Consider the following 144179-nt stretch of genomic DNA (forward strand, 5'->3'; position numbering starts at 1 on the left):
AGGCTGCTGGGCTAGCTGTTACAATCTAAGATACTATGCAAGGTGTTGGCATATGCAGGGGATTGAGGATAACATTGTAGCAAATTCGAAAGGCACCATGACATGAATATCCAAGTACCACCACCCATCGCTGTTTATTTTTGTTTTTCTATTCACTTGGCTCTAATACTCTTCTACAATACCATGTAAAGACAAAGTGAAAACATGTTTTTAGAAAAATCTTCAAGAATACTGGAAATGAAATTCAGAAATTCACACCCCAGAGTCAATACTTTGAAGAAGCATCTTTGGCAGCGCTTACAGCTGTGAGTCTTTCTGGGTAAGTCTCTAAGAGCTTTCACACTCTATTGTGCAACATTTGCCAGTTATTCCTTACAAAATTCTTCAAGCTCCATCAAATTGGTTGTTGATCATTGCTAGACAACAATTTTCAGGTCATGCTGTAGATTTTCAAGTACATTTAAGTCAAAACGGGTCTTTGCGGTTGAATCTGTGTTTCGACATTCACTGCTAGACTGAGGGACCTTACATATCATTAATTGTATATGTGTAGGGTATCATGCTAAACACTATTATTGCATAAAGTCCATGCAACTTGTTACTTGTTACGCAAAGTTTTACTCCTGAACTTATTTAGGCTTGCTATAACAAAGGGGTTGAATACTTATTAAATCAAGACATTTTATCTTTCCACTTGTAATTCATTTGTAAAAATATAATTCCACATTTTTTCATTATGGAGTACTGTGTGTAGGCCAGTGACCAAAAATATAAATGTAATTAAATTCAGGCTGTAACACAACAAAATGTGGAAAAAGTCAAGGGGTCTGACCTTCTGTCCCCCTCACCTGCCTGAGGTTCTGTCCTGCTGAGAAGAGGTGCAGGATGTCTTAGCAGCACCCCAGTGCTTGCTGGGAGCCATCTGCCCTGGGCTGTAACTCCACCAGCTCCACCACAGCCACCACGATTGGCAGAAAGAGAGTTGTGGAAGTACACCACCTGCAATGGAACACACACACACAGGACAAGATGTGAGTGAGTGAGTGAGTGAGTGAGTGAGTGAGTGAGTGAGTGAGTGAGTGAGTGAGTGAGTGAGTGAGTGAGTGAGTGAGTGAGTGAGTGAGTGAGTGAGTGAGTGAGTGAGTGAGTGAGTGAGTGAGTGAGTGAGTGAGTGAGTGAGTGAGTGAGTGAGTGAGTGAGTGAGTGAGTGAGTGAGTGAGATGACTAAATGTGTGTGTGCCAAGATCATTAGTATTAGTAGGATTAGTAGTGGGGTTAAACAGTAGGGTGTGAAAAGAAAAACAGATTTAAACAATTGATCATGAACTACTACACCACCTGCAAAGTACACAAGATACTAAGACAGAGTAACAGTGAACAGAGTGAGTGTTCATCTCAAAGCCAATTGAATGACTTTGACACAATGAGATACCTTCATACCACATTAGACAAGCAGTATACAAATATACAGGTAATATTGACCATTTGCAAAGCCACACATGGCAGCCTACATGTGCATTTCTTTAGATGTTGAACGTGAGAAACTAGCCCACACATTTATGATATATTGGTCCTGTAAGCACAGCCAAGCCATTTGTTGGTAACGTCCCCTCCCCTCCAACATTATTATTTTTTCAATTGAGTGAAAGTTATCAAGAGGCACCTTGAAATACAGAGGCAATTTCTGATGGCACCCGCGTCTCTGCCTGCCTCTGTTGGCTGCTCCAAGTAGGCAACGGTGTTTTCAAATTCAAAACCACAGGGGCACCGCATTTTAGCCACATCAATCTTTTGTCATCTGCATTTCGTGCACGACATGTTTTAACTCTAAATCACATCCTGGAAGTTTCTCAAATACCGCTACATGTAAATGGAGAGAAATGGGAGATAGAAAAGGGACAGCAGAGGCTCTGCGTGCCATGTGTGTGTGTACTGTATGTGTGTGTGTACTGTATGTGTGTGTGTGTGTACTGTATGTGTGTGTGTACTGTATGTGTGTGTGTGTGTACTGTATGTGTGTGTGTACTGTATGTGTGTGTGTGTACTGTATGTATGTGTGTGTACTGTATATGTGTGTGTGTACTGTATATGTGTGCGAGGCTGCCTTGTCAGCCAAGCCTTGGCCATTCAAAGACGATAGCATCAAGTTCATTGAGCCTCGCAGTTTGAAAATCCCCACTTGGTACATGATTCATCATTATTACATTATGCACTCGACCTTGTCAAGAACAATTCAATGTGACAGAAAGTGATGGGTGACAATGTCTTAGAATTCTGCATGGCTGACTGAATTACTATGCAGAAATCCAATACTGAACACCATGGAAGAGTCTGATGAGAGAAATGATAATGGACAGAAAATTTGTTTTGGGGGTATATTAAATGATATTTTTCAAATTGTAATCTTGGCTTGTTTTAGAATGGCCATCGTGCGTATGCATATGTGCATTGAAAGCACAGGGAAATGTGTTGGCAAACACAAATAACGGCTTGGCTTGGGAAATGAAATGCATCCTCCAAAAATGCATTTCATTCAATATTCACAGATTGAAAACTTTCCTTCCAATTGTTTTTATTAAAAAAACATATTACCTTAACTCCCAAATCAAAGGCTTATTTTAAAGTGAACTGAATTTGAACCACTCGGCGTTGAATAAACAGAGTTATAGGAATCCATTTTTTCTATCATGGTTCACCCACATTTACTCCCCTGCGATACTGATTTGCATTGTATTTAGAGACACTGACCCTAGTCTCCAGGCTATCCGCAATGGACGTTGTTCAGAACATGGATTTCTAATTCAAAGACAGAGTCCTCCTTTTTTTAGAGCTTCTCTTTGATTCTCCTCCAAATTGATTCCCTTCCAATTCCTCTAAAATCAACTGCTCTTATCCAAATATCCTTTCTCAATTTGCAGGGATTCCAATTCCTGGAGGACTGAGTGTTTAACAAGAAAATGCAAACTCTGAACATGATCAAGATCTTATAACAAAGGTATGAAGCCAACTCAAAACCAGAAGCCAACTCAAAACCAGAGACTGACCCCTTCAAACGAAAAGGCAGTTTTCGTAACAGGTTAGGACAACTTACGCAGCAGGTTAGGAGAATTAATGTAGCAGTTTAGGAGAATTAGGTTAAGGTTAGGAAAGGGGTTAGGGTTAGCTAAAATGCTTTCCTAACATGCTACGAAAAGTCTCTTCCAGTCATAGCTTTACTCCATCTAGTCACAACCACAGTTCCCCAATCCCAACGTCATCAGTCATTTGTTGGAATCGTCTTCACTCCCTCACTGATATCTGCAGGCTCTTCTTGTCAGGGGCACGCCACACGCCCACCCTCAAATAGCAGATGCTGCCACTTGAATTACATTCTAATTCACTTCAGCGACAGTTAAAATCACGATCATTGTCTATGCAACAAACAGGGGCAGCGCATTGCAAATAGGCCGACTAGTACAGCGCAGTCACATACTGAGAACCTTGCAGAAAAGCTGTTTGACATCTTGCTCTTTCCTGTCGCCACGGGAGTGTAAGGATGTCAATGAGAAAACAGCTTGCGCGCCGGCAATGCCAGGGATAACACATGCTTTACCTAATGAGAGGGTATTCTCAAGCAACTTAGTCAACAAACCATTAATCGTCTGTCAAAGGGGTAAATATTCCTGTGAATATGACAAAGGCAAAAAGAGCTGTAATGGGGCTGCATTAAAACATCATCATCCAGGATATAGCTCTATAGCCCAGACAGCACCAGCAGTAGCACCAGCAGTAACAGAAGACTTCGTTAACCATTTTGAAAAGAAGGTCGACGACATCCGATCCTCGTTTGCTAAGTCAAACGACACCGCTGGTTCTGCTCACACTGCCCTACCCTGTGCTCTGACCTCTTTCTCCCCTCTCTCTCCAGATGAAATCTCGCGTCTTGTGACGGCCGGCCCCCCAACAACCTGCCCGCTTGACCCTATTCCCTCCTCTCTTCTCCAGACCATTTCCGGAGACCTTCTCCCTTACCTCACCTCGCTCATCAACTCATCCCTGACCGCTGGCTACGTCCCTTCTGTCTTCAAGAGAGCGAGAGTTGCACCCCTTCTGAAAAAACCTACACTCGATCCCTCCGATGTCAACAACTACAGACCAGTATCCCTTCTTTCTTTTCTCTCCAAAACTCTTGAACGTGCCGTCCTTGGCCAGCTCTCCCGCTATCTCTCTCAGAATGACCTTCTTGATCCAAATCAGTCAGGTTTCAAGACTAGTCATTCAACTGAGACTGCTCTTCTCTGTATCACGGAGGCCCTCCGCACTGCTAAAGCTAACTCTCTCTCCTCTGCTCTCATCCTTCTAGACCTATCGGCTGCCTTCGATACTGTGAACCATCAGATCCTCCTCTCCACCCTCTCCGAGTTGGGCATCTCCGGCGCGGCCCACGCTTGGATTGCGTCCTACCTGACAGGTCGCTCCTACCAGGTGGCGTGGCGAGAATCTGTCTCCTCACCACGCGCTCTCACCACTGGCGTCCCCAGGGCTCTGTTCTAGGCCCTCTCCTATTCTCGCTATACACCAAGTCACTTGGCTCTGTCATAACCTCACATGGTCTCTCCTATCATTGCTATGCAGACGACACACAATTAATCTTCTCCTTTCCCCCTTCTGATGACCAGGTGGCGAATCGCATCTCTGCATGTCTGGCAGACATATCAGTGTGGATGACGGATCACCACCTCAAGCTGAACCTCGGCAAGACGGAGCTGCTCTTCCTCCCGGGGAAGGACTGCCCGTTCCATGATCTCGCCATCACGGTTGACAACTCCATTGTGTCCTCCTCCCAGAGCGCTAAGAACCTTGGCGTGATCCTGGACAACACCCTGTCGTTCTCAACTAACATCAAGGCGGTGGCCCGTTCTTGTAGGTTCATGCTCTACAACATCCGCAGAGTACGACCCTGCCTCACACAGGAAGCGGCGCAGGTCCTAATCCAGGCACTTGTCATCTCCCGTCTGGATTACTGCAACTCGCTGTTGGCTGGGCTCCCTGCCTGTGCCATTAAACCCTACAACTCATCCAGAACGCCGCAGCCCGTCTGGTGTTCAACCTTCCCAAGTTCTCTCACGTCACCCCGCTCCTCCGCTCTCTCCACTGGCTTCCAGTTGAAGCTCGCATCCGCTACAAGACCATGGTGCTTGCCTACGGAGCTGTGAGGGGAACGGCACCTCAGTACCTCCAGGCTCTGATCAGGCCCTACACCCAAACAAGGGCACTGCGTTCATCCACCTCTGGCCTGCTCGCCTCCCTACCACTGAGGAAGTACAGTTCCCGCGCAGCCCAGTCAAAACTGTTCGCTGCTCTGGCCCCCCAATGGTGGAACAAACTCCCTCACGACGCCAGGACAGCGGAGTCAATCACCACCTTCCGGAGACACCTGAAACCCCACCTCTTTCAGGAATACCTAGGATAGGATAAAGTAATCCTTCTCACCCCCCTTAAAAGATTTAGATGCACTATTGTAAAGTGGCTGTTCCACTGGATGTCTTAAGGTGAACGCACCAATTTGTAAGTCGCTCTGGATAAGAGCGTCTGCTAAATGACTTAAATGTAAATGTAAATGTAGAAGCAGCACCCTGTCAGTGTCAGCAGATAGGGGATTATAGTCAGCCACTGCGCTGAGGGTGACAGATAAATTAACAAGGCCCTATGTGCGAGAGGGGGTTTGTTATACAACAATGAGCACACATCATTGAGGCTTGCAGCGTTAAAACAACCCGGTGCTTTTTACTGTTGTGTGGGACAATTTTATATGGTGTCTGCCATCATTGTTAATGTGCAGTGTTTGGAGAGAATAAATTCCAGAACAACATGGCTGGGTAGGATTGGACTCATCGTGTCTCCGGGTGGGCCCTAAACTACAGCTTCTACTGTACGTGAGCCTACTTCACTGACATTTCAAATTCATCACCTGCACATTTCCGGTAGGACTTTGGGGTATTTACTCATTCAATTGGTATATATGTCCTATCCCCTTGGTATTATTGTTCAGAATGTTATTGGTATTATAAGACCTTATATTCCCCAATGCTTTCCTAAGCTGTCCAACTCATAGTAAATAGGGCTGGGAATTGCCAGAGACCTCGCAGTACGATATTATATCATGATACTTAGGTGCTGATATGATATTTTGCCAATCTCATGATTCTATATGTATTGCGGTTCAATACTGTGATTTTATTGCAATTCAATGTTCCAAACATATTGCTCACCATATGTCTGCTGCAGAGAGACAAGAGAGAGCCATGAGAAAGTTCAGTCATGGAAATAAAAGTGATGAAAACAAAATTGTCTCCCTATTTAAAAAAAGAAGATGGAGAAAAAACACTGGAGTTTTGGTGCAGCTATAACAAATTAGAGCAAAAATAATATCCCGATATGTAACTATCAATTTCCCGTTGCTAATATCAAACACACATATCGTAGGCTAACTGGCTAATTTGGTGATGGGCTCGGAAAAGATTTTGTGTCACGAGAATTTTCAATCCCAATGATAATAACTATCAATCAATAGCTTTGACCAATCCCCGAGGTTTGTAAGACCATGGGTGTAATAATAATAAGGGCAAAGACTCAGCTTATGCAAAAAAATTAGAACCATTTATTCAGAGAAAGTTCTAAAGTCCATTATACAAAGACATCCATTTCATAGCTGCGCACATACTTCCACACAAACAGTAGGTATCCTACGCACACACTTCCACACAAACAGTAGGTATCCTACGCACACACTTCCACACAAACAGTAGGTATCCTACGCACACACTTCCACACAAACAGTAGGTATCCTACGCACACACTTCCACACAAACAGTAGGTGAGTTTTATCCTTCTCCATAGTTCTCACCACTGTGTATCACTGCCCAGCCGACAGTTCCATTCCCCCGAGATTAGGGAAACCTTGAGAAGTACTCCCTATGCTATCATAAGTTCCTCAGAGGCCTAGCCAGGTCGGTCCAAACACAATTTAACTGTTCTCGGTTTTTTTCTTCGGCATACACATACAAGTTCAAATCCTAAACTACGGTTTGCTCAGATAGTCTGTGTTTTTCCACTATACAGATACATTATTTGATCTAATTCTGACTAAAACTACACACGTCATCAGATTATAATTTTATGATTCTAATCAATTTCATACAATTATAAGGTTTCAGAGTGGAATTATTTTATCATTATCTTTCAACATATACATTATTTTATCATTTTGTCAAGATCAACCACTCAACTCACAAGTTCACCAGGGTAAGCAACGGCAAAACGAACATGTCTTATTGAACAAGTTCAGGTAGTCCCTCCCTGTTTCAGTCTATTCTGTTTGGTGCCTGAATAAATACCTCCCAGGCCTAACACCTGGAGGACTAAAGTCTTAGTAAAAATACAATAAACTGTCTTTTAGCATGGAGGGCTCTTTATAAGGAAACTCTCTAACTGACAGAGACTTGTCATCAAACCCAAGTGATTCCGAGAGAGAGAGAGAGAGAGAGAGAGAGAGAGAGAGAGAGGTAGTGAGCTCATGGGCTCCTGAGTTCTGCAAAAAGATTACAGTTGGATAAAACTTAAACAAGATACTAATCTCAACATCAAAACCTTCAATCCAAATCCAAATTCCATACCTAACACGTTGATTTTTGACAAAATTACCAGAATGGACTATTACTACCAAGTACTATCAAGAAAAAACTTCTAACAAACCAAAACCTACAGAGGAAACACAGCGGAACCTGGAAATACCATCCAACACAAACTGAGTGAGTAATGTTCAGTCTAAACCTACTTCTGAAGCTAAAAAGTCAAATACAATAATCTCTAGGTAATTTTGTTATATAAAGCTTCATAAATAAGGCTCCTAAGCTACCTAGCTGCTAGGACAGAACTGACCTTGCTGCAACTTCAATTAGCACTGACGTGTGAAGTGAGAGGTATGAAAACTCTTGAGCCTAACAATGGCAGGAGAGTTTCAGACCCCCCACCCAGATGCAGAGGCCTTTGAAGCCCCCAAGGCTTATCCCTGTGCAGAGGTCATTACAATACAGTACCCCATGGATAAAACATTTAAAAAACACTGCACTGAAGTAGTACCAAAAAAAGTTCCTCATGGACAATCTAGAGACACTATTTGCTGACTGCTACAAAGAGGGGAACGTAAGCAACTTAATTTTCCACACAGACCATCCCCTGGCATGGCACAATGCTATAAGAGCACACTACCCCTGTGCCAAGAGAGAGAGTATTGGCACAGGGTGGAAACTTGGAACACTAGAAACAACCTCTGTCAATGTGTACATGTCTGGGACAGTAATGGTGCAGGGCATCCTCATGCAGTTCCAGCAGGACTTTGACAGGATCAAAGAGAGAGAGCGCAGCAGGAAAAAGTATCTCCCCCATCCTGAGTGAGTCTGATCACACCTCTTCAAACTGTCCTGCAGACGAGGATGGTCACCCCCCCCGTGCTGAACACACCCAGGTCCCACAACTGACTGCTCCTCCATCATTGAGAGGGATAAATTCACAGAGCTGGAGAGAGACATGGTTGAGCTCAGAGAATTAGTCCACACAATCCAGACAGAACAAACCCACAAAACAGACCAGCACAACAACACCCCCCTCAACAAGAGGGTGTAGAAGGTGGTGATGGACGGCTGTCAGAGAGAGCGAGAAAAGGGCAACCAGTGAAGAACAAACAACATTGTAAATACAACCCATATTTATGCTTATTTATTTTATCTTGTGTCCTTTAACTTTTTGTACATTGTATATATATACATAATATGACATTTGTAATGTCTTTACTGTTTTGAAACTTCTGTATGTGTAATGTTTACTGTTAATTTTAGTTGTTTTTCACTTTATATATTCACTTTGTATGTTGTCTACCTCACTTGCTTTGGCAATGTTAACACATGTTTCCCATGCCAATAAAGCCCTTGAATTGAATTGAATTGAGAGCTGGCTGCTCTACGACTGGGGTGAGAGAACTTAGAGGCACACATGGCACTGAAGGAGGAGGTGAGAAAGCTGAGGTGTGACAAAGAGCAGAACACTCCCCCAGAGAAGCCAGCAGAACAGCCCACCTCAGACTCAGACCACAACACCACAATGGGACAGACAACAATTACCAACCCAACAGACCCCACCCCCTCCTAACAGACCCCTGTCAGCTCCCGTGATAGCCCCCTTGACAACCCCCACACATCCACTGAGGACACACAAAAGCCAGAGATTGTGCTCCTCATTGACCCAAATGGCAAATACATGCAAGAGAATAAACTTTTCCCAAACACAAAGTGGCTAAACTCTGGTGCCCAAACACTAGGCATGTCCTGGAGTTGTTGTCATAGGACAGACTAGGGTCCCCAGCCACATCATAATTCAAACGCGCACAACTGACCTGAGGGCCCAGACAGAAAGGGTGACCACAGCACTCAAAGGAGTGATTGAAAAAGCTTCTTCCACTTTCCCCAACACACAAGTGGTTATCTCCACCCTGCTACTACAAAAATGCTTTCACCCTGCCACCATACAGCGGGTAAATGAAAGCATTTCGCGAGACTGTGTCTCAAAACCTAATGTCTACCTGGCCCACCACTCCACCCTGGACTTGAACAGCCTTCACGTCCAGGTCCACCTCTACAAGGCAGCAATCCCAACTTTTGCCAGGACCCTGAAGGACGTCACCCTCGAACGTAGCCCCTGCACCTCACACAGGAGCAACAGAGCAACAGAGACACCACGCCCAGACCTGCAAGACCCCCTCCTGAAGGTCCTGCACGAGAGAACCCACGCCAAGAGGACCGACACCCAGACCACAGCATTACCAGCCACACCCCAACCAGCTAAGACCACCCCAAGCAAACCCTGGCCACACCCTATATAGGCCTCCCCATATTAGATCTCTGCCCCTTCTGCTCACACCATGCCCCCCACCCCTGCTGCAAGGACCTCAACATGACAGCAGGTCATATACTCAGGCCGTAAGCAGAGCAACAGGCCCAACCCCCACTATTACACCCATCAAGCCCCATCCTGCAACCTAAGAGGTGTGTAACAGATGCTCAACATGCTCTGCTCAAACCTACTGTGGTGGTCCAGGCCTAAACCACACAAAAACAACACTAGACACTATGGAACACAAAGCTTTCAATATCTCATCCTGGAATATGCCAGGTCTGATGTCATCTAACTTTGACCTAAAGAGAAGGAACCCAGAATTCCTCAAAGAGACTCAGGGGGTATGCTAATTTGGAATGGAGCAGACCTATCCCACTCTATTAAATTAGTCAAAACAGGAACATTTTACATCTGGCTAGAGATTAATAAGGAAATGATCTCAACAGAGAAAAATGTCCTCATGTGTGCTACCTCTATCCCTCCAATAGAATCTCCATACTTTAACAATGACAGCTTCTCCATCCTAGAGGAGGAGATCAACCATTTCCAGGCCCAGGGACAGTGATGACCTAAATGCCAGAACTGGACAAGAACCTGACATCTCTTGGTAGTAGTCCTGTAGACTACTTGACTACTTTGTTGCTGACCTCAACCCAGAGTCTCTTAGAGCATTCACAGTCAGTCCACTGACGCCCCTATCAGATCACAGCGAAATCACACTACTTGAACAGAGCTATGCATCAAAGCCAGAGGAACTGAATAATTTTAAGAAATGCTATAGACGGAAGGAAAGTAGTGTGGAAATCTACCAAAAAACAATTAGGCAACAACAAATTCAATCCCTTCTAGACAATTGTCTGGACAAAATGTTTCACTGTAATAGTGAAGGTGTAAACTTGGCAGTAGAAAACCTAAACAGTATATTTGACCTCTCAGCTTCCCTATCAAATCAAAAATGTCAAGCAGACAACCTAAGAAAATTAACAACAATGACAAATGGGTTGATAAAGAATGCAAAAACCTAAGAAATAAATTGAGAAACCCAGACAACCTGAGCCTACGCCTTCACTATGGTGAATCACTAAAACAATACAGAAATACACTACGGAGAAAGGAGGAACTGCACGTCAGAAATCAGCTCAATGTAATTGAAGAATCCCATAGAATCTAACCACTAAACAAACAACAACACTAAGAGTTATCTATCCAAAACAGAGATGTATGGATAAACCACTTCTCCAATCTTTTTGGCTCTATAACAAAGAACAAATTAGCAAAAATATATACATGATCAAATACAAATCTTAGAATCAATTATTAAAGACCCACTGGATTCTCAAATTACATTGAATGAACTACAGGACAAAATTCAAACCCTCCAACCCAAAAAGGCCTGTGGGGTTGATGCTATCCTAAATGAAATTATAAAATATAAACCACAAATTCCAATTGGCTATACTTAAACATCATCCTCAGCTCTGGCATATTCTCCAATATTTGGAACCAAGGACTGATGACCCCAATCCACAAAAGTGGAGACGAATTTTACCCCAATAACTACAGTGGGATATGTGTCAACAGCAACCTTGGCAAAATCCTCTGCATTATCATTAACAGCAGACTCATACATTTCCTCAGCCGGGAAACAATGTACTGAGCAATTGTCAAATTGGCTTTTCATCAAATTACCGCATGACAGACCACATATTCACCCTGCACACCACAATTGACAAACAAAACAAAGGCAAAGTCTTCATGCTTTGATTTCAATTTAACTCAATTTGGCACGAGGGCCTGCTATGCAAATTGATGGAAAGTGGTGTTTGGGGAAAAACATAGGACATTATAAAATCCATGTACACAAACAAAAAGTGTGTGGTTAAAAAAAACACATGTCTTTCCACAGGGCTGGGGAGTGAGACAGGGATGCAGCTTAAGCCCCACCTTCTTCAACATAGATATCAGCGAAATGGTGAGGGCACTAGAACAGTGTGCAGCACCGAGCCTCAACCTACTAGAATCTGAAGTCAAATGTCTACTGTTTGCTGATGATCTGGTGCTTCTGTCTCCAACCAAGGAGGTGCAACAGCAGCACCGAGATCTTCTGCACAGATTCTGTCAGACCTGGGCCTTGACAGTAAATCTCAGTAAAACCAAAATAATGATGTTCCAAAAAAGGTCCAGTTGCCAGGGCCATGAATACAAATTCCACCTAGACACCATTGCCCTAGAGCACACAAAAAATACATAACTCAGCCTAAACATCAGCACCACAGGTAGCTTCCACAAAGCTGTGAACGATCTGAGTGACAAGGCAAGAAGGGCCTTCTATGCCAACAAATTAACATGAAATTCGACATATACAGTGCCTTGCGAAAGTATTCGGCCCCCTTGAACTTTGCGACCTTTTGCCACATTTCAGGCTTCAAACATAAAGATATAAAACTGTATTTTTTTGTGAAGAATAAACAACAAGTGGTACACAATCATGAAGTGGAATGACATTTATTGGATATTTCAAACTTCTTTAACAAATCAAAAACTGAAAAATTGGGCGTGCAAAATTATTCAGTTTGAAATATCCAATAAATGTCGTTCCACTTCATGATTGTGTCCCACTTGTTGCTGATTCTTCACAAAAAAATACAGTTGTATATCTTTATGTTTGAAGCCTGAAATGTGGCAAAAGGTCGCAAAGTTCAAGGGGGGCGAATACTTTCGCAAGGCACTGTAATTATGATCTGGCAAAAAATGCTTGAATCAGTAATAGAACTCATTGCCCTTTATGGTTCTGAGGTCTGGGGTCCGCTCACCATTCAATAATTCACTAAATGGGACAAACACCAAATTGAGACTCAACATAAAACACCTAATAATGCATGCAGAGCAGAACCTGTTAATTATACAAATCCAGAAAAGAACAATTCAATTCTATAACCACCTAAAAGGAAACGATTCCCAAACCTTCCATAGCAAAGCCATCACCTACAGAGAAATTAACCTGGAGAAGAGCCCCCTTAACAAGCTGGTCCTGGGGCTCTTTTCACAAACAGTCCCCACAGAGCCCCAAGACAGCAACACAAGTAGACCCAACCAAATCATGAAAAAACAAAAAGATAATTACATTACACATTGGAAATAACTTACAAAAAAACTGAGCAAGCTAAAATGCTATTTGGCCCTAAACAGAGAGTACACAGTGGCAGAATACCTGACCACTGTGACTGACCCAAAATTAAGGAAATCTTTGACTATGTACAGATTCAGTGAGCATAGCCTTTCTATTGAGAAAGGCCGGCGAAGACGACTTGGCTCTCAAGAGAAGACAGGCTATGTGCACACTGCCCACAAAATGAGGTGGAAACTGAGTTGCACTTCCTAACCTCCTGCAAAATGTATGACCATATTAGAGACAAAAATTTCCCTCAGATTACACAGACCCACAAAAAAATGTTGTTGAAAAAAACTGATTTTGATCAACTCCCATATCTATTGGATGAAATACCACAGTGTGCAATCACAGCAGCAAGATGTATGACATGTTGCCACAATGGCAACCAATGAAGAACAAACACCATTGTAAATACAACTTATATTTATGTTTATTTATTTTCTCTTTTGTACTTTAACTATTTGCACATCATTACAACACTGTATATAGACATACTATGACATTTGAAATGTCTTTATTCTTTCGGGAACTTTGGTGAGTGTAATGTTTACTGTTGATTTTTTGTTCATTTCACTGTTGTTTTTATCTGTCACTTGCTTTGGCAATGTAAACAAATGTTTACCATGCCAATAAAGCCCCTTAAATTGAAATTGAATTCAAATCAAACTTAATTTGTGACATGCGCCGAGTACAACAAGTGTAGTCCTTACCATGAAATGCTTAATTACAAGCCCTTAACCAACAGTGCAGTTCAAGAAGAGTTAAGAAAATATTGACCCAAAAAATTATTAAAAGTAGCACAATAACATAACAATAACAAGGCTATATACAGGGGGTAACCGTACCGAGTCAGTGTGCGGGGGTACAGGTTAAAGGTTATTTGTACATGTATTTTTTTTATTTCACCAGGTAGGTTAGTTGAGAACAGGTTCTCATTTACAACTGCGACCTGGCCAAGATAAAGCAAAGCAGTGCGACACAACAACACAGAGTTACACATGAAATAAACAAACATACAGTCAATAATAAAATAGAAAAAGTCTATATACAGTGTGTGCAAATGAGGTAGGATAAGGAAGGTAATAAATAGGCCATAGTGGCGATATAATTACAATATAGCAATTAAACACTGGAGTGATAGATGTGCAGAAGATTAGTGTGCAAGTAGAGATACTGGGGTGCAAAGGAGCAAAATAAAGAAAATAAATAACAGTATGGTGATGAGGTTGTTGGATGGGCTATTTACAGATGGGCTATGTACAGGTGCAGTGATCTGTGAGCTGCTCTGACAGCTGGTGCTTAATTAAAGCTAGTGAGGGAGATATGAGTCTCCAGGATCAGTGATTTTTGCAGTTCATTCCAGTATTGGCAGCAGAGAACTGGAAGGAAAGGCGGCCGAATAAGGAATTGGCTTTGGGAGTGACCAGTGAAATATACCTGCTGGAGCACTTGCTACGGGTGGGTGCTGCTATGGTGACCTGTGAGCTGAGATAAGGCGGGGCTTTACCTAGCAAAGACTTATAGATGACCTGGAGCCAGTGGGTTTGGCGACGAATATGAAGCGAGGGCCAGCCAATGAGTGTCACGCTCTGACCTTAGTTCCTATGTTATGTCTTTGTTTTAGTTTGGTCAGTGCGTGAGTTGGGGTGGGTAGTCTATGTTCTTTTTCTATGTTGTGGTTTTGTGTTTGGCCTGGTATGGTTCTCAATCAGAGGCAGGTGTCGTCCGTTGTCTCTGATTGAGAATCATACTTAGGTAGCCTTTTCCCACCTGTGTTTTGTGGGTGATTATTTTCTGTTTAGTGTTTTTCGTCACCTTACAGGAGTGTTTGTTTGTCGTTTTGTTGTTTTGTTCAGTGTTCAGTTGTTTTATTAAAAATAATGAACACTTACCAGTCTAAACTTACTTCTGAAGCCAAAAAGTAAAATACAAAAATCTCTAGGTAATTTTGTTATATAAAGCTTAATAAATAAGGCTCTTAAGCTACCTAGCTGCTAGGACAGAACTGACCTTGCTGCAACTTCAATTAGCACTGAAATGTGAAGTGAGAGGTATGAAAACTCTTGAGCCTAACAATGGCAGGAGAGTTTCAGACCCCCCACCCAGATGCAGAGGCCTTTGAAGCCCCCAAGGCTTATCCCTGTGCAAAGGTCATTACAATACAGTACCCCATGGATAAAACATTTAAAAAACACTGCACTGAAGTAGTACCAAAAAAAGTTCCTCATGGACAATCTAGAGACACTATTTGCTGACTGCTTCAAAGAGGGGAACTTAAGCAACTTAATTTTCCACACAGACCATCCCCTGGCATGGCACAGTGCTATAAGAGCACACTAGCCCTGTGTCAAGAGAGAGAGTATTGGCACAGGGTGGAAACTCGGAACACTAGACATTGAGGTAATTGAAACAACCTCTGTCAATGTGTACATGTCTGGGACAGTAATGGTGCAGGGCATCCTCATGCAGTTCCAGCAGGACTTTGACAGGATCAAAGAGAGAGAGCGCAGCAGGAAAAAGTATTTCCCCCATCCTGAGTGAGTCTGATCACACCACTTCAAACTGTCCTGCAGACGAGGATGGTCCCTATAGGCTGTCTCATCGTTGTCGGTGATCAAAAAATCTAATCAAATCAAATTTTATTTGTCACATACACATGGTTAGCAGATGTTAATGCGAGTGTAGCGAAATGCTTGTGCTTCTAGTTCCGACAATGCAGTGATAACCAACAAGTAATCTAACTAACAATTCTAAAACTACTGTCTTATACACAGTGTAAGGGGATAAAGAATATGTACATAAGGATATATGAGTGAGTGATGGTACAGAGCAGCATACAGTAGATGGTATCGAGTACAGTATATACATATGAGATGAGTATGTAGACAAAGTAAACAAAGTGGCATAGTTAAAGTGGCTAGTGATACATGTATTACATAAGGATGCAGTCGATGATGTAGAGTACAGTATATACGTATGCATATGAGATGAATAATGTAGGGTAAGTAACATTATATAAGGTAGCATTGTTTAAAGTGGCTAGTGATATATTTACATCATTTCCCATCAATTCCCATTATTAAAGTGGCTGGAGTTGGGTCAGTGTCAAGCCTACCACTGTTGTGTCTCAGCAAACTTAATGATGGTGTTGGAGTCATGCCTGGCCATGCAGTCATGAGTGAACAGCGGGTACAGGAGGGGACTGAGCACGCACCCCTGAGGGACCCCCGTGTTGAGGATCTGCATGGTGGATGTGTTGTTCCCTACCCTTACCACCTGGGGGCAGCATGTCAGGAAGTCCAGGATCCAGTTGCAGAGGGAGGTGTTTCGTCCCAGGGTCCTTAGCTTAGTGATGAGCTTCGTGGGCACTATGGTGTTGAATGCTGAGCTGTAGTCAATGAACAACATTCTCACATAGATGTTCCTTTTGTCCAGGTGGGAAAGGGAAGTGTGGAGTGCGATTGAGATTGCGTCATCTGTGGATCTGTTGGGGTGGTATGCGAATTGGAGTGGGTCTAGAGTATCCTGGAGGATGCTGTTGATGTGAGCCATGACCAGCCTTTCAAAGCACTTCATGGCTACGGGTCTGTAGTCATTTAGGCAGGTTACCTTTGCTTCCTTGGGCACAGGGACTATGGTGGTCTGCTTGAAACATGTAGGTATTACAGACTCAGTCAGGGAGAGGTTGAAAATTACAGTGAAGACACTTGCCAGTTGGTCCGCGCATGCTTTGAGTAAACGTCCTGGTAATCCGTCTGGCCCAGCGGCTTTGTGAATGTTGACCTGTTTAAAGGTCTTGCTCACATCGGCTACCGAGATCGTTATAACACAGTACTCCAGAACAGCTGGTGCTCTCGTGCATGCTTCAGTGTTGCTTGTCTTGAAGTGAGCGTAAAAAGGCATTTAGCTCGTCTGGTAGGCTCGCGTCACTGGCTAGGTCGCGTTTGGGTTTTTCTTTGTAGCCTGTAACAGTTTTCAAGCCCTGTCACATCCGACGAGCGACAGAGCCAGTGTGGTAGGATTCAATCTTCATCCTGTATTGACGTATTGCTTGTTTGATGTTTCGTCTGAGGGCATACCAGGATTTCTTATAGGCCTCTGGATTAGTGTCCCGCTCCTTGAAAGTGGCAGCTCTAGACTTTAGTTCGATGTGGATGTTACCTGTAATCCATGGCTTCTGGTTGGGAAATGTACATTCGGTCACTGTGGGGACGACGTCGTCGATGCACTTATTGATGAAGCAGATGACTGAGGTGGTATACTCCTCAATGTCATTGGATGAATCCCGGAACATATTCCAGTCAGTGCTAGCAAAACAATCATGTAGCGTAGCATCCATCTGACTACTTCCGTATTGAGTGAGTCACTGGGACTTCCAGCTTTAAATCAGGAGGATATCAGGAGGATATAATTATGGTCAGATTTGCCAAATGGAGGACGGGGGAGAGCTTTAAATGCATCTCTGTGTGTGGAGTAAATGATGTCTAGAATTTTTTTTTCTGGTTGCACTTGTGACGTGCTGGTAGAAATTATGTTAACTGATTTAAGTTTGCCTGCATTAAAGTCCCCGGCCACTAGGAGCGCCGCTTCTGGATGAGCATTTTCTTGTTTGCTTATGGCCTTATAAAGTCATTTGAGTGCACTCTTAGTGCCAGCATCTGTCTGTGGTGGTAAATAGATTGCTACGAATAATATAAAAGAGAACTCTCTTGGTAGATAGTATGGTCTACAGTTTATCATAAGGTACTCTACCTCAGGCGAGCAATACCTCAAGATGTTTTTAATATTAGACATCGCACACCAGCTGTTATTGACAAAAAGACACACACCCCTACCCATCGTCTTAACAGACGTAGCTTCTCTGTTCTGCCGGTGCATTGAAAATCCCCCCAGCTCTATATTGTTTGTGTCGTCATTCAGCCACGACTCAGTGAAACATAAGATATTACAGTTCTTAATGGTAGGATAATCGTAAGTCATCCCATTTTATTTTCCAGTGATTGCATGTTAGCAAGTAGAATTGATGGCAATGGAGCTTACTCTCTCGCCTACGGATTCTCAGCCTGATCTGCGTCCTCTTTTCTTCACACAAATGGCGTGGACCTGTGCTTGTTCCCAGGAGAGCTGTATATCTTTCTCATCGGACTCGTTAAAGGAAAAAGCTTCTTCCAGTCCGTGGTGTGTAATACCAGTTCCGATGTCCAGAAGTTATTTTATCATAAGAGACGGTAGCAGCAACATTATGTACAAAATAAGTACAAAAAATAAGTTGCATAAAAAAAAAAACGAACAAAATAGCACAATTGATTACAGGAATGTAAAACGTCAGCCATCCTCTTCGGCACCATTTTTTCAACAAAAAAGAGAGAGAAAGAGAACGAGAGAGAGAAAGGCGAGCAGAGGGCATTTACATATGCAGGACACGGAGAGACAGGCACTGGCAACACGAGTCAGCTACCTGCTCAATGAGCAGGGCAGGAATCATCTGTTCATCTGGACCTAACATGTACACATGCTGCCCTTTGAACACACAGCACTAAAACACTTCTATGTAACCTGAATGAGCAAGTGAGCTACGAGAGAATGGTTGAATATGCGAGAGCTGGGTCGTATTCATTAGGCAACAAACGTAAGCAAATGGACTGAAACATGGAGGGACTACCTGAATCTGTCTAATAAGAAATGCTTGTTTTTTTTCTGTTTCAAAAGGTTTTGCTACGATGCACCCTAATGAATACAACTGAAACGGCATACTGCTCTATAATATTCACTAGCTCCTTAAGTCAACCTCCTGCCACGTGACTGAGCCAATGACTTCTTGTTAAAGGGAATAACTTAAAACAACAAACTCGTCACTTGGTGCATGACATTTTGTGAAGCTAAGCGCATGCTTTCAGGCAGATGCTCAGTTGTACTGTTTTAATACTGTTTTTTTGGCAGCACAGAGGATGCGTTTGGGGGGAGATAAATCATTTGACAGGCATATAACCAGTGGGTATGTCAGAGCGCCAGATCCTCTTCATGTGAAATTCTCAGACTGTCTTTATCACACAATACATTTCAAATCAAATTGTATTTGTCACATGCTTTGTAAACAACAGGTGTAGACTAACAGTGAAATGCTTACTTACGGGTCCTTCCCAACAATGCAGAGTGAAATAAAATAGAGAAATAATATTAAAGTAAAACACATAATAATAAAATGTATAATACTTCACCTTTATTTAACCAGGTAGGCTAGTTGAGAACAAGTTCTCATTTGAAACTGCGACCTGGCCAAGATAAACGCATAGCAATTTGACACATACAACAACACAGAGTTACACATGGAGTAAACAAAACATAGTCAATAATACAGCAGAACAAAAGAAAAGAAAAACTCTATATACAGTGTGTGCAAATGAGGTAAGATAAGGGAGTTAAGGCAATAAATAGGCCATGGTGGCGAAATAATTACAATATAGCAATTTAAACACTGGAATGGTAGATGTGCAGAAGATGAATGAGGAGATACTGGGGTGCAAAGGAGCAAGATAAATGAATAAATACTGTATGGGGATGAGGTAGGTAGATAGATGGGCTGTTTACAAATGGGCTATGTACAGAGGCAGTGATCTGTGAGCTGCTTGAACAGCTGGTGCTTAAAGCTAGCGATTTTTTTCCCCCAGCTTCAGAGATTTTTGCAGTTCGTTCTAGTCATTGGCAGCAGAGAACTGGAAGGAAAGACGACCAAAGTAGGAATTGGATAAATACAATGAGTAACAATATACAGTATGTATGTACAGTACCAGTCAAAAGTTTGGACACACCTTTAGTTTCACTATTTTCTACATTGTAGAATAATAGTAAAGATATCAAAACTACGAAATAACTCATATGGAATCATTTAAAAAATATTATATATTTGAATTCTTCAAAGTAGCCACCCTCTGCCTTGATGATGCACACTCTTGGCATTATCTCAACCAGCTTCACCTGGAATGCTTTTCCAACAGTCTTGAAGGAGTTCCCACATATGCTGAGCACTTGTTGACTGCTTTTCTTTCAGTTTGCGGTCCAACTCTTCCCAAACCGTCTCAATTGGGTTGAGGTCGGGTGATTGTGGAGGCTAGGTCATCTGATGCAGCACTCCATCACTCTCCTTGGTCAAATAGCCTTTACACAGCCTGGAGGTGTGTTTTGGGTCATTGTCCTGTCGAAAAACAAATCATAGTCCCACTAAGTGCAAACTAGATGGGATGGCGTATCGCTGCAGAATGCTGTGGTAGCCATGCTGGTTAAGTGTGCCTTGAATTCTAAATAAATAACTGACAGTATCACCAGCAAAGCACCCCCACAACATCACACCTCCTCTTCCATGCATCACAGTGGGAACCACACATGCAGAGATAATCCATTCACCTACTCTGCTTCTCACAAAGACACAGCGGTTGGAACCAGAAATCTCAAATTTGGACTCATCAGACCAAAGGACAGATTTCCATTGCTTGTGTTTAGTGTCCATTGCTTGTGTTTCTTGGCTGAAGCAAGTCCCTTCTTCTCATTGGTGTACTTTAGTAGTGGCTTCTTTGCAGCAAGTAACTCTGGGTCTTCCTTTCCTGTGGCGTTCCTCATGAGAGCCAGTTTCATCATAGCGCTTGATTGTTTTTGCAACTGCACTTGAAGAAACTTACAAAGTTCTTGAAATGTTCCGGATTGACTGACCTTCATGTTTTAAAGTAATGGTGGACTGCCGTTTCTCTTTCCTTATTCGAGCTGTTCTTGCCATAATATGGACTTGGTCTTTTACCAAACGGGGCTATCTTCTGAACACCACCCTTACCTTGTTACAACACAACTGATTGGCTCAAACGCATTAGGAAGGAAAGAAATTCCACAAATGGACTTTAAACAGGGCACACCTGTTAATTGAAATGCATTCTAGGTGACTACCTCATAAAGCTGGTTGAGAGAATGCCAAGAGTGTGCAAAGCTGTCATCAAGGCAAAGGGTGGCTACTTTGAAGAATGTCAAATATATTTAGATTTGTTTTTTGGTTACTACATGATTCCATGTGTTATTTCATATATTTAATGTCTTCACTATTATTCCACAATGTGTGTATATATATATATATATATATATATATATATACACTAAAGTTCAAAAGTTTGGGGTCACTTAGAAATGTCCTTGCTTTCCATGAAAACATACATGAAATGAGTTTCAAAATGAATAGGAAATATAGTTAAGAAGTTGACAAGGTCATAAATAATGATTTTTAATTTAAATATTAATTGTGTCCTTCAAACTTTGCTTCATCAAAGAATCCTGCATTTGCAGCAATTACAGCTTGCAGACCTTTGGTATTCTAGTTGTCAATTTGTTGAGGTAATCTGAAGAGATTTCACCCCATGCTTCCCGAAGCACCTCCCACAAATTGGATTGGCTCCCACAACAGCTCACTAGTTTTGAGATCCAGTGACAGTGCTGGCCACTCCATTATAGACAAAATACCAGCTGACTGCTTCTTCACTAAATAGTTATTGCATAGCTTGGAGCTGTGCTTTGGGTCATTGTCCTGTTGTAGGAGGAAATTGGCTCCAATGAAGCGCTGTCCACAGGGTGGTATGGCATGGTGTTGCAAAATGGAGTGATAGCCTTCCTTCTTCAAGATGCGTTTTACCCTGTACAAATCTCCCACTTTACCACCACCAAAGCACCCCCAGACCATCACATTGCCTCCACCTTGTTTGACAGATGTCGTCAAGCACTCCTCCAGCATTTTGTCTTTTTTTTTCTGCGTCTCACGAATGTTCTTCTTTGTGATCCAAACACCTCAGACTTAGATCCGTCTGTCCATAACACTTTTTTCCAATCTTCCTCTGTCCAGTGTCTGTGTTCTTTTGCCCATCTTAATCTTTTCTTTTTATTGGCCAGTCTGAGATATGGCTTTTTCTTTGCAACTCTGTCTACAAGGCCAGCATCCCGGAGTCGCCTCTTCACTGTTGACGTTGAGACTGGTGTTTTGCGGGTACTATTTAATGAAGCTGCCAGTTGAGGACTTGTGAGGCGTCTGTTCTCAAATTAGACACTAATGTACCTGTCCTCTTGCTCAGTTGTGCACCCGAGCCTCCTCTTTCTATTCTGGTTAGAGCCAGTTTGCGCTGTTCTGTGAAGGGAGTAGTACACAGCGTTGTACGAGATGTTCAGTTTCTTGGCAAAAGATCTTGGCAATGTTTCACATGGAATAGCATTCATTTCTCAGAACAAGAATAGACTGACAAGTTTCAGAAGAAAGTTATTTGTTTCTGGCCATTTTGAGCCTGTAATCGAAACCACAAATGCTCCAGATACTCAACTAGTCTAAAGGCCAGTTTTATTGCTTATTTAACCTTTTCACAGGTGAGTTCCAAATATCTCTAAAGGTCACCCCAGCTTGAGTTGTTTGATGCATGCATGTGATGTCAAAATGCACTCACTTTTCCAAAATGTGATTATTACGCAACAGGACAGTTGACACGCTCTGCCTGCTAATTATCTATAGGCTGTTTCAACTTGTCATGGCACTTCACTCATGTTTGCGCAGGTCAAGTATGCATATATTTGTGCAATCTTGCAAGAATCGTAACATTTTCTTGCTGGTGCTCGCTTTGCCTTCCTTGTTGTTTTCCTTAGACTTAACTTTGGACATGTGCACATTCCTATCAAAGTTCCTTATTTTCTGTATATTGTGTTGTCGTTTCTACTGTAAGCGTGTACAGTATACATGTATGTATGGAGCATAATGTATTTACAGTTTTATTCATGTTTTCAGTTACTGGTGACAAATAATGCATTCTGATTATTGCATATATTGTACTGACACCTATGATGTGTGTAAAATACTTTTTGGAAAGTTGCACAAATTATAATTAACTAAGCTATCTGACAGCTATGTGTGGCACCATATTTGTTGACATTATAGAATGCATTCTGGGTGTCACGTAATCTGCCAGACCAAAGATGTTATAATGAGGTGTAAACTTCCGGGTAAACTTCCGGGAAGTGAATGATCGTAGACGACACACCCCCTTCAACATGCATACTATAAACAGACCAAACTTATCTTGTCGTCTCTTATTATCTTTGGTTGATGCAGAAAAAAACAAGCATGGCGGCGTGCACAAACTGATTACTTTTGATTGTTTTACTCAATTATTTTGATCAATTATAAATAGTAATTGCTGTTAGCTAATTCATATTGTAGTTTCTATCAGCCGAGAGTTATAAAAATATGACCGCATGGTTATATTCTTTCCTCAGTTAGTCTAGGACAAATGTAGCCTACATCTTTCCGGTTTGGATGATTGTATTATGCTGTAGCTGTAGCTATTCTAATAATAAACTGCTCAGATTCTGGACATAACTTTGTAAGGACTTTGTTTGTGCAAAATGTTTCTGACAAAACTGTGTTGCATCATTAGTCGAAACTGGACATTCTAAATATGCATTCTAATCACACCAGTTTGATCATACACTAAAGGGACCACTGTAGAATGATCACACCCTTGTGTTGGTATGTGTGAAAAGGTTCATCAGCACAACAGTTTTCAGCTGTGCTAACAACCGCAAAAGGGTTTTCTAATGTTCAACTAGCCTTTTAAAATTATAAACTTGGATTAGCTAACACAACGTGCCATTGGAACACAGGAGTGATGGTTGCTGATAATGGGCCTCTGTACGCCTATGTAGATATTCCGTTAAAAAAAAAATCTGTTTCAGCTACAGTAGTCATTTACAAAATTAACAATGTCTACACTGTATTTGATCAACTAGATGTTATTTTAAATGGACAGGCCTATATGTTGTTATACCAACTGAAGTAACCTAGTAAAGTACTCCCAAAACAGCAGAGTTCTCTTCACCTGTGCCTCTGATATCGTCTCTATCCGTCATTCCCTGACAAGAACCAGGTCTTTAAACGCCTGCAGCTCCATCACAATGAAACAAGATCTCATGCCTTATTCACGTTACATCCGAGGAGTCCATTGCGTTGTGCCGGATGTCATTCATTTCAATACGGACTGTCCAGAACGCAGTGATATCACAGCGCCCCTTTGCAGTTCAGGGCGCCGTTGTCAGTCTTTTTTTAATCCCCACACAGAGCAGGCCCCTGGGAGAGCTAATAGCAGAATTATGGGTCAAGCACATAGGAGCGTGTGTGTGTGTGCGCACGCACGTTCTGTATGTGTCAGTGAGAGTGGGGGAGAGTGAAAGAGACACCTCATCTCTGTCCTAGCTGCTCTGGTCTGGTGGTGGTGGCAGAGTCTGAAATGCTCTCAATGGTCACACAGCGGTAGATTACTGAGAACACAGCTGGAGTGTGTAAAGCCTTTAAGGAGCAGCTGCTCCACAAGATGTTTACTCCCACAGGAGCTGAAATATGGATCGCTCCCAGCCAGACAAAGCACAGGACTGAGCCAGCTCCATGTATAATTGAAGTGGGATTTCCAAGCATAGCTGTCAAAAAGGGAGTTACCCGGCAAAACCCAAAGCCCCACCAGTTCCCTTTTTCTATGTATAATTGTGTATACAGTTGAAGTTGAGGAGAAGTCTGGAAGTGAGGAATTTGGCCATTCCGATTAATCGGTGGACCTCAAGTGCAGGGCAGATGGCAGTGTATGGCAATGTGTGGCCGAGCAGTTTGCTGATGTTAACATTGTGAATAGTGTCCCATGGTGGTGGGGTTGGGCAGGCATAAACTACGGACAACGAACACAATTGCATTTTATCGATGGCAATTTGAATGCACAGCGATACCGTCACAAGATCCTGAGGCCCATTGTCATGGCATTCATCTGCCGCCATCACCTCATGTTTCACCATGATAATGCACGGCCCCATGTCGCAGGGATCTGTACACCATTCCTATAAGCTCAAAATGTTCTTCCATGGCCTGCATACTCACCAGTCATGTCACCTATTGAGCATGTTTGGGATGCCCTGGATCGACGTGTACGGTAGCATGTTCCAGTTCCTGCCAATCCAGCAACTTCGCACAGCCATTGAAGAGGAGTGGGACAACATTCCACAGGCCACAATCAAAAGCTCGATCAACTCTATTCTAAGGAGATGTGTCGCGCTGCATGAGGCAATTGGTGGTCATACCAGATTGACTGGTACTGACTGGTTCTCTTTTTTTTTAAGTAGGGGTGTGTATCTGTGACCAACTGATGCATATTTGTATTCCCAGTTATGAGAAATCCATAGATTAGGGCCTAATGAATTTATTTAAATTGACTGATTTCCTTATATAAACTGTAACTCAGTAAAATCTTTGAAATTGTTGCATGTTACGTTTATATTTTTGTTCAGTGTATTTTGGTCCTGGGGAAAAGTTTAGTCACTGTTGAAAACAGGAGTTTTAAAATGGACAAATGTGTGATGTCTAACATTGCCACACATTTGCTATTGTAGGCTAAGTGCAGGGAGGATTTCTCCTTTTGAAACCACTGTGCTCTTTAGAGCGCATATGCAAAAGCAAAATTGCTCTACTCACGGATGTTCAAATGTTTTCCCAGTAGTGACTTACTGCCTTTCAATAAGTACGTAATGGAGTGCGTGTTCAGAACAAAAATGCCTTACCTGTATCACTCGCACATAAAGTACCAAGTGCATCAACAAACCTGGGCATGCTTTTGGAAAGAGATGGCACCATAGGTTCTTATTAACGATGTAACAAAATGGAGTGATCAGAATGAGAGCATGAACTCCAGAGCAGAGCTACATACTTCCACCTCCATGAGGCTAGCTCTCTCTTCAGGCCACCTATGGCACAACAGAGCCATCTACTGACCAAAACGGGCATTGCCTCAAACTCACAGCGAGGGTGGAGAATGAGAGAACTATTACTATCACCAACACAACTTAAAATGTCAAGTTTGACCAATAAGCTCAACAGGTACTATTAATTAGGCCTACTGACAGAGAATGAATGGAGCTGGTTGACATAATTGGAACACCTAGGGAACCAGATGACATCCCAAACTGCTTAGAAAGTCGAAGTAGTGAAGGGGACAACTTCCAGCTTCATTCCAAAACTATTCATTTCCAATTCATTAATTGTGTGTGAATTGTGCTAAACACCATTTTTTTAAGAGACTAAAAGAGGTGCTATATTTATCATTTTTATCATTCTGACTAACAGAATACACAGAACCAAAGCCTCATGGTTAAAACATTAACCTGCAATCTGTTGTAGTCTTCTATTTGATTTGTTTTCAATAAGGACAATGTTTCGAACCACAATAGGTCTTTGTCAGCAACTGGAAAATTTCACTGGATGTGGACATACTATGCCTAAAGAACACAGCAAGGTTTGAATTTGAAATATAGCTTATTGAAAAAAATATACACCAAGAATACAAAACATTAAGAACGACTGCTCTTTCCATGACATAGCTTTCACCTGGATTCACCTGGTCATCCTGTGATCCTTTATTGATGTCACTTGTTAAATTCACTTCAAATCAGTGTAGATGAAAGGAAGGACACAGGTTAAGAATGATTTTTAAGCCTTGAGATAATTGAGACATGGATTGTGTATGTGTGCCATGCAGAGGGTGAATGGGCAAGACAAAATATTGAATTGTCTTTGAACGAGGTATGGTAGTAAGAGCCAGGTGCACTTGTTTGTGTCAAGAACTGCAATGCTGCTGGGTTTTTCATGCAGAACAGTTTTCCATTTGTATCAAGAATGGTCCACCAGCCAACTTGACACAACTATGAGAAGCATTGGAGTCAACAAGGGCCAGCATCCCTTGGAGCGCATTCGACACCTTGTAGAGTTCATGCCCCAATGAATTTAGGCTGTTGCAAATTCAATTGCAGGTCTGCCGAACAATGTAGTATTTCATGATAGCATTCAACACAACATTATTTCTGTTTTCTCTGCTCATTAATGGGCAATTCAGCAACAATGGCCTACATTTCAAATCTAAACAATATATAGCTGTGTGGAGCAATGAAAAGGGCTCACAGGTTGACAGAAAGGACAGCTTTTGTTGGATAACAAAGCAAGCACTCTATCATGTAGGAACTACGTTCCTTTATGTGCAATCAGTGAAAGCACTACCATGTTGATTTAAATATCAGTTGGTACACTTAGGGCTGTGGCAGGCATTCAATTTTGTCAGCCTGTGATTGTCAAGCAAATAACTGCCGGTCTCATGGTAATTGACCGTTAATTAACAAACACATTTAGTATCTCCTTGCTTCGATGCATAGCCTACAAGCCACTGATGAAGACCTTTTGAACATCTACATTTTAAAAAGTCTAATAAATTCATGTAACATAGCCTACACCACCACAATAAATCCATTATTTATTTTAGACCGGTCTAAAGAAACATGATATGATGAAAATGTAGTCCATTTCAGAAGAACAGAATAACATACACCGAGTTGTCCTTATGTTAGGCCCTGATCTGGCTTTGCCATATGGCTGTGGGCTACATGTTATAGAAATTCATATGATTTATATGTTTAAGGTAATGACTAAATTATTTATACATTTGAAGTAATGTTAAGACAATAACAGTATTCCACCCTGTCACTGTATTATTATTATTTTTTTCACCTTTATTTAACCAGGTAGGCAAGTTGAGAACAAGTTTTCATTTACAATTGCGACCTGGCCAAGATAAAGCAAAGCAGTTCGACACATACAACGACACAGAGTTACACATGGAATAAACAAACATACAGTCAATAATACAGTATAAACAAGTCTATATACGATGTGAGCAAATGAGGTGAGATAAGGGAGGTAAAGGCAAAAAAAGGCCACGGTGGCAAAGTAAATACAATATAGCAAGTAAAACACTGGAATGGTAGATTTGCAGTGGAAGAATGTGCAAAGTAGAAATAAAAATAAAGGGGTGTAAAGGAGCAAAATAAATAAGTAAAATAAATACAGTAGGGAAAGAGGTAGTTGTTTGGCTAAATTATAGGTGGGCTATGTACAGGTGCAGTAATCTGTGAGCTGCTCTGACAGTTGGTTCTTAAAGCTAGTGAGGGAGATAAGTGTTTCCAATTTCAAAGATTTTTGTAGTTCGTTCCAGTCATTGGCAGCAGAGAACTGGAAGGAGAGGCGGCCATAGAAAGAATTGTTTTTGGGGGTGACTAGAGAGATATACCTGCTGGAGCGTGTGCTACAGGTGGGAGATGCTATGGTGACCAGCGAGCTGAGATAAGGGGGGACTTTACCTAGCAGGGTCATGTAGATGACATGGAGCCAGTGGGTTTGGCGATGAGTATGAAGCGAGGGCCAGCCAACGAGAGCGTACAGGTCGCAATGGTGGGTAGTATATGGGGCTTTGGTGACAAAACGGATTGCACTGTGATAGACTGCATCCAATTTGTTGAGTAGGGTATTGGAGGCTATTTTGTAAATGACATCGCCGAAGTCGAGGATTGGTAGGATGGTCAGTTTTACAAGGGTATGTTTGGCAGCATGAGTGAAGGATGCTTTGTTGCGAAATAGGAAGCCAATTCTAGATTTAACTTTGGATTGGAGATGTTTGATGTGGGTCTGGAAGGAGAGTTTACAGTCTAACCAGACACCTAGGTATTTGTAGTTGTCCACGTATTCTAAGTCAGAGCCGTCCAGAGTAGTGATGTTGGACAGGCGGGCAGGTGCAGGCAGCGATCGGTTGAAGAGCATGCATTTAGTTTTACTTCTATTTAAGAGCAATTGGAGGCCACGGAAGGAGAGTTGTATGGCATTGAAGCTTGCCTGGAGGGTTGTTAACAGTGTCCAAAGAAGGGCCAAAAGTATAGAGAATGGTGTCGTCTGCGTAGAGGTGGATCAGAGACTCACCAGCAGCAAGAGCGACATCAGTTCGTATAATGGAGTGAAATGTATTTGAATCATAAGACTAGAATTCTTGAATGTATGTGCATAGGAAAAGAGGAACTGTTAACAGACAAGGAACTGTGGCAGACAACTTGTGACCACTGTGAAACTGATGACAGGGAAAGAGGTCTCCCCACCCGAAACCGTTAGATTTGCAGTAGATTGTGTAACATGTGGCAGGATATGATAAGCAATGTATCTGTAGGAGAAGACTTGTAAACCGTATTGACAGTGTTAGGAGAAGAGGGGCATTTATATTACCAAATGTGGGGTATAAAAGGCTATGTGCATTGTATGATTTTTTTAGAGCTCTTGTGAATACACTTTTTGACTATTCTAAGCTGGGACTCTGTCTGTTTCATTCAACCAGATTCTTACAAATTCTGGGTTGCAGACTGAGTAGTTTAATTGAAGTTCAGTTTATGAACATTGATAACATAATTCTCATAACACTACACTAGTTCATTTAGCAGACAAGATTTGCTTAGACTTCCGTGGCATTATTTAGGATGAAGAATATAATTGAACATAGCTGGATAAAATATAAAGGATATTTTCTCCAAACGATTTGAGGGAGTGTGCACATGCGGCTATTCTGTGTTGAGCGACTACCAAAGAAACAAGTACTCCTATATGCTTAATCTGGAGTTATTTATGTAACTTTGGTAGTGATACAAAGTTTGGGCTATATGTTTAGATTTTTTTATACATTCTAAGGCTGCATGATATGACTAATGATGATTTTTTTAAAGTTGCATGAAAGGCATGAGCTCTGCTTGTTTTTTTTGCGCAGGTTGTACACACTTCATCAGTCTCTCATTCATTTACATTTACATTTAAGTAATTTAGCAGACGCTCTTATCCAGAGCGACTTACAAATTGGTGCATTCACCTTATGACATCCAGTGGAACAGCCACTTTACAATAGTGCATCTAAATCTTTTAAGGGGGGTGAGAAGGATTACTTTATCCTATCCTAGGTATTCCTTAAAGAGGTGGGGTTTCAGGTGTCTCCGGAAGGTGGTGATTGACTCCGCTGTCCTGGCGTCGTGAGGGAGTTTGTTCCACCATTGGGGGGCCAGAGCAGCAAACAGTTTTGACTGGGCTGAGCGGGAACTGTACTTCCTCAGTGGTAGGGAGGCGAGCAGGCCAGAGGTGGATGAACGCAGTGCCCTTGTTTGGGTGTAGGGCCTGATCAGAGCCTGGAGGTACTGAGGTGCCGTTCCCCTCACAGCTCCGTAGGCAAGCACCATGGTCTTGTAGCGGATGCGAGCTTCAACTGGAAGCCAGTGGAGAGAGCGGAGGAGCGGGGTCCCGTGAGAGAACTTGGGAAGGTTGAACACCAGACGGGCTGCGGCGTTCTGGATGAGTTGTAGAGGTTTAATGGCACAGGCAGGGAGCCCAGCCAACAGCGAGTTGCAGTAATCCAGACGGGAGATGACAAGTGCCTGGATTAGGACCTGCGCCGCTTCCTGTGTGAGGCAGGGTCGTACTCTGCGGATGTTGTAGAGCATGAACCTACAGGAACGGGCCACCGCCTTGATGTTAGTTGAGAACGACAGGGTGTTGTCCAGGATCACGCCAAGGTTCTTAGCGCTCTGGGAGGAGGACACAATGGAGTTGTCAACCGTGATGGCGAGATCATGGAACGGGCAGTCCTTCCCCTGGAGGAAGAGCAGCTCTGTCTTGCCGAGGTTCAGCTTGAGGTGGTGATCTGTCATCCACACTGATATGTCTGCCAGACATGCAGAGATGCGATTCGCCACCTGGTCATCAGAAGGGGGAAAGGAGAAGATTAATTGTGTGTCGTCTGCATAGCAATGATAGGAGAGACCATGTGAGGTTATGACAGAGCCAAGTGACTTGGTGTATAGCGAGAATAGGAGAGGGCCTAGAACAGAGCCCTGGGGGACACCAGTAGTGAGAGCACGTGGTGAGGAGACAGATTCTCGCCACGCCACCTGGTAGGAGCGACCTGTCAGGTAGGACGCAATCCAAGCGTGGGCCGCGCCGGAGATGCCCAACTCGGAGAGGGTAGAGAGGAGGATCTGATGGTTCACAGTATCGAAGGCAGCCGATAGGTCTAGAAGGATGAGAGCAGAGGAGAGAGAGTTAGCTTTAGCAGTGTGGAGCGCCTCCGTGATACAGAGAAGAGCAGTCTCAGTTGAATGACTAGTCTTGAAACCTGACTGATTTGGATCAAGAAGGTCATTCTGAGAGAGATAGCGGGAGAGCTGGCCAAGGACGGCACGTTCAAGAATTTTGGAGAGAAAAGAAAGAAGGGATACTGGTCTGTAGTTGTTGACATCGGAGGGATCGAGTGTAGGTTTTTTCAGAAGGGGTGCAACTCTCGCTCTCTTGAAGACGGAAGGGACGTACGTAGCCAGCGGTCAGGGATGAGTTGATGAGCGAGGTGAGGTAAGGGAGAAGGTCTCCGGAAATGGTCTGGAGAAGAGAGGAGGGGATAGGGTCAAGCGGGCAGGTTGTTGGGCGGCCGGCCGTCACAAGACGCGAGATTTCATCTGGAGAGAGAGGGGAGAAAGAGGTCAGAGTACAGGGTAGGGCAGTGTGAGCAGAACCAGCGGTGTCGTTTGACTTAGCAAACGAGGATCGGATGTCGTCGACCTTCTTTTCAAAATGGTTGACGAAGTCATCTGCAGAGAGGAGGAGGGGGAGGGGGAGGAGGATTCAGGAGGGAGGAGAAGGTGGCAAAGAGCTTCCTAGGGTTAGAGGCAGATGCTTGGAATTTAGAGTGGTAGAAAGTGGCTTTAGCAGCAGAGACAGAAGAGGAAAATATAGAGAGGAGGGAGTGAAAGGATGCCAGGTCCGCAGGGAGGCGAGTTTTCCTCCATTTCCGCTCGGCTGCCCGGAGCCCTGTTCTGTGAGCTCGCAATGAGTCGTCGAGCCACGGAGCGGGAGGGGAGGACCGAGCCGGCCTGGAGGATAGGGGACATAGAGAGTCAAAGGATGCAGAAAGGGAGGAGAGGAGGGTTGAGGAGGCAGAATCAGGAGATAGGTTGGAGAAGGTTTGAGCAGAGGGAAGAGATGATAGGATGGAAGAGGAGAGAGTAGCGGGGGAGAGAGAGCGAAGGTTGGGACGGCGCGATACCATCCGAGTAAGGGCAGTGTGGGAAGTGTTGGATGAGAGCGAGAGGGAAAAGGATACAAGGTAGTGGTCGGAGACTTGGAGGGAGTTGCAATGAGGTTAGTGGAAGAACAGCATCTAGTAAAGATGAGGTCGAGCGTATTGCCTGCCTTGTGAGTAGGGGGGAAGGTGAGAGGGTGAGGTCAAAAGAGGAGAGGAGTGGAAAGAAGGAGGCAGAGAGGAATGAGTCAAAGGTAGACGTGGGGAGGTTAAAGTCGCCCAGAACTGTGAGAGGTGAGCCGTCCTCAGGAAAGGAGCTTATCAAGGCATCAAGCTCATTGATGAACTCTCCGAGGGAACCTGGAGGGCGATAAATGATAAGGATGTTAAGCTTGAAAGGGCTGGTAACTGTGACAGCATGGAATTCAAAGGAGGCGATAGACAGATGGGTAAGGGGAGAAAGAGAGAATGACCACTTGGGAGAGATGAGGATCCCGGTGCCACCACCCCGCTGACCAGAAGCTCTCGGGGTGTGCGAGAAAACGTGGGCGGACGAAGAGAGAGCAGTAGGAGTAGCAGTGTTATCTGTGGTGATCCATGTTTCCGTCAGTGCCAAGAAGTCGAGGGACTGGAGGGAGGCATAGGCTGAGATGAACTCTGCCTTGTTGGCCGCAGATCGGCAATTCCAGAGGCTACCGGAGACCTGGAACTCCACGTGGGTCGTGCGCGCTGGGATCACCAGATTAGGGTGGCCGCGGCCACGCGGTGTGGAGCGTTTGTATGGTCTGTGCAGAGAGGAGAGAACAGGGATAGACAGACACATAGTTGACAGGCTACAGAAGAGGCTACGCTAATGCAAAGGAGATTGGAATGACAAGTGGACTACACGTCTCGAATGTTCAGAAAGTTAAGCTTACGTAGCAAGAATCTTATTGACTAAAATGATTAGAATGATACGGTACTGCTGAAGTAGGCTAGCTGGCAGTGGCTGCGTTGTTGACTTTGTAGGCTAGCTGGCAGTGGCTGCGTTGTTGACACCACACTAATCAAGTCGTTCCGTTGAGTGTAATAGTTTCTACAGTGCTGCTATTCGGGGGCTAGCTGGCTAGCTAGCAGTGTTGATTACGTTACGTTGCGTTAAAAGAACGACAATAGCTGGCTAGCTAACCTAGAAAATCGCTCTAGACTACACAATTATCTTTGATACAAAGACAGCTATGTAGCTAGCTACGATCAAACAAATCAAACCGTTGTACTGTAATGAAATGAAATGAAAATGTGATACTACCTGTGGAGCGAAGCGGAATGCGACCGGGTTGTTGAGTGCGGAAGTTCTATTCGGTAGACGTTGGCTAGCTGTTGGCTAGCTAGCAGTGTCTCCTACGTTAAGGACGACAAATAGCTGGCTAGCTAACCTCGGTAAATTAAGATAATCACTCTAAAACTACACACTCTAAACTACACAATTATCTTGGATACGAAGACAGCAAAGACAACTATGTAGCTAGCTAACACTACACTAATCAAGTCGTTCAGTTGAGTGTAATAGTTTCTACAGTGCTGCTATTCGGTAGACGGTGGACGTTTGCTAGCTGGCTAGCTGCTGGGCAGATAGCAGTGTAGACTACGTTAGGACGACGAAATACGATAATTACGCAATTATCTTTGATACAAAGACGGCTATGTAGCTAGCTAAGAAGAAATTGCTAAGATTAGACAAATCAAACCGTTGTACTATAATGAAATGTAATGAAATGTAATGAAAAGTTATACTACCTGCGGACCGAAGTGCGGATGCGACCGCTCGCTCCAACCCGGAAGTGGTACTCATTCACAATTTGACAAGCACTTGATAATGCCTTGAATTTCCCAGCTGCATCCCCTTTGTGTGGCCGTAATGCCCCCTAAAACAAATCCATGCCTTGGCTGAATATAATCATTATAATTCCCTTCTCCCGGCTGCGTGGCGAAGCACCCCTCACTTACACCGCTCTCCGTCACGTGATCAGGTCTTTCTCACAGGCTACAGATGAAGACAGACACATTGGGGACGCAACTCCAATTCCGAGGCGCATATTGAAGATATTGGAAGAACTGTTCACATTTACTTTTCATCAGCCAACAAGATGGGTAGGCCTAACGAACAGCAAAAGCACTAGCCTATGTCAATCTACTATCCCCCATAGTACAAAAGTTGACCTATTCTATTTTGTACCAGAAATAAATATTCCAAACATAGTCTGAGACAGTGGTGGGATGCGATAGATCCCAAATGAATACAACCACTAGCATAAAAAAACGTGTTTTAAGCAATTAGCCTGACGCAGCAGATGAGAACGTTTAGCTTAAAATGTTAATAAACTATTAGGCTATATCTTCACATTATAAGCGCAGCAATGTGCACACGGCAGTAGGCTATAAGCGCAAATGTTCCATTAGCAGGAAAACACCATTCTCAAACGTGCCCACAAATGTGATTATGTATGCAATGCTTTTATTATAAAGGTGCATTTTTTATGGTGATTTATTTTCCTCGCAAACTTGGAACTCGCTGCGTATGTATACCTCTTAGACTCTACACCCATTGTAAAGTGAATTCATGTGCTTCCCTTTAAGAAGTTATTTGGCCACTTTAGTTGTGATACAAACCTTATCAAAATATATAGGCCTATGGGCTAGGCTTCATAAAGTGTGCGACTATGATTTGAAAAAAAATAAAAAATAAAATCGCAAAAAAAGCATGCGCCTTTCTTGACTCAAACTGGGCATCATTCACAAGTGATAATATATCATTCACAAGCTAATATTGTCACCCATGACACGATTCTTGATTTAATCTTGTCTTTACATATACTAAATATTATATGTGTGAAATTTGTTTTGATTTAGAATGGACCATTATCATACACCTGTATCAAAACGGGCAGCGGAAAAAATACATGTTATCAATGTACTGAAATTGTGAATGGAGGACACTTTTCCCATGGTTCATTTTCATGCCAGCCTGGTAGGCTATACTCCTGTTGTAACAATGTGCACTTTGGGCTAGACGTGCCTCAAGCAACCCACCTCGACAACATCCGGTGAAATTGCAGTGCACCGAATCCAAATTACAGAAATCGTAATAGTAAACATTCATGAAAATACAAGTGTCATACATCATTTAAAAGATTTTTTGTTAATCCAGCCACGTTGTCAGATTTCAAAAAGGCTTTTACGACGAAAGCACTCCATGCGATTATCTGAGGACAGCGCCCCGCATACAAAAGCATTAAAAACATTTTCCAACCAAGCAGATGCATCGCGAAAGTCAGAAATAGCGATAAAATAAATCCCTTACCTTTGAAGATCTTCATCTGGTTGCAATCACAAGGGTCCCAGTTACATAACAAATAGTCATTTTGTTTGATAAAGTCCTTATATCCCCAAAAAGTATGTTTATTTGGCACGCTTCATTCAATAATCCACGTTTCCCCTAGTTCAAAATGCATACAAAATGAATCCCAAACTTTACCAATAAACCTGGTCCAAACATGTCAAACAACGTTCCCAATCAATCCTCAGGTACCCTAATATGTAATAAACGATCAAATTTAAGACGGAAAATAGTATATTCAATACCGGAGATAAATAATCAAGTGCGCGACCTCACCGGAGCGCGTCAAACATTTTCCAGCCAAGCAGATGCATCACGAAAGTCAGAAATAGCGCAAAAATATATCACTTACCTTTGAAGATCTTCATCTTTTTGCAATCCCAAGACTCCCAGTTACACAATGAATGGTCGTTTTGTTCGATAAAGTCCTTCTTTATATCCCAAAAATGTCTGTTTATTTGGCGCGTTTGATTCAGAAATACACCTGTTCCAACTCGCCCAACATGCCTACAAAGGAAACTAAAAAGTTACCTGTAAACTTGGTCCAAACATTTCAAACAATGTTTCTAATCCAACCTCAGGTACCTTAATTTAACCTCTTAAGTCGACCCTCTACTTTTTCGAACATTCTGTTAAAAATCGCGCAACATTTCAGCGCCCTGCTACTCATGCCAGGAATATAGTATATGCATATGATTCGTATGTGTGGATAGAAAACACTCAGACGTTTATAAAACTGGTTAAATCACGGCTGTGACTATAACAGAACGTGCGTTTCATCGAAAAGCGCAGGAAAATCTGATCACTGAAAATTTGAAAATATATCAATGCGCCACTTGCATGTATTGTCTATGGGAAAGCAAATTACCTGGAGCCGAGATTGCAATTCCTACAGCTTCCACACGATGCCAACAGTCTTGTCATTTGCCTAGGCTTTGTTTCTTGGTCAAACGAAGAAGAGACAGCCCATTTCTTCAGGTCTCCGACCGGATATTTTGGTTGAGATTTACCCGGACATTATTTCCAGACGTAGAGCTATAGAATTTACATCGCCTCGTGATCAATTTGATCGCTTATTAACGTTTACTAATACCTAAAGTTGCATTACAAAAGTATTTCGAAGTGTTTTGTGAAAGTTTATCGTCGACTTTTTTAATTTTAAAAAATGACGTCGCGTTATAAAACAATGTTTTTTTCCTTGATTACAGTCTTCATAGATTGATATCTAGGCTATATATGGACCGATTTAAACGAAAAAAAGACCCAATAGTGATGTTTATGGGACATCTAGGAGTGCCAACAAAGAAGATGGTCAAAGGTAATGAATGTTTTATATTTTATTGGTGCGTTTAGTGTAGCGCCGACTATGCTAATTATTTTGTTTACGTCCCCTGCGGGTCTTTTGGAGTGTTACATGCTATCAGATAATAGCTTCTCATGCTTTCGCTGAAAAGCATTTTAAAAATCTGACTTGTTGCCTGGATTCACAACGAGTGTAGCTTTAATTCACTACCCTGCATGTGTATTTTAATGAACGTTTGAGTTTTAACTAGTACTATTAGCATTTAGCGTAGTGCATTTGCATTTCCAGATGTCTAGATGGGACGGCTGCGTGTCAGGTAGGAGCTAGAGGTTAATATGTAAATAATCAAATTTAAGACGGAATAAACTGTTTTCAATACGGGAGAAAAACAACGAGGAGCGCACACTCATTCACGCGCACCAAAAGACTAGAGTCCTTCTGAGTGACACTTTGAAAGAATACGAATACTTCTTTATTTAAAAAAAAACATTATACAATTTCTAAAGACTGTGGACATCTAGTGGAAGCCATAGGAACTGCAATCTGGGTACTAATAAGTAGGCTTTCCCATAGAAAAGCATTGAAAAGTCCAATGACCTCAACAACAACAAAAATTCATGGATGGATTGTCCTCTGGGTTTCGCCTGCCAAATCAGTTCTGTTATACACAGACATTATTTTAGCAGTTTTAGAAACTTTAGAGTGTTTTCTATCCAATACTACCATGCATATGCATATCCTAGCTTCTGGGCATGAGTAACAGGCAGTTTACTTTGGGCACCTCAGTCATCCAAACTTCCGAATACTGCCCCCTAGCCTTAAATGTCAGGAAATTTGAGAAATAAATATAGTAGGCATAGCGAGTTGCAGTAGTGCAGATGGGAGATTAGGACCTGCACCGCTTCCTGTGTGAAGTAGGGTCATACTGATACTGTACGGATGTTGTAGAGCACGTGTCAAACTCATTCCACGGAGGCCCAAGTGTCTGTGGGGTTTTCACTCCTCCCTTGTACATAATTGATGAATTATGGTCCCTAATTAGTAAGGAACTCTGCTCACCTGGTTGTATAGTACTTAATTGAAAGGAAAAAACAGAAACCTACAAACACTCTGCCCTCTGGAATGAGTGACAACCATGTTATGTTGGGTGTTGTCCAGGGTCACGCCAAGGATCTATGCACTCTGGGCAGGGGGACAACATGGAGTTGTCAAACGTGATGAAGAGGTCTCGGAGCTGGCCAACCTTCCCAGGAAGGAAGAGCAGCTCCGTCTTGTCGAGGTTGAGCTTGAGGTGGTGGGCCTACATCCAAGCTGAGATATCTGCCAGGCATGCAGAGATGCATGTTGCTACCTGGGTGTCAGAAGGGGAAAAGGAGAAAAGTAGTTGAGTGTCATCCACATAGCAATGATAGGAGAGACCATGTGAAGATATGATGGAGCTGAGTGACTTGATTTATAGAGAGAAAAGTTGAGGGCCTAGAACCGAGCCTTGTGGGACACCAGTATTGAGAGTATGTGGTGCAGACACAGATCCTCTCCATGTCACCTGGTAAGAGCAACCTGCCAGGTAGGATGCAATCCAAGGGTGTGAAGAGCCTGCGATTCCCAGCCCTGTTGGATGGAGAGGAGGGTCTGATGGTTCACAGCGGATAGATTTAGGAGAATGAGAACAGAGAGAGAGTCAGATTTGGCAGTGCGGAGAGCCTCCTTGACAGAGGACAGCAGTCTCGGTTGAGCCTGACTGGTTAGGGTCAAGAAGATCTTTCTGAGAGAGATAGCAAGAGAGTTGGTCAGAGACAGCACACAAGTGTTTTGGAAAGAAAATACAGAAGTGATACTGCTCAGAGGGATAGAGTTTCCTAGGCTTATAGGCGAATGCTTTACATTTAAAGTGATAGAAAGTGGCTTTAGCAGCAGATACAGAAGAAGAGAATGTAGAGAGGAAGGATGATAGGCCCTCAGAAGTTTCGTTTTCCTCCATCGTTTTCCTCCAGCTGCCTGCAGCCCTGTTCTGTAAATTCGCAACGCATCACTCAGCCATGGAGCAGGAGGGGATGGCCGAGCCAGCCGGTAGGAAAGGGGACATTGCGAGTCATAGGTTGTAGAAGAGAGGAGAGTAGGGTCAAAGAGGCAGAATCAGGAGACAGGAGGGAGAAAGATTTAGCAGAAGGAAGAGATGATAGGATGGAAGAGGAGAGAGTAGTGGGAGAGAGAGAGCAAAGATTGCGACGGTATATGACCATCTGGGTAGGGGCTGAGTGGGTAGGTTTGGAGGAGAGGGAGACCGAAAAGGAAACAACGTAGTAATCAGAGATCTAGCAAAATGCTAATTCTGTTTTACAAGAAATGAGTTGAGATGACTCAAACACTGTACATATCTAGCATGCCCTCCTTTGTGACAATGTTATTGGGGCACGGAAAGTTAGATTAGTCTTCTAATTTGAACTTAACTGCCATTAAAGTTGGTGGTTACTACTGGTTTCAGATTGTGAGAGAAACTGTCTGCCATGTTTGGTGTTTTGGTAAGGGTTCAGAGTGACGTCACGCATCCAAGAAACCTCAACCAATCATTTTGCGACATGATATGCGATAACCATACATCTCTAAGAAATATAAAAAAGAGAGAGAGAGGACTGAAAAGGCAGGCACATGGATTTTATGTTTTGGTGCAGTGGGAAAGCCTTGGGGTTCTCTCTGTGAGCCCCAGGAAGAGTAGCTAAAGAGTAGCTGCTGCTTTTTCAACAGTGAATGGGGATCCTAATAAAATACAAAAAAGCTTTGCTGTGAACCCCCAATAAAAGTAAATACGGCAATAAAAGCAGTTTAAAAGTTGGGTTCTTCTGTCATTAAAAGTTCCACCTGTGAAGGAGTAAATTATGTGTCCATAAACATGAACATCCTCATTGTCATGATGTCAATGCCTCAATTCTACAGAGAGAGAAAGAGAGAGAGAGAGACAGTGAGAGTGTGAGTGAGTGAGAGAGAGAAGACTTAATAGGAGCCTTTTCTTTCTGCCTTAATAGCTTTGATTGTTTGTGAGTCATTCTCTTTGCCTGATATTAAAACCAATCCATCGGGACCTATGCAATTTCACTGAGCTCCCCCGCTGTTCGGCTAGAATCCCTGAGACTTTATTTGGAGATCAAACAGCAACTTGCCACTCATAAACACCAACATGAATGCAATGCATCGGCCCAAATCAAATCAAAAATGGATATGCCTCTTGCAGCCTGACAGAAACCAGACCGTAGTCACTTAATAATCCTGATAAGATTTATAACGTGTTACGACCGCCTGGGGCTGATGGGATCTGAAATGTGGAATTAATGAAGGCCTACAGTATGCATCTGTGAATGCAGTATTTCTGCTGCTCAATGGTGTTTGTGCACAACAGCCGTGGCAGGTAGCTTAGCGGTTAAGGGGGTTGGACCAGTAAGCATAAGGTCGCTGGTTTGAATCCCCGAGCTGACTAGGTGAGAAATAGGTCGATGTACCCTTGAGCAAGGCACTTAACCCAAGTTGCTCATCTGCTAAGTGACTAAAATAGAACAGGCATGGTGTTAATTAAATTGTATTCAGTCAATTCAGGATCATTTGAAAAATACCTTAATTAACTGAAAATGGCCATTTAATTTGAGCACAAATCCTAAATTGACTGCATTACTGGAATTGACCCCAACCTTTGTGAAGAAATCTATTTACTCACTTTTATTTTTATTATGCAGCTGACAAATTCTTAGTGCTCAAACATTGCAACATTCTTAATAGCTTGTCCTCGGAGGGGTCTAATGTGAAATGCAAAGTGGCATATTATTTTATTTATCCGTTATTTTACCAGGTAAGTTGACTGAGAACAGCAACAACCTGGGGACAAGGTTTATTTGAGCTACGGTCAGCGCCATTTTAAATTGCCATAGTAACGACTGATGCCAGTGCTCACTGGCAGGCATCAGCAAATTGTCTGTGGTATTGAGTTTTTGTGCTGAGAGTGAATGAAGAGAGTGAGGTTAGGGGCGGACAACGAAGATGGCAACAGCAAGTTGTAATTCAAACATGAACTGTATAGCGCCAGGCTGTTTCAATTGGCCCCCAAAAATCCCTCTGTAAACTACCATCGGCTTCCCATGGACCTACAACTTTAGAAGAAGTGGCTCCATGTCCTGAAAAGGAAGGACATGCCAGCTTGACCTAGCAGGATCTGCAGACAGCACTTTGCGGAGGCAGACTTCGCAATGAAGGGCACTTTCGATGAGGAAACTGGGAGTTTCCGAATGGAAAGGAGTCATAGGCCTACGTTGAAGCCCTCTGCTTGCGCCTCCATTTGAAATTGAGGGTTATGGTGTAGGGGTTACCAACCGACCATCATGAACATCACTGATTTTTGGAGTCAAGCAAAAGCAACTGAATGGAGGAGGCGACGTGAGTAAATGCAATGGAGCCTGAAGTAACGTTAACCGGTCATGACTGTTGTTGACTAGGCTAGTGTTAGACACTGGACAACTTAATTGCAACTCTAGCTGAAGGTAACTAGCTAATTGTGTCTGAAGTGTTTTGTGTAACACCCCCCAGAAAATAACGTCAGCAAGCAACTCAACTGCAACTAAAATTGCAACACAGTTTCGTGTACCCGTTATGAGGCAACGTTACTAGTTTATAGCTAGCTTCCACCTCAGATAGTCAAGTACTGTAACACATTTTGTTGACAGATTTGTTTTTGTAATGTTTTGTTAGCTCCACCTCGTTTAGCTAGACTGAAGTTGACATAGCTAATGTTTTCTGAAAAACAAATGTCCTTGTGTTTGCTGTGTGTGTGGGGACAAAGCATACAAGACGAGTAGCTTGTTAATGCCAACTGATATATTTGGGTTGAGTTGTCTTAACAAAACATTTTATTTTTTTCAGGATGACATCTTCATCCCTGAAAATGTTTTCATCCTGGAGGAGACTGTGCAGAAGGCAGAGGTGGTACATGCAAATCCATGCAATTTTAAGGCTATTGTTTATTTCAAGTATATGCAGTGATTCTTGAATATTATTACAGCCTAATAGATGCCTTCATTGTTTTCTACCAACAGGAAAGAACAGTTAGTACAGCATGCCAAACTGACTCCTGGGTGCCAGTGTTCCCGTGCTGCGGTGGAGAAGAGGTCCACCGGGACCATCACTAAAGAGCTCAGGGCCCAGCTAGATTGCTCTCACAACCATCAGTATACAACCGGGTCCTGCCCCTATACGCCACAGATGGAGCTGAATGAGAGTGAGATCTGTGAAGACCATAACTCGCTGTATGAACCTGAGAGCTCAGAATCACAATCATCACAGTCCGAGCCAAGATATACTATCAATCACTTTGGGGGAGCAGGATGTTGTTCCGAAAATGGAGAAAGAGCAGGCCATTCAACAGCGAATTCAAAGATACACCCATCCATAAAGGGAATCGGAGTGGAATTGTTTTAATGCAGTTTTTTAAAACTCGTTTCAATGGATGTGCTACCTTGTCCCAGTTCTGCTGTTTCCATTTTCTCTCTCTCTCAACCTATGAATGCTCAGCTACAAAAAGACAACTGACATTTGCTCCTGAGGTGTTGAACTGTTGCACCCTCTATAACCACAGTGGTTATTATTTTGATGTAAAAAGGGCTTTTGTAAAAATACATTTGATTGATTGTTTGCTGTGCTGGATGTTGTGTATTCACTAACTCTCTGAGTGATGGTCCATTTTTAGTGTCTAACATATTTGTGTGTATTTAATCTCCATCTTAACTTTTAAAGTGGCAATCAGCAGTAGAAACAATAAAGTGTCTCCCTGCTCCTCTTTCAGTAAAAAGCTGAGGGATGGGGCTGGAGAAATGTAACCACTCTCAAATTCATAGACCGAGAGATAGATGCAAGGACTGACCATCCATGAAATCAAAATTGTAATCATGTTTCTATGATCGTTTTCCACGACCATGTACCCAGTTCGCTTTGGATAAAGGCGTCTGCTAAATGGCATATATTATTAAAGTCTACTTTGACTCTGCCAACTAGCTGCCCAGTGGTTACCATTCCTTTCCAATAGATGGCAGCCAAAGCTAGTTCGAGTCACTACTCTAGCACAGGGACATGGGATTAATGCTCACTGAAAGTAGTTTTATTTTTTATTGAACATTTATTTAACTAGGCAAGTCAGTTAAGAACAAATTCTGGACGGTGAGAGTTACTCTGCGCAAACCTCCACCCTCCAAAAAACCCAACATGAACTCTGACATTGTGGCTACCTTCTCCTTACTCATCAACTCCAGGTCTGACGCCATTGAGAAAATGGTAGGCGCGAACACCATGGTTATCGAAGGCTTGAAAAAGACTGGAGTTTGCATATGGTGAAATCAAGGACGTGAAAAGGAGTGGCAGAAGTTGAAAAAATAAGTTGTGGAAAAGAATAACAATGTCTACCATAGACGTCTCACTGATCTGGAACAATACACAAGAAGAGCCTGAGACTCTACGGCGTGCCAGAGATGGAGAATGGGGATGTGCGACGAGAGGCTATCCGCATCTGCCAAGAAGTTATGCCTGCAGAGACTAACAAAGTTGGTGATACCATTAATGTTGCGCATCGCCTCAGCAAGAAGCAACAGCAAAACGATTCAAGACCAAGCGATATCATCATCTTCACTGCCAGATTCTACAGGGATGCTGTCTGGAAAGCTGCTAGGAAGAACACCTTCCTTCAGAGCCGTGTGGCAGGGCTGAAATGCAGTGGAAATGTTTTTGGGGGATTCAGTTCATTTGCATGGCAAAGAGGGACTTTGCAATTAATTGCAATTCATCTGATAACTGTTCATAACATAACATCATATACTGTTATAACATCATAACAGTTTATGCAAATTGCCATCATACAAACTGAGGCATCAGACTTTGTGAAAATTCATATTTGTGTCATTCTCAAAACTTTTGTCCACGACTGTATACCTTAGCCGCGCTTCCCTTCCTTCCTTTTTCTACAACCGTATTTAATGTTTATTTATTTTCCCTTTTGTACTTGAACTATTTGTACATTGTTATAGCACTGTACATAGCAATAATATGACATTTCAAATGTCTCTATTCCTTTGAAACTTTTGTGAGTGTAATGTTGACTGATCATTTTTGATTGTTTGTTTATTATCTATTTAACTTACTTTGGCAATGTAAACATACACTACATGAACAAAAGTAAGTGGACACCTTCTCGTAGAACATTTAATTCCAAATTCATGGGCATTAAAATTGAGTTTGTCCCCCCCTTTGCCGCTATATCAGCCTCCACTCTTTTGGGAAGGCTTTCCACAAGATGTTGGGATTGCTGTGAGGACTTGCTTCCATTCAGCCACGAGCAATTGTGAGGTCGGGCACTGATGTTGGGTGATTAGGCCTGGCTCGCAGTCGGCGTTCCAATTCATCCCAAAGGTGTTCGATGGGGTTGAGGTCAGGGCTCTGTGCAGGCCAGTCAAGTTCTTCCACACCGATCTCGACAAACCATTTCTATATGGACTTCGCTTTGTGCACAGGAGCATTGTCATTCTGAAACAAGAAAGGGCCTTCCACAAACTGTTGTCACAAAGTTGGAAGCACAGAATCGTCTAGAATGTTATTGTACCCTATGCTGTAGCGTGTCCTTTCTTTGCATGTTTCTGCACAATGGTCTTCATAGAAGAAAATACACAATACACAAGCATTTTGCTGCACCCGAAATAACATCTGCTAAACACGTGTATGTGAAAAATACAATTTGATTTGATCTGCCTTCACTGGAACTAAGAGGTCTAGCCCAAACCATGAAAAATAGCCCCAAACCATTATTCCTCCTCCACCAAACTTTACAGTTGGCACTATTCCTTTGGGCAGGTAGCGTTCTCCTGGCGTCCGCCAAACAGATTTGTCTGTTTGCCAGATGGTAAAGCTTGATTCATCACTCCAGAGAATGTGTTTCCATTTTCCAGAGTCCAATGGCGACAAGCTTTACACCACTCCAGCCGGCGCTTGGCATTGCGCATGGTGATTTTAGGCTTGTGTGCAGCTGCTCGGCAATGGAAACACATTTCATGAAGCTCCCGACGAACAGTTATTGTGCTGATGTTGCTTTCAGAGGCAGTTTGTACTACGCGCTACGCACTCAGCGGTCCCGTTCTGTGAGCTCGTGTCGCCTATCACTTCGCAGCTGAGCTGTTGTTGCTCCTAGAGGTTTACACTTCACAATAAAAGCACTTACAGTTGACCAGAGCAGCTCTAGCAGGGCAGAAATTTGATGAACTGACTTGTTGGGAAGGTGGCTTGCTATGTCACTGAGTTCTTCAGTAAGGCCATTCTACTGCCAATGTTTGTCTATGGAGATTGCATGACTGTGTGCTCAATTTTATACACCTGTCAGCAATGGGTGTTGCTGAAATAGTCGAATCCACTCATTTGAAGGGGTATCCCCATACTTTTGTATAAATGGTGTATGTTTCTCATGCTAATAAAGCTTTTGAATTGAAAATTGCATAAGAGACGGATGTTCTGAATGGACAACAGTAGTATCAAAAACTGGAACAAAAAGGAAAATGTCTAAAATTAGAGTGGAATATATGTGTGTGAATGATAATGAATCGCATCTTGCTGAGATGCGTTTGTTGAGTAAGGATGCATATGTGGGAAATCCATTTGAGGTATCGAAAATGGTGAAAAATGCGCCTGGAAAAGTGGAGTCTGTCAGAGTGACCAGGAGTGGTCTTATTTTGATTAAATGTATTTCTGAAGAGCAGAGGAATATTGCAGTGGGGCTCAGAAGAATCCGCACAACAGAAGTTTTATGTTTTGAACTTCGGAGTAGAGCACAGAGTCATCTCAGGGGTGACAACGGATGTTCAGGTTGAATACAAGAAGAGAATTCCTGGTGTGATTGGTGCCCGGCGTCTGACCGCTGGGTGAATGGGGAAAAATAAGTAAGTCTGTTGGTCCTGTTGTTTTTTGATAAAGATGAAATACAGTGCCTTGCGAAAGTATTCGGCCCCCTTGAACTTTGCGACCTTTTGCCACATTTCAGGCTTCAAACATAAAGATATAAAACTATTTTTTTGTGAAGAATCAACAACAAGTGGGACACAATCATGAAGTGGAACGACATTTATTGGATATTTCAAACTTTTTTAACATATCAAAAACTGAAAAATCGGGCGTGCAAAATTATTCAGCCCCCTTAAGTTAATACTTTGTAGCGCCACCTTTTGCTTTATGTTTTGGATCATTGTCTAGTTGGAAGACAAATCTCCGTCCCAGTCTCAGGTCTTTTGCAGACTCCATCACGTTTTCTTCCAGAATGGTCCTGTATTTGGCTCCATCCATCTTCCCATCAATTTGATCCATCTTCCCTGTCCCTGCTGAAGAAAAGCAGGCCCAAACCATGATGCTGCCACCACCATGTTTGACAGTGGGGATGGTGTGTTCAGGGTGATGAGCTGTGTTGCTTTTATGCCAAACATAACGTTTTGCATTGTTGCCAAAAAGTTCAATTTTGGTTTCATCTGACCAGAGCACCTTCTTCCACATGTTTGGTGTCTCCCCCAGGTGGCTTGTGGCAAACTTTAATCGACACTTTTTATGGATATCTTTAAGAAATGGCTTTCTTCTTGCCACTCTTCCATAAAGGCCAGATTTGTGCAATATACGACTGATTGTTGTCCTATGGACAGAGTCTCCCACCTCAGCTGTAGATCTCTGCAGTTTATCCAGAGTGATCATGGGCCTCTTGGCTGCATCTCTGATCAGTCTTCTCCTTGTATGAGCTGAAAGTTTAGAGGGACGGCCAGGTCTTGGTAGATTTGCAGTGGTCTGATACTCCTTCCATTTCAATATTATCGCTTGCACAGTGCTCCTTGGGATGTTTAAAGCTTGGGAAATCTTTTTATATCCAAATCCGGCTTTAAACTTCTTCACAACAGTATCTCAGACCTGCCTGGTGTGTTCCTTGTTCTTCATTATGCTCTCTGCGCTTTTAACGGACCTCTGAGACTATCACAGTGCAGGTGCATTTATACGGAGACTTGATTACACACAGGTGGATTGTATTTATCATCATTAGTCATTTAGGTCAACATTGGATCATTCAGAGATCCTCACTGAACTTCTGGAGAGAGTTTGCTGCACTGAAAGTAAAGTGGCTGAATAATTTTGCACGCCCAATTTTTCCGTTTTTGATTAGTTAAAAAAGTTTGAAATATCCAATAAATGTCGTTCCACTTCATGATTGTGTCCCACTTGTTGTTGATTCTTCACAAAAAAATACAGTTTTATATCTTTATGTTTGAAGCCTGAAATGTGGCAAAAGGTCGCAAAGTTCAAGGGGGCCGAATACTTTCGCAAGGCACTGTACCTACGCATGTGAATCTTGGTTATGTAAGATAAGCCGTAAGAGCTTTTGTCCCCAAACCACTGTAGTGTAAGACTTGAAAGGATTTGGCCATCTTTCAAGTGTATGCAGACGAACAGAGTATACTGAAGAACGGTGTGTAGAAGGAAGACCGTGTTGCAATTGTGGTGGGGATCATGATCCTGAGTTCCTGAAGTGCCCTTTAAGGGTGAACGAGATTGAGATGGCAAAAGTTAGACCTGTCAATCGAATATCCTATGCAGAGGCGATTAAAATAATTGAGAAAACATGTGATGCTAGTGAAGAAATAGTAGTGGATACACCACAGCCTGTAGTAAATGTTTTCTACCAGACAAGAGATACCCTGTGTTAAAAGGGTGGATTTTGTTGCGTTCATTGCCACAGTTATAAACTATACACCACAAGTCTCAAATAAGTCTAAGAAACTGGACATAATTGTGGCTGTAGCAGAAAAGTTTTCAGGACTTAAGGATTTTTCATCAGAAGACTTGCAACAGGTACTGGTGCCGGAAGACCCACCCTACCAGGCTCCCCTGTGTAGAGACCAGAGTTTGGGGGGGGAATCCTGTTTCCATCCGGAAATCACATTAACATTGTGTGATCACCAATATACCATAGAAGAAGAAGAATATTGGATCATTTTACAGCCTGTCCGGTAGTTGGCAGTATGAGTCCTTTCTTTGCACAATGGTCTTCATAGAAGAAAAGGCGCGATGTTTGGACTTTTCAGAAAAAACAAACTTGTCAAAATAAGAAGTCTGAATGAAACTACAAAATATGGGGTGGCTGCAACAAGTCTGAAAGAGCTTCTCAAAAAGGGGAGTAAACTTCTACAGGTACGATTTCGCCCAGTAGTTTAGCAATATTTAGCACATTCTACTGCTACCCGACCGAAACAGCAACACCTGCAATAAGGAAATGGCGATAGTTACAGTTACATTGTTCTTTTGTTTAAATTATGTGAATCCTTTTCTTATAGGTTCCACTCGTGGGTTCGCATATTTGCTTGTATGAAGATGGAACAGAATTGTCAGAGGACTATTTCCGAAGTCTTCCAGACAATGCTGAACTTGTCCTTCTTGCCATGGGTGAGAAATGGAGCGGATGTGAGTTAATTTTTTTAACTGTGACAAACAACTAGCCAACTAACCACCTCAGACTTGGTTGCATGCACATTAATATAATGATGAAACTTACTTTATGTAGCTGTGCATAGTAAATGTATGATAACAATACTAATTTAAATATGCACTTCAAATACTTTACGTAGGCAAATAATTGCGTTAATTGATTTGAAAATGATGGATTAGCCATGCTTTCACTTGTAGGAAGAGCAGTTAACCACACTCACTAATGTGTAGCTTAACTTTACTTGCCAGTGCAGCCTGGTCTCATAGACTAGACATAACAGTGTACATGTAAATCCGGGTACCCCAAATTAGTATGATATGTTTGGCATGGTTGCATAAGACAGAAGGTTACTTAAGCAAAAAGTAGGGTGGATAATGCAAACATCTAGCAACCTAAAGGTTGCGTGTTTGAATCTCATCACGGACAGCTTTGGTAACTTTGCGACTACCTTCTACTTTACAATTACTTAGCATGTTAGCTAACCCTTCCCCAAACCCAGTATTTCCCAAACTTGGTCCTGGGAAACACTGCACTAACCTTAACCCTTTAACCTAACTACTCATCTTGATTCTAACCCCTAACCTAGCTAACGTTAGCCACCTAGCCAACATTAGCCACAACAAATTGGAATTAGAAACATATTGTACGAATTGCAATTTGTTACATACAGTATTAATATGAATTTTAATTTGTAACGTATCATACGAAATGGATGATGGACATCCACAAATTAATACATACCATAAGAAATGCAACATCATACTAATTGGAGTGTTCCAGATTTACGTCTACCTCGGAGTCCAGGTTGGCCAGTTAGGCTGTCTGGGCTTCAAACCCAGTTGGTCACATTGGTGCCATGGCTTAGATGTGTAGCTAACAAAAGTTGTTCTGTGAATCAATTTAAATAACAGGTATGATTTGTTATTATTCCAGTTGTCTGTGACATAAGCCGGTTGCTGGACACCGACAGGAACTCAGATCTTCTGATTGATGCGGCTAAGGGGCTTCTCTCAGACGAGCGGTCTCCAAAGAGACGCAAACTCCTGGGGGAACTGCTGCTGCATTTGAAGGACAGCTCTGAGACTGAAAACAGAGAAGATGATGAAGACTGGTTCCAAGGTAAAAAGTCCTTTATCTCGGGATGGAAAGAAATCCTGCAGGAAACAATGTGATAGCCAAAAGCAAGATGGAGCAAAGTATAAGACACTTTTTATATTTAGCTGAACCAAACTGTGCCTTTTTAAAGTTGCACTCTTCCATTTCTGTGCTTTCAGGAATTGATGTCAGATTTAAGACCAAATCGGCCTACATGAAGTACAACTGTGAGAGCAGGATTCGTGGATACATGAAGGAGGTAAAACTGTATTACTGATGCTTTGGTTTGACACTGAAAGTGGTTGGGACTGTCAAGAAGTGATTCTCATTATAACAAATCTACTCCAAATTGTTATCTGCCCTTCTATTTTCTGAGGGGAAACAATATACTTACTCATGACTGATTTTATAGTTTGCTTATTCACAGGTGGATAGTTATGCTCAAACAATCCAAAAGCCTAAACTCAAGGCTGAATATAAGAAGACTGCAGAGTCCTTGGTGATGCAGCTGAAGTCTGACAAGTACAATGGCTGCTACTTCAACAGGACAGAGAAGGAACTCAATCGACTATGCACCAAGGATGGATGGTTCTCCTGTCAGGTAACATTTCTGAACCTGAAAGTGGCTAGTAATGCAGGATTCGACTATAATAAAGCATAAACACAACATAATGAATTATGTGATGTACCATAGTCACAGTCATGATGGAGCTGTGAATGGTTACCAACAGTTCCAGATCATGTTTGGCTCCATAGCATCCTGTCTTATAGCCTGTGTCCTTCCCCCATCCCTCTCCTTTCCTCAGGGTGCATTTGACCAGGATGAATGCATTTCCCTCCACTCCATCAACCCCTATGGCAACCGAGAGAGCAGGATTCTCTTTAGCACCTGGAACTTGGACCACAGGTGGGTTTAGTGAATAACGGTTATTAATATCATTCAGAATGTCAGGCTCACAATCGTGTTGGAAACAGTATTACAAAAAAAAGCTTTCTTACATAACATTCCAATTGATAATTATGTCCTGTCAGTTATGGATCAAATCTGTAGAAATCTCTGTCCCAGGATTGAGAAGAAGAGGACGGTCATTCCTGCCCTGGTGGAAGCACTGCAGAACCGCAAGAGCAGCAACATAAACCTGGACTATTTTTATAAACTGCTGTTCACTCGGGAGAATCTAAAGCTGGTGCATATTGTATGCCACAAGAAAAGTGCCCATGACTTGCTGTGTGATAAAAGAAACATGTACAAATGGGGCAAACGAAAAGGATTATAAAGGGAAAATGCTTTTACATTTCAGGGCAGATGCCCTTTGTAGTGTTTGGTTATTCTTAAACAGATAAAGTACAATACTTATAACTACTGGTAAATTGAACTAAATGTAATTCTGGGCAGGGAACATTGTTTTCTGCTGCTCTCAGAACAGCTGATTTGTTGATCATTTTGTGCTAGTGATATTAAAAAGCACTCCATTATGAGTCACTGATTGGGTAGTAGTCAATGGGCCAATCCCAAATCGTCCCCTAATCCCTATGCACAGGGTGCATTCAGTGTGATTCAATGCTTGCTACATTGTGTGACGGTTTGTACTGAAAGACACATGTCCCCAAAATGGTGCGTACCATGCTTCAACAGCCTTTGAGGTAAATTTGTGCCCGTTTGGTGGTTGTGGCCTGATCAATATGGATGTAACTATTTGAAACACGTGAAGCACATACCGTACAATCTTCTGGGACGCCATAATCACACTGTTCTTCAACTGGTCGTTCACTACCTTTTTCCGTTGAATTTAAAATGCAAAACACTGTTTTGTTGTACTGAAGACCCCCCCCCCTTTCCTATCAGATGTCAAGGTGGAGCTATTACCAGATTGATTACACCTGTCTAATCATTTTTTTTTATTTGACCTTTATTTAACTAGGGAAGTCAGTTAAGAACAAATTATTATTTTCAATGATTGCCTAAGTGGGTTAACTGCCTTGTTCAGGGGCAGAATTACAGATTTGTACCTTGTCAGCTCAGGGATCTTGCAACATTTCGGTTACTAGTCTAACACTAACCACAAGGCTACCCTGCCACTCCAATGCATAGAGAATGATTTGTTTGGACATTTTCATATATATATATATATATATATTATACTTTTAATGTGCTCTCATATTGTATTTGGATGTATATTCTAATTTCATTACTGTTTCCAGGATAATTGTGTGGGGGGAACCAATAAAGTATTGAAAGAAAGTTGTCTCAGGTTTGACTATATTGTTTTGGAGTCACGCAGATTTTATTAGAGCAGAGCTGTTTACGGCCATAAGCAAACAGGAAAACACTCATCCAGAGGTGGAGCTCCTAGAGGCCGGGGACTTTAATGCAGGGAAACTTACATTTATTTTACATAATTTCTACCAGCATGTTAAATGTGCAACCAGAAGGGGAAAAAACGAGACCACCTTTACTCCACACAGATATGTATACAAAGCTCTCCCTCGCCCTCCATTTGGCAAATCTGACCATAATTATATCCTCTTGATTCCTGCTTACAATCAAAAACTAAAGCAGGAAGCACCAGTGACTCGGTCAACAAGAAAGTGGTCAGATGAAGCGGACGCTAAACTACAGGACTGTTTTCCTAGCACAGACTGGAATATGTTCCGGGATTCTTTCGATGGCATTGAGTACACCACATCAGTCACTGGCTTCATCAGTAAGTGCATTGATGATGTCTCCACAGTGACCGTACGTACATACCCCAACCAGAAGCCATGGATTACAGGCATCATCCGCACTGAGCTAAAGGGTAGCGCTGCCGCTTTCAAGGAGCGGGACTCTAACCCGGAAGCTTGTAAGAGCAAAGCGTCAATACAGGACTAAGATTGAATCGTACTACACCGGCTCCGACACTCGTCGGATGTGTCAGGACTTGCAAACTATTACAGACTACAAAGGGAAGCACAGCCGCAAGCTGCCCAGTGACACGAGCATACCAGGACGAGCTAAATTACTTCTATGCTCACTTTGAGGCAAGTAACACTGAAACATGCATGAGAGCATCAGCTGTTCCGGATGACTGTGTGATCACGCTCTCCGTAAGAACACTAAAATATCATGCCTAATTGAATACCGACCCATAGCACTCACGTCTGTAGCCATAAAGTGCTTTGAAAGGCTGGTCATGGCTCACATCAACAACATTATTCCAGAAACCCTTGACCCACTCCAATTTGCTTACCACCCCAACAGATCCACAGATGATGCAATCTCTATTGCACTCAACACTGCCCTTTCTCATCTGGACAAAAGGAACACCTATTTGAGAATGCTATTCATTTACTGCAGCTCAGCATTCAACACCATAGTGCCCTCAAAGCTCATCACTAAGCTAAGGACCCTGGGACTAAACACCTCCCTCTGAAACTGGATCCTGAACTACCTGACGGGCCACCCCCAGGTGGTAAGGGTAAGTAACAACACATCCGCCTTGCTGATCCTCAACACGGGGGGCCCCTCAGGGGTGCGTGCTCAGTCCCCTCCTGTACTCCCTGTTCACTCATGACTGCATGGCTAGGCACAACTCTTAACACCATCATCAAGTTTGCAGATGACACAATAGTGGTAGGCCTGATCACAGACAACGATGACACAGCCTAAGGGAGGTCAGAGACCTGGCCGTGTGGACAACAACCTCTCCCTCATCGTGATCAAGACAAAGGAGAAGATGGTAGACTACAGGAAAAGGAGGACCGAGCACACCCCCATTCTCATCGACGGGGCTGTAATGGAGCAGGTTGGTATCCACATCACCAACAAACTATCATGGTCCAAACACACTAAGACAGTCATGAAGAGGGCACAGCAAAACCTATTCCCCATCAGGAGATTGAAAAGATTCGGCATGGGTCGTCAGATACTCAAAAGGTTCTACAGCTGCACCATCAAGAGCGTCTTGACTGGTTGCATCACTGCCTGGTATGGCAACTGCTCGGCCTCCGACCGCAAGGCACTACAAAGGGTAGTGGATACAGCCCAGTACATCACTGGGGCCAAGCTTCTTGCCATCCAGGACCTCAATACCAGGCGTTGTCATTGGAAGGCCCTAAAAATGGTCAGACTCCAGCCACCCTAGTCATAGACTGTTCTCTCTGCTACCGCACGGAAAGCGGCACCGGAGCGCCAAGTCTAGGTCCAAAAGGCTTAACAGCTTCTACACCCAAGCCATAAGACTCCTGAACAGCTAATCAAAGGGCCAACCAGACCCCTCTTTTACCTCGACTAACCGTTGCCCTCGCACATTGACTCTGTACTGGTACCCCCTGTATATAGCCTCGCATTGTTATTTTACTGCTGCTGTTGAATTATTTGTAACTTTTATTTTCTATGTTTTACTTAACACTTATTTTTCTTAAAACTTCTCAAAGCATTGTTGGTTAAGGGCTTGTAAGTAAGCGTTTCACTAAGGTTTGAAAATACACCTGTTCTATTTGGCACATTTGACAAATAAAATTTGACTTGAGAACTGATTGCAGCTACATGGCCTGTAAGCGTCATTAGATAATTATGTGATAAAGTTATGCTTTCATTTGGGCAAGTGTAAATGTGTTTGTGGAATACAGACACGGGTCATTGAAAATTCAAAAAAGTTTACTTGCTCCTTGTATTGGCAGTGTAACATTACCTATGTTTAACTTCTACAGTGATTTTTGTCAACATTTACAAAGTTGGCATTGAAAATATACTGAACAAAAATATAAAACATGCAACAATTTCATTTTTTTTTTACTGAGTAACAGTTCATATAAGGAAAATCCATCAATTGAAATAAATTCATGTCTAGTCACGACCGGGCAGGTGTGCAGCCATGCCTACCCACTGGGGAGCCAGGCCCAGCCAATCAGAATGAGTTTCCATTACCCGTTTAGGCAAATTGCACTTAAACTGGCAACAGACTGTATTCTCTCCCACCTATCGGTTATGTCTCAGGTAGTCCGAGAAAGCCAGAATGGATATAATCCAATAATTGACTAATTTTGTGCCAACGTATCACCACTGTCCGTGCCACTGTGAAATTTAGTCCTGCAGATCAGAAATAACTAAATGGTGAAAGTTGCCAGCCAACCAGTAGAAGAAATTGATTTTGCAAGCAGTAGGCATTTAGAATTAAATGTAGCATGGAGCTCATGACACTTTCCCCATGAACCTTCCAAAGTATTCAGCAATCATTTATTACAAAGAAAGTTTGAAGAAAGGAAAATCCCACCCATCGAACTGATATAAATGTTGTAATTTGTGTCTTTAGAAAGTGTTTCCTATATCTGCAGTTTCCGTTACACATCACCATTTTTTTGTCGGTACATTGCTTTTGTCTAATAAACCCGGGTCAATGGAAACCTGCCTAACGACTACATGATTTATATGTTGCATTCATTCAGTCGTGCTATTACATAGCAATATAAAAACACCAAATAAAAAGATATTACTGTGCATACATACTGACAAGGCAACCAGTAACAAAGTAAAAGACACATTCAATAAAAATAGAACAAGCGCTTACCCTGTACCAATTAAACAATATATACATACTATAGGTCCTGATAATTGAAAAGCAAGAAGTTACTTTGTTAGTGCAAATAGCTTTTTAAATATCAATACAAATTTAAAAACTTTGGGGTACATGCTGGCAAAAAGTTAACTTGATACCCTCGTTCCATTGAACAAATCCACTTTCCCAGACTTGTCTGCCATTAGGCTAGTAAAAGGACAGAGGTTTTAATCCATCCCATTGATAGGATTTAGTTCTATAAACTAAGTGCCATTTATGTCCTCTTGCTGCATGTCGGTGTAGCCCTCTTCATCACTGTCCTCTTTGGCGTAGTACTGTCGTCTCCGGTGCTCCCTCCTGCTGAAGGTCGAGGAGGCTGCAGATCTCTGTGGACAATCCTACAAGGCAAATGGAAATAACAGTATTTGAAATTAGGCCACATACTCCAAACATCCGACCATTATTTCACCCATCACACCAAGCACTTCTTGTAAAAATCTCCTCTCACCTGTACAACTTCCATGTTTCCGAAGAACTTTTCCACAGGAAGAACCTGGTTGCTGTCATCATCAAGGAAGATGCTCTTATCAATCACAACACCCGCTTCAGTTTCATCACCCTCCATATTCTCTGGTAACACGTTTGTTCTGCGGTAATTCAACTCAAATCTCAGACCATTCTCTTTACCCTCCCACAATTCATCCATGTCTGGTGGTGCGCCACAACGTGTCTTTTCATCCCATTTATAACCGTCACAAATGAGCCTCTCAGAAGTAGTTGTTGACTCCATACAACCGCCAACCATACAGTCATTCAGGGGAATTTCGTTTTTTGAGTCTTCCATTTTTTTAACATCCATCCTCTTCACTGAACTCTGAAGGCAAAACAGATTATTCAAAATATTAAAAGGCTTCACTGATGGACCAGCCATAATTTAACACGTATCTAAACCGAGAACTAAAAACAACATTCACCTTATCTGGACTCTTCACCTTGAGGTTTCGGTCGCTTGAGGGAACAGCGCACTTCTCCTTTCGCCGCTTCAAGTTGCTAACTCGACTCGACATCTGAAATTAGTTCAGACATTTTGTTAATCAACAGTTGCACAGACATTAACTAGCTAAATAACGAACACTTCTTAGCTGGCTACCGTAACCAACAGATAGTTAGCTAGCTAACTACTGCCCCGCTAGCTAACAGACTACCGTTAGTCGATGAAATAAGGACTAATCAGGATTCCCAAAGACAATGGAATCGCTTGCTTAGGTAGCATTTGTTTTGCTAGGTAGGACAATTTAATCGCTAACTAAATACTGTTAAATAATAGTATATATTGTGGGAGGTTAACTAGCTAACGTTTGCTAGCTACTAACTCGGACAAACTCACCTGTTTCTTCCTCATTTTCGGAAGTTAGCTACATGTCAGTCACTGGATTGCAAGCTTGTTAACAGTCGCTTTTGCACAAATTTCTGTAGACGTCGCTAGCTAATTCAACCAATAGTAATTTTGTTCTAAATACAGGTCGTTAGCAAACGGTAAAATCGTCGTTCTGATAAAAAAATTTAAAAAAGACACCGTGTTGTTTTCTGGTCCGAGTGGTGAGTCGAGACAGCGCTCGAATTCCGAAAAATGTAGCTACGTCTAGAAGTCACGTGCAGTTCAATCAGAGGTCGAGGTCTCTGATGCTGAATGATCAAGAAACATTTGATTCCTTGTGCCAGTCAATGGTGCATCTGTTTGCCTTTGTTGTTTCGACTAAAACTTGAGTGTCGTGTCTTACTGCACTTAATACATGTTTATACAGGGCATAAATAAGGTCGTTGTTTGAGGTGGAAAAACACGACACATTTGACAATTTCCAAAACCGACACACGGGGGTGGTAAAAGCTTGTAATGTATTTCCTCACACAGCCCAAAGACACCGGTTTCCCCTTTCATCTGTGCTTGGGCGTCTAGAGTTACACTGATTTTGTCCCTGTGGATCTCTCTTTCTCTCTGTGTGTATGTGTGTGATAAATATATTTTTGTGTTAATGGATGATTATTGCAAAACAAATGTACCCTATAATTTATAATTACGTTTTCTAAAGCTACGTTGATGGTAGCTAAGGGACTTAAATTTAGTTCCTTAGATACGTTGATGGGCAATTGTATGTAGGCTGTGATATTATAATGCATATAATAATGCACAATAACCTATTATATAATACAGTATTATTATCATTATAATAAGACAATACACTGTATTGCTTGATGGCTGATAAATAAATGGCAGGTGCAATCAAATGGACAATATAGCCTGAGCCGTAGTTTTTCAAGTAACTTATGCTATTAGATATCTAATTTAAAGACTAAAAGATGAGTGAGCCAACCTGAGACGCAGTCTAGTGAGCCACTTGTGATGTGAAATAAGAAACCTGCATATTGTCACAGATATGTGTAATGGGGAGGATAAAAAACCCAGTAAATAAAATAATGTTGAAAATACGTATATTTTCTGACGTCGAAGTTAGGTTAATTTTAGGTTATGAATGAAAGTTCAAAATACATATTTTCCGGACTGGACGAAATCTGAACCAAATATAGACATCTGTGATTGGTTCGGACCGGATCAAAAATTAACAATCGGTGGCTGGTCCAAACCACACCAAAAAAATACCAAACAAAGAAGGCCGGTCTGGACAGGACCCCCACAAAATATGTACAAAAGAAGTCGGTCCATGCTTAGTGGGAACTGAGTAAGTGGATAAGTTTGTAGGCAACAGTCACTTTTCAAGACCAGTCCACAATCTCATCGATAACGTTTTTTTGTTGTATGATATAACAGAGATTACTTTCCAAGAAATATAGATGAGTCTTTTTGTACGCTAAAGGAATAGCATGTTGGCGTCCAGCTACCTACTCTCAAGGTAGCTGGTCACGGGACAGTGAATAGACTCACTAAGATGTAGCCAAAATTAATGAGATGCTTTAACAATAAGGGTACATATTCAATTTAAGGATTTCTTATTCATTACACGTTTTGCGCCATAGATATGGATATTTTTTTCAGAAGAAAGAGGGCATTGAAAACTCTCCTCAGCTTGTCTCTAGTTTTTGCGTCTTTATTGATGATCCAAAAGTTCAAGCTTGTGGATAACAGCATCAAGGATGATATAGAGGTTAAACGCCAGGAAGAAGCCGGTTGGTGTGGACCTGAGTGTGATTTCTACAAAGGAAAAGGCCTATTGAAAAGCAGTTTGGGAAACTACTCGCCTGTTCTTGGTGATGATTTGGATGCGCCACGGGTGAAGGTGTCCAACGCTACTCTAGCTACTTGGGATGTACACGTTATGAACTGCAGTGAAGATTCAGCCGTGAGGAAAAATGATTGGTTTCGACGTTTGGATCCGAGGTTCCACCAATTTGTGCTACACAGACATTGTCGCTATTTCCCAATGTTAATAAATCACCCGGATAAATGCAGGAATGGAGACGTACACCTGCTCATGGTTGTAAAATCCGTTATAGAGCAGCATGATAGGCGAGAGGCCGTGCGTAATACCTGGGGTAGGGAACAGGAAATTGATGGTAAGAGAATAAAAACGCTGTTTCTTCTAGGAAGCCCTACAAATGGTAAAGACACGAAAAACCTTCAAAAGTTGATTGAGTATGAGGACATTATATATGGAGACATTCTTCAATGGGATTTTATGGACACATTTTTCAACCTCACCTTGAAAGAGGTAAATTTTCTGAAATGGTTTGATATTCACTGTTCTAGTGCCAAGTTTATATTCAAAGGGGATGACGACGTTTTCGTGAATACAAAGAACTTACTGGAACTTATTGGTTTCAAGACTGAGGACCGCAAAGAGCTGAACTTATTTGTTGGGGACACCATATCCAAAGCCATTCCCATCAGAAACCATCAAAGTAAATACTACATCCCCAAAGAGCTGTTTGACAAACCGTACCCACCTTATGTTGGTGGTGGTGGGTTTTTAATGTCCTCACAATTAGCTCATAGACTGTTTGTGGTTTCAGAGGACTTGGAGCTCTATCCCATTGATGATGTGTTTTTGGGAATGTGCCTCCAGAAGCTACACTTGACTCCAGAGATGCACATAGGTTTCAGGACCTTTGGCATCATGAAACGCAGAGTGAGTCCAATGAACAGAGAACCTTGCTTTTTCAAAAACCTCATCGTAGTCCATAAATTGAGTCCTCAGGAGCTATTCAGGATGTGGAGTGTAGTGGAAAATAAGGAGCTGGTTTGTGCCAAAAACACTGCACCATGATTGTCAAGCTAAAGCTCAGTGTGACAAAGGTTATGCAACAAATATGGTTAAATTGTTAATTGTAATATGTGTATGTAGGCCTAGTAGGACACACTGATAAACTAAAATATCCAACAACACTAAAATATCCAACTAACAAAGACAATGTGAAAAGAATGACATTCTTCCATTCTCACTGACCTGTTTAATGTTTCACTTTTGTAATGTTTATTGTAATGTCAATAGGTAGGAAAACCAAAATAGTAAGTGTACATGACTTTTTCAGCAAACTGTAAATATATGGCAGTATTGAACACTGAAAAGCCTTTTTCATGCCAGTTTAGTGCCTTTGATTTTTGAGATTATGGATGTTTTAGTAACTAAAAACGTTACATGAAAATATAATTTGGTAAATGTTTGCCATAGATTCTAGAACAAATATTTAATGACATTTTAAGAGTCACAACTAGTTTTTGTGTTGATGTTTGTAACGGATTCATTAAATATGTATTGTTATATCAGTGTTTTAATGTGTCTGAGTGCTGGGTAAGAGTTGAGGGCTGCTGGGTGGATAACAGATACTGTAATTGTTGGTGTAAAATATTGCAACAGTTGTCTTTGAAATACATATTTGGCATCTCAAACTCACCAGAGTAAGAGACAAATGAATCTATACAGTGCTGTTAACTTCATTTAATCAAACATAGATGTTTCAATCTCTGCACAGAATGGTTGTAAATCAAATATGTACAGTCAATACTGATTGATATGTACTGAAAATCCACAAGGAAAATATATACATCAGTGGAGGCTGCTGAGAGGAGGACGGCTTGTAATGGGGCAAATAGAATGGCATCAAATACATGTAAACCATGTGTTTGATACCATTCCACTGATTCCGCTCCATCCATTACCACGAGCCTGTCCTCCCCAATTAAGGTGCCACCAGCCTCCTGTAATATACACCTATGTCATTTCCTAAATATTAAAAAGCTGAAAGAGACAAAAAGATTGGGATGTAAGAAAATGTCAAATTGTCTTATAATTTGATCAAGATTGGTAACTCAAGGCAAAGGACCAGCAGATAACAATGAAACACACCATATAACATATGAAGCAGTAAAATAGTATTGTCTGCGTCTGCTAAGTGAACCCTTTATATTAGTTCCAGTCCACATTGTACTGATGTAGGGTGTACCTTGGAGATAATTATGACTTGTAGATTTAGGTCAAGATTCACACATTTGGTATAAAATCCCTCTGATTTAGGCTACCTATACGAAATGCAACAGCATGTTAAGTAACATATGGAAAAAAATGAAACCCTATAAAAGGGTGCATCTTACCATATCTAGAAAGTATTACAGTGAACTAAGTGCCTAAGAGGTTTCATCAAGTGGGACCATTCTCAAATCTTAGATGTTTGGGAAAATTACCACTAACGTACATTACTCCTAAAGAAAAAAAGAGAACGTTTGTTCTCATTTATTTTCTATTTCAATTAGCAATTAATCATTCCTATTTTACCTTAAATGGCTTTTTGGCTAGGCCAAATATCTGTGCTTAGTGTTGATTGTCTAAACACTCAATATATATATATATAAAAAAACAGATTGAAACAATAAATAGTGTGACAATGTAAAAAAGCATGATAAATTCCATTGACAAGCAAAAGGTGCTATATAATAACTAAGTAGGGAAATTAATTACAGTAAGAAACAAAGACATTTACACAACTACTGTATCAATGTAAAACATATTTGATTAGATTACAAGCCACACAGAGACATAAAGAGACGTAAAGAGAAATGTAAACAGATGCCCTGCATAAAGCTGGATGTAGCTACACTCAGGCTGTTATTGGATTTGGAGTAATCAATAAACAGCTTAGAATAGTATTATTACTATATTATAATACCTTAGTATGTAGTATACTAATATATAATATATTGCAATATCGTTCAGTATCCCTCCCTTTTGATTTTAGCCAGATTTTGGTCCCTGTTCTGACAGACTCAGTTGTAAGGGAGATTAATCCAGTCCTCCCTAGTCAGGGTGTCAACATGAAACTGTAGCCCAAAACTGACAAATGTTCTTCCCTCATTTCCTCTCCCATTGGTGTAAGGCGACTACATAGGTTGGGATAAAGCCATATGATTGAAACCTATCATGTCATTTCAGATCAGTGATAGTAAAGGAATATATTTTATACTGTTGGGACGGTACCATGGTTTTTCCTCATTCCAAGCATTTGGGCAATCTAGGGTGCTCTTGTGTAAGAAGACTGGGGCAGGGACGGTTGGGTGTGGGTTCACCGTTTGACTGGGGTGAGGCGGCTGGTGTGGGTTCGGCTGGCTCTGGGTGCCAAGGCCGGAATCCTGCTCCCTTTGCCCATTGCCCTGCCCCTACTTCCCACTGACCACACCTGCTTAAGCTTAGCCACACTGCCAGGCTTCCCTGAACACAGGAGAAAAAGAAGAGAATGACTTCCTCCACCATTAGGAAGTACTGAGTGTTATTCTAAAATACTTCCCCCCCCAACCACACGGGCACATGCACAAACGCACACACATACACAAAATATCCCATAATCACAAATTGAAAACAGGTTTGTAGAAATGTTTGTAAATTTAATACAAATAAAACAGAAATATGTTATTTAATGTAGTATTCAGACCCCTTGCTATGAAACTTGAAATTGAACTCAGGTGCATCCTTGAGATGTTTGTACAACTTGATTAGAGTCCACCTGTGGTAAATAAAATTGATTGGACGTGATTTGGAAAGAAAACACCTGCCTATATAAGGTTCCACAGTTGACAGTGCATGTCAGAGCAAAAACCAAGCCATGAGTTCGAAGGAAGTATCCGTAGAGCGCCGAGACAGGATTGTGTCGAGGCACAGATCTGGGCAAGGGTACCAAAAAAACCATTTCTGCAGCATTGAAGGTCCCCAAGAATACGGTGGCCTACATCATTCTTAAATGGAAGAAGTTTGGAACCACCAAGACTCTTCCTCGAGCTGGCCGCCCGGCAAAAGTGAGCAATCGGGGTGAGAAGGGATGGTCACTGACAGAGTTCCAGAGTTCCTCTGTGGAAATGGTTGTCCTTCTGGAAGGTTCTCCCATCTCTGCAGCACTCCACCAATCAGGCGTTTATGGTAGAGTGGTCAGACGGAAGCCACTCCTCAGTAAAAGGCACATGACAGCCCGCTTGGAGTTTGCAAAAAGGCACCTAAAGGACTCTGACTATGAGAAACATGATTCTCTGGTCTGATGAAACCAAGATTGAACTATTTGTCCTGAATGCAAAGTGTCTCATCTGGAGGAAACCTGGCATCATCCTTACGGTGAAGCATGGTGGTGGCAGCATCATGCTGTGTGGATGTTTTTCAGCGGCAGGAAGACTAGTCATGATCGTGGAAAAGATGAACGGAGCAAAGTACAAAGAGATCCTTGATGAAACCCTACAAGTCTCTGCATGTCCCAGCCAGAGCCCGGACTTGAACCCGATCAAACATCTCTGGAGACCTGAAAATAGCTGTGCAGCGACGTTCCCCATCCAACCTGACAGAGCTTGAGAGGATCTGCAGAGAATGGGAGAAACTCCCCAAATACAGGTTGCCAAGCTTGTAGCATCATACCCAAGAAGACTTGAGGTTGTAATTGCTGCCAAAATGTGCTACAAAGTACTGAGTAAAGGGTCTGAATACTTATGTACATTGTTTTATACATTTGCAAACCTTTCTGAAAACCTGTTTTTGTTTTGTCATTATGGGGTATTGTGTGTAGATTGAAGGAAACAAATTAATCAATTTTAGAATAAGGCTGTAACGTAACAAAATGTGGAAAAAGTCAAGGGGTCTGAATACTTTTCGAATGCACTGTAGGTCTAAAAAGGGCCTGAAATGGCCACTTTTCATCATGATTTTAAAAAATAAATAAAAATACAAATGTAAAAGCATGCCAAACATCTTTCCTCCCAATTAAGTTTGTGAGAATTGCCAGAACAATCTGATAGCAAAAAAAATGTCAGTCTGGAATTGCCTTGTGTGTACTGTATACAGGTAATCTGCAAGGCAAGAAGGTTGTACAGTGTTTGAATGCTGTGTGTGTGTGTGTACACATTTGCAGAATGTGCATCAGAGGAGATTGGTGGCACCTTAATTGGGGAGGACGGGCTCAAGGTAATGGCTGGAGTGGAATAGTATCAAATACAGTAAACGCTTGATGCCATTCCATTTACTCCATTCCAGTCATTATTATGAGCCGTCCTCCCCTCAGCAGCCTCCACTGACTGGCATGCATGTATGCGCACACAAAGGACAGAGGAAAAAACATGAAAGTTCCTGTGATGGCAAAGGTCAGGAAATGACAAATACAAACAAAAAATAAACTTTCAGTGAAAGGGTATAAACAGAGAAAATTCGTAACCAATGAACTATCACTTGAGCACATACTGTACTGATCATTCACATGCACTAATTGGTTTTGCATTTTGAAAGCATTACTGCCTTTTTCAGTTGTTTTGAATTCACAAGAATGCAAAACACATTATTTACTATACAACAAATTGACATTTCAATGCATCTCTCGGCATGAGACTGGAACACAGCTCAATATTTGACCAATATGCAGCATGGGTCCTTTCCATGGGTCTAACACTACCCCCCCAGGCTTGGGTGGAAGAGCGGGGGGGGGGGGGGGGGGGGGGTTAAGTGGGTGTATGAATGACTTACCTTGTGCCAGCTGGGCTCTCTGCAATACCGCAGTCCTCCGTGAGTTCTGTTTACAGCCCTCTCGGCCCATGAGGTGTGCCTTCCAGGCCTGGAGGACAAAGAGCAAGTCAGTCTGCTGCTGGCCTATAAAATTGACTCTCTCCCTCTTACTCCATGCATGCCTTTGCTTTGCAGCAGCACTGTGGGCCGGTGTCAGAGCCTGGCTAATGGCCGACTTGGCTCTCCAACACAGGGGTTTTCTGGCACACCAGGCAAGGGTTTGGGCCGCAGAGGTTCAACTGCTACTGAGAGTTTTCCTTGTCGAAGGGAAGAAGGAGAAGTGCGAGGGAGACTGAATGCGGCAGCGCTGCTTGAGGGCTTCCTGAAAATGTGCCTCCTCAGTTCATCTTAAGAAGGACACTGCATGTGTGTTTTTATGAATTTAAAAAGGCAAGTCAGTTAAGAACACATTTTTATTTACAATGACGGCCTACCAAAAGCCAAAAGGCCTCCTGCGGGGATGGGGGATTAAAAATAAAAATGTAGGACAAAACATACATCACAAGAAGAGAGACCCCACAACACTACATAAAGAGAGACCTAAGACAACACAGCATGGCAGCAACACATGACAACACAGCATGGTAGCAACACAACATGACAACAATACAGTAGCAACACAACATGGCAGCAGCACAAAGCATGATACAAATATTATTTGGCACAGACAACAGCTCCGAAGTCGCTGAAAGACATTTTCAATCTTTGCCTGACTGACACACAAACAGGTTTCGGATGTTATATACGGAAGAGTTACACTGTCAAATTTCCCCCAAAAGGAGGCTTAGTGTCGACATGCATTGACAATGCAGCTCAAATAGAGCATTTACATTCTATTCTAATATTTCTATTTACAGTGGCAAGAAAAAGTATGTGAACCCTGGATTTCTGCATAATTCGGTCATGAAATTTGATTCCTCTAGGTCACAACAATAGACAAAGTCTGCTTAAACTAATAACACAAGAAAACGTATAATTTTATGTCTTTATTGAACACACCGTGTAAACATTCACAGTGCAGGGTGGGAAAAATGTGAACCCTTGGATTTAATAACTGGTTTACCCTCCTTTGGTAGCAATAACCTCAACAAAATGTTTTCTGTAGTTGCGGATCAGACCTGCACAACAGTCAGGAGGAATTTTGGACCATTCCTCTTTACAAAACTGTTTCAGTTCAGCAATATTCTTGGGATGTCTGGTGTGAACTGTTCTATTGAGGTCATGCCACAGCATCTCAATCGGGTTGAGGTCAGGACTTCTGTTGAAGCCATTCTGTTGTTGGTTTACTTCTGTGTTTTGGGTCGTTGTCCTGTTGCATCACCCAACTTCTGTTGAGCTTAAATTGGCGGACAGATAGTCTTACATTCTCCTGCAAAATGTCTTGATAAACTTGGGAATTCATTTTTCCGTCGATGATCGCAAGCTGTCCAGGCCCTGAGAGAGCAAAGCAGCCCCAAACCATGATGCTCCCTCCACCATACTTTACAGTTGGGATGACGTTTTGATGTTGGTGTGTTGTGCCTTCTTTTCTCCACACATAGTGTTGTGTGTTCCTTCCAAACAACTAAACGTTAGTTTCATCTGTCCACAAAATATTTTGTCAGTAGTGCTGTGGAACATCCAGGTGCACTTTTGCAAATTTCAGATGTGCAGCAATGTTTTTTGGGGGACTGCAGTGGCTTCTTCCATGGTGTCCTATGAACACCATTCTCGTTTAGTGTTTTATGTATCATAGACTCATCAACAGAGATGTTAGCATGTTCCAGAGATTTCTGTAAGTCTTTAGTTGTCACTCTAGAATTCTTCTTAACCTCATTGAGCATACTGCGCTGTGCTCTTGCAGTCATCTTTGCAGGACGGCCACTCCTAGGAAGAGTAGCAACAGTGCTGAACTTTCTCCATTTATAGACAATTTGGCTTACCCTGGACTGCTGAACATCAAGGCTTTTAGAGATACTTTTGTAACCCTTTCCAGCTTTATGCAAGTCAACAATTCTTAGGTCTTCTGAGATCTCTTTTGTTCGAGGCATGGTTCACATCAGGCAATGCTTCTTGTAAATAGCAAATTCAAATTTTGAGAGTGTTTTTTTATAAGGCAAGGCAGCTCTAACCGACATCTCCAATCTCGTCTTATTGATTGGACTCCAGGTTAGCTGACTCCTGACTCCAAATAGCTTTTGGAGAAGTCATTAGCCTAGGGGTTCACCTACTTTTCCCAACCTACACTGAATGTTTAAATGATGTATTCAATATAGACAAGAAAAATACAATAAGTTGTGTTTTAAAAGTTTAAGCACACTATGTTTGTCTATTGTTGTGACTTAGATGAAGATCCGATCAAATTTGATGACCAATTTACGCAGAAATCCAGGTAATTCCAAAGGGTTCACGTACCTTTTCTTGCCACTGTAGAATACTCATCATCCTTAAAAGATCAGGGCTGTTCAATTCCGGTCCTGGAGGTTTTTGTTTCTACCTGGTAGTTAATTGCACTTACTGGTATCCCAGTTCTGAATTAGTCCCTTATTAGAAGGAGAGGATGAAAACCAGAAGTGTTTCGGCCCTCCAGGACTGATACTTAACAGCCCTGATAAGGAACATATTTCTTACTATTTAAAAGGGGTAATCTGCAATTGCTATATACATTTTGGACCTTTTAATATCATGATATATACTTAGGCCCATAATTATTTGCACCCTTGATAAAGAAGAGCAAAAACGACCAAACTAAATAATAAAAATACTGAGCTATATTGTATGCTCCAAAAGTTGGAAATTACATTATTTTATACTGTTGGTTTTGTGGTAAATTAACAATTTCTTTGTGGCTTTTGATTAGTGCATAGGGTTAGTGTCTTTCTGGAAGATACACTTGCGTCCAAGTCTCAGCCTCCTGGCAGAGGCAACCAGGTTTTTGGCTAAAATGTCCTGGTCCTTGGTAAAGTCCAGTGGAAGCAAAATAGCCCCATAACATCAAAGATCCACCACCATATTTTACCATAGGTATGAGGTACTTTTCTGCATATGCTTCAGTTCTTCAACACCAAACCCTCCACTGGTGTGGTGGCCAAATAATCTCTATTTGCATGTCATCTGACCATACCACCTCCTGGAGTACATTTTAGTCATTTAGCAGACACTCTTATCCAGAATGATTTACAGTTAGTGCATTCATATAGCTAGGTGGAACAACTACATAACACAGTCATTAACTTAACACAGTATCTTACAAATCCTGGCCACAGACTGAGTAATTTAAATGAATTGGTTTATGAACATTGAGAACCTAATTCTCGTGACAGAGTGAGTGAAAAAAAAGTCAAGTGTGAATGTTAGTTCACCAAAGGCAATTGGGTGATAATTTGAATAAGAGGTAGGGTTTCAAATGTTTTCGGAAGATGGGCAGAAACTCTGCTATCCAGGTGGAAGCTAGGTCCACCATTGGGGTACTAGGACGGAGAAGCTTGGACTGGGCTGAGCGGGAGCGGCCTTCCCGTAGGGGTGGGAGAGCCAAGAGACCAGAGGTGGCAGAACGGAGTGCTCAGGTTGGGGTGTAGGGTTTGAGCCTAGCTTGAAAGTAGGGATGGGCAGTTCTTCTTGCTACTCCGTAGGCAAGTACCATGGTCTTGTAGTGGCTGCGAGCTTCGACTGGAAGCCAGTGGAGTGTTCGGGGAGCAGGGTGACATGGGAGAAATTGGGAAGGTTGAACACCAGGCGGGCTGCAACGTTCTGGATAAGATGTAGGTGTTTGATGACACAAGCGTGAAGCCCAGCCAGAGTTGCAGTAGTCCAGACGGGAGATGACAAGTGCCTGGAATAGGACCTGCACCGCTTCCTGTGTGAGGTAGGATTGTACTCTACAGATGTTGTAGCATGAACCTGCAGGACAGAGTCACTGCTTTGATGTTTGCAGAGAACGACAGGGTGTCCAGAGTCACGCCAAGGGTCACCGGGAGGGAGAAACCATGGAGTTGTCAACCGTGATGAAGAGGTCTTGGAGCGGGTCGACCTTCCCCGGGAGGAAGAGCAGCTCCATCCTGTCGAGGTTGAGCTTGAGCTGGTGGACCGATATCCAAGCAGAGATGCCTGTCGCCACCTGGGTGTCAGAAGGGGGGAAAGGAGAAAAGTAGTTGAGTGTCATCCGCATAGCAATGATAGGATAGACCATGTGAGGATGTGACAGAGCTGAACGACTTGGTGTATAGAGAGAAGAGGGCGTAGATCTGAGCCCTGGGGGACACCAGTAGTGAGAATAAGTGGTGCTGACACAGATCCTTTCCACGTCATCTGGTAGGACCGGCCTGCTAGGTAGGATGCAATCCAAGAGTGTGCAGACCCTGAGACGCCCATAGCCCAAAGAGGGTGGAGAGGAGGGTCTGATGGTTCACGGTGTTGATGACATCGGATTGATCTAGTAGGATGCGAGCAGAGGAGAAAGAGTCACCTTTGGCAGTGTGGAGAGCCTCCGTGACACAGAGAAGAACAGTCTTGGTTAAGTGACCCGTCTTGAAGCCTGACTGGTTAAGGTTAAGAAGATCATTCTGAGAGAGACAGCAAGAGAGTTGCTCAGAAACAGCACGCTGAAGTGTCTGTAATTTTTGACGTGAGAGGAGTCGAGTGAGGGAGGAGGGGAGTGAAGAATGGGAGGTCTTCAGAGCTGGTCAGGAGAAGGGGATGGGGTTGAGCAGGCAGGTTGTCGAATGGCCTGACCCCACTAATCACTGGCTTTCATCTGGAGAGAGGGGAGAATGAGGTCAAGGCGGAGGGTAGTTCTATGTGACTGGGACCAGTGGAATGAATAAGCTGAGTGAATGAGGAGCGGATGTCGTTAACCTTTTTTTCTCCAAAGTGGTTGACAAAGTCATCCGCAGAGAGGGAGAATGTGGAAAAAAGTTTCATAGGGTTAGAGGCAGAAGCTTGACATTTAGAGTGCCAGAAAATGGCTTTAGCAGCAGATACAGAGGAAGAGAAAGTATAGAGATGGGAGTGCTACCCGCAGACCTAAACAGCATTGGCACTTGGATTGGAACCAGTGCTATGGTCAGATGACATGAAAATAGACCTCTTTGGCCACGCACACTAGTGGTGGGTAAGACATTGAGAAACAAAAGCATAAGCAGAAAAGTTATCATTGAGTACAGCGCAGAAGATGAATTTACGTTGTACGCTGTAACATATGGACAAAGTTGAATAGTATTGTATTGTAACATGTCAGCCTTGTTTTGAGCCATTTCATCAGAAGCATGAAAGGTTTGAGGTGGTTAGAGGTTTGAGGTGCTGCCAGTGTTTCTTTTGCCCCGTGGACACAAGACCATTTCATTACTTTAGTCAGGGATGGGCAACTCCAGTCCTCGGGGGCCTGGATTGGTGACACACTTTTGCCCCAGCCTCAGTTAACACACCGGACTCCAATAATCAACTAATCATGGTATTCAGTTTAATCAAGTGTGTTAGCTTTAAGGCTGGGGGAAAGGTGCGACACCAATCAGGCCCCAGAGGACTGGAGTTTCCCCTCCCTGACTTAAGTGGCCAGGCAACATGGAAAGCTCAAGTATCAAACGATGGAATTAAGTAAAGGAAGAAGATGCTTTGCCGTGAGCTAAGCTGTATGATTGATTCGGGAAAAAAATACAAATGAACATCGGAGAAAGAAACTGAAAGGCGATTACATCTTTAACAGTTAGATTTTTTTTTTTCCAAAATGCCATGCCCAAAAGAAAATCATAACGCAAGAAAAGTTGTCACATTTTATTTTCCTTTGGATTAACAACATTTATATTTTGAAGTGAGGGCTTTGGAGTCCACTGTGACTTTAAAGACAGACAATGTTTTCCACACAGCTGTTTGGTCCTTAAGCCTAACATTAACAGCACTCTGGGTGGTGGCAGATTGACAGAGGGAGGAAAAGAGAGAGGCACGGTACAACTGTGTTTGTGCTAGTGAATGCCCTTACAAGTCTTAAACAACCTTTATATCTATCTACTTAGTATTTTAGCCTTCTGTCTCATTCACCTTAAAGTGGAACAGACAGCATTTTAGCAACATGAAATCTTATTAAAATCTGTTAATAGAATTACACTTTAAAAATAAATAAAAATATCTGACAAACGAGCACTTAGATATGGTCATTTTAAAGTTTTCATACATTTTTAAAATGTTTGGGAATTACGTATACTAAAGCATTTATGACAATTCTATAGCAATATAGAGTGGGAAAGCAGCCGTGTGTTTGTACAATTAGACACTGCAGTAAATAAAATTGAATAAAAACATTTGTCTTGTCCAGGACCGGAGTCTACGCAGACATGTGCACCATAGCCAATCAGAGGTACAGTAGGCCTATATGCAAACAAGGGCCTGCCATCATTCACTTTGAACTGGACTGTATTTACAGGCAGTTGCAACAGCGCAACTTTAGATCATTAGAACGCATTTCGGCAAAAGCCTCAAAATACACTTGAATGGATTTCTGCAAATATGTACCTAAATACCACGGGAGTCCTCTTACATTTTGGGAACGTTACAGTTCTATTTATCATACAATCATAAAAAGGTTGGCCATCTTTCCCTATATGCATCTCAACAACAACAACAAGATCAACAACTAATGCAAGCCAGAGAAAGATGAGCTAAACTCTAACAAAGGAACATTAGATAAACCCTCTCAAACTTTTTCAGCTGGTTGGCAGTTAAAATTGCACTGATAAACGATGGGGAATAGCCTGCTCGTCCTTCTGCAGCTTGCCTGCCATTGCATGCGTTGTCCCAACCAAGCACCCAAGCTAACTGGCTAAAGTTGGCTAGCTTGCTACTTCCATACACAAATGAGAGAACACCTCACTAACCTGGTTAGGCTGTTTACATGTTATATAGATCGTTCATGAGCAAAGTTCCCTCTAAACTATACGCAGCTCCCCTGGGACTGTCGCACAGACTAAATATTAGCCCGCGCAGAGAAGCAAGAGATTGAACTTCACTCAACTTTCAAGTTTTCCCCTTTAGTTAACACTATCAATGTTTCCCTCTACTGTGGGAATTGCCAATATTAGCCACTTCCATTGCAACATACAAAACGAAATATGCAAGAGATTTTCTTGTAGGCGGAACACAACGGAGTAGAATTCTATTGCATTGACAGGCACAACTCAGCCGATACTCTACAGACCAGATCGGTGCGGCATAACCAATCAGAGCTGCAGTATCCCTATATGTGACCCGATTCAGGAAATTAGGCGTATGTCGCAATTCACGACTTCACAGGAGAGCTGTTTGAACGTCATTTTTTTATATCAAAATGAGCTTTCTTGGCAGAAATGCCTTCTTGAACATGTGAACTTTCATGTACCTTAATAACAAACTTGTATGCCATCTGTAAATACGAATAAAATTGTTAAATTATGAGCCTTGTTGGTTAAAACCAAAGAAAAAAAGTCACTTCCCACTAGCCATGAGTGGCTGGACATGCTGAGAGAGGAGAGAGGATTGGTCTGCCATATAGAAGGCCTATTTGAGCTGGTCAGTCTGTGTTGGTAATTCTGTCGAACACGGCTCTTTTTTTAAATGCATTGTGTAGTGGAGTTGCATAGCTAAGTGTTACTCTCCACTGTCTGAAGGATCAAGTTTTGAAATCAGTGGAATTAGAGTATGATAGCTAAAGAGATGGAGAAAACACCTGTCTCTGGATTACATCTTCAAACAAGAGCAACTGTGGCATGACATTCATGACAGGGAGACATGTCCATCATGCATGATGATGTGTACAGGTAAGATAGCTAGCTAAATTTTCAGATATTACACATTTCTAATTTTGACAGAAAGTGGTTTTATTTCAAGCTAAAGTGTACTGTTAGCTATCTAGCTAACGTTAGCTGGCTGGCTCTGTAGCGGACGTTGTTATTTGTATCCCAGAGTTGTTTGCTTTGCTAGTTAGAGCAAAGAAGCGTAATGAAATTTTTGCCAGCAGAGCTGGTTAGGCTGTTTTCATGTTATCCTAGGGAAACAAATCATCGGCCAGAGCTTCAAGTGTGCGCTTTGAAAGCTCAGAAGGCGAAACAAGATGGGTGGGGCTAAAGCTTAAGAGGGTGTGAACGATGCTGAATGGGTTTAAACAAAGTGGAGCTCTTCACTAGATACCAAAACATTTCAAAGGCCATTTTCTCAAAAGTGAGTGAACAAGTTTATCAACTTTCAAAGCAGAATTACTTTCCCATTGCTCCTCAACAATGCAGTATGATATACCATTTTGTAGCTCCGAGTCTCTACTTTTATCCAATGTCAAAACACAATTTCCAATTTTGCTACATAAGACCGAATCCAAGTGGTGAGTTACATATGCAAATAGACCATTGCCGTATATGGACCTGTGCCATTCACTTTGAACTGGACTGTGTTTAGAGCATGAGTGGTCGCGAGTAGATTCGCTTGATTTGCGATCAAAGCGAGAGCTGGATATAGCCACATGTGCACATTTGTTCATATTTTTTGCTAGTAAGTGAGTTATTAGCCTAGTTATAGCCCATTTCTAGTCAGCAATGGGGGAGTTGTTGCTTCCTACAAGAGCACAAAACATGTGCATTTCTAGCCATCTTTGAAAAGTGAGTCAGGTAAAGAACATTTTTTCTGTCTTAAAGGGGCAGTGTTGTATTTTGAGACAGGCTTCAATAAACTAAGTGGCCAATAGGCAGAGGGTAGCATAATGTGTGTGATTATCTGTAATAATGGTATGGGAATAATAATAAACTTTCTTTTATAAAGTGGTTTCTTGCATCAAATAGCACATTCAGTCACCTCCTTGTCTGAAGGTTAAGTGGAAAAACAGGTTAATGTCAAGCCCTGCATAATTTTTCCAAAAGTCTCGTGGAATGTAGGTCTACATTAAACACCACCCATTGGCTGCCACTGTAGGCTGATGACAGCTATTTTCATGTTAAAATGTTATGGGATACATTTTCTCCATTGTTTTTGATGTTAGGCCACTGATAGGCCTACATTATAATCAAATAGCCACAGCAGCCTACTTGGCCACTGTTATAATTTTAATTAAAGTGTTCACAATAAACGCGCAACATAAGTTGCACAATGTGGCACAAATTCAGCAGGTGTTGCGTGTTCGTAAGTAAATTCAGTTATTCTGCGCTCTGACACACTCACACAAGAGTGCTCTGAAATCGGAGTAGGTAGCTAGCCACAGTGAATTCACGAACGCAAGAGATATGGTAACATAGCTAGCAAAGCAATTCAATTTCAAACTAAATGACACGTGCATCTCTGCGGTAACTGTGTAGCCACCAAAAAATTATAAAAGGGGAAAAAGTCAGGCACTCAACCACTCCTCCAATGACATGACGTCCTCCTAGCAGTTAGCTAGCTAGTGTTTGTAGCTTGCTACATAAATAGAGACATTAGCATTTTAGCCACGTTATGACTGATTTGTGGTCATTGCCCTCACTAGTTTGGTTCTATTGACATGCCCCGCCTTAGTTACATTCGTCAGTTTTTGTCCAAAATAATGAGTCATTGACACTGAAACAGTGCATCTCGAATAGAGGCAGCAAACAATGTACCAGGCCAGCTGTGAATTACAACCTGATAGCAATATTTTTTGGACAAAGAAGAAATGTATTGGTGAGTTATATTAATCACGCATTGAACCGAATCCATCTATTCTGCCAACATCATGGAATGTTGGGTCAAATAGTACCTATATTTTAAGCATTTCTTTTGTTGTTGCATAAACTGGGAATTTGATATTTTTTACTGATATGATTGTTTCATATCTGCAAAGAAGTTAAAATGATGTCCGTTCCACTTTAAACATGTGTCACGTTTTCCCCCCTAATCTCAAAAGGTGACACAAGCTAAACTAAGGCGAGGTTTGAATCCAATCAAATTTTGTCGGCTACGCGCCATTAAAGCTAATTTTCGAATGAGCCCACATATGCAGTTTGCCGTGAATGTGGTTTTAGCGAAGACGGGAACATTCCTTTTGAAAGGTGCATAGCCGACAAAGCACGATCGGATTAAATCCCAGCCTAAACAACATGCACCTGCCTTAGTTGAAACTGCTACATTTGATAAACTAAATTTTTGAAATAATGCAGGCATATTTTGTGTTTTGACAAGAAGTACTGTTGAAATCACCGTTTTTTTTCTGGATCAAAAAGGGGCATAGGTGGTGGGCGTGGCATAGAGTGTGGCAATGGGAGTGGTTGGCCTATCGGAACTGCTTGATTTTAGCAAGAATTTTTTTTCAGTTTTAAAGCACAATTCCTGTCAATTCTACACATTTTACAATGTAGCTGAGAGAAAATGTTGCAGTTTTAAAGTGAATTTCCTGCAATTCTATGCATTTTGCCATGCCTAATGAGGTGTTCTTTTGCTAACAAATTATAACAATCAATACTGCTAAATTAATTATTTTGGAAATGTTCTATTCTCCCTAACAGTCTCTTTTATTTTGGTGATTATTAGTTCTCAAAGATACTATAAAATAAATCCTTTTATCTTTTCTACATACGTTATATCTGGTTTTAGTCATTTAAGTTTACACTGAAATTGTTTTTCCTTCCCAAAAAATAATTACACACACACAAACAGTTGAAGTCAGAAGTTTACATGCACTTAGGTTGGAGTCATTAAAACTTGTTTTTCCAACCACTCCACAAAAACTATAGTTTTGGCAAGTTAGTTAGGACATCTACTTTGTGCGTGACACAAGTAACTTTTCCAACAATTGTTTACAGACGCAGTGAATTCTAAGTGAAATACGTATAATACAATTCCAGTGGGCCAGATGTTTGCATACACTAAGTTGTGCCTTTTTGCAAATAAATTCATTAAAAATCCTACAATGTGATTTTCTGGATTGTTTTTTCTCATTTTGTCTGTCATAGTTGAAGTGTACCTACGATGAAAAGTACAGTCCTCTCTCATTTTCTTAAGTGGGAGAACTTGCACAATTGGTGGCTGACTAAATACTTTTTTGCCCCTGTGTGTGTGTGTGTGTGTGTGTGTATGTGTGTGTGTATGTATATATATATATATATATTATTTTTTTTACTGTTTGAACTTAGTCATCCCCAAAAAATGCATCGGTGGCCCAAGTCTGACAGTGACTGGCTACAGTGAAAAGGACCACGGCCAGTATTTGCGGTCCTTTATTATATAATCTGTGGGAGTGCAACAGAATCTCACCTCTTCTCCAGACATGAAGTTGTTGTGACACAAAGGACAGTGGTTGGAGCCTTTGACTGAGCCAGGAGCTGAAAACAAAGAAACATGAGTAGCACAACCCTGCACAGAACCCCAAAATGCCCACCAGTGGCATGTATTCATGAATGCCAAGAGAAGCCAGGCTTCCCCCCCAAAAAATGGACCAATAATTTAGTATAAAACTATTTAATCTGTGTTATCATTTCTCTTCAATTCGCAATTGACAGCACCTATCTCACCGGAGAAATCTTCAGAGCGAGGGAATCTGCGCCCCTCATGTATCTAATGCTGTCTGAACAAAAAGAGTATGACATGTTCCCGCCGTAGCATTTGATTGATTGTTCCCAGTGAGCATAAAAAAGTATAAAATAATTACCCAATCAGTGTTGAGCTGAGCGCAACTGTGGGTGGTCCTTGCGCACCAAAACACCCCCCCAAGAGAGGCCAGTTTGGATTTGGCATCACACCAATCAAATCACATCAAAAGTGAAATTGCCCAAAATTATTTCCTTTCTGCATCTGCTTGTGATGTGTTGATGTTCTGAATTAGTTAGCTATGTCGTTCCTACAATGCGGTGTCTTTTCTGTCCCCAGGAATTATAATTTTGTAGGGTTAAATTGTGGATTGCAAAAGGCTTTAAATATAAAAGGTCACATGATTTTAAACTTTTTTTTCAGTGGCATTTTTGCCATGTCCTTGGGTGTTATTCATCAACTTCAACAAGAAATAGAAGCCATAAAATAATAACATTTAATATCTTTCTTCATTACTTAATAACTTTTTTTCATGATTGTATTTATTATTATTGTATTTAACATTGTGTGTCCCTGATATCACTTTCCACCCCATTAGTTTGCAGTAATAGTCCTTTAAGAAAACAGCCCCTTCCCACATTGACATCATGTTCATGAAGTGTCATCATTTGTTTGGTGGGAAAGCAATGGTCCAAAGCTAAATAAATATAAACACTTGGTTTTATCTATTTTTCCATGTTTCATTATGTTAGTCTGTCTCACTCCTACATTGCCACAATCTTCAAGTGTTTACCATTATTCTAACCTTAACCCACAGAGCTATGGCTAATTTAGGCTCCAAATGTTCACCCTGTTAGGTTCCACCCTGTTGGGATTATTCTCTCTAGCTTGTGCTTGGCTCTGCCCACCTCCTTGCTTCTTCTGCCCACTATGACTCATTTGTTCCCATTGGAAAAGACAGGCTGTGGTCTTGGGTTAGTTATACAAATCTTTGTTTGCAGTTTGCAATGTTTGCTTTGCCTCGGATTTACATTCACTTATAGATGGGTTAGCTGCCAATGTCACGAAAACAATGCACACGCTTCAATGAGGCAGAAGTCTGTGTGTTGTTGTGATTCTGGATGGCCAGATAGCTAGCAACAATGACAAGAAGCTACCATGTGGGGAATCATAGATGGCTCTTTTCAGCTCATTGTATCTTGTTATTGATACCATGTCTTGTTTTGAGGTGTTTTGACTGATGTCATGTTTATGCTAATATGGCTCAAATGTGCTTGCTAGCTAACCAACAACTGTAACAATGTATTTGAGAGACAACAAGTGCTCATTGTGCAAATGTATTTGTTTTCAATAATCAGACACTAAATATAGTTTACATGTTGTCAACAATCTAAGCCAACCCAGTCTGTTTTGCCCCATAGTTGCACATACGCGTCAGTTTTGTTGCTAAACAACCAACCAGTCTATACATTTCCATACTCACCAAGAATTACATTTGGTAGTTCATTTCAGCAGAGATGGTGGCTTTTAGTATAGTTTTTGAATCTTTACAAAGCGGACAAAATGTATAGACAGGTTGGTTTAGCTAAAACAAGCAACCTATGACTCCTCACATGGCAGCTTCGTGTCATTGTTGGTAGCTGTCTGACCATTCAGTCATTACACCACACGGACCTCTGCTTAAAAATACATTACAATGAAAGTATTAGAACAGTTCCGACGATTATTTTATCCATGATCATTATCCATAATCATTGGTTACACGGTTATACATTTACCGTGCTAGCCCTAATAATAACACTGCCATGGTATCGTTTTAAAACAACTGTTCCCATTCCCTCGCAAACCGAAAGGATGTTGTCTATACATTTTATTCAGCTCTATTCAAGCTATAAATTCAACTAATTGGCCACATTTTGGTTGAGCACCAATGTATATACTCCATGCAGTGATGTTACCTCTCAGTGATGTTTCCTTTCTATCAGTCATTTACACAAGTGCTGTTTTAATGAGCTTACTCGACAACCCAACAGACATGAATGAAAGAGTAGATGAGTGTTTATAGTAACAAGCACAAAAGACTCAATATCCTTGGCTGTGTTGGATTCTTGTAAGAATATACTTGCTTACAAAGACTAAAAGAAGGGATCAAGCATTTGGCAAGGTTAGCATAGTTAGCAGGGTAAGAAGTTAGCAAAGTTAGCAGTTCGCTAGTGCTAGAGGAACGTTGAGTCTTACGGTTGCAGGCAGGGCTCTGGGTGTGGTGGGTGAGCTCGTCAATGGACACGGCCTCTGAGCAGCGAGGGCACTGACTGAACCTGGCCCTGTTCTCACACTCCCCCAACAGGTGCTCTGTGAGGCTGGCTATCTCAACCACCTGAGAGAGACAACATCAGTCACAAAAACACACTGGTCTCCAACACAAGGACACACAAAACTACACTTTAATGTGTCTACGCACTACACGGTCATATCCTTACTCCACCCAAAGCTCCTGCTGGTTCCCCATCCTATGGTCCTTCCGCAATGGGTCATTTTGTAATTTTTTTGATAGGAGTTACTTGAAGTGGCCCTACTGGCCTTTGGGTACCTGTCTACATTGGTCACAGCAATGCAACATAGGACAGTGCTTCCAATAGTGCAGGTCCAATCCATCTTCAGTGAAGGACTCATCTTTTTCACTGCAGAATATACAGAGGCTGAAACACATTGAGAATATACACACTGACCGAAACACATTGAGAATATACACAGGCTGAAACCAATTCAGAATATACATACGCTATAACATTAAGAATACACAGACTGAAACACATTATGAATAAATACAGGCTGGAAAATACAATTGAAAGGCATTCCATGTTGACAATTAGGTGTTTTCCACTCTTCTATGCGTTAGACAATTTTACAGCATTTCAGTCAGCTTCTGAGATTCCTTTCTGATTTTGCTGGGCATCAACACTCACTTGTCCAAGTTGTTGACAACTGAAGACTGGTTATCTCCTGCATCTTCCGGGTTGCTTTGGGGTGCAGTTTTGACACCTGGAAAGCAACAGGTATTTTTCACCTGTCACTACAAACTAGAGGGACAGTGTATTGTATTTCCTAAAATAATGCTTCAAAGTGGTGCAACCAGCATTCCACTGTAAAAACAAAACCAAAACCTTTTGTGGTATTTCAGGTGGGTTTAACAAAGTCAGTATACGTGTGAACAGTGGTTGAGGATAGGGTTCATACCGACCTGTTTTTACAACTTTAACAGCCTCTTTCTTCTGTTCTTTGGTATTTCCCTTCTCGTTTTCCACTTTGGAATTGGCCTTCTAAAATTAAAAAAACAAAACCGCAAATCAACATCTTGCAGAGATACAGTACATACAGTCTAAAAAGTGTTGTAAAACAATATACCCGTGCTTATATCCATAACAATGGTACATATGATTAAGTGTCTTTTGGAAATAATCAATTCCATAGAGACTATTACGTGTGTGTTCTATTTACTTCAGTGGTCTATACTGTGGACATACAGTACAGTGGAATGAGTGCACAACAAGGAGGAGTGACACAGACACGCTGGCCTGTTGAAGGAAATTAGGTAATAGTGCAGTGATGACAGCTCCACCTACACTGATCTCATTCAAGGCAGCCAGCTGCTCCCGAAGACTACGGATCTCCTCTTTCTCCTTCTCCCCCTCCTGCTGTACTCCTCCCTTCTTTGACGTCTGAAACTAAATTAAAGAAGTATAGTGACACACTTAATGCCATGGTACTGTATAAGTCTCTCACAAACTCATTCCTTTTCTCCTCTCCCTCTGAGTTTGCCCATGCTTCTCTAACAACCCAGTCATGTCTGGAAGCCTTCCAGACAGACTCTACTGCAGTGATGACGATGTGTCCTTAACTTACCCAAGGAGACACGGCCAGAATTTTAGCAGTGGAACATTACTTAACAGTAGCACAGTCATTACTTAATGGGACTAATGGGGTGAGAGAACACAAGTGACAGAAAAGAAGCAGCTTGTCACCCATCCAAAACAACTGAGAACTTGTTCAGAATCACAGCGTGTCCAATGTTAAGTCATGACTCATTCAAACACACAGATGGGCCGAGCCTTGCCTGTGACTCCACCGGCCGCCCATCAATCCTGGCGAAGCCGTCAAATATGTTTTTATAGAGGACGTTCTTGCAAGTGGCGGCATCGTTGGCCGGGAGGTAGCTGAGGATGGCGGTCTTGTGCAGGCGGTACATAGCCAGGATGATGAGCACGACCGTCTCTCTCACCTCTGACGCACTGTGCTGCAGCGCACCTATACAGAACTGACACAGAGGCACAGAAGTGATGAACAAGAGAGAACAAGAGCTTTTAGAAAGCTGAAACGGAAACAAAAATACTGGTTTACCAGAAACAGATTAAGTCTAATCCTGGACAAAAAAACTCCTGCTTAATGGAGAATCTCCATTGAAAGTGTTTTTTAGTCCAGAACAAGGCTTCATTTGTAGTCTGGGAAACCGCCTATAAGAGCCTTAACAGAAATTAAGCAAAAACAAAGAGGATACAGTAGCAGGCTAAAAAAGCTACAACATACTGAGTTTAGCATGACGTACCTGTACAGAGGATGAAATACAAAAGGAGGTTGCATGTCCAAAAAGAAGCAAGCATGCTTGCACCACTCAGATGTATAAATTAGTTATTTTTGACTGAATGAAAAAGCCTGCATATGTGATTGATATGCAGAAATTCTACATTTCATTGAAACATGATACAAATCAATGCTTTTTTAAACCAACAGTCATTATATTACGATAGTCTGGTGAGAATGATAGCTCAATAGCCGTCATAGCATATTGGCTAGAGAACATTCGGAGAGAGCATTTACCTCAAAAGGTAAACTGTGTACAAAGGGCACCTATACTCTGTCAATGGGCTGTGGACAGGCAGCCATTATTCTGTTGTCTCTCTCTGCTTCTCATTTTAATTACAGGAAATTCAATCACCTCTTTGCTCCGGCCTATCTCCCTGGTAACCGGAGGGGAAAGGGAGAAATGTATCAGTCCTTGGACCAGGGGGAAATAACCCGGCTGACCCTGCACTGAGCAAAGAGCAACCTAGCAGGGTTCTCCCAAGGATTTTATAACAAGGTGGTGCTACTGACTACTACCAAGAGGGAGGCCTCAGAGATTTTTGTGTTTTTTTAACACCTGTAACTGCCATTTCATGCAATCTAGAGCAAAGAATTGCCTTATTTGATACTAATCTCTTACATTCTTTGGAGAACCCTGCCTAGGTGCAGGCTCATTATACTCACTAAAGAGAATGGGGAAATGGTAGGCTCAATTACCATCAAATTCAGGGTTCGTACCAATCTGGTCAATGTGGCAAGCATTACACTAGGAAGTTATGCTATAGGCTACTATCTTAAAACAAATATATTTGAGCCAGACACAACAACGGGTGCACAATCCAGACCTCTTCAGGTGTGTTCCTACGTGTTATAGACCCTATAGTAGTCCCAAGCTGCCCTGCTGTGCCCATCAGTCTGTCCACTGTAAGAGGGAGCCCGAGGAGGAAGGTGTGAAACTCAAGCAGTACGGCTCAGTTGCATAACCCCCCTTTGTTCAGTGAGACGACACAGGCCTGAGGATGGACATGAAGCCATCATCTCACAATAGCAAACAGGTGTGTTGACAAAACTGGGTCTGGGAATTCACGTTTATGACCGAGACACCAATTTTCATACAACACCTCACTGACTGAACCCACAGGGTTTACATATTATGTGTTTTTAGGCCAAGTGGTGCACCAAGACTCCTGAAGTGGCTGTCAATGAACACCAACAGTTTAACTGAAACCAATTCCAGTCTTAAGCAGCGAGCAAGCATTACATGCCCTCCCACTAATGCCTCCGAATGCAACGCTTACCCCAAAAGTTTTCAGCAAACATTGAAAGGAGCTGACATAAAGGAGTTGGTGCATGTGCTAGCTGTCTGCAAGCACACAAACAAACACCACCGAGGAGAGTACCGTCAGGGGCTCTTCAACTTGAGGGACTCCGGGGCAGAATTTAACAATTTGCTCCCGCCTACCATAAAGCCAGCGGTGAAGCAGAGGCCGGCCAAAAGAAGTCTGACGTCAACTAGAGGACAGACAATCACACTGCCCACTTTGTCAACACTTGGATAGTTGACACATAGATACTAGGTCACTGTTGAGAGAGAGAAGATAGAAGAGAGAGAGAGAGAATGAATACATCAAAGTGGGCACCCCCGGGACTTTGCTAATCGCTTTCCCCAGGAAACGAGGTGGCATGCCGCTGACCCAACTGCACAATCTCGATAGTGGAGAGAAATCTCAAAGACCAGATTACCTGCTGAACTTTGCCACACAGACAATTGCGTGGGACAATGTTGACCATCCTAGCAGCCAGGTCTGTCTTCTTCCCAGGCCTGTTATTGCGCTCTAAGCAATGCATCAAGTACTGTACATCCCTGCACTGAGGTGGAACGAAGGGAATGAGGCCTACTCACTCAGAAAACCTGGCTCCTGGATTCCTACCAAACATAGCTATACTTCTCTAAATATGAAAAAAGAGAGAGGGAAAATAAAATGTGATACATTAACCTTTGATGCATGCAAGAAAGAAGATAATGAACATGTTCTCATTAACATTTGTCTAGATCATGGCTCTTCAACCATTTTCCTGGAGAGCTACCCTCCTGTAGGTTTTCGCTCCAACCCCAGTTCCAACTAACCTGATTTAGCTTATCAACGAGCTAATTATTAGAACCAGGTCCACAAGATTAGGGTTGGGAGTGAAAATCTACAGGACAGTAGCTCTCCAAAAACAGGATTGGAGAGCCCTGGTCTATATGGAAAAAAAATAAACTATTCCCTATGTTCATTGAGTACTGCTTTTTGCATTTCAAGCAATGTATGCCACAATATGCTTGTTATTTATTTATTGTTTATTTATTTGGTGGTTTATTTTGTGGAACACATTTATGCATATGTGTGTATGCTTCTGAGCCTTATGTGAATGCTATATTGTACATCATAGCTAAAATATTATATTCTGTCCTGAGAGAGAGCTGGGGTGTGCTGTGGCATTCACCAATGACAGCATGCCCCCAGCTGACCAGAGTTGACTAACGCCTATTTGAGTTGAGTGAATTAGGATGACTGATTCAAAACACGGACATCATCTATTTGGCCATCCTCTCTCATCCTTCAATTCCACTGATCAACTTATGGTATAGAACTGCATAGAAATGGACAACAGTAAAGATAAATGGAGGCCTAAGGTCTATTTTTACTCTAGTGTGTTGATTGACTTCTGGGGCGTCTTCATTCACTGCTTCTCAAGAGCCCGGATAGTGGAACTACAGATTCTTCTTCCCATCTATGCCTGAGCCCAGAAACGTGTGACAGCTAGTGGCACTAGGGTGACAATGCTCAAAAGCCTGCAAAAACGTGCCAGAGTCTGGTGCAGTGGTAGGGTTGCTGACTCTAGACCACACATGGGTTCAAAACCCGCCCTGAAACGTTCTATTCTGTCTCTCCATGTAATTCTGAATTATACAATAAATAAACAAATATGAATGGGGAGTGGACATCCACTGTTCTTAAAAAAGGGTTGCACACACTGCAACCCTCCAGGAGTGACAGTAACAAAAATCATGGTTGTCTTAAGTGTTTACCTTCATGACGTTGTCCAGAGTGAAGCCTGAGTTGTCTGTACCCAGTTCTCCCAGCAGCTTCTCCAGTAGTTCAGCCCTGCTCAGGGCCTGCCGTGTGGGGATGTTGGATTTAATGGGCTTCACCAGCTCCCCAGGGACCAACTGCAGGGCCTGAACCTCTTTAAACAGGGCCATATCCTGTACAGGAGCGAGAGGAAGAGGCAAGGCAGACATTTTGAAACCAGGAGGTAGTAGTGGAGAAGCAGTAATGCTGGAGAGGGAGCTACGACCAGGAATTTAAAGATTTAATAAACCCCAGAATGTGTGCTCAGTCCTTGGAGATGACATAAGTGAATATAAAAAGGTTCAGGATGAACCTTCAAATCACGTTTCATGCTGAAAAACATCAACAACAAAAAATCTCTACACAAACATGATATTGATACATTTAACATTTTCTAGAATGCAGACCTTAAGCACAACAATTGCACCAAAGAAAAGTACTGGAATTAATTAAAATAACCTAACTCATCAATATACTTTTAAAAAAGACACCTTATCGTCGATCCAGATATGTAGGAACACCATACATTTGGGCACCATCTAAAGTGCATATGCTTAAATCATAAGCATGATTTTTACGTTGGCAAAGCACATTCATGAAAAGCTACAATACAAGCTTGTTCTCTATTCGATAATATCTTTAAAAGGTGCATAGTCAAGAGCCTTTAAAGCAACATTGTGCTAAAGTTCTATAATGTGTAAAGGGCCTTTAAAGGTCATTGCATGCTAACCTACAGTACCCTACCAATGTTTTGCTCACAATAATGTTCTGGGAAAGTGAGATGAATGCATAATGGATAAGGACGTATTATTGCTCCTAGAATGGACCAGAAGACCCTTTCATGCTATGTGTATTTTTATGGTACTACTAAAAATGTAAAGTTTCCTTTGTGTGTCCATTGTTGTTTATATAGACAGAGGCCAATAATGTTTTGCGCGCGCACACACACACACAGTCCCTCTGATTCTCTGTAGGGCCCCAACATTTCTAGTACAACACGGGGCTTGTTGGAGAGTTTGAAATCAGCTGCAACACCTCCAGCTCTTCATCCAAACAGATCTACAGTAAATGTTAACTAAATGTCTAAACGTTCTAGATCGGGCGTGGGCCTCGATGGCATGCAGTCAATGAGACGTTTGTAATGGAATGGTGATGTATTGTAAAGCAATATTCTCTAATTAATCTCATCCACAACATGTAGTTCCCCACCTGGGTGATCGGTGGCAGACATTTTGTGGCCAAACGCCTGCCACACAATGGCCTGCTATCACAGTGTAGGTTAGGAACGTAATAGAACAGCAATATAGGCCTAGCAAGAAATCAGGTCTGCAAATGAAGGGGACCAGGTTGGGAATTTGGCCAGAGCACGATAAGTGCATCCATAGAGCATCAACCCACCTGGCTGAAGTCTTCAATGCAGCCCGCAGCTCCCCTTTTGAATGCCCTCGGATCAATCACCCCCTCCGGGGTCTCTACTTACTGTTGCGAGTTAGTACAGTAAAATGTTGTTGTGCATCAGCAGTGTTTCTATTTGTGTGTTAGTCACTGATAGTCAGTCATTTACCCCATGTCAGCTAACATTTTTTAGATTGCATTTCTTAGATTGCTATCTAAACTTGTTATCATGGTCGAATTACTGTCCGGGGGGCCCCCATTGATTTAGTTAGTCTCACTCAGATATAATTTTAAAAACTGCAAGTATTCCTGTGTAGTATTGCATGCAATTTACTGTAAAACTTAAATGTATCTTCATTGTCAAGAGGGGGGCCGCTAAACTGTTTTGCTAAACAATGTATGTGGGTACACAGACCCGCGAGCAACTGTGGCCCCTCATGAGGAGTTCAGATTTTTCTGTGTCCCCCACCCCCATCAAAGTTTCCCATCCCTGATCTAACTCTGCCCACCTGGATGAAAGCTGTGGCCATGGCCCGAAGTCTGGTGGCCGAGTCCCCGGTCCTGGAGAGTAGGTTGGGCCAGGTCTGCTCCACACAGTGGACCACCTCGGCTCTGCCCAGGGCCTGGCCTGGGATCAGCTGGGTCAGCAGCAGCCGCAGCAGCTTCAGAGATGCCTGGAACACCTACAGGACAGGACCATCAACAACACACATTAGAAGTAACAAAAAAGTAATCTCATTACAACATTCTGTAATGTCCTATTAAACATAGTTACTTACTCTAGTTTTATTTTTGTTTGTATAACATTAGTCAACTCAGCAGCTGAGTGTCCTCCCTGAGATTGGAAGTTTTGGGGGTTGGAAATCCAGTGGACCCAATGCCTCAGGACCATCTTTCTCATTGCAGGACAAGTCAGGGAAAGTGGTTGCAACTTACAAGGCCAGCATAGTCACCAATCCTCTCTAATATTTGTTTAAGGAGAGACCTCTAGCACCCAAAAAAAGAAAAAAAGACATGAAATAATGGATCTTTCGTCTCTGTGCTTCATAATTTTCCTTCAATTCGCAGAGAAAGTATTCAGAGCGAGCGAAACAGCGACCCTCTGTCTCTGAAGCTCATCTATCTGACGCGGTCTGGTCAAAAATAATATGATATTGTTGCCGCCCGTAGCATTGAATACAAGAGAAGCCAGCGAGCATTGGCACTTTCCTAAATTAGCCAGGGACGGAAATAATGATTTGGACTTGTGGTTTTACTTAATTTTCCGTACTGGCCATTGATTATAACGCCGATTCTGATCCAACTATAAATTCAGACATTGTGCCCCTGGCCTGAAAGGATGCAAGTTCAACATGTAGCTAGATGTAGTATGCTACTGTTAACTAGCTGGAATGGAATTTTAGCCAGGTAGCCTAGGACAACAAAAACTAAAAGTGTGTACTGTATCATGACAGAGTCATAGACCGTTTAGGCAACATGAAAGAGGATGGCATTTCACTACAAGTAGGGCGAGTCAACATGTTTTTTTGACTTGCACACAAACACAGATATCAGTACAATGGACAGCCACATCATATTTAGCTGACGTTGATTAGACTAAATCAAATTCAAATCAAATGTATTTATATAGCCCTTCTTACATCAGCTGATATCTCAAAGTGCTGTACAGAAACCCAGCCTAAAACCCCAAACAGCAAGCAATGCAGGTGTAGAAGCACGGTGGCTAGGAAAAACTACCTAGAAAGGCCAAAACCTAGGAAGAAACCTAGAGAGGAACCAGGCTATGAGGGGTGGCCAGTCCTCTTCTGGCTGTGCCGGGTGGAAATTATAACAGAAAACTAAATGATTTTTTAAATGTTTTTAGTTGTCACTGTATTGGACTAGCATAGGTGATTAGATGATGTTGAAATGTTGAAGTTGAAAGGGTGCTGGAATAGTGGAGGCAGCACCGGTTTTCTTTGAGACTTGAGGCAACTCTCTGTGTTTCTAAATCAATAGTTGTTTAGTAGCCCGAAAATGATGAAATCATTAACTTGCTTGACCATGCTGTAGTAGGTCATGTAATAGTTTGTTACATGTAATACGTTTTGAGGACCTCACAGGACAGATGTTGCTCTCCGGTTTTGTGATGAAACAAAAAGGTGTGGTTGAATTTATTCTGCCACTGTGTCTTCTTATTGTCTCTGCCTTTAGGCCCATATATATATATACACACACTTGAAGTCGGAAGTTTACATAAACCTTAGCCAAATATATTTAAACTCAGTTTTTCACAATTTCTGACATTTAATCCTAGTAAAATTCCCTGTCTTAGGTCAGTAAGGATCACAATTTCATTTTAAGAATGTGAAATGTCAGAATAATAGTAGAGAGAATGATTTCTTTCAGCTTTTATTTCTTTCATCACATTCCCAGTGGGTCAGAAGTTTACATACACTCAATTAGTATTTGGTAGCATTGCCTTTAAATTGTTTAACTTGGGTCAAACGTGTCAGGTAGCCTTCCACAAGCATCCCACAAAACGTTGGGTGAATTTTGGCCCATTCCTCCGGACTAAGCTGGTGTAACTGAGTCAGGTTTGTAGGCCTCCTTGTTCGCACACGCTTTTTAAATTCTGCCCACACATTTTCTATAGGGTTGAGGTCAGGGCTTTGTGATGGACACTCCAATACCTTGACTTTGTTGTCCATAAGCCATTTTACCACAACTTTGGAAGTATGCTTGGGGTCATTGTCCATTTGGAAGACCCATTTGCAACCAAGCTTTAACTTCCTGACTGATGTCTTGAGATGTTGCTTCAATATATCCACATCATTTTCTTACCTCATGATGTCATCTATTTTGGGAAGCGCACCAGTCCCTCCTGTAGCTAAGCACCCCCACAACATGATGCTGCCACCCCCGTGCTTTCCGGTTGGAATGGTGTTCTTCGGCTTGCAAGCCTCCCCCTTTTCCTCCAAACATAACGATGGTCATTATGGCCAAACAGTTCTATTTTTGTTTCATCAGACCAGAGGGCATTTCTCCAAAAAGTACGATCTTTGTCCCCATGTGCAATTGCAAACCATAGTCTGGCTTTTTCATGGTGGTTTTGGAGCAGTGGCTTCTTCCTTGCTGAGAAGCCTTTCAGGTTATGTTGATATAGGACTCGTTTTACTGTGGATATAGATACTTTTCTACCTGTTTCCTCCAGCATCTTCACAAAGTTTTTTGCTGTGGTTCTGGGATTGATTTGCACTTTTCGCACCAAAGTACGTTCATCCCTAGGACACAGAACGCGTCTCCTTCCTGAGCAGTATGACGGCGGCGTGGTCCCATGGTGTTTATACTTGCGTACTATTGTTTGTACGGATGAACGTGGTACCTTCAGGCATTTGGAAATTGCTGCCAAGGATGAACCAGACTTGTGGATGTCTACAATTTCATTTCTGAGGTCTTGGCTGATTTCTTTTGATTTCCCCATGATGTCAAGCAAAGAGGCACTGAGTTTGAAGGTAGGCCTTGAAATACATCCACAGGTACACCTCCAATTGACTCAAATTATGTCAATTAGCCTATCAGAAGCTTCTAAAGACATGACATAGTTTTCTGGAATTTTCCAAGCTGTTTAAAGGCGCAGTCAACTTAGTGTATGTAAAACTTCTGACCCACTGGAATTGTGATACAGTGAATTATAAGTGAAATAATCGGTCTGTAAACAATTGTTGGAAAAATTACTTGTGTCATGCACAAAGTAGATGTCCTAACCGACTTGCCAAAACTATAGTTTGTTAACAAGAAAATTGTGGAGTGGTTGAAAAACTAGTTTAAATGACTCCAACCTAAGTGTATGTAAACTTTCGACTTCAACTGTGTGTGTGTGTGTATATATATATATATATATATATATATATAAGTCAGTTAAAACCAATTCTTATTTTACAATGATGTCCTACCCAGGCCAAACCCTTCCCTAACATTGATGACGCTGGGCCAAGTGTGCACCTCCCTATGGGACTCCCGATCACGGCAGGTTGTGATTACAGCCCAGGATCGAACCAGAGTTTGTAGTCTGCACTGAGATGCAGAGCCTTAGAACGCTGCGCCACTCGGGAGCCTCCAAAAATATCAGTGTCAACACATATGAACTAACAGGTTAGAGCAAACAACGCAATTATTACAACTCATAGGTTGTAGTATACCTTTTTTGTCTGTCTTGGCTCACCCAGTGATTTTACCCACACACCGCTACTGCCTTCAAAACATGAACAATGCCTTTCACTTAATCATTCTATATTACGCTGATCGAATAGACTTTTAAGGGAAAACCCCTGTTATCTTGTTCATCAAACACAGGGAGAAAAGTGTCACAAATATCATCATCCCATGTTAAATAATGCCTAAACAAGGAAGTCCACAAATAAGAGCATGGTTCGACCACAAAAATAGACAAACATTTAACAAAAATGTCCCCGCTGCCTGCTATGTAGGCTAAGCCCCAAAATGTATATATTTCTGAAGTTGTCTATTTTTGTGTGCAAACCACCCTCTAATACTGCATGATCAATATTTACTCTGTTCACAAACTTCTCAGTGCACATAGACTTCTCTGTTCATTACAACACACTACTGTGAAACGGTACCATATCACTTCCCCCAGTGCAGGTTTCCCAAGCGTGGGTTAGATTGAATGTTGGCCTCCATAAATCAGCCCCAGGCAACAAGGGTGGTTAGTCATTGTGGCCTAAGGCATGTAGCTAGCTCTTTTTATGTTCTACATGTTGTTTGTAACTTCAATCTGGGCCAAGTGTGGTTAAAGGCACGAAAAGGTAAACATGTTAACCTACTGTTCTGAGTAATAAAGAACACAACCCCCAAAAGATCCCCTGGCATCACAGCTACCAGTAAATTATCATTCCTAGGCTAAATAGGGAGTGCTGTGTCCAAAATGACACCCTATTCACTATATAAATTTGACTAGGTCCCATTGGGATCTGGTCAAAAGTAGTGCACCATATAGGGAATACGATACCATTTGGGACACACATTGCGATGTCATTTAAAACTCACAGATGATACTTTATCTTTGAGGGCCTTCTTGACCAGAAACACTGCTGCCCTCATCATGTTCCTCAGTTTCTCCTTGGGCGTCCCGGCCGATACTTCCGTCAGCTTCTTGTATACAGCCAGCAGGGCATCTTCCCGGTAGGACCACGTTTTTGAATAAGCTCCAGCCACCTAGGGTGGATGAGAGGATTAGAAAGTCAAACTGTCCAGAGGATGACGGACTGACTATGAGAGATACATCATGTGAAGTCTGGGTTTTTCCTGTCTATGTGTGTGTGCATACATGCTTGTGTGTATTTATCTCACCAGTCTGTCTCCGTACACCTCGATAGGGAAACTGGCCTCTCTCTGGGCACTCTCTGTCAGGGGCTCAGGCTCCCCAGTCACACCAGGGCTACAGGGGATGATGGTGGCCAGGGGAGAGGGGGGGAGACCGGACTCCTCAGGGTGGCTCTGGGGCATCTCCCCCTTTCTCTGCAGGGCAGGTAGGGGTCTCTCATCATAAGGCAGGGCAGTGACCTGTGCATACAGTCATTCAATGGGAGATCAATGGGGCATCAAACTATTGTTTAATTATTGTGGTTAGATCATGTTTCTATATAGATCAATTCACTTCTTTAAGATAACCTCACATGACGCTAATATTACTTTGCTTGCAGCAACACTAATTGAGGATTGAAATAAACAAAAGTTACCTGTTGGGTTGGTTAAGAGTTTGGACTTGATGAGTGAAGATTTAAGCAGGTTTACATTTCTTACACCCAGATATCGCAAGTGTTGAGATACACTGAAATGTTCAGTATTCAAGAGAAAAAGACTATGTAACCAACCAAACAGACCGAGCTAGACAAACTGGTGAAAAGATTGACTCATCAGATTATCTACTAAAACAAATGTTGCTTTCATTGACGATGCTGTCGTTGTATGTATAATGAGTTTTAGAACCCAGGTATAATATCTAATCCAAGTTTAACTGCCAGCCAACTGGCACAATACTCCTGTCCTGTAAAAGGCCAAAAGCAGGGCCTTCCAGCCAGGTTGGCTCGTGCTAAAGTCACTCAACTGTTTCGCACTTTTAATTAAATTGTGAAACTGAACCTGTCTGCAGTCACACTGGTGAGTAAACCATATAACATCTTGGTCATAATCTCACATTTGAGTGTTTCAAACACCCCTGCAGATTATAAGGAGGGGCTCAGTGTGTTTCTTGTCGTGACAATAACTCTTTTTCAATACCTTTTGGTGTTTAGTATAACATGGGAAAAGGGAAAAAGTTGTGAATAGCATAAGAAAACTTCAACTATAACTGGGCATCAATCAGAGCTTTTTAACTTGGCAGGTTAGTCTTTGCTAGACTTGAAATCCAAACAGAATCATGCAATAGTGCAACATAGTGTGATTCAGTGTGGGACTCACATCTATCCTGGGCACTGCTGGGTAGGAGCGTGGTGTCGGAGGGAGGGAGCGCAGCAGGGTTTGGGGGGGACTGACAGGTTTGGGGGGGAAAGGTTCCACAGTCTCCGTGATCACAGGTTCCTGGTTTCTCCTCCTCCTCGTTTCCGTGACAACCCTCATCTTGTGTCCTACTTGGTGGTGGCGTGAGGAAGGCACATCGGGAGAGTCCTCAGATGGTGACTCCGTCATCTCCTTTATCTAAAGTCAACATGAGGAGAGAAGAGGGAGGGCTTTCCTCATCAAACTGCTTGGCTTTGCAATGTTGGTGGGTGTCAAGGTTGAAAGATGACCAAATGTCATTTAATGCAAGATGGAAGATGGGATACATGGGGAGCCAGGTAGCCTAGCGTTTAAGCACAATGGGCCAGTAATCAAAAGGTCATTGGTTCAAATCCCCGAGTAGACTAGGTGAAAAATCTGTCGATGTGCCCTTCAGCAAGGCAGTTAACCGTAATTGCTCTTGTAAGACGCTCTAGATAAAAGTGTCTGCTAAAGTGACAAAGAATATGAATATTTGTAGAAATGCTAGTTAATTTGTTTACAAAATAATAAAAAGACCATTAATTACCATAGTGCAGTGGTTTTCAACTGGTTTCATTTTTTTGTGAAAAATAATAACAGTTGGGCCTATAATGAAGTTGTAAGCAATTTTACATTACTTTTCACAATGCAAATTGAATAACAAACATAATAGGCCTTTAAGCTGTTACATTCACTGATAAAATAGAAAAAATTGTCCGCTAAGATAGATATTTTATGTAAAAAAATTATGCGACTCTGCGAATGGTGGACCTCAATAGCCTTTGATTGTGACTTGGTGGTCCCCGGAAAGGAAAAGTTTGGGAACCGCTGCCATAGTGAACGAACTTGTAATGTATTTTTCCATTATAAGGTCATGTTTGTTTTCAGTTGATATGTTGTCACAGCACTGTTTTTATGCTGTTTTATCCAAAAACCCAATTAATATTGTTAAATGAGGGCATTAAGATATACTTTTGGTCATGTAGTGTTTGGACACCTGCTCGTCAAACATCTCAATCCGAAATCATGGGCATGAATATGGAGATGGTCTCACCTTTGCTGCTATAACAGACTCCACTCTACTGGAGGCTTCCCACTAGATGTTGGAACATTGCTGGGGACCTGCTTCCACAAGAGCTTTAGTGAGGTTGGACATTGATGTTGGGTGATTAGGCCTGGCTCGCAGTCGGTGTTTCAATTTATCCCAAAAGTGTCCGATGGGATTGAGGTCAGGGCTCTGTGCAGGCCAGTCAAGTTATTCCACACCAATCTCAACAAACCATTTCTGTATGGACCTCACTTTGTGCACAGTGGGCATTGATATGCTGAAACAGGAAAGGGTCTTCCCCAAACTATTTCCACAAGAGTTGGAAGCACAGAATCGTCTAGAATGTCATTGTATGCTGTAGCATTAAGATTTCCCTTCACTGGAACTAAGGGGCCTAGCCCAAACCATGAAAAACAGCCCTAGACCCTTATTCCTCCTCCAGGAAACTTTACAGTTGGCACCAGGAATTCAGACAGGTAGTGTTCTCCTGGCATCCGTCAAAACCAGATTCATCCGTCGGACTGCCAGATGATGAAGCGTGATTCATCACTCCAGAGAACGCGTTTCCACTGCTCCAGAGTCCAATGACAGCGAGCATTACACCACTCCAGCCGATGCTTGGCATTGCGCATGGTGATCTTAAGCTTGTGCTTGAAAGAGGCAGTTTGGAACTCGGCAGTGCGTGTTGCAACCGAGGACAGACTATTTATAACAAACTGACTTGTTGGAAAGGTGGCATCCTATGACGGTGCCACGTTGTAAATCACTGAGCTCTTCAGCAGTAAGGCCATTCTACTGCAAATGTTTGTCTATGGAGATTGCATGTCCGTGTGCTCAATTTTAAACACCTGTCAGCAACGGGTATGGGGTGTCCACATACTTTTGTATATATAGTGTACATTTCCAGTCACAACAATTCAAATGACTGAAGAAGCCACATTGAGCCACTCACCATGCCCATGTCCAGTAGGTTGTGGACCTCTAGTTGATGGTACACCGTCATCCTGTACTCCTCCATTTGCTCCTTCTTCTTCTTGGCTGTGTCATAGTCCTCCTTTTCTATGGCACAGCATTTCTCCACGTCATATCGGCCCAGACGTTCTCCTACCTAGCCCACAGTCACACAGGGGGACAGAAGGAAGAAAGAGGAGAGAGGATGGAGAAAGAGAAACAGTATGTTTTATTCTTTTTTTGTGATTAAATATTTTAATGTCCATGAATGGACAACTAAAGGCCTAGATGTTGGAAGGAAGTGGCAAACTATCTATTATTGTTCAACATGACTGCATAAAATAAATGTTGAGCAAATTCTCCTTAAATTGTGGTTAGTATGCAACGGGGCATTGCCATGCCCACAGGGCATCATGGTATTCCATGGATGGAACATTTACGAACTGGATATTTTACCATTGTCAATATCCAAAATGGTACCCTAATAACTTTATAGTACACTACTTATGACCAGGGCCCATAGGGAAGTAGTGCAGTACATAGGGAATAGGGTGCCACTTAGGACAGAGACCAGAGGTTCCAGTCCAATGCATCATTTTACAGGGATATTTCATAGAACTGAGCAAGCTTGCTAGTCCGGTGCCAGGTAACACACATATATAAGTCTATGGGTAACACAGCTACTGATGTGAAAGACAATTAGTAGTAGATATATTTGAAGTATGTGACAATATTCAACCTTTATTTAACTAGGCAAGCCAGTTAAGAACAAATTCTTATTTACAATGACGTCCTACCCCGGCCAAACCCGGACAACGCTGGGCCAATTGTGTGCCGCCCTATGGGACTCCCAATCACAGCCAGATGTGATTCAGCCTGGATTCAAACCAGGGACTGTAGTGACGCCTCTTGCATTGACATCCAGTGCCTTAGACCGCTGCGCCACTCGGAAGCACAATATGAAGTAATTGCCTTTTCTATAAATCCTACGATGGTGTGAGTTATGCCCTCAAGAGGCTATGGTGGAAGAGTTTCGGTTTGACCACCTTGGCAACAGCAGCGCATGCAATGCTAATTGGCCAGGCGTACAAGTGGATTGGAATTGGGAAGTTCTTTGGCTACGGGGTGGCGTCTGAATTCACTCACAAGATGTGATATGGAGTATACTTTGTGTCCATTTGTATTGCAAAGATAGCATATCTGTGTACTGTTTCAATGTCAAACTTCTTGCTTGTGATTCTAACAACACTTTTCTCCCCTACCCCTAAGCACTTCATGTAGATGGATAGGTAGGTACTGTATAGGCAATATGGCACTCCACCTTATCCTCTGATAGGCTAGGTGGAATTTCTGTCATATTACTTGAATCTAACTATGCAATACATCTTTCAGATCTACACAAGGGCCAAGGGGGGTCAGGCTATTGAGTATTTTGTTCAATTTTCACACAGAAGACCCTAGAAGTACCTTCTGCAGGTCAGAGATAGCCTGCTTGAGTGTTTTGGCGAACTCGTATCTCTCCTGACGGACCATCTCCTGCTTCTTGTCATCCAGCAGGCGGATGATGTGGGCTACCTCGGGGTCCTGGTACATGTCAAAAGCCAGGTCATCCAGAGGAGAGATGGACTCACACTTACTGAACAAAAACAATGGGATAGAGCCACTTTTAATGCAGAGACCAGAGCTTAATTTCACACGTTCAGGTAACATTTTGAACACCTAATCGGGGTACATTGTTATCTGAAAGTGAGTGATTAGTTAAACACATTCTTTACATTTGTTGAGTCACAACACGACTCCCAAGTATTATCAGTATTGTTAAAAAAATATGATTTTTAACATCTATGGCAGGGAGCCGTTTTTTTTGTTGCTTTACACACTCTTGGCATTCTCTGAATGAGTTCCCACATATGCTGAGCACTTGTTGGCTGTTTTTCCTTCACCTACACCGCATCTCACAAAGAAACTGCGGTTGGAACCAAATTTCCACCGGTCTAAATGTCCATTGCTCGGGTTTCATGACCCAAGCAAGTCTCTTCTTCTTATTGGTGTCCTTTAGCATTGGTTTCTTTGCATCCCAAAATAAACTCAAGCCCACTACTAAAGGACACCAGTAAGAAGAATAGACTTGCTTGGGCCAAGAAACATGAGATATTTACATTAGACCGGTGGAAATCTGTCCATTGGTCTGATGAGTCCAAATTTGCCATTTTTGGTTGAAACCACTGTGTATTTGTGAGACGCAGAGTAGGTGAACAGATGATCTCGGCATGTGTGGTTCTCACTGTGAAGCATAGAGGAGGAGGTGTGATAGTGTTACCAGCAAAGCACCGTCTGATTTATTTAGAATTCAAGGCACACTTAACCAGCATGGCTACCACACCATTCTGCAGCGATACGCCATCCCATCATCTGGTTTGCGCTTAGTGGGACTATCATTTGTTTTTCAACAGGACAATGACCCAACACACCTCCAGGTTAAGGGCTATTTGACCAAGAAGGATAGTGATGGAGTGCTGCATCAGATGACCTGGCATCCAAAATCACCCAACCTCAACCCAATTGAGATGGTTTGGGGGATGAGTTGGACCGCAGAGTGAAGGAAAAGCAGCCAACAAGTGCTCAGCATATGCGAGAACACCTTCAAGACTGTTGGAAAAGCATTCCTCATGAAGCTTGTTGAGAATGCCAAGAGTGTGCAAAGCTTTCATCAAGGCAAAGGGTGGCTACTTTTTTGGTGACTACATGATTCCATATGTGTTATTTTATAGTTATTCTACAATGTAGAAAATAGTCCAAATAAAGAAAAACCCTTTAATGAGTATGTGTGTCCAAACTTTTGACTGGTACTGTATATATATATATATATATATATATATATATATACCAAAGAGATGTGCATAGACTTCAGGAAGTGAACAACACCTACCGCTGCCACATCTATCAGAGGTCAGAATATAGAGATTGTAGAGGAATACAAATACCTGGGTGTCCTCTTGGACAATAAGCTTCAGCTGAGTAAATGTACAGACCTGATCTACAAAGAGCCAACATAGACTGTACTTTCTCAAAAAGCTGGGATCTTTTAATGTAGACTGTACTATACGGACTCTGTTTTACAAATCTTTCATTGAGAGTATTTTAACTTTTTGTATTGTTTGTTGGTTTGGCAATGCCACGGTCAGCCAGAGAAATATGCTGAGAAGGATTATTACCACAGCAAGCAAGGTAGTTGGAGTCAAACAGACAGGCCTGGATGAGATCTTTAAGGTCAGGGCCCACCGCAAGCCTCACAAAATCATTTTAGACCCAAGCCACCCTGTACCCGGACTTTGAACTACTTCCCTCTGGGCGCAGGTATAGGGCACCCCTCAGCAGGAAAAACAGAACTAGACAATCATTTGTGCCAGGTGTGATATCCCTCCTAAATAGCTCGGGCTAATGTTCATATCGACCGACGCAGTAAGGCCAGCAGGCTAGTCTTAAAAAAATAAAAATAAAAGTTTTATTGGTATGTAACTGTTATGAAAGTTGTATTGTCAATTTTGTTTTGTATTTAAACGTGTACATATGACACTGCAAAAAAAAATCCCCATGGGGACAATAAAGTCAGTAAGTATATTTAGGATTTTCGTTTTTGTTCAAAAACTAAAATCACAAGAGGAATTCAGCAAAAAATGTGTTTAATTTAGGAAGTATTCCCACGAATAAAAAAAAGATTATCTCAATGTATTCAAGGTATGAAATTCTCTCTTTTTGAGCTTACAGTAGTTGTGGTCAATTTAAAGTGAACAAAATATTATAATTATGTTCCGGCCCCCCGACAATCGGCTCCAAGAACAAAATCGTCCCGAGGCTGAATCTAGATGCTTACCCCTGATCTATGGGATATTGATTTGTTTTTCTAAAAATGTGAATGACATCTTGGAGTCTCAGAGTGACAAATTGACAACTATTCCAATTGATGCATCAGTTCCTGGGTTCTACATTTGCCAGATCTACTGTTAACAGACTATAGTCCAAGCTAAAGAGAAAAACTGTAAAATGGAAATGGCAAATTGAGTGGTAATCATACGTCAACTTCAAGGCTAATGTTTTGTTTAAACAGCATTGTCACAGAGCACTTCACAGTACAATGTGCCTTGAGCCTTCAACCCTTACCCCATGTATGTTCCATCCAAGGCGGTCTCGTGTTGACTAATGTTGAGGTAGTGCTCAATCAGTTGCTCTCTGCTAGGCTGAGGACAAACAGAGGTACAATTAACCTCCCTCAATGACAGGCTGCAAAACACACAGCCATAAGGTCCAGACAGGTCATCTGCTCAGCAAAACACACAGCCATAAGACCCAGACAGGTCATCTGCTCAGCAAAACACACAACACCTTAACGGAGTCATTATTATGGATACAGGAATGGAGCATAGTCTAGTGGTAAACAAGAGAGTGAACAGTAACATGGACTTGATAAGAGGACTACTCAACTCTGTATAATACTTGATGAGGCAAGAGTTAGGTGATCTACCACAAGTAGTATGTCAATGATACGACCAGTTCTCACTCCACATACTTCAAAGTCACTCTATAGGCTTTCCCTGTACAATCACAACATACATGCAGCAGTAAGAAAACTAAACTCCCTGAGAGATAACCAGGCAAGCTAACACTGTGGCCGGGTGGAGGTGCCTAAGAGTGGGATTAGAGAGTGACAATGTGAAGCTTGTACCGTGGAATCTGCCAATCTGTGTGTTGGAGAGGTAAGGCTGGGCCACTTGGTATAGGGGAAAGTTGCCCCTAGACGCTGATCTTTGGTCAGCTTTGCATTTTCCACATGAATGGTTAAGGTTAGGACTGGGGAGGGGAAGCTGATCTTATATCTGCAGCTAGGGGAACCCCCCCCCAGGAGCTGGGCCACTCTCTTCCAGGGGCTGTCCGTCCTCAGGTCTATCTGACTACAGTGGCTAAGGCCTCCTCTGTGATTACTCTGCCCTCGGAGTCGGATTACCACATTCCTGCCCCACGCCTGTCAGGGCAAGCAGTGCACACACCAATACAGATGCCAATACAGGCACACACAGTGACCACCATGCAAACACTGTGTGTGTGTGCAAACTGTAGTCTGTGTGCATATTGTAAACATACACCGACACACAGTTTGAATATATAAACAGTGGAAAAGGGTTTTTTCTATTTTCCCTATACATAAATATATATTATGGAAACACATAACACCAATAAAATATATATGCCATTTAGCAGACGCTTTTATCCATTATTTTACCTTTATGTAACTAGGCAAGTCCACAATATTCAGAAATATCGACCATGATTAGGTTGGCAGGCTCACACAAATACTAGCACAGCAGCGCATTCTGGTGTTTCACAGTAGTACTGCACCTTAAATATACAGTAACATTAAACATGACAGAACACTCACACACATTAAAGAGCGACCACTTACAATTGTGTCAACAGCAGTGCCATCCACAGAATCTCCCAAAACATTAATGGCAACCAATGCAACCTGAAATGATAAACAAAAGTCGATGAAAAAATAAATCAAATAAACTATAAAATGATATGAATGTGGTAGTATGTAAGTCAAATAAACAGGTTAAGGGGAATGACTTTATGACTTCATAGTGGAGTACCTGGTTGTAAAGGTTGTAGCGGTTGACATGGTTTCTGTGAAAGGTTATACGGAGGTATGTTCCAATGGCATCCACGTGAACAGACTTCAGCTCCCGGGCTTTGAAGCCTGTTTTCTCATTGTCTGATAAAGAAACATACCTATGGCAAAAGTTGCATATCAATTTCTATTACTGTGCACCTTTCTTGTAACAACAAAGCAGTAAATATGATGAAAATGTAGGCCTATATATCATAATAGTAATATAGTTACTTAGAAATAACAGATGATGAAGTTCAGCATCTATATTCATTACAATGTGTGTGTCAGGTAGAAATTGAACCAACAACCTTTCTGTTCACAGCACCATGCTCCATAGAAACATGACAACCAACTAAGCCAGACTCATATACATTAGGGTCCCCCATTGCAAAATGTTTTGCAACAGAAAAAACACATTTTCTATCAGAAGACTTCAGATACTCCCTCCCTGTTTCAGCTCAGTTTCTTGCTTTTGGTGCCTTGTCTGTGTCGGTCAGACATCTCTTTTGGCTGGTTCTACTGACTCACCCTAGCCTGCGGAGGTGCCCAGAGAGACCAGGTGAGTCAGCTTCTAGTAATCGGTCCCCGATGTGGAACTCTATTTTGCCTGAGATCAGGTACTGGTGGGCAAGCAGCTGCAGCTTACGGACCCGACTCCGCTCTGGCAACTGCAAAGTGACCTGCTGAGGGTATGGACAGAACCTGTGGAAAGAAACAGTGAGGTTGTTATTTCTAGTACTGCCCTTACAGTACATTACTGATAAACAGATCCAAAAGCAGTGTGTGCGTGTGTGAATCTCAAACCAGCCCCTCGCCCCAACAAACTCGTTTGGAGGACCCTCAGTTGTCACGTGTTGGTGACGAAACTCAGAAGATAACTTCAAAAGAGTGGTGAGGGGATCAATAAACCCATCAACTTCAGGACACACTCCTGACTTGAATGACGCAATTCATGTCCTACATTTAAATAATAAAACAAGGATGAAATTCCACCTATGAAATTGCACAAACTCCAAACATATTGCAGTGTGTGTTAGGATAACACTTTGCTCTGGAGCCTGCAGCCTTGGTCGAAGTGGCCTTCGGAGGAACTTGCATATGGCGGAGGCGCACATGAGAGAGTGTGTGTGTGAGAGAGAGTGTCTACCTGGCAGATCTCCAGCCATTGACCGTTGGTGCATGGACCATCAGCTCCTTGGCACTGAAGTTATCTTCGTGACCAGAGGAACTGACCAGGGTGAATCCTATCTTCCGGGGCATCCTGCTGCTGCACAATTTCAAATATGGAGAAACATAACAATCTACAACTGAATATCATCTGAAGCACCTTTCACTATCAAATAGATTGGCACAGTAATTAGCTAGCTACCTATACTCATAAACCATGGAAGACTGACAGCAATATTCACACTGGGATTGAGATAAACCTTGACAGCTACACTACTCTACAATGGACACGATATTAGATGTGTAGGTGAACTTGGGATATCATTCTGCCATTTAATTTTCATATCATTCTGGCATTTAATATCAAATTTATGCCCCTAAACAAATGAGTTCAATAGCATACATTTCAATACTCCGTGTTAGCTATATGGAATTGCATTGCTTGCTTCTGACGTCCCTGGGGTGGGAAGGAATGAACTTGGAGCGATGACAGCGCGAGTAAAAGACAGGCTAGCTAGCTTGTTGTAACTAGCTAACGTTAGCTAACTCGTTCCTACTTAGAATGGTAACGTAAAACACCTTGAATTCACATAAATATAGTGACACCGGATGCACAATAAAACCACCGTTTGAATACAACGTATTTCCTATTGAAGTATAGTGTTACGACAAATATATCAAAGATATCTTACCATGAACATTACAAAAATGTTGACAGCTTGCCCAAGTCCCATTTCATCTCCATAACCACCACTGACAACAACTAGTAAGCTAAGGTGCGCATGTGCCGGACCATCGTCTCACCGCGAAGGACTGTGGTCCATGAAGTTTTTAATCAATTAAAAATATATATTTGAGTATCCAGTCTGCACGTACACTGCGCATATCATCGCCACTGCTCGATGCATATTTCACTGCGTCTTCCATTCGGCAGATAGACATTTTAAAGTGTATATGCTCAAGTGTTACCGGGTCGTTTAAAGCGTTTGTGCTCAAGTGTTACCGGGTGGCTTAAAGCGTCTGTGCTCAAGTGTTACCGGGTGGCATGAGTTTTCCTTTTCCGGGTCTGGTGTAGCAGCATGGATGGTCAAGAGAGTTGGCCAGAAATTGAGAAAGCCTCAAAAGAGAAAAGACGCGAACTGGTCCTTCAAGGTGCAGTTATCGATGAAAAGATATCATCGAATGGAGGTCTGTGTTCCGCAATCTATTCTCTCAAGCTCCTAAATTACCTAGAAATCATCCAATGTCCGAGTTTGACAGAGATTCATGGAGACATACAAAATCTGACCACCCTTACGAGCTTGATTCTTTGTAGGAATAAGCTCTCCTCTGTTCCAAAAACCATTGGAAATCTGAAGTCCCTGAAAGTCCTCGACATTTCAGTTAACAACCTGAAAGCTTTGCCTGAAGAGATAACCCAGCTAAGCGATCTCAATACACTCAACGTGAGCTGCAACAGCATCGAGTCACTACCAGATGGACTGTGTCGTTGCACGAAACTCTCTACCATCAACATCTCCAAAAATGACATCACTCGGTTCCCTGATGACCTTTATCGCCTGGATCTCCTCAGCACTGTCATCGCCTCTGAGAATTCCATAGAAGAGCTGAGTGGAGATGTTCACAAGCTCTCTGCTCTAAAAGTTTGTAGTTGAAATAATCCCACTGCTACCAAAAATGTGCATGACTTCATAAATACCTCTTGTCTATTCCTACTGAATTATGGTCATGATTGACAGGGTAGCTCTCAGTTAATCTTATCGACATTGTATTAAATCTGAGACTGTCTTAACATTTTCCTGGCACAAGGCCTCACCGATGGTGAGACACCTGAGACCAGGATAAGCCCCATTTGGTTATTAATCTTAATTCATGTTGTTATCATAGTTGAATGTAATAAATATACAATTTTCCTCAGGTTTTGGACCTATCCAACAACAAGCTTAGTGACATCCCCTACGAGCTGAGTGACTGCTCCAAACTGAAGGAGATCAACTTCAAAGGAAACAAACTCAAAGACAAGCGACTGGAGAAGATGGTCAACGGTTGCCAGACCAAGTCCATCCTGGACTACCTTCGGGCCGGTGGCCGAGGGAAAGGCAAAGGCAGCAAGCAGGCCGATGGGGATAAGGCCGACGGGGGCCGGAACGCAGAGAAGACCCAGACCAAAAAGCAGCGCAAGCAGAAAAAGAAGAAGACCGAGGAGGAGGAGGATGAGGTGGATGAGATGAACCGGCTGGTGGTGAAAGTGCTTCATGTGTCTGACAACCCAGGGGCATTCACTGTAAAGGTGGCCAATGCACTGAAGGATGTGAGGCCGTACTTGGTGTGCTGTGTGGTCAGAGGCATGAACTTCCAGTCCGGGAATGCGCTCAAGAGGTTCCTGGTTGCGCAGGTAATGCTGTTCAGAGATGAGAACACGTTAGCCTTGGTACCAGACTGTTTATGCGTTAGTCAACTTCTATGTTGCGGTATTTGACAGTCATATTTGGCAAGGAAACTATGTAGGCTAGTAGTTTGTGAATGCAGAAACGGACTAAGAACACGCTACAAAATAAACTCAAGCTCAGTGGTGGAAAAAGTACTCAATTGTCATACTTGAGTAAAAGTAAAGATGCCTTAATAGAAAATGACTCGAGTGAAAGTTACTTTTAAACTTTTACTGGGTATTTGGTTTTAAATTGACTTAAGTATCAAGAGTAAAAATAAAATAAAATCATTTCAAATTCCTTATATTAAGCAAACCAGTTGGCACAATGTGTAAATGTTTTATTTACATATTGCCAGAGGCACACTCCAACATAATTTACAAACTAAGCATTTGTGTTTAGTGAGTCTGCCAGATCAGAGGCAGTAGGGATGACTAGGGATGTTCTGTTTAGTGAGTCTGCCAGATCAGAGGCAGTAGGGATGACCAGGGATGTTCTCTTGATAAGTGCACGAATTGGTCCTTTTTCCTGTCAAAATTTAACGAGTACTTTTCGGTGTCAAGGAAAATGTATGGAGTAAAAACTACATTTTTTTAGGAATGTAGTGAAGTAAAAGTTGGCAAAAGTGAAGTACAGATGCACCCCAAAACTACTTAATTAGTACTTTAAAGTATTTTTACTTAAGTACTTTACACCACTGTGCAAGCTCATAAATTGACACCATCCTCGATAGGCTATGTAACATAATATATGATCGTTAAGTCTCTTTTGCATTATTCCGTTTTCACCACTCTTTCTCTTACCTATTGTATTTTAGACCAAACTTCACGATGACCTATGTGGTAAAAGGACAACTGCGACCATCGCAACACACGACATGCAGCTACTCAAGGGACCTCTCATGTATGATGCCAGAACACCTCCTATGTTAAAGGTATGACACATTGCATGACATTTTGCTCATACAATGTTAGCCGGCCACAAATTCTCAAATGTAAGTCTCTCTGAGATGGAATTAAAAAACACTTTTACATCTGACACATTTACTATGACTAACTTCTTGAGCTTATATTAGGGCTGGGAATTGTCAGGGACCTCACGATACTTAGGTGCCGACAATATGTATTGCGATTCGATATATATTTCAAATGTATTGCTCACTACAGTATGTCTGCTGAAGAGAGCCATGATAATTTTGAGATAAAAGTGCCCCAAAACATGTTGACTCACCATTTTAAAAAGAAGATGGAGAACAAACAATAGGATGAGAAATGCCTGAGTTTTGCCGCAGGTACAGCCTACTCTAGCGCTAGTTAACGTTAACTACCCAGCTACCCCCGCCCCCATTCCTAGCTTCTATGTGTTTTCCAAGGTATTTTAAACTCTTCTCATTTGATTGGTTTATGATGACATTTATCAGGACCCATGTCCAGGTTCCATGTCTTTGTTCAAGTAGTTTATACAGGCAGTCTCAAATGTTTCTGGAGAACATAACAAGGCTCTCTTTCTATTGAACATAATACCTCTGTTTTCTTGAGTAGAATCCAGTATTTTGAAGGACAGTTTTAATCAGTAGTTATGAGCCATAACATTATTCCGTTCTTAATAATTCATGATCCTTTTAAACATATTTTACGCCAACGCCAGGCAACAAGCCTGTTATAGTGACATCAGTCTGTTATTGAAAGACCTTCATGCGGCTTCACCTCAACAGTTTGAACACAAAATAATTGTTGCTGGTTGTTGCCTGTCGCTCTTGGCATATGAACAAATCATTATATTCATAAATTGCATTCAGGTTTGTGTCAATGCATTTCGGTCCCATTCACGGTTATTTAAACAAGCAAATTATCTTTTGAAAGGAGCATACATTTCTCATAAACTCCCTCTCATAAAATGTTGTTTATTAGATAGTCCCTCTCGGCCGTAAGGAGATGACTGCGGTGGAGCTGATGAGGCAGCTGCAGCTAGAGGCAGAGGACCAGAGGAAACAGAGGAAGCGGCAGAATGTGTCTGGCCTCCACAAGTGAGTATAAAACACCTGTCTTTAAGGCAGAGCTGAAAGTATAGGTGAGTCCAGATTCTGCACTCTTCTTCCAAAGTATATTTGCAAACTTCCCTTCATGGATTTAACAATGATGGAAACTCTATACAACAAATGATTACACCAATTCAATGCTTATAAATCCATGACAGGAAGTATAAAAGTGCACACTTCTGGAGGATGTAGAATTGGAAACGCAGCCCAAAGCTGCAGTCGGCTTGATGCCCATTCTTTTTTGTTTTGTTATTAGGAGGGGGCAAAAAAAAAAACACAAAGTGGCCTCTGGGTTGACGCCAGCATTCTTAAAGGTAGAGTCAGCGATATGTAGATGCGCAAATAAACAGCATAGTGAGTCAATTTCCACAACAACTAAGAGCGCGAGGCTAACCTTCTCCACTGTTTTGGTCCCGTGGTTACTAGGAGTGTAACGGTACACGTATTCGTACCAAACCGTTTTGTACGGGTTCTCGGTTCGGTCCACACTGTGAATCCGAATGAAAACAAAACAAAAACACAATTAAAGCTAGGCCTATAGGCTAAGCCTATGCTGCTTTGTAGACCTATGCCTCTTGAGTAAATCTGAGCAACAAAAAAATAATTTTAGGCTATTGCGTTAAGACAACTAGAGCCTATGCGCACATTGTAATAAAATTATAATCTTAATTGGCTCATTTCAAACGGTCCTTTATGAGACGCAGCCAGGAACTAGTTCTGTACGATGGTGAGTGGTGGGGTCAATAAACCAGAATTGAAGGATCCTCCATTTAAATTTCCATTTTGGAACATTTTGGCTTCCCAGTAGATAACAATGGCGACGGACAGAGAGTTGTGGATAAAACGTTGACAGTATGTCGCCACACTCAACGAGAATAACCTATGCAGCTGCCAACACCTCAAATATGTTGACACGTTTAAGCCGACATCACCCCAGTATACCGGAGCAAGACGGAAACGCATTCAAGCGGCCCTTGGCAGCTGATTCTGACTGGACCAAATAAATTACAAGAGCGATAAGTAGGCTCTTACAGTTTTTGGTTTATAGCTGTAGATATGTGCCCATTCTGTGTTTAAAAATGGGGGGGTTTCAGGGAGCACCTCGTGAAACTGCTCAAACCACGTTACGAACTTCCCTCTTGCACCAATTTCAGCATAGCGATACCCGCTCTAAATAAGCCAAGCCAACGTTTTCAATGAATAAACGCTTACTTAACACGCCCCCTTTATGAGAGTCACAAGTACTCATATGGCACTGAAGGAAACAGTGTCATGTGTTTGTAACCAAGATGGAAGTGGGAATTTATCACATACGACTATGAAAAATCCACTTGAATGGCCATCCAACAGGTAATTACTAGTGGGAAAGTCGTCTATCATCGAGAGCACCCACCTCTCCCACATGGTGACATCTGACATCACCTACTAAGGAAATGTCCTCTATAACAGCACTTTCGGCAATTGAATGCAGCAACACATTATTTATAAAAAGCGGTCCATTAATGTGGTTTCTGAACTGTCATTTGTTTACAAGCATGATAGATGTACTTTTAGTTTATGGAGGATGCATCTTGTTGGCCATTAGCCAATCTGCGTTAATCAACCAGTTCAAATCACATGAATGTATCCAACTGGTATTTATGACTTCATAGGTGGGAATTTACCAGCTCCCACATGGTTACAAACGCAGCATCCGAGTGAAAACTTGAGGCCCAACATAACAATCCGGTCACAACAGACAATTCTAGGAACATTGTGAATGGCATTTAATTTTCCCGAACGGTGACCCCAAACCGCAATACTACTGAACCGTGGGTTTGTCAAACTGTTACACCCCAAGTGGCTGCCACGTTGTATGACTGTGTGAGAGCGAAGTCTTGCATCATGTTCATCGCAATATATGCGGGATGTTTGTGAAATGTCATTTTTAAAGGGCCAATCAGCAGTTGAAACAATAATAAAGTGATTTTTGCGTAAAAAACTAAGGGATGGCAATTGTAAAATGTAATCCCTCTCAGTTCATAGACAGAGCTATGGATGCAAGGACTGACTATCCATGATATCAAAATCATATACTGAACAAAAATATAAATGCAACATGTAACGTGTTGGTTTCATGAGCTGAAATTAAAAGATCCCTGATATTGTCTATATGCACAAAAAGCTTATTTCTCTCATAATGTTAATCCATCAGGTGTGGCATATCAAGAAGCTGATTAAACAGCATGATCATTACACACATGCTATCTAGAAGAAAAAGAAACGCACACCTTGTGCTGGGGACAATAAAAGGCCACTCTAAAATGTGCAGTCTTGTCACACAACACAATGCCATGGATGTCTCAAGTTTTGAGGGAGCGTGCAATTGGCATGCTGACTGCAGGAATGTCCACCAGAGCTGTTGCCAGGGAATTTTATGTTAATTTCTCTACCATAAGCTGCCTCCAAGGTCATTTTAGAGAATTTGGCAGTACGTCCAACTGGCCTCAATCACAGAACACCTGTAACCACGCCAGCACAGGACCTCCACATCTGGCTTCTTCACCTGCGGAATCGTCTGAGACCAGCCACCTGGACAGCTGGCGAAACCTTGGGTTTGCACAACCAGAGATTTCTGCACAAACTAGCAGAAACCGTCTCAGGGAAGCTGCCTGCTCGTCATCCTCACCAGGGTCTTGACCTGACTGCAATCTGACTTCAGTGGGCAAATGCTCACCTTCTATGGCCACTGGCATGGATAAGTCCCGGTTTTTAACTGTACCGGGCAGAATGCAGACAGCGTGTATGGTGTCAACATTGTGAACGGTGGGGTTATGGTATGGGCAGATATAAGCTACGGACAACGAACACAATAGCATTTTATTGATGTCAGTTTGAATGCACCGATACCGTGAAGAGATCTTGAAGCCCATATTTCTGCCATAAATCCACTGCTATAACCTCATGTTTCAGCACTTTAATAGATGGCCCCATGTCGCAAGGATATGTGTACAATTCCTGGAAGCTGAAAATGTCCCAGTTCTTCCATGGCCTGCATACGCAGCAGAAACGTCACCCGTTGAGCATGTGTGGGATGCTCTGGATCGATGTGTACATCAGCACATTCCTGGCAACATCCTGCAACTTTGCACAGCAATTCAAGAGTGGGGCAACATTCCACATGCCACAATCAACTCTATGCAAAGGAAATGTGTTGCGCTGCATGAGGCAAATGGTGGTCACACCAGATACTGACTGTTTTTCTGATCCACGTCCTTTCCTTTTTTTTGAGGTATCTGTGAGCAACAGATGCATATCTGTATTCTCATGTGAAATCCATAGATTAGAGCCTAAAGAATTTATTTAAATTGACTGATTTCGTTATGAACTGTAACTCAGTAAAATCTTTGAAATTGTTGCATTTATATTTTTGTTCAATGTAGTTAACCATGTTTTGATGCTATACAGTGTTTGTTTACGAACATTGGATTAAAACAAGTTTATATTTTGGGTTCTAATGGGGTACGACAAGCAAACTAAGCGCATTCTCTTAGCTCACTGGTCACCATAGCAACACCCACCCGTAGTACACACTCCAGCAAGTATATTTCACTGGTCATCCCCAAAGCCAACTCCTACTTTGGCTGCCTTTCCTTCCAGTTCTCTGCTGCCAATGACTGGAATGAATTGCAAAAATCACTGAAGCTGGAGACTTATATCTTTCAAGCATCAGCTGTCAGAGCAGCTTACCGATCATTGCACCTGTACACAGCCCATCTGTAAATAGCCTACCCAACTACCTCATCCCCATATTATTCATTTTTTTGCTCCTTTGCACCCCAGTATCTCTACTTGCACATCATCTTCTGCACATCTATCACTCCAGTGTTAATGCTAAACTATAATTATTTTTCCACTATGGCCTATTTATTGCCTTACCTCCCTAATCTTACTACATTTGCACACACTGTATATATATGTTTTTATTGTGTTATTGACTGTACGTTTGTTTATTCCATGTGTAACTCTGTTTGTCGTACTGCTTTGCTTTATCTTGGCCAGGTCACAGTTGTAAATGAGAACTTGTTCTCAACTGGCCTACCTGGTTAAATAAAGGTGAAATAAAATGAGGCATTTATAAGTTATATTCTTTATGTATCAATGGGTACATATCGGTTAAAAATGTCTCCAACTGCTGATTGCCCCTTTAAATGTTATGGTGTAGTAATAAATTAATTCCTATTTCATTTTCCATTTACAGTATGTTGGTGTGGTGTCCTATGCAATAATGCATTGTTTTTATCAAGCACTTCAGTAGTTTCAGGAGCTCAAAACAAAGGCAAAATGATTAGGTTGCTCATTCAACACATGAGGGCGCCATAAGGCTGTTTGATACAGAAACCATGTTGAAGTAAATAGACGTACTCCTTTATTTATGTCTATGAGAATATGTGGACTGTTGTTTTTAGGACCTGTCTGTAAAGATATTGCCATGATATAGGCAAGTGATAAAGATTACATTGTTATTTACAAGATTAGGTTAGATAACTTACCTAATTTTAATTTACTTCAAGGTTGACCTAAATACCATGACACAGTATTTTGGGGAGTTTTCAAAGAGCTCAAATGCCACTTCAATCTGCACCATGAGTATGGGTGTAGACCTTTCAATGGGCTCTTATGAAAGGGTTCTGTTGGCTATTGTAGCCATCGTTGGCATGAGGGCAATATTACACTAGCCATTGTTTCTCAGCTAAAGTTATTTGACTTTTTTATTTGACTCAGATACCTGCAGCTTCTTGATGGAAAAGAACTCTACCCATGTCTGGTGGATGCAGAGGATCATGTGATCTCATTTCCACCAATCACCAACAGCGAGAAAACCAAGGTGTGTGTGTGTGATCTTTATCAGACCAAAGACAGGTGCCTTTCTTACAGGTCAATCCGCTTATCACTTGCTGATCCAGCAGTGAATTCACAATACAGCTACCAATAGAAATGTTATGATTTATAATAAATATTTGTTCTCAGTATCTACATGTAGCCAACCTATAGAATGCCCAGCAGTGTAGAATGCAGTCTAAAACCTTGCTGAGTTGTACTTTCCCTTAGACTTTGCACACCTCCAGCACTTTGACTTTGGAAGCTTTAAATTGCAGCCACACCAGATAAAGAAACAGATCTGTATCTTTATTGCTTAATTGCGGACATGCTTGTACCCGGGTTGCAATAAATTCATCTTGAGTATAGTACTTAGCCTTGAAATCCAACGCTGACTTTTTAAGACTATTAGTTGATGACGCAACCAGGTGTTGTCTTACCTGACATTTCCTGATTCTAAAATGTAGTTCTGATCCCTTATTCTGAATTTCGAGATAGTAGCTTATAAATTTACATTTAAGTCATTTAGCAGACGCTCTTATCCAGAGCGACTTACAAATTCAAGGGAATATGACGTGGAATAGGCTTACAGGCAATGCACTGCATTCAATGTATTTATTTTCTAATGCCGGATGGATATGATATCGTTCTGTCAACTATCCTGTCATCCCTCTTTACAGATTGAATTCATTTGATAATAAAAAAAATAGTAGTCTGCTTTAGCTGGGGACAATATTACATACAAGTGATGTACTGTGTCTTTGTCCCGTATTATAGATCAGGAAGACGACTAAGGAGCTTTTCTTAGAAGTGACCAGTTCTACCAGCCTGCAGATCTGTAAAGATGTGATGGATGCTCTCATAGTGGTAAGCTCAGCTCTCTCCCTGTATACAAAGAGACATGCAGTAGGACTGAATCCTACATTGCAATGCACATGCATAACACATACAGCCATTGATTGCATGAATGAAACATTTACACATGCATGCATCAGTCAGACACACACGGTGGCTGGCGAGAGCAGAAAAGTGTCATGACACCGGGTGTCATGCTCAGTCTCAGGGTGTTGTGCTGGTTTGATGTCTGGATCCTGGCCCTCAGTGGAATAAGTGAGCTCATCTGCCCGGGGTGAGTGGCCTGGCGGTGTACGGTGTCACCGCCTAAACATACAGCTCACAATACGACTGCAACCCTAGAGCTGCATACACCCACCAGTACACACAGCAGCAGACACGTTTCAATAACAGCCTTGTCGAAACATAGCAGCCGATAAGGGTTTAATCCACACTCTGATTCCTGCCCCAAAATATACATTATTGAGAGAGGGTACGGTTTTGATTGGGTGTGGTAATTGAAGGAGGGATTTGAGGTCAGGTCATGAGAGTTTGGGGTTGATTTCATTCCTGCTCGATTTGCCACACCTCAACAATCTATGTCTCAATTGTCTCAAGGCATCCTTCTTTAACCTGTCTCCCCTTCACCTACACTGATTTGAAATGGATTTAACAGGTGATATCAATAAGGGATCATATATTTCACCTGGTCAGTCTATGTCATGGAAATAGCATTCCTAATGTTTTGTACACAGTATAGGTTGCACTGTTGATGAGACTTCCTGTTCTGGAAGTGCTTGTCCTATATTTCCACAATCTCACTGACGGATTGTATACGTCCCCCTATATATTTTACTGCATCAACAAACGTGGGTGAGAAGTTGGTGAGAAGTTTACAATACCTTCAACAAAATTTGCCGCCATTGCTTAAGAAATAAAATTAGGAGAATGTAAAGACTGAGGCTATAATAACAATTTCATACCTTGATTACATTGAGACAATATTTTTTGTGGGGGGGATACTTGGTGAACAGATTTCCTATTTAGATTTTATTTTTGCGGAATTCCTGGTGATTTTAGTCTCTTTTTTGACCAAACACTAAAATCCCTCCCAAAAAACATTTAAAAAATGACTCATTTGCGGCGACCCCTGCTCTCGTTTACTTTCTCAAATAGACTTCATCCATATGGTCCCAATGGTCAGCAATTAACACATCTCTCTGTTTCCTTCTCAGAAAATGGCGGAGCTGAACAAGTTCACGTTTGAGCACAGAGAGGAGGCTGGGTCAGAGGGAGAGTCTGATTCACCCCCAGTCCCTGCCTCGGATGATATCACCTCAGGAGAGCTGGTCATCCAGCAGGTTCGCACCGTGGACCCCGACGGGAACCTCAAGGTCGTCTACCCGTCCAAAACGGACCTCTGCACCGACGTCGGCGACCTGAACGTCGTTTGGTAGTTGCGCAACAACCAGCCTTTTGATTTATACACTTACGGTCTCACACAGTTAATCACAATACTGTATATGAGTTGCCACTGTTCAATGTATTTGGTTTGCCGGGTTCCCTTGGTAAGCAAAGCCGATTACATCCACTAATTTCTCAAACATGGAAATAGTGTAATTATGCCCTTGCTTAAAGTTCTTGATTACTCTTTGGCACGTACAAACAGCTTCTGCTGTATTAAGGTATAGAATAATTTAGCTACCTACCTACCCAACCTAAAATATGGCCGTTTTTGTATACTTATTTTTTATATTGCTACACACTAAAGGCAACTCACAATAACTAAAGTCTGTAGCAAGCCTGTGTGCTCTGTAGAGTGTAGACATAGTTAATGACATAGTTAATGACAACATTTTAGCATTTGTGAACTGAAACAAGTATAAAACCTTTTTCCATTACCCACTTTAATAAATTAAGAGCAGGGAATGTGTATAATGTCTAATATTTTAAAAGATCTCTCAAATAAATTGAACCTTGAGGGCAGCAGTGGTTATGCATTTATTTATTGCACATGTTGAAAGCCAATGCTTTGTTCTGGGTAGAAACATTTCTCCTATTTTCTTGATAATTTCAGGAATGCTTGGCCTCAATGACACAGGAAACCCCAAAGAGATTGGTCAATTAATGTGTATGCATGGTGAACGGCCCTTTGACTGAATTGTAAAACTGCTTGGGTATTAACAGGTTAACTAAAAAGTGCGGGGTACTGTTACATATCAAGTGTCTATTAACGGCTGGTGGGAGTGTGTAGGGGGATGTCTCAGACACACACACAGTATAAAAGAATAGCCAGAGAGTTGTAGTTAGGTGTCCTATACGTTAAGGACCGGGTTGGACTTCTCGACACAAGATGCAAGCTTCCACTTAAGGCAACCCATTCATTGGAACTATGAAAAGTACTTACAGAGTACAGAAGAAGCAAGCCTGGTCCGATACAAACAGGGAGAAAAAGTCACGGTGGAGAAGCATTAGTGAAAAGGACATGCGGTACTTGGAGCTTAATGTGCAACGGATTGACAGGCCGAATGCTCCACGAGGAGACCCTGCTCAAGCGAATGCTAACCTGAGACCAGCTCCAAAGATAACAAACCCAATTGAATATCTTACTTGTCCTAGGCATTTAATGATTCAAAATAAACTAGGCCGTGCAAGCACATCCGCTATCACCCAGGGTATCCTTCTGCCCCCCATCACTGGATCAAGAATCGTTGCTGGTAAAGCGGAGGGCTCAACTGTGCCGTTTCTTTCTGCAAGACCAGCCGTGTCACTACAAGACAACGGAGACACACACTTGTCAACGTCTGGTGTAAGGAGTGTAAATACAGTGTTTCGGGTACTGGTTGCTCAACATGCGCAGAATTGTCAAATGTCTAACAAAGCTGGGTTAGTTAGTAGTAGTCTAACCATGTTGACTAGGTCTACAAAAGATTCCATCCAGAACCCAGACACTCGCTCCAGACTAGATTGCACCAAGGGGACCTTTGGGGCCCAGCCAGCTGTGGCATCAAGTTTCTCACCAACAGACCCGTTAGTAAGGCAACGGAGAAATGATGTGAGTAACCCTAGTGCCAACTACAGCGGGGTGATGACGGAGAGGCTTAAACATGATGCCAGTCTATGTGAAACAAAACAACAGAGAGATTTCTCCTCTGATGACTCGGCTATTAAAACAGAATCCCGGTACTCTGAAGACAAAGATACCATCAAGACTGGCATAGACTGTCTTTGTCCCAATGATGCAGAATATTATACGGATCAGAGAATTGCAGAATGGGTCTTGAAAGTCAACTCCACCCTATTTTCCTCATTAGATGATGAAATGCATAGCGTAAATTCTGTTGAGGAGCAAGATATTTCCACCATAAAAATAATCTATGAGGGAGAGTAATAAAAGCTGATTTGATGAGGTCGAGCAACTAGGTGAGATTTTCTTTTTCACTGTCATTTATACTGAACAAAAATATAAATGCAACATGCAACAATTTCAAGCATTATAGTTCATATATGGAAATCAGTCAATTGAAATTCATTATGCCCTAATTTATGGATTTCACATGACTGGGAAGGGGTATAGCCATGGGTGGGCCTGGGAGGGCACAGTGAGCCAGGACCAGCCAATCGGAATGATTATTTTTCCTCACAAAAGGGCTTTATTACAGATGGAAATACTCTTCAGTTTCATCGGGTGGCTGGTCTCAGAAGATCCTGCAGGTGAAGAAGCCGGATGTGGAGGTCCTGGGCTGGCGTGGTTACACGTGGTCTGCGGTTGTGAGGTGGCTTATGGTAGAGAAATGAACATTCAATTCTCTGGCAACAGCTCTGGTGAACATTCCTGCAGTCAGCATGCCAATTGCATGCTCCCTCAACTTGAGACATCTGTGGCATTGTGCATCTGTGGCACGCTTATGTTCTGTTGATATTTTTGTTCAGTATACATTGTGGACATTACAGCCTCTATGGGCAGTGGGCATAGGTTTGACTTCAACATTGGGGAGGGGAACATTGCAGAGGACAACATTTGCCTCTAATATTGGGAGCGGTGGCCATGTCCCCCCTTTCCCGCTATAAATTACACCCCAGTCCAGGGCTCAAATTTACAGAGTTTTTTTTTTTATCCCTATGACAGTTTGATAATAAAGCTATTTCTCGTTACAGACTTGAGGATTTGAGGTGAGAAAATAAATATTAAAGTGTATTTTTGTAATGATGATTAGGTTTGATATATTTGCAGATGACATCTACATTTAAAAAAAAAAAAGAGGCAAACCTCTTGTTTGACAGCATATTTACCACACCATGTTTGTTGAATAACACAGGTAATTAACATATTTTCAACAGCTTTTTTATTACTATTAGTATTGCCTGTGTCCTTTCATTAAAATATTGAATCCACATGGCCTTGATATACAGTTGAATAGGCTAACATAACAAGCCCTGTAGTACAATCTTGAAAAAACAATTGAAATAGATATCACTTAGTGACAAGAACATATTGAATACCAAGCACTGTAAGTCAAACATTATGTTCATGTTTTTAGACAATGACTTTTCACATATAAGACAAAGCTGTGGGAAGCTGTAAAATCACTTTACAACAAGCAAACTGCAATCCCAACATAATTCCATCTGTTGAGGGTCCTTTGGTCAGTGGCCGGTCAGCATTTGTGGACGTAATATCCAGTGACGTATCCAATGATGTAGACAGCCACCAGTGCAGCCAAAGCTCCGGCCACCTTGATAGCTATGCCCAAGGTGCCAGTGCAGAATCTGTTGTACAGCCTTTGGGGAACAGAACATGTCATAATATGACCACTGATTACAGTTGAGGTCAGTTCATACACGATCAGTAAACTCAAGGGGTCCTCATTTGGGAAAGTTAATAAACTAGGACGAAAGGTAGGAAACACTGCACTGAATACAATTTTCAACTTCATATACCTTAATTGAAAGTAAGTGTTTCTTGAACTGCCTAAAACATTGTCATTCACTATAATTGATATTGCCTATCCCCTGTGATTAATAAACGGGTACCCTATAATAGTAAGAACACTGATTGTATCTTCTGTCGCCCAGTCATGGGTCTTCCTCAGAGCTTACCCCGTTACACCTGTCCCAGCCACATTCAGATTGATGTTGTCTTCATTCCAGCGGTTGTATTGCACACCAGCAGTATTGGAGTCCATGTCAGAAGCCATTCTTCCCTGAATTGTATTTACTGCAGATACCACTTACTCCTTCAACAACCTGGAAAGATGAGATAGAGGTGCACAATATGGAGTTGCACAATATGGATATAGAATAGGTCAGATCACAATCAATTTAGACCTATTCAGTCCCCCAGTTAGGCTTACTTAAATTTCAATAAATGATTGAATTTGTTTTATTTCATTATATCTCATTGTATCATTCAATGAGTCTTTGTATGACACATTAAAACTCAACAGGTGGCTAGAGCTGTAGGACATTGATCAGCTTTCCCAAATCCACTGGCTCAAACGATAAACAAATCCTATTGCTAATCACCCAACCTAACCAGAAAATAACTGGGAGTCTACTCACCACTGCTCTTTCGAGGACTGAAGGCATATTGTGTTGAAGAAGGCATGCCTCTTTATATATGAGTTCATCACAGTCAGCATTCATCACCTGGTCATAAATTGAGAAGGCCATAGTAGTTTTATGGCTCTTTCCAATGATAAAAGCACAATTAAAATGATGTGCTCTGTGTTTACCTCCGGTTACAGATACAGTAACTGCAGATCTTTCTTGATAACTGCATACAGAATATTCACTTCACAAAGGTCAATAATTCAACAGGCAATTTCATGTTTACTCATAGCCATGTGGTGAAATGAAGAAAAAAAAGAAACTATGTTAAAACCTCAATTAAGTTTACATACATTTCATTGGTTGTTTTGAAATAGCCTACAGTGCTAACTGCAATTGCCAGACAACGGCTATGCGTCATACATTGATCAACACCATTCCATGCAATGTTTGCTGAATATTCTGTGCTTTTTTAAACTTTTGTTGTAGACTTTTACTGTGGGCCAACTGGCCCAATTCAACTCTTATGTAGCAGGCTACAGTCGAAGAGAGGATGCATTTATCATTTTTGACAGATTCCATTTTGTATGCCTGTATTGGACACCTATCGATGTCATCGACGGATTGATTACTTGACCTGTGACCAGGCCTGGTACGGGATCCTTGGGACATCCCAACTCTGACATTACCCCATTGAAGTTGAATTTTAAAATGTTTTTTACGGTAAGGGTTAGGTAAGGTTAGTGTTATGGGTAGGGACATCCCAAGGAATCCGGATAGCACTAACCAGCCTGCGACCATAGTTGTAACTAGATTGAGTACAGCTACAGATGGAAGTGACTTCTCGTAGCAGGTTAGGAGAGCACTTTAGCTAACACTAACCCTTTTCCTAATTATCTTAACCTGCTGCTTAAATTTGTTAAATAATTTCATGCAATTCTACAAATTCTGCCATGGGGCAGAGAGAAACATTTGCAGTGCAACAGCTAATTTTCTGTAATTCTACTACTTCTGCCATAGGGTGGAGAGAAATGTTTGCAGTTTTAAATATGATATGAGTGAGACTGACTAACAAAATCAATGGCTAGACTATATTACCGAAGTAAAAAAAATGTTGCTGACATCGGCTAATTGAGTGGATGTCAGTGACTGACGTAACAAGAGAAAAACTGCTGCACAACTACTATTCTACCTCAATATTATGATGAGACCCCTATATATATATATATATATATATATATATATATATATATATATATTAACATTTTAAAACAGAAATGCCTTATTCAGTATTCAGACCCTTTGCTATGAGAGTCGAAATTGAGCTCAGGTTCATCCTGTTTCCATTGATCATCCTTGAGATGTTTTTACAACTTGATTGGAGTCCACCTGTGGTAAATTCAATTGATTGAACATCATTTGGAAAGGCACACACCTGTCTATATAAGGTCCCACAGAGCAAAAAACCAAGCCATGAGGTTGAAGGAATTGTCTGTAGATATATATACAGGACCAGTCAAAAGTTTGAACACCTACTCATTCAAGGGTTTTTCTTTATTTGTAATATTTTATACATTGTAGAATAATAGAAAATACATCACCACTATGGAATAACACATTTGGAATCATGAAGTAAGCAAAAATAGTGTTCAACAAATATATAAATATATTTGAGATTTTTCAAAGTAGCCACCCTTTGCCTTGACAGCTTTGCACACTTTTTACACACTCCGACTCTCAACCAGCTTCATGAGGAATGCTTTTCCAACAGTGTTGAAGGAGTTCCCACATATGCTGAGCACTTGTTGGCTGCTTTTCCTTCACTCTGCGGTCCAACTCATCCCAAACCATCTGAATTGGGTTGAGGTCGGGTGATTGTGGAGGCCAGGTCATCTGATGCAGCACTCCATCACTCTCCATCTTGTTCTTGGTCAAAAAGGCCCTTAGAGCCTGGAGGTGTGCTGGGTCATTGTCCTGTTGAAAACAAATGAGTCCCACTAAGCGCAAACCAGATGGGATGGTATATCCCTGTAGAATGCTGTGGTAGCCATGCTGGTTTAGTGTGCCTTGAATTATAAATAAATAAAAATACTGACAGTGTCACCACCAAAGCACCATTTTTATTTTACCTTTATTTAACTAGGCAAGTCAGTTAAGAACAAATTCTTATTTTCAATGACGGCCTAGGAACAGTGGGTTAACTGCCTTGTTCAGGGGCAGAACAACAGATTTTTACCTTGTCAGCTCGGGGATTCAATCTCGCAACCTTTCAGTTACTAGCCCAACGCTCTAACCAGTAGGCTACCCTGTCAGCTCATCACACCTCTTCCTCCATGCTTCATGGTGGGAACCACACATGCAGAGATCATCTGCTCACCTACTCTACATCTCACAAAGACACGGTGGTTGGAACCAAAAATCTCAAATTTGGACTCATCAGACCAAAGGACATATTTCCACAGGTCTAATGTCCATTCTTTGTGCTTCTTGGCCCAATCAAGTCTCTTCTTCTTATTGGTGTCCTTTAGTAGTGGATTCTTTGAGGCAATTCAGCCATGAAAGCCTGATTCACTCAGTCTCCTCTTAACAGTTGATGTTGAGATGTGTCTATTACTTGAACTCCGTGAAGCATTTATTTGGGCTGTACTTTCTGAGGCTGGTAACTGTAATGAACTTATCCTCTGCAGCAGAGGTAACTCTGGGTCTTCCTTTTCTTGGCGGTCCTCATGAGAGCCAGTTAATCATAGCGCTTGATGGTTTTTGCAACTGCACTTGAAGAAACTTTCAAAGTTCTTGAAATGTTTCCGATTGACTGACCTTCATGTCTTAGTAATGATGGACTGTCGTTTCTCTTTGTGTGCAAATTTGTCATCAAGGGCAATGGCTTCTTTGAAGAATCTCAAATATAAGATATATTTTGATTTGTTTAACACTTGTGGTTACTACATAATTCCATATGTGTTATTTCATAGTTTGATGTCTTCACTATTATTCTACAATGTAGAAAATAGTAAAACCCTTGAATGAGTAGGTGTGTCTAAACTTTTGACTGGTATTATATATGTGTATACTAAACATTAAGGACACCTGTACTTTCCATGACATTGACTAGGTGAATCCAGGTGAAAACTAAGATCCCTTATTAAGGATGTCACTTGATGAAACCTACAGATGAAGGGGAGTAGACAGATTAAAGAAGGATTTTAAAGTCTTGACAATTGAGACATGGATTCTGTGTGTGTACGATTCAGAGGATGAATAGGCAAGACACTATATTTAAGTGCCTTTGAACGGGGTATGGTAGTAGGTGCCAGGCGCATCGTTCTTTTCAACCTCAACATTTTCCCAGGGGTATCAAGAATGATCCACCATCCAAAGGTGAAATCTTACCCTGCAGCATTCGAAGACATTCTAGACGATCACAGTGGCTTGTGAAAGTATTCACCCCCTTGGCATTTTTCCTACTTTGCTGCCTTACAACCCGGAATTAAAATAGATTTTTGGGGGGTTTGTATCATTTGATTTACACAACATGCCTACCACTTTGAAGATGCTAAATATTTTTTATTGTGAAACAAACAAGAAATAAGAGAAGAAAACAGAACTTGAGCATGCATAACTATTCAACCCCCCTAAGTCAATGCTTTGTAGAGCCACCTTTTGCAGCAATTACAGCTGCAAGTCTCTTGGGGTATCTCTCTATAAGCTTGGCACATCTAGCCACTGGGATTTTTGCCCATTATTCAAGGCAAAACTGGTCCAGCTCCTTGAAGTTGGATGGGTTCCACTGGTGTACAGCAATCTTTAAGTCATACCACAGATTTTCAATTGGATTGAGGTCTGGGCTTTGACTAGGCCATTCCAAGAAATGTAAAATGTTCCCCTTAAACCACTCGAGTGTTGCTTTAGAAGTATAATTAGGGTCATAATTAGGTCACGTATATCCCCTGTCACAAGACGAGACGGCGGCTATGGAAACATATGTCTCCGAATCCGTGGGGCAGGGGTACATTCGGCCCTCCACTTCACCTGCCTTGAGCTTGAGGGGGCTAAACACCCTTTTCTCATCTGGACTGACCATCGCAATCTGGAGTACATCCGGGCGGCGAGGAGACTGAATCCTCGCCAGGCAAGGTGGGCCATGTTTTTTACCTGTTTTGTTTTCACCCTATCCTACAGACCAGGTTACTAGAACGCGAAGGCAGACGCACTGTACCGGATGTATGACACAGAGGAGCAGCCCATGGATCCCACTCCCGTACTCCCGGCCTCGTGCCTGGTGGCACCGGTAGTGTGAGGCTGGACATCGAGCAAGCGTTACATACAGAGCCCACTCCCCCTCAATGTCCAGCTGGGCGCCTGTACGTTCCGTCTTCTGTCTGCGACCGCTTGATCTATTGGGCCCATACGTCTCCCTCCTCTGGTCATCCGGGCATCGGTCGGACAGTGCGCTGTCTTTGTGGGAAGTACTGGTGGTCCACTTTAGCTAAGGACGTGAGGGTTTATGTCTCCTCCTGCTCGGTGTGCGCCCAGTGCAAGGCCCCTAGGCACTTGCCCAGAGGGAAGTTACAACCCTTACCCGTTCCACACCGGCCGTGGTCGCACCTGTCGGTGGATTTCCTAACGGATCTTCCTCCATCACAGGGCAACACCACGATCCTGGTCGTTGTGGATCGGTTTTCTAAGTCCTGTCGTCTCCTCCCTTTGCCCGGTCTCCCTACAGACCTACAGACTGCGGAGGCTCTGTTTACTCACATCTTCCGGCACTAAGAGGTGCCTGAGAACATCGAGGTCCCCAGTTCACGTCAACAGTCTGGAGGGCGTTCATGGAACGTCTGGGGGTCTCGGTCAGCCTTACCTCGGGTTTTCACCCCGAGAGTAACGGGCAGATGGAGAGAGTGAACCAGGATGTGGGTAGGTTTCTGCGGCCCTATTGCCAGGACCAGTCGGGGGAGTGGGCGGCATTCTTGCCCTGGGCAGAGATGGCCCAGAACTCGTTCCACCACTCCTCCACTAACCTCTCCCCCTTCCAGTGCGTACTGGGGTACCAGCCGGTCCGGGCGCCTTGGCATCAGAGCCAGATCGAGGCTCCTGTGGTGGATGACTGGTTTAGGCGTGCTGAGGAGACCTGGGATGCCGCTCATGTGCACCTTCAGTGGGCCGTGAGGCGCCAGAAAACCTGTGCAGATAGCTGGCTCTCGACCTGAAACCTGCCCATCCGCCTGCCCTGCCGGAAGCTGGGCCCGCGGTTTGTGGGGCCATTCAAAGTCCTGAGGTGACTGAACGAGGTATGTTAAAGGTTACAGCTTCCCCCCGATTATCGAATTAACCCCTAGTTCCATGTGTCTCTCCTCAGGCCGGTGGTGGCTGGTCCATTCCAGGAGTCTGAGGTGCGGGAGGTTCCTCCGCCCCCTCTGGAGCGAGGGGGCCCCGGCATATGCAGTTCGATCCATACTGGATTTGAGGCGTCGGGCGAGGGCCTTCAGTACCTCGTGGAGTGGGAGGGGTATGGTCCAGAGAAGATATGCTGGGTGCCGGTGGAGGACGTGTGGACCCATTGATGCTGCGGGAGTTCCACCGTCTCCATCCGGATCGCCCTGCGCCTCGCACTCCGGGTTGCCCCCGAGGCCGATGTCGGCGCACTGCTGGAGCCGCGCTTCAAGGGGGGGTTACTGTCACAACTTCCGCCAAGGTCGGCCCCTCTCCTTGTACGGGCGGTGTTCACCGGTCTTCTAGCCATCGCTGATCCATCTTTCATTTTCCATTGGTTTTGTCTTTATTTTCTACCCACCTGGTTTTCATTATCCAATTACATTGGTTTGTGTATTTAACCCTCTTTTCCCCCCATGTTTGTTGTGCGTGATTATTTCTATGTTCAGTTCGGTTCACGATGGCTGGTTTTTCGACGGGTGCTGTGTTCACCCGTGAGTAATATTTTCCGTTGTTTTTTTGGTCAAGAGTATTTGTTTACCTTGTGCCTTTAATTTTTGAGTAAAGTACGTTGCTCACTCATTTTGCTCTCCTGCGCCTGACTTCATGCACCATCTACACTCACCTTCTGACAAAGTACCTCCAACAGCACACATTTTTGTTGCAGCTCCGCACAAACATACCTGATTCAACTCATTGAGGGTCTGATGATTAGTTGACTAGTTGAATCAGGTTGGCTTGTCCGGGGCTACAATAAAATGGTGCACTGTTGGAGGTACTCGAGGACCGAAGTTGGGAACCGCTGATCTAAGCCGACCACTTCGTTAGTTCCAAACGTAAAAAACAAGTTGATAAGACAATTAGAAAGAATTGCGGACATGCAATACTTCTAACCTCTGAAAAAGGAAACCCTGTTGTTTCTAAATCTGTTCAGGATTTAATCATAATACACAGTAACATGCTAATTATACCTCCCCTGTCTGTATATTTGTTTACATCCAACTGTTTTTTGTCGTCGCTTGGATATTACCTTTACAGTTCGCTGATGCGAACACAAGCCGCTGAGCGGGACGGTCATGGCTAGAAGATTAAAGGTCAGATTTGACCTTTCGATCAATTTCCTCCCAAAAAGTATATTAACTGCATGACATGGCGTTTTTCCTATTTTGTTGCATTACAACCTGTAATTTAAATAGATTTTTGATTTGGATTGCATGTGACGGACATACACAAAATAATCTAAATTGTTGAAGTGAAATGAAAAAAAAATGCGGAAGCTATGAAGCCCCTAAATAAGATCTGGTGCAACCAATTACCTTCAGAAGTCACATAATTAGTTAAATATAGTCCACATGTGTGCAATCTAAGTGTCACATGATCTGTCACATGATCTCAGTATATAAACACCTGTTCTGAAAGGCCCCAGAGTCTGCAACACCACTAAGCAAGGACCACCACCAAGCAAGCAGAGCCATGAAGACCAGGGAGCTCTCCAAACAGGTCAGGGACAATGTTGTGGAGAAGTACAGATCAGAGTTAGGTTGTAAAAAATATCTGAAACTTTGAACATCCCACGGAGCACCATTAAATCCATTATTTAAAAAATGGAAAGAATATGGCACCACAACAAACCTGCCAAGAGGGAACCGTCCACCAAAACTCACAGACCAGGCAAGGAGGGCATTCATCAGAGAGGCAACTAAGAGACCAAAGATAACCCTGAAGGAGCTGCAAAGCTCCACAGCCAGAGATGAGAGTATCTGTCCATAGGACCACTTTAAGCCGTACACTCCACAGAGCTGGGCTTTACAGAAGAGTGTCCGAAAAAAAATAAATAAGCAAACACATTTGGTGTTTGCCAAAAGGCATGTGGGAGACTCCCCAAACATATGGAAAAAGGTACTCTGGCCAGATGAGACTAAAATTTAGCTTTTTGGCCATCAAGGAAAACGCTATGTCTGGTGCAAACCCAACACCTCTCATCACCCTGAGAACACCATCCCCACAGTGAAGCATGGTGGTGGCAGCATCATGCTGTGGGGATGTTTTTCATCGGCAGGGACTGGGAAACTGGTCAGGAATGATGGATGGTACTAAATACAGGGTAATTATTGAGGGAAACCTGTTTCAGTCTTCCAGAGATTTGAGACTGGGATGGAGGTTCACCTTCCAGCAGGACAATGACCCTAAGCATACTGCTAAAGCAACACTCGAGTGGTTTAAGGGGAAACATTTAAATGTCTTGGAATGGCCTAGTCAAAGCCCAAACTTCAATACAATTGAGAATCTGTGGTTTGACTAAAAGATTGCTGTACACCAGTGGAACCCATCCAACTTGAAGGACCTGGAGCAGTTTTGCCTTGAAGAATGGGCAAAAATCCCAGTGGCTAGATATGCCAAGCATAAAGAGACATATCTTAAGAGACTTGCAGCTGTAATTGCTGCAAACGGTAGCTCTACAAAGTATTGTCTTTGGGGGGGTGAATAGTTATGCATGCTCAAGTTCTGTTGTTTTGTCTTGTTTCTTGTTTGTTTCACAATAAAACATATTTTGAATCTTCAAAGTGGTAGGCATGTTGTGTAAATCAAATGATACAAACCTCCCAAAAATCTATATTAATTCCAGGTTGTAAGGCAACAAAATATGAAAAATGCCAATTGGGTTGAATTATTTCGCAAGCCACTGTAGCTGTGCAGCGACACTCCCCATCCAACCTGACAGAGCTTGAGAGGATCTGCAGAGAAGAATGAGAGAAACTCCCTAAATACAGGTGTGCCAAGCTTGTAGTGTCATACCCAAGAAGACTCGAGGCTGTAATCACTGCCAAAGGTGCTTCAACAAAGTACTGACTAAAGGGTCTGAAAACTTGTGATAATACCTTTTTTTTTTATTTGATACATTTACAAACATTTCTAAAAACCTGTTTTTTATTTGTTATAATGGTGTATTATGTTTAGATTGATGAGGATAAAAATATTTTCATTCATTTTAGAATAAGGCTGTAATGTAACAAAATGTGTAAAACGTCAAGGGGTCTGAATACTTTCCGAATTAACTTAATGTTTCTCACTAAGTAATGGGCAAGATCTATCAAACTAAAGAAATACCACGATTCTGGATTAATCCCATCTATTCATGTTATTTGATACTGGAAATGAATTCATCTGGGCCAAAACACAAGGTGAGACATAATGTACAATAGTGGTTATTAACTTGTTGTCCAGCTGGGCTCATAGTATACTCACACGTCTATGTAGTCTCCATTTTCCCAGGATGTACGTTTACAGTGCTGGTCCACACCAGGGAGGCTGCCACGCGCAACATGGAGAAGGTTCAGGTCATCAAGGTCAGCGTTGTCACAATCCTGACATTTAAATACTGTATATCATCATTGTAATACACTGACTTGTTTGTGTACCTACATTCAATCACATCTGTTGTATTCTAGTGTGTGGGTCCATAGAAATAGAGTGAATCTATTAATTAATTAATACACTGCTCAAAAAAATAAAGGGAACACTTAAACAACACAATGTAACTCCAAGTCAATCACACTTCTGTCCACTGTCCACTTAGGAAGCAACACTGATTGACAATACATTTCGCATGCTGTTGTGCAAATGGAATAGAAAACAGGTGGAAATTATAGGCAATTAGCAAGACACCCCTAATAAAGGAGTGGTTCTGCAGGTGGTGACCACTTCTCAATTCCTATGCTTCCTGGCTGATGTTTTGGTCACTTTTGAATGCTGGCGGTGCTTTCACTCTAGTGGTAGCATGAGACGGAGTCTACAACCCACACAAGTGGCTCAGATAGTGCAGCTCATCCAGGATGGCACATCAATGCGAGCTGTGGCAAGAAGGTTTGCTGTGTCTGTCAGCGTAGTGTCCAGAGCATGGAGGCGCTACAAGGAGACAGGCCAGTACATCAGGAGACGTGGAGGAGGCCGTATGAGGGCAACAACCCAGCAGCAGGACCGCTACCTCTGCCTTTGTGCAAGGAGGAGCAGGAGGAGCACTGCCAGAGCCCTGCAAAATGACCTCCAGCAGGCCACAAATGTGCATGTGTCTGCTCAAATGGTCATAAACAGACTCCATGAGGGTGGTATGAGGGCCCGAAGTCCACAGGTGGGGGTTGTGCTTACAGCCCAACACCGTGCAGGACGTTTGACAATTGCCAGAGAACACCAAGATTGGCAAATTCGCCACTGGCGCCCTGTGCTCTTCACAGATGAAAGCAGGTTCACACTGAGCACTGAGTCTGGAGACGCCGTGGAGAACGTTCTGCTGCCTGCAACATCCTCCAGCATGACCGGTTTGGCGGTGGGTCAGTCATGGTGTGGAGTGACATTTCTTTGGGGGGACGCACAGCCCTCCATGTGCTCGCCAGAGGTAGCCTGACTGCCATTAGGTACCGAGATGAGATCCTCAGACCCCTTGTGAGACCATATGCTGGTGCGGTTGGCCCTGGGTTCCTCCTAATGCAAGACAATGCTAGACCTCATGTGGCTGGAGTGTGTCAGCAGTTCCTGCAAGAGGAAGGCATTGATGCTATGGACTGGCCCGCCCGTTCCCCAGACCTGAATCCAATTGAGCACATCTGGGACATCATGTCTCGCTCCATCCACCAACGTTGCACCACAGACTGTCCAGGAGTTGGCGGATGCTTTAGTCCAGGTCTGGGAGGAGATCCCTCAGGAGACCATCCACCACCTCATCAGGAGCATGCCCAGGCGTTGTAGGGAGGTCATACAGGCACGTGGAGGCCACACACACTACTGAGCCTCATTTTGACTTGTTTTAAGGACATTACATCAAAGTTGGATCAGCCTGTAGTGTGGTTTTCCACTTTAATTTTGAGTGTGACTCCAAATCCAGACCTCCATGGGTTGATAAATTTGATTTCCATTGATAATTTGTGTGTGATTTTGTTGTCAGCACATTCAACTATGTAAAGAAAAAAGTATTTCATGAGAATATTTCATTCATTCAGATCTAGGATGTGTTATTTTAGTGTTCCCTTTATTTGGAGGAGTACCTGACTCTTTTCCCCCTTACTAGCTCTGACTTTGCTGATAGCTACGTTATTGAAGAAAAATGTACTTACTATGGCCTGTGATATGTGGTTGTTCCACCTAGCTATCTTAAGATGAATGCACTAACTGTAAGTCGCTGTAAGTCGCGTCTGCTAGGTGTTAACCATGTTTGGGTTAAAGCATCCAATGTATATTTTGGGGGCATATAATGTAGGTGAGGTAGGTTTGGCTGATAGTGTGCAGAGTCTTCACATTAGGAGTGTGAGGGAGGTAGATTTGGCCAATAGAGCATGGTAGTGTTTAGGGAAGCGGTCCCTCAGTAGCCTTTCTTCAAGTTGTGAGTTGGGATGCTTGACAAGTATAGAGATGCCTTGCCCATGATGTAGGAGACATCGGGTGCCTAAGGTGGACCACAGCAGATTTCAGCACACACATACTGCACACACCAACACTGATGTGACATTACTGTACTCACATACTGTACATTACTTCATAAAATAACAGTAAGAAAAAGAGACGTTGGCCACAAGGCCTGTGATACACATTGCATCACCTACTGAGCTAAACACATGCCCATATGGAAGCTTTTACCTGTAAGGCTGATCTTCCTCTGAGTCCCAGGCCTGATGCAGGGTTTTGGCTGTGGGGTGGCAGAGTGAGACCAGGGGTGGAGATTTTTATTTATTTATTTTACCTTTATTTAACTAGGCAAGTCATTTAAGAACAAATTCTTATTTTCAACTGCCTGTTCAGGGGCAGAACGACAGATTTGTACCTTGGCAGCTCGGGGATTTGAACTTGCAACCTTTCTGTTACTAGTCCAACACTCTAACCACTAGGCTACCCTGCATGCGTGACTGCATGCATGACTGAGATGCAGCGTGACTGGGGGGAGGCAGGTGACTGTGGGGGGTACCCCCATTATGGAGCTGGATGGCGGGGCATGTACCTACCCTGCTCACATTGCCTAGATTCTAGAGCATCAAATATATGCCTCTCTGACAAAAAATGGTAGAGGACAGGTCACCCAAACGATACATATGTTATAAGAATCAATGTGAGAGTGTTTATAATAGTGTTAGAATAGCTATATTGCATGATAATCATAAAGGGCAGTGTTGGGCCACTATGTGCACCATGGTTCAGCAGCATGTTGTCTCACCATGGCCCCCAGGGTGGGCACTCCAACAGCGGGTGTGGTGAGGCTGGTTGACCCACTGCTGGAGGCGCTGGGGCTCCAGGTCCCCTCTCCTCTCATGGGCCCGCCGGGTTCTCTCTCTCCGCACCTTCTGCAGGTACTCATGTCTAGGATTGGCCAAGCAGGGAAACAAGTTAGAGGGAAATATAGTGTATATTTGTAAATGATTATTACATGTATCTGATTAAATTGTTGTGAGATATGTACTGTACAAACACAATACTGTAATACATGCATCAGCCTCCTCACCTCGGGAGCTCCTTTTCCACCTGGCTCTCAACACTGTCCAGCTGACATAGAGCAGAGTTCCTCTGTGTCAAATCAAATCAAATCAAATGTATTTATATAGCCCTTCGTACATCAGCTATCTCAAAGTGCTGTACAGAAACCCAGCCTAAAACCCCAAACAGCAAGCAATGCAGGTGTAGAAGCACGGTGGCTAGGAAAAACTCCCTAGAAAGGCCAAAACCTAGGAAGAAACCTAGAGAGGAACCAGGCTATGTGGGGTGGCCAGTCCTCTTCTGGCTGTGCCGGGTGGAGATTATAACAGAACATGGCCAAGATGTTCAAATGTTCATAAATGACCAGCATGGTCGAATAATAATAAGGCAGAACAGTTGAAACTGGAGCAGCAGCACAGCCAGGTGGACTGGGGACAGCAAGGAGTCATCATGTCAGGTAGTCCTGGGGCATGGTCCTAGGACTCAGGTCCTCCGAGAGAGAGAAAGAAAGAGAGAAGGAGAGAATTAGAGAACGCACACTTAGATTCACACAGGACACCGAATAGGACAGGAGAAGTACTCCAGATATAACAAACTGATCCTAGCCCCCCGACACATAAACTACTGTAGCATAAATACTGGAGGCTGAGACAGGAGGGGTCAGGAGACACTGTGGCCCCATCCGAGGACACCCCCGGACAGGGCCAAACAGGAAGGATATGTCCTCCTGCCTTTCTTGGTTGGGTCTTTGGCAGAACTCTGAGGGTGAGAAATAGTATGTATTACATGTAGAATAGACATCTATGATATAATTATAGTGGTAAAAGCTATTGTTTTTGTCACCAACCTTATCTGTGTTGACTTTCACCAAAGTAGAGGACAACTGATGTTGTGTGATTGATGGGAGTAAAGACTCATCCGCTATGGTCTTATCTGGGCCTTCAGAGGGACTTGGGATCCGGATACTCCTGCCTAATACCAAATACATAGATCCTTACATTAGGTCCTTTATCTGCTTCCCCAAAGTCAGATGAACTTGTGGATACCATTTATATCTCTGTGCAGTATGAAAGTTTGAGGTAGTTTCGCGAGCCAATGCCAACTGGCGCAATGACTTCTGGTCAATAGGAAACTTCCTCTAACTTCCTTTATACTGGACACAGAGACATACAAATGGTATCCACAGGTTCATCTGACTCTGGTGAAGTAGATAAAGGGCCTCATCGCCCAAATTCTGAAGTATCTCTTTAAGTAAATGATGGACAGAGGTAGTATGTTTATGGATCATGTTATGAAGCTTACTGTAGCTGTCCTGAGCTTTGACATCCTCTGATTCTTGGACTGAGGAAACTTCAGCACGCTGGAGGAAAACAGAAAACGCATCTCATATATAATCCAGCAAAATAAAGATCATGATAAATAGTTCATTTCTATGATAGCCTTTTCAAATATTTACACAAAGTTTTGTCATTTGTTTCAATGTTGCAGCTGAAGCACTTGTTTAGCGTGATTAGTCATGATTAGTCATTTTATCGTGTAAACCACCAATAGATTGCTGGAGTGTGAAAATTGTTTTATTGACCCATTAACAGCACCAAGAATGAATCATTCTCCCTTTCTGCTGTTAAGCATCTAATGATGCCAACTAAACTCTGCACTGAAACATACTGTATCATGCATACAATTCCCAAGACATGCTTAATATCTCCATGAATTCTCCACTGACGTATTTCACTGAAGTGTGACTAATCATGTTTTGGTTTTGAATAGTCAATATGAGTGTTTTGACTGAATCTGTTTGACTGTATCTACTTTCTAAAGCAGATCTCTCTAATGGTTGTTTCTGAACTTACATCTTACACTAAGTTTGTGAACTTACATCAGGCTAAGCATCTGTGCTCCAAGCTTCTTCCCCCTCTGTTGACAATGCCTTTTGTTTCAACATCTGATCTGTCCTCTCTCTTCACTCCATCTGTGGGCCTTTCTTCTATCTTGCCCTCTCCCTTAGGTCTACCATCCCACTCTTCAGCTTTGTTCCACTCTCCCTCATCACCATTGTAAAACATATCCTCTCCTTTCCATTCTTCTTCTTGTACTTCATCGTTCTCCAATGCTTCTTCAGGTTTTCCATATGCCTTGTCCTCTTCATTGTCCCTCCCATTCATGTCCTCTACCCTAACCCCATCCTCATTCCTCCCATCACATTCTTCTTCCACTCTCTCTACCTCTTCCTCTCCACTCCCTCCATCCTCAGCTTTTCCAAGTGTCCTTCTGTCCCTCGGTTCTTCTTGCTTGAATGAGGCTGTCGAGACAATCACAATTCTTCTGCTGGACACTTGTCCGCCATGCCTCAAACTCTTCCTGTCAAGTGTCGCATGAAGAAAACTAGATGTCGTTCATTGTTCTTCTTCTGCTCCTCCACCTCTTGGCTACATTCTGTGTGTGGATTTAAATCAAATCAAATCACATTTTATTGGTCACACAAATATCTAGCAGATGTTATTGCGGGTGTAGCGAAATGCTAGCGAGTGTGTCGAAATGCTTTGAAGTACAGTGTGTTGTTATTCATACAATACCTAGGTCACTATGCCTCAAGGAGTGTGTGTCCAAAAGCAAAAGTAATTCCACTACCTAAAAATAGTAAAGCACCCTTTGCTGGCTCTAAGAGCCGATCAATCAGTTTGCTGCATGTTCTTAGTAAACTAAAGCCCAAAATTGTGTTTGAACAAATACCATGCTATTTTTCAAAGAACAAGCTAACTACTGACTTTCAGCATGCATATAGTGAAGGGCACTCAACTTGTACTGCACTGACTCAGATGTCTGATCGGCTAAAATACATGGATAATAAGATGATAGTTGGAGCTGTATTGTTAGATTTCAGTGCAGCCTTTGATGTTGTTAATCATAATTTGTTATTGAAAAAACTAACTTGTTATGGTATTACATCACATGCCATAAAATGGTTGGAGAATTACCTACCCAATAGAACTCCTGGGTGGAAGCTTCTCTAACATCAGATACTGTATGTACAGTTCGTTCTCCCTCAGTTGCCTTGGGGCCGTTACTCTTCTCTATTTTTACAAATGATATGCCACTTGTCTTACAACAAGAAACTAAAATGACCACGTATGCACACTCTACACATCAGCACCTACAGCTTGTGAGCTCACTGAGACTCTTAGCCAGGAGTTACAGTCAGTATCAGAATGGGAAAAGCACTGTAAAAAGCACTGTATTTGGTTCAAAGCATTCTCTTAGACCTAAACCTCAACTGGAGTTGTGCATAAAGGGTGTGACCACTGAAGAAGTCGAAGAAGTTGAACTTCTAGGGGTAATATTGGATAGTCAGCTATCATGGTCAAGTCATATCCTATGTTAAATATAATAAACGGCACCCTATCCATCGGATGTGTACCAAACTCACTAAAAGTGGCAGTAATAAAACACTAACGGCTTATATCGAATCTCCCATTCCTCTCGAAAATGTTAGAAAAATCTGTTGCGCTCACTGCCTTCCTGAAGACAAACAATGTATACGAAACGCACATCATAGCACTGAGACTGCACTCGTGAAGGTGGTAAAATACCTTTTAAAACTTCTTATGGCTGCAATCCCGTTAACGGGATGATATGACAACAGCCAGTGATAGTGCAGGGCGCCAAATTCAAAATATCAAAAATCTCAATTAAAAGTCCTCAAACATACATGTATCTTATACCGTTTTAAAGGTAGTCTTGTTGTTAATTCCACCACAGTGTCCGGTTTCAAATAGGCTTTACGGCGAAAGCACCACAAACGATTATGTTAGGTGACCACCAAACCACAATAAAAACAGCCATTTTCCCAGCCAAAGAGAGGAGTAGAGCTATAGAGCTAAATAGAGCTAAAATTCATCACTAACCTTTGATGATCTTCATCAGATGACACTCATAGGACTTCATGTTACACAATACATGTTTTGTTTGATAAAATTCATATTTATCAAAATATGAGTTTACATTGGCGCGTTACATTCACTTGTTCCAAAAACAGCCAGTGATTTTGCACAGCCACATCATTCAACAGAAATACTCATCATAAATGTAGATGATAATACAAGTTATACACATGGAATTATAGCTATACCTCTCCTTAATGCAACCGGTGTCTGATTTCAAAAAAACTTTACTGAATAAGCAAACCATGCAATAATCTGAGACGGCACTCAGAAGAAAAGGTCACAATAGCCGCCATGTTGCCGTCAACATAAACAAGAAATTACATGATAAATATTCCCTTACCTTTGATGATCTTCATCAGAAAGCATTCCAGGAATCCCAGGTCCACAATAAATGTTTGTTTTGTTCGATAATGTCCGTTATTTATGTCCAAATAGCAAATACATATCCAAACACTCATTCTGGTCAGCGTTACGTCGGACAAAAACTTCAAAAAGTTATATTACAGGTCGAAGAAACATTTCAAACTAAGTACAAAATCAATCATTAGGATGTTTTTAACATATAGCTTCAATAAAGTTCCAACCGGAGTATTCCTTTGTGTCTTGATGAGCAATGGAACGCAAGTGGATACCATGAGGAATGAGCGTGATCAGAAAATGGCTGACTGCCAGTCACCTGATAGATTCTGCTCTCATTCAGTCCCACAACACAGTAGACGTCTCATTCAAATTTCTATAGATGGTTGACATCTAGTGGAACCCTTAGGAAGTGCAACATCATTCATATCTCAAGGGGATTTCATTGGGAACTGTAGTGAATACATACGAAGCTCAGATTTCTCACTTCCTGTTTCGATTTCTCCTCAGGATTTTGCCTGCCATATGAGTTCTGTTATACTCACAGACACCATTCAAACAGTTTTAGAAACTTTAGAGTGTTTTCTATCCAATACTAATAATACTCTGCATATATTAACAACTGAGACTGAGGAGCAGGCCGTTTACTTTAGGCACCTTATTCATCCAAGCTACTCAATACTGCCCCCCAGCCATAAGAAGTTTTGGCATCAGACCAAGGCTCTGCATCGGTCCTCGTTCTCCTAGACCTTAGTGCTGCTTTTGATACCATTGATCACCACATTCTTTTGGAGAGATTGGAAACCCAAATTGGTCTACACGGAGACAAGTTATGGCCTGGTTTAGATCTTATCTGTCGGAAAAATATCCGTTTGTCTGTGGATGGTTTGTCTTCTGACAAATCAACTGTCAATTTCAGTGTTCCTCGAGGTTCCGTTTTATGTCTACTATTGTTTTCACTATATATTTTACCTCATGGTGATGTCATTCGGAAACATAATGTTAACTTTCACTGCTATGCGGACAATACACAACTGTACATTTCGATGAAACATGGTGAAGCCCCAAAATTGCCCTCCCTGGAAGCCTGTGTTTCAAACATAATGAAGTGGATGGCGCCAAATGTTTTACTTTTAAACTCGGACAAAACAGAGATGCTAGTTCTAGGTCCCAAGAAAAAAAAAAAATCTGTTAATCCATGCTTTTGTCACTTCTAAATTAGACTACTGCAATGCTCTACTTTCCGGCTACCTGGATAAAGCACTAAATAAACTTCAGTTTATTAGAATCTTGACTAGAACCAAAGAATTTGATCATATTACTCCAGTGCTAGCCTCTCTACACTGGCTTCCTGTTAAGGCTAGGGTTGATTTCGAGGTTTTATCACTAACCTAGAAAGCATTACAAGGGCTTGCGCCTACCTTTCTTTCCGATTTAGTCCTGCCGTACATACCTGCACGTACGCTACGGTCACAAGACGCAGGCCTCCTTACTGTCTCTAAAATTTCTAAGCAAACAGCTGGAGGCAGGGCTTTCTCCTATAGAGCTCCATTTTTATGGAATGGTCTGCCTATCCACGGGAGAGACGCAGACTCAGTCTCGACAGAGTCTGCGTGTGAGCTTTGATGGGTGCTTTACCGAGTGTGAGCTTTGATGGGTGCTTTACCTGAGGTAAGGGCGTGGCTTGGGGGTGGGTCAGTCACAGGGCTGGGTAATCTATTAGTCACCGTGCTGGGTCTTCTGTCAGGTACAGAGCTGGGGGTGTGGCTGGACTCCCTTCTAGATGCAGAGGTTGTCTTTTTGGGAGTCCTATCCCCACTCTCCTTCTGCTGCTCACAAAACAAAAAGTACATCAAGGTAACAGGCACATACAGCACATCTAACAAGCATTTTTTCAGCACAAGAAGAATGATGCTGTGGCTTATCCTGGAAAATAAATGGATATTTACAGTTAATAAGGTACACCCTGTAAGCGTAACTATTACTTGTACGTCATCACAACAATTAACTAATGTAATGTAAGCATTATTACAGGTTGTGCTATATTATCTACCTTGACCTTTTGACTGCAGGTGGCCTATGAGAGCTTGCTCTCCTCTGAGGCCCCTGAGATGGCTGTCTCAGGTCAGATGTGCTCTCTCCGGCCTGCTCTTAGAGACAACAGCAGCCTGCCTCCCACTGCCAGTCCCTGGTGAGGAACGTGGGCAGGAGACTACAGGCTGCCAAGCTTTCTGAGGAACCTGACCAGATGATAGCGATTTCAAAACCAATTTGAAAATCTTAATACCTGCCTTAAACCTTAAACACAATGTCAGTGATAAGGTATACACTGAATGACTGTAGTAGTGTCACGCCCTGACCTTAGAGATCCTTTTTATGTCAACTCAAAAGTTTGTAGCTCCACAGTCGTGCATACTGTACACAGCTGAGCCTGCTCAAACACCCATCTTTGACACTATCTAATTGGTGTTTTGCAGATGGAGAGATGGTTGTTCTGTCAGTGAGTAGTTCCACATGCTGGAGGTCTGGGAAGCCTTCCTGAGGTTTACTGTAATGACAACATTGGACTGTTTTGGACCATAGTGTCTGAAGATGAAACACGGCTTTAAAACATACCTTCAAATAAATTACTGAAAGAGAATTGAAGCTAATTGTAATACAAGATACACATGTAAAACACTATGTCACCCCGCTCCTCCGCACACTCCACTGGCTTCTAGTTGAAGGTAGAATCCACTACAAGACCATGGTACTTGCCTACGGAACAGCAAGAGGAACTGCCCCTCCCTACCTTCAGGCAATGCTCAAACCCTACACCCCAACCCGAGCACTCCGTTCTGTCACCTCTGGTCTCTTGGCCCTCCCACCCCTACAGGAGGGCAGCTCCCGTTCAGCCAGGTCCAAGCTGTTCTCTGTCCTGGTACCCCTATGGTGGAACCAGCTTCCCCCTGAAGCTAGGACAGCAGAGTCCCTGCCCATCTTCCAAAAACATCGGAAACCCTACCTCTTCGAACCCACCCTTTTGTGAACTAACACACACTTCTTTTTTTTTCTTACCAACTTTGACTTTATTGAGAAGTGTACTTACTACGACTGCGACATGTTGTTGTCCCACCGAGTTATCTTAATATAAATGCAATAACTGTAAGTCGCTCTGGATAAGAGCGTCTGCTAAATGACTCAAATGTAGATGGTCAATAAAAAGAAATAAAGTATGATTGAACGATCTCCTTGGCTTATGTCTCACCCAGGGTCTGTATGAGGTCCGTGGTGGACTGTCCATGTGTAAGGAGCAGGGTTCTGAAGGACAGACAGAGAGGAGATGGGACTGGGCAGGGACTGGTAGGTTAGGGAAGGAGCTGGTATCATCTCATCCACACTGGACTTTGAGTCCTAGAGAGAAAAACTCAAATAAATGTGTACACACACAGATAGCTTTGAGAGAGAGAGAAACGTATTTGCACATCATTACAACACTGTAAATAGACATAAAATGACATTTGAAATATCTTTATTTTTGAACTTTGAGTGTAATGTTTACTTTTTATTTTTTTATTGTTTATTTCACTTTTGTTTATTATCTATTTCAATTGCTTTGACAATGTAAACATGGTTCCCATGCCAATAAAGCCCCTTAAATTGAAATTGAATTGAGAGAGAGCGAGTTCCCCCACCTCCTGCCCATCCTCCTCAGAAAAATATAGGCCCTTTAGTGGCTGAAGAGTGAACTGTCAACCCCCTGGTAAGGTATATGTAACTGAAGGGAAGTTTGTAGTGGAATGCTTACAGGATCTTTGTGGATTTTAATCTCACAGAATTTCAGATTTCGAATGATGACATCCATGAATAGTATTCTTCCGTCTTGAAAAGACAATTATCAAAAGATATGGATACACGAATGACGGCGAGAAATGACACACTGATACAGTAGACATAATAAAGGCAGGCAGACAAATGGAAATTGGGGTGTAGATACCTACATGCCACACAGTATGAAGTTGATGGCATCTGCACAGACCATTCCCTCATCAGTCCAGTAGCAGACAGGAGAGATGAGAAATCCCAGGCTACAACACTCCCAGATTTGTCTCTTCTCACAGGAGACGTCTAATGAAGGTGCACAGACCCCTTGACCACTGGACAATAACACCAAACTCGATGCCGTAGTCACAAGGTGCACCTCCGGTGCCAATGCAAATGCGTTTTCCGTTTTTGTGTATAAACATATAAACAACATGCATGCATTTACTACACTTTCCACTGAAAACCTGACCATGCTTCAGCCGGAGCCCCTCGTCAATCCCTCACCTCTTTACACATGCCCTGTCCTTTGGCATGATGTAAGCAATGAGCTGCTGCATCTCCCTGATTTCCAACCTAGCCACACGGAACACTGGGTCAGTCCTGCAGAGATTACAGGGAAAAATACTTTGATCAAACCCTTTGATCACATCTGATCATATGATTTCATAGTGTCATATAAACAACTACAATGACTCAAGCCACTCCCAGCAGCACCTGTTCTGACCCACTTACCTGGCTGTGTAGACCCAGATCTCCCAGGAGTTGAGTAGGAGGGCGATGGCCCGACTGGCCCGGCCATAGGCAAAGTTAGGCAGGACTTTCAGCAGTGAGTGGAAGGGGTGTGGGGGCCTCATGCACAACTTCTTACCATCTGTACAGGAGAAGATGTGGAGGCTGTATAGTAGACAGAGGCAGATCTATGGAAGGCTTCAATAAAATATATCACACTTTTATGTTCTATTAAAATGCTGCAATTGTGACTTCGAGGCAATTTCTTTGCCAATCAAAAGACCATAATTGCCATTTGAACAGAAAGCCTGACATCTAAACATGAAATACAGGAATGGAACACTTTACAAGGAAACAGATGTCATTTCAATACACTCTGTATGAAGAAGATTGAAGATGATGATAAAACCTGGTGAACATAGCGGACCTGTTGCCCTCCCCCAGGGTGAGAAAGCATGTGGTCTTGTCCAGGGCCTTGCACAGTGTGAAGGAGAGGGCTAGGCAGCGCAGGTGGCTCCTGAAGTCCAGGAAGTAGTTAGGTTGGTAGAGCTGCATGTTCCTCAGAGACCAGGCATTCAGCAGCCCCTCCTCTGTTAGCCCCAGTCCCAGAACCCCCTTCACACATGTTACACTGCAGATGGAGGGGTGATAACATGAAGTAAAGAAAGTAAGATGAGGAATATGGAAAATAGAAAGTTATCTGAAAAAATGTGGGGGAGAGTGGACGGAAAGAGAAGAGAAAGTGAAGGCTGAAGGGACTTCACTATTATGAATGCCCGCCCTCAAGTGTTCACAAAATATACTGCATGCCAACCTTTCAATTAACTACAATTCAGAGTCTATATGAGTAAGAGGATCAGGGTAGAGGGAGCAGGGGGTCACCTGCAGAGCTGGGTCAGGGTGTCCAGGCACCAGAGGCGGATTGTACCGTCCAGAGAGCCAGAGATGAAGATGGAGGGGTGTCATAGTGGAGGACCAGGTTGGTGACAGGTTGGTTATGGCCCTCAAACACAAAGCTCCACACTTTGACTACAGAGAGAACAGGATGGGAGAGTGATGGATTACAAACCACAGATCACTGACTACGGTGTTATCATTTCACTACACCCGCAATAACATCTGCTAAATATGTGTATGTGACCAATAAAATCTGATTTGATGTTGTAACTTTACTCCACTCTCATTTGAGAACAGCAGACCTGGTTGGTGGGCTGATGCTATAGCCTGGTACCAGATGTGTTTGTGCTGTCTTCCCAACTCCTATGTTAATTGTCATGCCCTCCATGTCTTAGCACAGCAGACCAAGGTCTGAGAAGAAGTAGAGGTGCTGGTGGGCCACGTCCAGATCCATACGGGTACACCAGCACCCCTGGGTCAGCAGAAACTCCTGCCTGCAGGAATCAGAGGTCAGAAAGGGATGGAAGCGCTTCATGAATGGCGCAGCGGTCTAAGGCACTGTTTCGCAGTGCTTGAGGCGTCACTGTAGATCCGTGTTTGATCGCGGGCTGTGTCGCAGCCGGCCGCGACCAGAAGACCCATGAGGTGGCGCACAATTGGCATCGTCCAGGTCAGGGAGGGTTTGGCCGGCTGGGATGTCCTTCTCCTATTGCCCTCTAGTGACTCCTTGGCGGGCCAGGCGCATGCCAGAGATACAACCTGTCTCATCATCACCCAGTGCCTGGGCTTACCTCCGCTGTACCCGCACCCCACCATACCCCTGTCTGCGCATTATGCCCTGAATATATTCTACCATGCCCAGAATCCTGCTCCTCTTATCCTCTGCCCCCAACGCTCTAGGTGACCAGTTTTGATAGCCTTTAGCCGCACCCTCATACTACTCCTTCTCTGTTCCGCGGGTGATGTGGAGGTAAACCCAGGCCCTGCATGTCCCCAGGTACCCTCATTTGTTGACTTCTGTGATCGAAAAAGCCTTGATTTTATGCATGTCAACATCAGAAGCCTCCTCCCTAAGTTTGTTTTACTCACTGCTTTAGCACACTCTGCTAACCCTGATGTCCTTGCCGTGTCTGAATCCTGGCTCAGGAAGGCCACCAAAAATTCAGAGATTTCCATACCCAACTATAACATCTTCCGTCAAGATAGAACTACCAAAGGGGCGGAGTTGCAGTCTACTGCAGAGATAGCCTGCAAAGTAATGTCATACTTTCCAGGTCCATACCCAAACAGTTCGAACTACTAATTTTGAAAATTACCCTCTCCAGAAATAAGTCTCTCACTGTTGCCGCCTGCTACCGGCCACCCTCAGCTCCCAGCTGTGCCCTGGACACCATTTGTGAATTGATCGCCCCCATCTAGCTTCAGAGTTTGTTCTGTTAGGTGACCTAAACTGGGATATGCTTAACACCCCGGCAGTCCTACAATGTAAGCTAGATGCCCTCAATCTCACTCAAATCATCAAGGAACCCACCAGGTACAACCCTAACTCTGTAAACAAGGGCACCCTCATAGACGTCATCCTGACCAACTGGCCCTCCAAATACACCTCCGCTGTCTTCAACCAGGATCTCAGCGATCACTGCCTCATTGCCTGTATCCGCCACGGAGCCGCAGTCAAACGACCACCCCTCATCACTGTCAAACGCTCCCTAAAACACTTCTGTGAGCAGGCCTTTCTAATCGACCTGGCCCGGGTATCCTGGAAGGACATTGACCTCATCCCGTCAGTTGAGGATGCCTGGTCATTCTTTAAAAGTAACTTCCTCACCATTTTAGATAAGCATGCTCCGTTCAAAAAATGCAGAACCAAGAACAGATACAGCCCTTGGTTCACTCCAGACCTGACTGCCCTCGACCAGCACAAAAACATCCTGTGGCGGACTGCAATAGCACTGAAGTCCATGGAGAACAAGAGCACCTCCTCCCAGCTGCCGACTGCACTGAGGCTAGGTAACACGGTCACCACCGATAAATCCATGATAATCGAAAACTTCAACAAGCATTTCTCAACGGCTGGCCATGCCTTCCTCCTGGCTACTCCAACCTCGGCCAACAGCTCCACCCCCCCGCAGCTATTCGCCCAAGCCTCCCCAGCTTCTCCTTTACCCAAATCCAGATAGCAGATGTTCTGAAAGAGCTGCAAAACCTAGACCCGTACAAATCAGCTGGGCTTGACAATCTGGACCCTCTATTTCAGAAACTATCTGCCGCCATTGTCGCAACCCCTATTACCAGCCTGTTCAACCTCTCTTTCATATCGTCTGAGATCCCCAAGGATTGGAAAGCTGCCGCAGTCATCCCCCTCTTCAAAGGGGGAGACACCCTGGACCCAAACTGCTATAGACCTATATCCATCCTGCCCTGCCTATCTAAGGTCTTCGAAAGCCAAGTCAACAAATAGGTCACTGACCATCTCGAATCCCACCGTACCTTCTCCGCTGTGCAATCTGGTTTCCGAGCCGGTCACGGGTGCACCTCAGCCACGCTCAAGGTACTAAATGATATCATAACCGCCATCGATAAAAGACAGTACTGTGCAGCCGTCTTCATCGACCTCGCCAAGGCTTTCGACTCTGTCAATCACCATATTCTTATCGGCAGACTCAATAGCCTCGGTTTCTCGGATGACTGCCTTGCCTGGTTCACCAATTACTTTGCAGACAGAGTTCAGTGTGTCAAATCGGAGGGCATGCTGTCCGGTCCTCTGGCAGCCTCTATGGGGGTGCCACAGGGTTCAATTCTCGGGCCGACTCTTTTCTCTGTATATATCAATGATATTGCTCTTGCTGCGGGCGATTCCCTGATCCACCTCTACGCAGACGACACCATTCTATATACTTTCGGCCCGTCATTGGACACTGTGCTATCTAACCTCAAACGAGCTTCAATGCCATACAGCACTCCTTCCGTGGCCTCCAACTGCTCTTAAACGCGAGTAAAACCAAATGCATGCTTTTCAACCGATCGCTGCCTGCACCCGCATGCCCGACTAGCATCACCACCCTGGATGTTTCCGACCTTGAATATGTGGACATCTATAAGTACCTAGGTGTCTGGCTAGACTGCAAACTCTCCTTCCAGACTCACATCAAACATCTCCAATCGAAAATCAAATCAAGAGTCGGCTTTCTATTCCGCAACAAAGCCTCCTTCACTCACGCCGCCAAGCTTACCCTAGTAAAACTGACTATCCTACCGATCCTCGATTTCGGCGATGTCATCTACAAAATGGCTTCCAACACTCTACTCAGCAAACTGGATGCAGTCTATCATAGTGCCATCCGTTTTGTCACCAAAGCACCTTATACCACCCACCACTGCGACTTGTATGCTCTAGTCGGCTGGCCCTCGCTACATATTCGTCGCCAGACCCACTGGCTCCAGGTCATCTACAAGTCCATGCTAGGTAAAGCTCCGCCTTATCTCAGTTCACTGGTCACGATGGCAACACCCATCCGTAGCACACGCTCCAGCAGGTGTATCTCACTGATCATCCCTAAAGCCAACACCTCATTTGGCCGCCTTTCGTTCCAGTACTCTGCTGCCTGTGACTGGAACGAACTGCAAAAATCGCTGAAGTTGGAGACTTTTATCTCCCTCACCAACTTCAAACATCAGCTATCCGAGCAGCTAACCGATCGCTGCAGCTGTACATAGTCTATTGGTAAATAGCCCACCCATTTTCACCTACCTCATTCCCATACTGTTTTTATACTGTTTTTTAAATTTATTTATTTACTTTTCTGCTCTTTTGCACACCAATATCTCTACCTGTACATGACCATCTGATCATTTATCACCCCAGTGTTAATCTGCAAAATTGTATTATTCGCCTACCTCCTCATGCCTTTTGCACACATTGTATATAGACTGCCCATTTTTTTCTACTGTGTTATTGACTTGTTAATTGTTTACTCCATGTGTAACTCTGTGTTGTCTGTTCACACTGCTATGCTTTATCTTGGCCAGGTCGCAGTTGCAAATGAGAACTTGTTCTCAACTAGCCTACCTGGTTAAATAAAGGTGAAATAAAATAAATAAATAAAAATGCATGCTGACACTGTCGCCAGTTGTACTGAGTTTCCTCTGACACATTGGTGCGGCTGGCATCCGGGTTAAGCGAGCAGTGTGTCAAGAAGCAGTGCGGCTTGGCAGGGTCATGTTTCGGAGGACGCATGGCTCTCGACCTTCACCTCTCCAGAGTCCGTATGGGAGTTGCAGCGACAGACTGTAACTACCAATTGGATGTCAAGAAAAAGGTTTTTACAGAAATGTAAAAAAGGGATGGGAGGGGACTCCTTAGGTTACACTAACATTGGTCCTCAAAACCAAATCCTTTAATTCATCTTATAGAGGTAATACAGTAAGAGGTTTAGAATATGGCATTCCATTTACATGAGATAATAATACAGCTCAACATATTTCCTTTCACCTGAGAACGAGGCCATAATTTGCCATTGATACATGTTGATTGAACATATTTGTCTCCATTTGCTGTTAACTCCAAAACTAGAGTGAAAAATACAGGTGGTAAAAATGGTATTCCCGTTATCTGTGGTTATGAATGCAGCCCCTGGTGCAATAATTCAGTGATTCTGGCCGAGTCTCTGTACTCAACCCTATCTGAACACAGAGAGAGCTGATTGGTTTACCCTGACACAGTCACCACATGTGATGAGCTCATTCTTGACCGGGTTGAAGAGCAGGTGAGTGACCAGACTGCAGCTCTCCATGGTCGCCCTCTCTGTCTCCTCAAAGTCCTTGTTGTACACCTGTCATTTACCATGGATGAGGAAAATGCACTGTAGTAAATCTCTGTCAGGTAGTTTCACTACTGTCAGGTAGTTTCAATACCATACTCCTACTCTAGCTGAAGATGTAAAACCTACCCTGAGTGCATAATCCTTTCCCAGTCCAAAATAGACATTCATTTTCTTACAGTAGAGGATTATGATGAGAATGTTGAAGTGGTACTTGGGGAAGGCTAACTCTCTCTTCACTGAAAAAGTTAGTAAGAAAATGTTATACAGTGGAGAATAACAGTAAAGGGCAGATACTGGTCACCTCTGGCACATTTCTAAATGATGATGATTATGATGACATTGCATAAGCCACTTACATGAATGACAACTGCAAGACACAGACCAGCTAGAGCATCCAAGTGAGTCCAGGATGATAACCCTTTGGCTTCTGCCATTGTAAGTCACTGTACTTAATCAATCATATCACAACGAAAACCACCACATTGCTCAATGCGCATTATGCAAAAAGCAAGCTCCAGCAACACAAGTTTGAATTTCAGATGTCTGTAGTGATGGGCATTCCGATTCTTTCCGATGAGCCGGCTCATTTTGCTTCATTCACTTAAAAGAGCCGGCTTATTTGGCTCTCAAATAGTTGTTCGTTCAAAATGCCTTAAAATCGACCTAGAACCATAAAATAAATTCTAATCTACAACATAAAGCCCTAAATGTAGCCTACCATTACATCAGATCGTGAAATGTGAAATCAAATATTTTTTTACCTGGCCAAATTATTAGATGGCCTGCACTGAAAATATCAGCATGGACCAGACTGACGTGCTTTCCCCTCTAGGACTATTTATTGATTCTACAGTGAGGACCCTCTTAAAATGATTATGTTGTAACTTATCTGTAGAAAAACGTATCTTTTAGTAACAACAAAAATGTAGTTGCAGTAGGCTATGCAAATCAGGGAGAAAAATTAACGGCTCTTTCCGATTCGGTTCCGGACGTTCACCAAAAAGATCCGTTCAAAAAAGCAGACCCATCACTAGTGATCTGTTTGTGGTGCATGCTCTCGCAAGGTCGTAGGCAACAAACTCACCTCCTCTGATCTCTGTCCGGTGCTTAGGCTATTGGTGTAACTGGTGTGAAATGGCTAGCTAGTTAGCGGGGTGCGTGCTAATAGCGTTTCAATCGGTGACGTCACTCGCTCTGAGACCTTGAAGTAGTTGTTTCCCTTGCTCTGCAAGGGCCGTGGCTCTTGTGGAGCGATGGGTAATGATGCTTCGTTGGTGTCAGTTGTTGATGTGTGCAGAGGGTCCCTGGTTCGAGCCCAGGTTGGGATGAGGAGAGGGACAGAAGCTATACTGTTACATTGGTGCCGTGACCCGGATCACTGGTTGCTGTGGAAAAGGAGGAGTTCAAAAGGAGAGTTAGTGTAACCAGTGTGAAATGGTTAGCGGGGTGCGCGCTAATAGTGTTTCAATCAGTGACGTCACTCGCTCTGAGACCTTGAAGCAGTTGTTTCCCTTGCTCTGCAAGGGCTGTGGCTTTTGTGGTGTGATGGGTGCTTCGAGGGTGGCTGGTTCGAGCCCAGGTAGGGGCGAGGAGAGGAGCACAGTCTTGAGACCTAGTGTTGGAATGAGGCCCCTCGATTCCAGGACTGTATACATCTCCGACATCCATAACAAAGCTGGATATAGCTATCTATGGATCTAGGCTACTAGCTAAACTCGCTGGACTGGTTAAACAAAATATTTATGTTATTTATACACCTTACATTCAACAAAATTAACGTGAGCGAGGGGTGAGTTGGCTTCAAACCCGGGGTCTAGTTTCTCAACAAGATATGTGGCCAAATATGTGGCCCTCTCTGAAGAACGGACTGGTGGTTGCTTAGCAACAGGTGTTCCATCATTTGCCTCCAGCTGTTGGTTCAATGATGCACATGTCAGGATGTTCAAATTAACTGCTCCTCACTTATTAGGCTACAGAAATATTTAACGGGACTGGAATTGTTTGGTTCAAACCATTTTGTATCCCTAGTATAAACCTAATTTAGTCTAGTCTGTTTTGCATGTGTGTCAAAGTAGGCCTAGAGGAGTTGAGGTGAGTTTCCCTCCACTATCTGTTCACCTCATTTTAGAACGTTGCTATGG

At 42.5% G+C, this 144179-nt stretch overlaps 6 protein-coding genes and 1 long non-coding RNA gene across 12 annotated transcripts; 4 read left to right on the forward strand and 3 right to left on the reverse strand.

Moving 5' to 3' along the window:
• The first annotated feature begins 40724 nt into the window (after nucleotides 1–40724).
• LOC115132821 (uncharacterized) lies at nucleotides 40725–44016 on the forward strand. The gene is made up of 3 exons (XR_003864126.2): nucleotides 40725–41162; nucleotides 41646–41705; nucleotides 41819–44016. It is a non-coding gene; the product is annotated as an uncharacterized LOC115132821 (long non-coding RNA).
• A 3760-nt stretch (nucleotides 44017–47776) lies between these two features.
• LOC115132822 (DNA fragmentation factor subunit beta-like) lies at nucleotides 47777–51604 on the forward strand. 4 transcript variants are annotated; one of them, XM_029665562.2, is made up of 7 exons: nucleotides 47777–47972; nucleotides 48116–48224; nucleotides 49201–49386; nucleotides 49542–49621; nucleotides 49775–49963; nucleotides 50169–50269; nucleotides 50429–51604. In XM_029665562.2, the coding sequence occupies exons 1-7, from the start codon at nucleotides 47850–47852 to the stop codon at nucleotides 50637–50639; spliced, it is 999 nt and encodes a 332-aa protein (XP_029521422.1). In that variant the 5' UTR covers nucleotides 47777–47849; the 3' UTR covers nucleotides 50640–51604. The 4 variants fall into 4 exon arrangements, with proteins under 4 accessions (XP_029521422.1, XP_029521423.1, XP_029521420.1 ...); XM_029665563.2 differs by having other exon boundaries at nucleotides 48116–48242; nucleotides 50395–50515; XM_029665560.2 differs by having other exon boundaries at nucleotides 47779–47972; nucleotides 48116–48242.
• Nucleotides 51605–53983: 2379 nt separating this feature from the next.
• Nucleotides 53984–56498, reverse strand: LOC115132264 (uncharacterized). The gene is made up of 4 exons (XM_029664718.2): nucleotides 56287–56498; nucleotides 55874–55966; nucleotides 55408–55773; nucleotides 53984–55297 (listed from the first exon to the last, which is right to left on the reverse strand). Exons 1-4 carry the CDS (start codon nucleotides 56299–56301, stop codon nucleotides 55163–55165), a joined length of 609 nt encoding a protein of 202 aa, XP_029520578.2. The 5' UTR covers nucleotides 56302–56498; the 3' UTR covers nucleotides 53984–55162.
• Nucleotides 56499–56746: 248 nt separating this feature from the next.
• On the forward strand, nucleotides 56747–59682 carry b3gnt7l (UDP-GlcNAc:betaGal beta-1,3-N-acetylglucosaminyltransferase 7, like). The gene has a single exon (XM_029664716.2). The coding sequence runs from the start codon at nucleotides 57935–57937 to the stop codon at nucleotides 59177–59179; it is 1245 nt and encodes a 414-aa protein (XP_029520576.1). The 5' UTR covers nucleotides 56747–57934; the 3' UTR covers nucleotides 59180–59682.
• A 154-nt stretch (nucleotides 59683–59836) lies between these two features.
• Nucleotides 59837–100841, reverse strand: cep104 (centrosomal protein 104). Of its 3 annotated transcripts, none has more exons than XM_029664713.2 (22): nucleotides 100580–100839; nucleotides 99868–99987; nucleotides 99249–99422; nucleotides 98701–98839; nucleotides 98511–98573; nucleotides 97214–97290; nucleotides 94520–94688; nucleotides 93054–93209; nucleotides 90994–91230; nucleotides 89884–90096; nucleotides 89581–89748; nucleotides 85041–85214; nucleotides 83094–83270; nucleotides 79515–79715; nucleotides 79024–79125; nucleotides 78642–78720; nucleotides 78367–78442; nucleotides 77991–78099; nucleotides 77639–77777; nucleotides 75128–75195; nucleotides 63896–63983; nucleotides 59837–61615 (listed from the first exon to the last, which is right to left on the reverse strand). In XM_029664713.2, the coding sequence occupies exons 2-22, from the start codon at nucleotides 99978–99980 to the stop codon at nucleotides 61470–61472; spliced, it is 2868 nt and encodes a 955-aa protein (XP_029520573.2). In that variant the 5' UTR covers nucleotides 99981–99987; nucleotides 100580–100839; the 3' UTR covers nucleotides 59837–61469. The 3 variants fall into 3 exon arrangements, 2 of the variants coding, with proteins under 2 accessions (XP_029520573.2, XP_029520574.2); XM_029664714.2 differs by having other exon boundaries at nucleotides 91069–91230; nucleotides 100580–100838; XR_010464398.1 differs by lacking the exon at nucleotides 75128–75195 and having other exon boundaries at nucleotides 61528–61615; nucleotides 100580–100841.
• Nucleotides 100842–100919: 78 nt separating this feature from the next.
• lrrc47 (leucine rich repeat containing 47) lies at nucleotides 100920–112034 on the forward strand. The gene is made up of 7 exons (XM_029664715.2): nucleotides 100920–101530; nucleotides 101806–102282; nucleotides 103134–103250; nucleotides 104227–104342; nucleotides 109119–109221; nucleotides 109992–110081; nucleotides 111284–112034. Exons 1-7 carry the CDS (start codon nucleotides 100967–100969, stop codon nucleotides 111503–111505), a joined length of 1689 nt encoding a protein of 562 aa, XP_029520575.1. The 5' UTR covers nucleotides 100920–100966; the 3' UTR covers nucleotides 111506–112034.
• A 2337-nt stretch (nucleotides 112035–114371) lies between these two features.
• smim1 (small integral membrane protein 1) lies at nucleotides 114372–115697 on the reverse strand. Its single transcript, XM_029664719.2, has 3 exons — nucleotides 115611–115697; nucleotides 115149–115295; nucleotides 114372–114830 (listed from the first exon to the last, which is right to left on the reverse strand). Exons 2-3 carry the CDS (start codon nucleotides 115244–115246, stop codon nucleotides 114707–114709), a joined length of 222 nt encoding a protein of 73 aa, XP_029520579.1. The 5' UTR covers nucleotides 115247–115295; nucleotides 115611–115697; the 3' UTR covers nucleotides 114372–114706.
• Between the last annotated feature and the right edge of the window lie 28482 nt (nucleotides 115698–144179).

The sequence above is a fragment of the Oncorhynchus nerka genome, linkage group LG7, assembly GCF_034236695.1.
Source record: "Oncorhynchus nerka isolate Pitt River linkage group LG7, Oner_Uvic_2.0, whole genome shotgun sequence".
Lineage (NCBI taxonomy): Eukaryota > Metazoa > Chordata > Actinopteri > Salmoniformes > Salmonidae > Oncorhynchus > Oncorhynchus nerka.

Coding starts and splice junctions, on each gene's coding strand:
- LOC115132822 (XM_029665560.2), top strand. CDS start 47,850: ATGTTTGGACTTTTCAGAAAAAACAAACTTGTCAAAATAAGAAGTCTG. Junction 49,964..50,168: donor ATGGATGGTTCTCCTGTCAG/GTAACATTTCTG, acceptor TCCTTTCCTCAG/GGTGCATTTGACCAGGATGA. Junction 50,270..50,428: donor ACCTGGAACTTGGACCACAG/GTGGGTTTAGTG, acceptor TCTCTGTCCCAG/GATTGAGAAGAAGAGGACGG.
- LOC115132264 (XM_029664718.2), bottom strand. Junction 55,774..55,873: donor AGGTGAAGAGTCCAGATAAG/GTGAATGTTGTT, acceptor TTTTGCCTTCAG/AGTTCAGTGAAGAGGATGGA. Junction 55,298..55,407: donor GAAACATGGAAGTTGTACAG/GTGAGAGGAGAT, acceptor TTTGCCTTGTAG/GATTGTCCACAGAGATCTGC.
- b3gnt7l (XM_029664716.2), top strand. CDS start 57,935: ATGGATATTTTTTTCAGAAGAAAGAGGGCATTGAAAACTCTCCTCAGC.
- cep104 (XM_029664713.2), bottom strand. CDS start 99,980: ATGCCCCGGAAGATAGGATTCACCCTGGTCAGTTCCTCTGGTCACGAA. Junction 93,210..94,519: donor CTATCTCTGACCTGCAGAAG/GTACTTCTAGGG, acceptor ACTGTGGGCTAG/GTAGGAGAACGTCTGGGCCG. Junction 75,196..77,638: donor CCAGAGCCCTGCCTGCAACC/GTAAGACTCAAC, acceptor CTTTGTTTTCAG/CTCCTGGCTCAGTCAAAGGC.
- lrrc47 (XM_029664715.2), top strand. CDS start 100,967: ATGGATGGTCAAGAGAGTTGGCCAGAAATTGAGAAAGCCTCAAAAGAG. Junction 103,251..104,226: donor GAACACCTCCTATGTTAAAG/GTATGACACATT, acceptor GTTGTTTATTAG/ATAGTCCCTCTCGGCCGTAA. Junction 109,222..109,991: donor CCAACAGCGAGAAAACCAAG/GTGTGTGTGTGT, acceptor CCCGTATTATAG/ATCAGGAAGACGACTAAGGA.
- smim1 (XM_029664719.2), bottom strand. CDS start 115,246: ATGGCTTCTGACATGGACTCCAATACTGCTGGTGTGCAATACAACCGC. Junction 114,831..115,148: donor GCTGGGACAGGTGTAACGGG/GTAAGCTCTGAG, acceptor TGTTCCCCAAAG/GCTGTACAACAGATTCTGCA.